At 47.6% G+C, this 144,179-nt stretch overlaps 3 protein-coding genes across 4 annotated transcripts in view; 2 read left to right on the forward strand and 1 right to left on the reverse strand.

The window, feature by feature from the left end:
- Positions 1 to 42,884: 42,884 nt before the first annotated feature.
- Positions 42,885 to 63,311, forward strand: cep68 (centrosomal protein 68). Of its 2 annotated transcripts, none has more exons than XM_055638859.1 (7): positions 42,885 to 43,006; positions 48,440 to 48,639; positions 51,192 to 52,607; positions 54,226 to 54,348; positions 55,471 to 55,567; positions 57,583 to 57,749; positions 61,513 to 63,311. In XM_055638859.1, the coding sequence occupies exons 2-7, from the start codon at positions 48,607 to 48,609 to the stop codon at positions 61,534 to 61,536; spliced, it is 1,860 nt and encodes a 619-aa protein (XP_055494834.1). In that variant the 5' UTR covers positions 42,885 to 43,006; positions 48,440 to 48,606; the 3' UTR covers positions 61,537 to 63,311. The 2 variants fall into 2 exon arrangements, with proteins under 2 accessions (XP_055494834.1, XP_055494835.1); XM_055638860.1 differs by lacking the exon at positions 42,885 to 43,006 and adding an exon at positions 45,193 to 45,446.
- A 3,241-nt stretch (positions 63,312 to 66,552) lies between these two features.
- Positions 66,553 to 95,981, reverse strand: LOC129699243 (ras-related protein ORAB-1). The gene is made up of 6 exons (XM_055638862.1): positions 95,725 to 95,981; positions 81,115 to 81,187; positions 77,751 to 77,846; positions 75,390 to 75,485; positions 70,848 to 70,979; positions 66,553 to 66,881 (listed from the first exon to the last, which is right to left on the reverse strand). The coding sequence occupies exons 1-6, from the start codon at positions 95,745 to 95,747 to the stop codon at positions 66,684 to 66,686; spliced, it is 618 nt and encodes a 205-aa protein (XP_055494837.1). The 5' UTR covers positions 95,748 to 95,981; the 3' UTR covers positions 66,553 to 66,683.
- Positions 95,982 to 120,444: 24,463 nt separating this feature from the next.
- LOC129699242 (actin-related protein 2-A) overlaps positions 120,445 to 144,179 on the forward strand; it is a 39,086-nt gene continuing 15,351 nt past the window's right edge. Inside the window, exons 1-3 of the mRNA XM_055638861.1 lie at positions 120,445 to 120,576; positions 126,281 to 126,391; positions 139,816 to 140,031. Of these exons, the coding sequence (XP_055494836.1) occupies positions 120,529 to 120,576; positions 126,281 to 126,391; positions 139,816 to 140,031 (375 nt within the window). The 5' untranslated portion in view covers positions 120,445 to 120,528. The remainder of the gene's footprint in view (positions 120,577 to 126,280; positions 126,392 to 139,815; positions 140,032 to 144,179) is intronic.

The following is a 144,179-nucleotide window of genomic DNA, read 5'->3' on the forward strand; positions in this document are numbered from 1 at the left end:
AGGTTTAGAGATATGTGTCAAATAGGGGTAGGTGGGAGTGTTTAAGATGGAACTGCAGATGCTGAAAAATCGAAGGTAGACAAAAATGCTGGAGAAACTCAGCGGGTGGAGCAGCATCTATGGAGCGAAGGAAATGGGCAACGTTTCGGGCCAAAACCCTTCGTAGGTGGGACTAGTGTACATGGGACATATCGGTCAGCATGGGGAAGTTGGGCTGAAGGGCTTGTTTCCACACTCAATCACTCTAGGACTTCAACTATTTTAGTTTAGAGATACAGCACAGGCCCTTCTGCCCATCCTGTCCGTGCCGACCAGCGATCCCGCACACTAACACTCTCCTACACACACTAGGGGACAATTTACATTTACATAATCTACAAACCCGCACGTCTTTGGAGTGTGGGAGGAAACCGGAGCGCCCGGAGAAAACCCATGCAGGTCACGGGGAGAACGTGCAAACTCCGTACAGACAGCGCCCGTGGTCAGGATGGAACCCGGGCCTCTGGCGCTGTGAGGCGGCGACTCTACCGCTGCTCCACCGTGCTGGCACGTCCTCCGTGGATTGCTAAATTTAATTTGGCCCGTGTTAGAATTACATAATTCCTGCAGTTTCCTGATGGAAGCTTATGTTATGGTAATGAAACCAATGCCTCAGTACAATTGTCAGCCAGTCTATTAAAATAAATCAACTCTGGACAGTCGAACATTACATTTATTTCCGTCACACTATTTGATTACATTCACCTAATATGTTTTAATCTTTAAGAGGCCGCTTCGATATAACTATTCATGGCTCATGATTATGGCATTAGCCCTTTCAATATTCCAGACAGATAATAGAGGTGAACAAATGATTTGATCCCAGACGGCAGAGTGTGTAGGGTTTGTTTAGTTTAGAGATCCAGCGCAGAAACAGGCCCTTCAGCCCACCGAGTCTGCCCACACCTACCCCAGCACATTAGGGTGGCACAGCGGTAGAGTTGCTGCCTCACAGCGCCAGAGACCCGGGTTCCATCCCGACTACGGGCGCTGTCTGTACGGAGTTTGCACGTTCTCTCTCCGTGACCTGCGTGGGTTTTCTCCGTAGATCTTCGGTTTCCTCCCACACTCCAAAGCCGTGCAGGTTTGCAGGTTAATTGGCTTCTGGTGAAGATTGTAAATTGTCCCCTAGTGTGTGTGTGTGTGTGTGTGTGTGTGTGTGTGTGTGTGTGTGTGTGTGTGTGTGTGTGTGTGTGTGTGTGTGTGTGTGTGTGTGTGTGTGTGTGTGTGTGTGTGTGTGTGTGTGTGTGATAGTGTTACTGTGCGGGGATCGCTGATCAGCGCGGACTCGGTGGGCCGAAGGGCCCGTTTCCCCGCTGTATCTCTAATCTAAAAAAATCAGCACTGTTCTACACACTCTAGGGATAATTTATTATTTTTAATTGAAGCCAAGTAACCTACAAACCTGCACGTCTTTGGAGTGTGGGAGGAAACCGGAGCGCCCGGAGAAAACCCACGCAGGTCACGGGGAGAACGTGCAAACTCCGTGCAGGCAGCACCCGTAGTCGGGATGGAACCCGGGTCTCTGGCGCCGGGTCTCCAGCAACTCTACCGCTGCGCTACCGTGACTCCCCTCTTAAGAGTAGGTGAATAGTGGAGAGGGAGTGGATGAGAACATGGTGTGAATGGGTGATCAACGACCCGTATCCATGCTCTAAACTAAACTGATTACAACTTTTATAAGGCATTTGCACACGAGCCAAATGCAGACAAATGGGGCTAGCTCAGAGTAGCAACTTGGTCGGCATGGACAAGGTGGGCCGAAGGGCCTGTGTCCGTGCTGTAATCCATCTGTGAATCCCCGTTTGAACCGAGCCAAAGCAATTCATCTACACACTGGAACTGAAGCCCTACTTTCTCCAAGGTACTGGTTGTCCTGGCAACTATCTCCATGGCCAGCGTTTCGGACGGAGTTTCTCCCTCTCACATTGTTCCCCGAAAATATATTCTTCAGGGTTGGCAGAAGTTTGCAATGTTCATGCCAAGTCTCACAGGTCAAATACTTCTTCAGTTAAATGTCGAAGCTTTCTTCCCAATAGACCCGTGGACCTGTACAGCAGGGAAACAGGCCCTTCTGCCCACCTAGTCAATGCTGGCCACAGTGCCATATTGGGCCCAGAGCCCTCTCAACTCTTCCCATGTATAGATCTGTCCACACGTCCTTATAACATTGCAATTGAATCAGCTTGTCTAACGTCCTCTGTGTAGGAACGAACTTCAGTGTCATAAGCAATAGGAGCAGAATTAGGCCATTCGGCCCATCAAGTCTACTCCACCATTCAATAATGGCTGATCTATCTCACCCTCCTAACCCCATTCTCCTGCCTTCTCCCCATAATCCCCGACACCCGTACTAATCAGGAATGTGTCATTCTTCGCCTTAAAAATATTCATTGACTTGGCCTCTAGCCCAGCCCTCTGTGAAACGTCACCCATCCATTTCTCCACAGATGCTGCCTGACTCACTCAGTTATGGTGCAGCAGCATCTATGGAGCTAAAGAAATAGGCAACGTTTCGGGCTGAAATCCTTCTGGAAATAGGCAACGTTTCTGGCCGAAACCCTTACGGGTTTCGGCCCGAAACGTTGCCTATTTCCGTAACTCCACAGATGCTGCCTGACCCTCTGAGTTACTCCAGCACTCTGTGAAACGTCACCTATCCATGTTCTCCACAGATGCTGCCTGACCCTCTGAGTTACTCCAGCACTCTGTGAAACGTCACCTATCCATGTTCTCCACAGATGCTGCCTGACCCGCTGAGTTACTCCAGCACTCTGTGAAACGTCACCTATCCATGTTCTCCACAGATGCTGCCTGACCCGCTGAGTTACTCCAGCGCTCTGTGAAACGTCACCTATCCATGTTCTCCACAGATGCTGCCTGACCCGCTGAGTTACTCCAGCACTCTGTGAAACGTCACCTATCCATGTTCTCCACAGATGCTGCCTGACCCGCTGAGCTACTCCAGCACTTTGTGAAACGTCACCTATCCATTATTCTCCACATAATGCTGACTTTGACCATCGCTGAATACTGCAGGATTTTTTGCCTACCCCTTCAAGCCAGCACATTAAATATGACGTTGAATGATCAACCCCAATCACTAGACCGTTAGGTGCCTTCTCCCCCATTCCTGACTCCGTTAGCCCCAAGAGGTAAATCTACAGTGCATTCAGAAAGTATTCAGACCCCTTCACTTTTTCCACATTTTGTTACATTACAGCCTTATTCTAAAATGGATTAAATTATTTTTATTTTATTATCACTCTACACACAATAACCATATAACCATATAACAATTACAGCACGGAAACAGGCCATCTCGACCCTTCTAGTCCGTGCCGAACACATAATCTCCCCTAGTCCCATATACCTGCGCTCAGACCATAACCCTCCATTCCCTTCCCATCCATATAACTATCCAATTTATTTTTAATACCCCAGAATAAAAAATTAAAAACAGGAGTTTAGACATTCTTGCAAACTAATTAAAAATAAATAACTGTAATATCACATTGACATAAGTATTCAGACCCTTTACTCAGTGCTTTGTTGAGGCACCTTTGGCAGCGATTACAGCCTCAAGTCTTCTTGGGTATGACGCTACAAGCTTGGCACACCTGTATTGGGGTAATTTCTCCCATTCTTCTCTGCAGATCCTCTCAAGCGCTGACAGGTTGGATGGGGAGCGTCAATGCACAGCTATTTTCAGATCCCTCCAGAGATGTTCGATCGGGTTCAAGTCCGGGCTCTGGCTGGGCCACTCAAGGACATTCACAGACTTGTCACAAAGCCACTCCTGCGTTGCCTTGGCTGTGTGCTTAGGGTCGTTGTCCTGGTGGAAGGTGAACCTCCGCCCCAGTCTGAGGTCCAGAACGCTCTGGAGCAGGTTTTCATCAAGGATCTCTCTGTACTTTGCTCCGTTCATCTTTCCCTCGATCCTGACTAGTCTCCCAGTTCCTGCCGCTGAAACACATCCCCACAGCATGATGCTGCCACCACCATGCTTCACCGTAGGTATGGTATTGGCCAGGTGATGAGCGGTGCCTGGTTTCCTCCAGACGTGACGCTTGGCATTCAGGCCAAAGAGTTCAATCTTGGTTTCATCAGACCAGAGAATCTTGTTTAGTTGCCTTTTGGCAAACTCCAAGCGGGCTGTCATGTGCCTTTTACTGAGGAGTGGCTTCTGTCTGGCCACTCTACCATAAAGGCCTGATTGGTGGAGTGCTGCAGATATAGTTGTCCTTCTGGAAGGTTCTCCCATCTCCACAGAGGAACTCTGGAGCTCTGTCAGAGTGACCATCGGGTTCTTGGTCACCTCCCTGACCAAGGCCCTTCTCCCCCGATTGCTCAGTTTGGCCGGGCGGCCAGCTCTATGAAGAGTCCTGGTGGTCCCAAAGTTCTTCCATTTAAGAATGACGGAGGCCACTGTGCTCTTCGGGACTTGCAATGCTGCAGAAATTGTTTTATTCCCTTCCCCAGATCAGTGTCTCGACACAATCCTGTCTCGGAGGTCTACGGACAATTCCTTCGTCTTCATGGCTTGGTTTTTGCTCTGACATTCACTGTCAACTGTGGGACCTTACATAGACAGGGGTGTGCCTTTCCAAATCATGTCCAATCAATTTAATTTACCACTGGTGGACTCCAATCAAGTTGTAGAAACATCTCAAGGATAATCAATGGAAACAGGATGAACCTGAGCTCAATTTTGAGTGTCGTAGCAAAGGGTCTGAATATTTATGTCAATGTGATATTTCAGTTATTTCTTTTTAATTACTTTGCAAACATTTCCAAACACCTGTTTTCACTTCTTCACTCTGGGGTATTGTGTGTAGATTGATGATTTAAAAAAAAGAATGTAATCCATTTAAAAATAAAGCTGAAATGTAACAAAATGTGGAAAAAGTGAAGGGGTCCGAATACTTTCTGAATGCATTGTAACTCTCCTCTCTTGAAAACATCCAGTGAACCGGCCTCCGCTGCCTTCTGTGGCAGAGAATTCCACAGACTCACAACTCTCTGGGTGCAAAAGTTTTTCCTCGTCTCAGTCCTTAATGGCCTCCCCCTCATCCTTAAGCTGTGTGACCCCTGGTTCTGGACTCCCCCAACATGGGGAACATCCGCTCAGCCTGTCTCTTTATCTCCACCATGTGGCCACTTGTTGCACTGAGAGGTTGTTGAAATATTATTTTTCAATATGTGCATTTTTATTTTTGGTTGTGTGCTTTTAATTTATTTGGCAGCCACTGCAAGCAGTGCCCTGGCCTGGCCTGGCTGGGAGTGATATTTAAAATGTGGGCTGACTTATAGTAGGAAAATACTAACTCCCAGCACCGACTAAGGGCTGCTTTAAATAGGGTTGAACGGTACAAACTCAACGTTACAGGGGTGGGGGAAACAAAAGGCGTTGCTGTAGAGACCGCAAAGCCTGCAGAAGCGCCCAGCTTTGTGAAGCATCTGCAGAAAGCCAACACACCGGCCAAAACATCATTATCATGCCGTGCTCTGGCCAAGCCTTCCAACTGTATGCAGGCTTTGCCAGAGAGGTTTGGGTGTGACTAATGCAACTGTAGAAAACAAGTCAAATGGCTTCAGGGCAGCGTTTGGGCAGGGGCGGAGGGGAGAGGCGGGCGTGTACTCTCGTTTACTGCAGAACATCTCTCAGCAGCATCTCCATGCCTGGACCACGTTTACTCCAGGGGCCGTCCGTCCTGTCAGTGTGTCTTTAGTCATCAGCCCCACCCCCGAGACCCTTCAAATGTAGACACAATTGTTACCACTTCCCACGGGACGAGAAGCTGGATAGAAACCACGTGAGGATAGGGCCCACCAGCCTCCTAGCACGTGTTCCTAGTGAGACCACACCTGGAGAGGAGACCTGGAGTTGAGTACAGGAGCAAAGAGGTCCTTCTGCAGTTGTACAGAGCCTTAGTGAGATCACACCTGGAGAGGGGACCTGGAGTTGAGTATAGGAGCAAAGAGGTCCTTCTGCAGTTGTACAGAGCCTTAGTGAGATCACACCTGGAGAGGGGACCTGGAGTTGAGTATAGGAGCAAAGAGGTCCTTCTGCAGTTGTACATGGTCCCTAGTGAGATCACACCAGGAGTATTGTGTGCAGTTTTGGTCCCCTAATTTGAGGAAGGACATTCTTGCTATTGAGGGAGCCCAGCGTAGATTCACCAGGTTAATTCCCGGGATGGCGGGACTGTCATATGCTGAGAGAATGTGGAGCTTGCTGTGGGCTTGTACACTCTGTGGAGTTTAGAAGGATGAGAGGGGATTCCTTATTGATACATATAAGATTATTAAGGGTTTGGACACGCTAGAGGCAGGAAACATGTTCCCGATGTTGGGGGAGTCCAGAACCAGGGGCCACACAGTTTAAGAATAAGGGGTAAGCCAATTAGAACGGAGATGGGGAAAAACTTTTACACCCAGAGAGTTGTGAGTCTGTGGAATTCTCTGCCTCAGAGGGCGGTGGAGGCCGGTTCACTGGATGCTTTCAAGGCAGAGTTAGATAGGGCTCTTAAAGATAGCGGAGTCAGGGGACATTGGGGGAAGGCAGGAACGGGGTACTGATTGGGGATGATCAGCCATGATCACATTGAATGGCGGTGCTGGCTCGAAGGGCCGAATGGCCTCCTCCTGCACCTGTTGTCTATTGTCCATTGTCCATCTCTCTCCACATCCTCATCCACCCCCATCTATCCCCCCTTCCCCTCCCTCCCCCCCCCCTCCCCCCCTCCCCCCTCTCCCTCCCCCCCCCCCCCCCCCCCCCAATCCCCCATATCCCCCCCCATCTCCGCCACCTGTCCTCCATCTCCCCTTCCTCCAATTCCTTTCAGCTCCAGGTCACGGGGAGAACGTGCAAACTCCGTGCAGACAGCACCCGTGGCCGGGATGGAACGCGGGTCTCTGGCGCTGTGAGGCAGCAACTCTACCCGCTGCACCCGTAAACACTGGGGCTGCAGGAACAAAGACATTCTATGCACAGTGGAGACATTAAAAATGCCACACGTTGCAGTTGAATAGGTTTCAAAGACACACAAAGCTATCCCCGTCTTACTTATTGGTTATTATATATTTATCTGTGTGTGATTGCGTTAAGCTGCAGCAGGTGAGGATTGTATCGTCCTGTTTCCTGTACATAAGACAATTAAACACTCTTCGAGTGAGGCAGCATCTATGGAGCGAAGGAAGAAGCAGCTGCCTCGCCCGCTGAGTTCCTCCAGCATTTTTGTCTACCTTCGATTTTTCCAGCATCTGCAGTTCCTTCTTAAACATAACCTTCAATGTGATCATGGCTGATCATCCAGAATCAGTACCCCGTTCCTGCTTTTTTCCCCACACACCTTGATTCAGTTAGCCCTAAGAGCTAAATCTAACTCTGTCTTGAAAACATCCAGTGAATTGGCCTCCGCTGCCTTCTGTGGCAGAGAGTTCCTCTCGATGCGGAGGGTTTGAGGAGGGGGTGAGGGGGTGGTGGGAACTCAGAGTTCACCTTCACATCTCCGCTCAAAGCTGAACGCTCTTAAACGCTGCAGCCCGGGGCTAAACACATTGGCTGGCAGCTTTCACCCCAACCTCCTGCATTAGCAATAGCATTCGAGAACACTTGTTATGAAAACAATACTAATCCGTTAACCTGCAGCCCCCGCTCTCTGGCATAATCCCATGTTTTGGGTTTCACATGTTTCCTGAATTCTATTCGAGTGGAGAGGAGATTGAGACGCAGGGAGCGTTGTTTACGCAGGATCACAAACCCATCACAACTCCACTCTTGAGAGGAGACATAAACATCCCAACTTCAAAAAGTGAATTCTTTCCCCTGTTCCCGCAGAGATTTACATCTTAGACGCACACCGCGGAAAATTGGTTTCATAGGTCTGGAAGTTGCAATGGCACTAGATCTGACGGAGGTGTCTAAAATCACCAGGGGAATGGACCGGAGGAGTGCACAGAATATTGAGCCCAGTGTCGGGGAGTCTGAGGCAGAGATGGATAGAGTCTTGTGTGGGAAGGAACTGCAGATGCTGGTTTAAATCCAAGACAGACACAAAATGCTGGAGTAACTCAGCGGGACAGGCAGCATCACTGGAGAGGAGGAAAGGGTGATGTCTCGGCTCGAGACCCTTCTTCAGACCGAATAGATAGATTCTTGATTAGTGCGGGTGTCTGGGGTTATGGGGAGAAGGCAGGATACAAGATACAAGATTCAAGATTCAATTTATTTGTCATTTGGACCCCTTGAGGTCCAAACAAAATGCCGTTTCTGCAGCCATACATTACAAACAAATAGACCCAAGACCCAACATAATTTACATAAACATCCATCACATCGCTGTGATGGAAGGCCAAAAAAACTTATCTCTCCACTGCACTCCCCCCCCCCCCGATGTCAGAGTCAAAGTCAAAGCCCCCGGCTGGCGATGGCGATTGTCCCGCGGCCATTAAAGCCACGCCGGGTGATGCAAGGTCGCACACCGGGTCTTGATGTTAGAGCCCCCGGCGTGCGCTCGCAGAGTCCCGCGGCCATTCCAAGCCGCGCGGGGCGGTGATGTAAGGCCCCGCTCCAGGAGCTCTTCGACCCCGCAACTCAGGCAGGAGAAGTCGCCGTTGCGGGAGCCCTGAAAAGCGGTCTCCCTCCATGGACCCGCGGGCTCCCGGTGCCGCCGTCCGCCAGACCCACAGTTGCAGCCTCCGAATCTCCGGAGGTCGGGCAGCAGCACCGCTCCACCCACAGGAGAATGGGGTTTAGGAGGGAGAGATAGATCAGGCATGATTGAATGCCGGCGTAGACTTGATGGGCTGAATGGTCTCATTCTACTGCTATTCCTTATGACCTTATGAGTCAAGAACCAGTGGACATAGGTTTAAGGTGAGAGGGGGAAAAGATTTAATAGGAACCTGAGGGGCAACTTTTTCACACAGAGGGTTGTGGGTGTATGGAACGAGTTGCCAGAGGAGGTAGTTGAGGCTGGAACTCATCGGGAAGAAGGTACAGGAGCCTGAAACCTGTAACGTCCAGGTTCAGGAATAGCTGCTTCCCCACAGCCATCAGGCTATTAAACACAACAACCTCAATAAGCTCTGAACTACATAGACTATTATTGATAGATTACCGATAGATTGTTAATATTGCACTATTATTGATTGGGTTTTTTAAAGTATGCGTATGCGTGAATATACACACACAATATGTACACCTGCCTGGATATACACATTTACAATTTTACCGAAGCCAATTAACCTACAAACCATATAACCATATAACAATTACAGCACGGAAACAGGCCATCTCGGCCCTTCTAGTCCGTGCCGAACACTTACTCTCCCCTAGTCCCATCTACCTGCGCTCAGACCATAACCCTCCATTCCTTTCTCGTCCATATACCTATCCAATTTATTTTTAAATGATAAAATCGAACCTGCCTCCACCACTTCCACTGGAAGCTCATTCCACACAGCTACCACTCTCTGAGTAAAGAAGTTCCCCCTCATGTTACCCCTAAACTTCAGTCCCTTAATTCTCAAATCCTGTCCTCTTGTTTGAATCTTCCCTATTCTCAATGGGAAAAGCTTATCCACGTCAACTCTGTCTATCCCTCTCATCATTTTAAAGACCTCTATCAAGTCCCCCCTTAACCTTCTGCGCTCCAGACAATAAAGACCTAACTTATTCAACCTATCTCTGTAACTTAGTTGCTGAAACCCAGGCAACATTCTAGTAAATTGAGTTTGAAGAAGGGTTTCGGCCCGAAACGTCGCCTATTTCCTTCGCTCCATAGATGCTGCTGCACCCGCTGAGTTTCTCCAGCAATTTTGTGTACCTTTAACATTCTAGAAAATCTCCTCTGTACTCTCTCTATTTTGTTGCCATCCTTCCTATAATTTGGCGACCAAAATTGTACACCATACTCCAGAATTGGCCTCACCAATGCCTTGTACAATTTTAACGTTACATCCCAACTTCTATACTCAATGCTCTGATTTATAAAGGCCAGCACACCAAAAGCTTTCTTTACCACCCTGTCTACATGAGATTCCACCTTCAGGGAACTGGCCACAGTTATTCCTAGATCAACTGTTCAACTGCAATCCTGCAAACCTGCACGTCTTTGGAGTGTGGGAGGAAACCGGAGCACCCGGAGAAAGCCCACGCAGTTCAGCTATCTCTCCTTGGGTCCCATGCGATCTAACCTTCCAGAGCAGCCTACCATGCGGAACCTTGTCGAACGCCTTACTGAAATCCATATAGACAACATCTACAGCTCTGCCCTCATCGACCTTTTTGGTCACAACTTCAAAAAAATCAATCAGGTTCCAGGGACGTACAGGCTTGTAGGTTAATTGGTAAAACTAATGTTGGTGAGACATGACCTCCCACATACAAACCATGCTGAATATCCCCAACCACCCCTTGTCCATCTAACTGCTTGTGTATCTTATCCCAAAGAATACTCTCTAATAACTGTCTGACGACAGCTGTTAATCTCAGAGCCCTCCAGCACATTGTGTTCTATTTAAGATTCAGGGTGGTCACGGTGGGAGCAGCGGTAGAGTTGCTGCCTCACAGCGCCAGAGGCCCGGGTTCCATCCCGACCACGGGTGCTGTCTGTACGGAGTTTGCACGTTCTCCCCGTGACCTGCGTGGGATTTTCCCCGAGATCTTCGGTTTCCTCCCACACTCCAAAGGCGTACATGGGTTTGTAGATTACACAAAAAAGCTGGAGAAACTCAGCGGGTGCAGCAGCATCTATGGAGCGAAGGAAATAGGCAACGTTTCGGGCCGAAACCCGGGAAGGAAATAGGTAACGTTTCGGGCCGAAACCCGGAAGGGTTTCGGGCCGAAACGTTGCCTATTTCCTTCGCTCCATAGATGCTGCTGCACCCGCTGAGTTTCTCCAGCTTTTTTGTGTAACCTTCGATTCTCCAGCATCTGCAGTTCCCTCTTAAACACTGGGTTTGTAGATTAATTGGCTTGGTGTAAATGTAAATTGTGCCCCTGTGTTAGCGTGCGGGGATCGCTGGTCGGCACGGACTCGGTGGGCCGAAGGGCCTGTTTCCGCGCTGTATCTGGTACTGATTGGGGATGATCAGCCATGATCACATTGAATGGCGGTGCTGGCTCAAAGGGCCGAATGGCCTCTACTCCCGCACCTATTGTCTATTGTCAATCTCTAAACTAAACTAAAAATGCCAGCATCTGCTGTTCCTTGTTTTCTGGACCTCTGCTTCCCTCTCCTGGAAAACCAGACAACTGCATTCCTCCAGCACTCAGAGTCTTAACATTGCCCCATTCCCCCCACATTAGTTAAAGTGGCATGTTGGAGGGAGGAACTGCAGATGCTGCTTTAAACCGAAGGTAGATATCAAAATGCTGGAGTAACTCAGCGGGACAGGCAGCAACTCTGGAGAGAAGGGATGGTTTCAGCAACTAAGTTACAGAGAAAGGTTGAACAAGTTAGGGCTTTATTCTTTGGAGCGCAGAAGGTTAAGGGGGGACTTGATAGAGGTCTTTAAAATGACGGGAGGGATAGACAGAGTTGACGTGGATAAGCTTTTCCCACTGAGAGGAGGGAAGATTCAAACAAGGGGACATGATTTGAGAATTAAGGGACAGAAGTTTAGGGGTAACATGAGGGCATTTAAAAATAAATTGGATAGTTATATGGACGGGAAAGGAATGGAGGGTTATGGTCTGAGCGCAGGTAGATGCATTTCGTTGTCTCTGTACTGTACACTGACAATGACAATTAAAATTGAATCTGAGGGGGAACTTCTTTACTCAGAGAGTGGTGGCTGTGTGGAATGAGCTTCCAGTGAAGGTGGTGGAGGCAGGTTCGTTTTTATCATTTAAAAATAAATTGGATAGTTATATGGACGGGGAAGGGAATGGAAGGTTATGGTCTGAGCGCAGGTATATGGGACTAGGGGAGAATACGTGTTCGGCACGGACTAGAAAGGTCGAGATGGCCTGTTTCCGTGCTGTAATATGGTTATATGGTTATATGGATGGGTGACGTTTCGGGTCGAGACCCTTCTTCAGACTGAGGCCAGAGTGAGTTCCACCGTAAACTGGAGGAGCAGCACCTCATATTTCGCTTGGGCAGTTTGCACCCCAGTGGTATGAACATTGACTTCTCCAATTTCAGGTAGTCCCTGCTTTCTCCCTCCTTCCCCTCCCCTTCCCAGCTCTCCCACAGCCCACTGTCTCCGCCTCTTCCTTTCATCTTCCCACCCCCCCCCCCACATAAGTCTGAAGGAGGGTCTCGACCCGAAACGTCACCTATTCCTTCACTTGATTTGGGTCGAGATCCTTACGGGAGAAGGAATAGGCGACGTTTCGGGTCGAGACCCTTACGGGTCTCGGCCCGAAACGTCGCCTATTCCTTCTCTCCATAGATGCTGCCTCACCCGCTGAGTTTCTCCAGCTACCTTCGATTTTTCCAGCATCTGCAGTTCCTTCGTAAAGGTTGATGCTGAAATCCACCTTTGAGGAAATTGCTGTTACTATGTCTTTCCTCTATCTGCATGTGAGGAGGAATTCTTCATGAACCAGTCGCATATTGTTTTGGAATAAACTCTTGAGTAATGACGTTACTGCTGCTCACCCTCTGGTGAAAGGCAAGTTACACATCTAGGTTGCATTATCCCGCAAAATTCATCGCAAAGGTTTTTATTTTAAACAGATGCCGAGCTAGTCTCTGCTTATTCATGGCCCCATTTGACCCCTTTGATTACTCTATGACCATGTAATCATTCCCAGCCAGCGACTGTTCCTTAATATTTTACCAATATTCCCAATCGACCTTTACATTTGTCCCTCGACATATAGTGGAATATAAAAGATATTTGCCCTGAGGTTTACGGCCATTAACTCCCAGACGGAAGAAAGAGTTTCTGTAGACTCACGGAACAAAGTGGTTGGCAGCAGTAGAGTTGCTGCCTCACAGCGCCAGGGACCCGGGTTCGATCCCGACTACGGGCGCTGTCTGTACGGAGTTTGCACGTTCTCCCCGTGACCTGCGTGGGTTTTCTCCGGGTGCTCCGGTTTCCTCCCACACTCCAAAGACGTGCGGGTTTGTAGGTTAATTGGATTCATAGAAACATAGAAATTAGGTGCAGGAGTAGAGGCCATTTGGCCCTTCGAGCCTGCACCGCCTTTCAATGTGATCATGGCTGATCATCCAAAGGATAAGGGGGAAATCCTTTAAAACCGAGATGAGAAGAACTTTTTTCACACAGAGAGTGGTGAATCTCTGGAACTCTCTGCCGCAGAGGGTAGTTGAGGCCACAGTTCATTGGCTATATTTAAGAGGGAGTTAGATGTGGCCCTTGTGGCTAAGGGGATCAGGGGGTATGGAGAGAAGGCAGGTACGGGATACTGAGTTGGATGATCAGCCATGATCATATTGAATGGCGGTGCAGGCTCGAAGGGCCGAATGGCCTACTCCTGCACCTAATTTCTATGTTTCTATGTTACCATCAGTTACTATCAGTTACTATCAGTCTGAAGAATGGTCTCGACCAGAAACGTCACCTATTTCCTTCGCTCCGCAGATGCTGCTGCACCCGCTGAGTTTCTCCAATATTTTTGTCTACCTTCAATGTTCCAGCATCTGCAGTTCTTTCTTAAGCATAAGTTACTATAAGTTACTGCAAGTTACTGTAAGTTACTAGGAGTAACAGTGAGCAGCCGCTGGGTTGGCCTGTACCTCGGGCGGCCCCAGCTCGGTAGCCGTTAGCGGGCGGGGAGTGTGGAGACTCCACAGTGTTATCTGGAGCAGTGAGGGATGTGCCATCATTGTGAAATATGTCCAGCATTGTGCTGTCAAGGGAGTGAGTTACGAGGGGCTGCGGAATGCACGGTCCCCCCGCGCCAGGTGTGGGCAGGAAGACAATCCAATGACCTCACGCCATGTTCCCACATCCTCCGCTCCCCTTCAATCATTAACCTGATGTATAAATGGTGGCAGCAGTGGGGGCTTTATCCTGGGCACTGACCCACTGACTCACCCCCACACACACACACACACACACACACACACACACACACACACACACACACACACACACACACACCACACACACACACACACACACACACACACCACACACACACACACACACACACACACACACACACACACACACACACACACACACACACACACACACACACACACACACACACACACACACACACACACACACACACACACACACACCACACACACACACACACACACACACACACACACACACACACACACACACACACACACACACACACACACCACACACACACACACACACACACACACCACACACACACCCGCACACACACACACACACGCACCCAGACACACACACACGCACACACACACACACACACACGCAATCACACACACACACACACACACACACACACACACACACACACACACACACACACACACACACACACACACACACACACACACACACACACACACACACACACACACACACACATCAGGCCAAGCACACTCAGTTGTCAATGCAAAGGTACACAAAATTGCTGGAGAAACTCAGCGGGTGCAGCAGCATCTATGGAGCGAAGGAAATAGGCGACGTTTCGGGCCGAAACGTCGCCTATTTCCTTCGCTCCATAGATGCTGCTGCTCCCGCTGAGTTTCTCCAGCAATTTTGTGTACCTTCGATCTTCCAGCATATGCAGTTCCTTCTTGAACACAGTTGTCAATGCAACTCTCTTGACATTTACATGGACCTGGGGTCGGACAGGCGAGGAATGTTCTCTGCGGAATGCTACAAGTGGGGGGGGGGGGGGGGGGGGAAGGGGGCACCTGATGGAGTGTGTAAAACCGGGGGGGGGGGGGGGGGGCGGGGATATGGGAGGCAGCAGAACCTTCACCCCAGGGTGCAAATATCACACACGAGGCAGCATAGCTTTAACGTGAGGAGGGGGAGCAAAGCTCAAAGGGGATGTGCGGGGCAGATTGTTTTACACAGAGGGTGGTGGGTGGGTGGGTGCCTGGAACGCGCTGCCAGGGGTGATGGTGGAGGCAATAGACAATAGACAATAGGTGCAGGAGGAGGCCATTCGGCCCTTCGAACCAGCACCGCCATTCAATGTGATCATGGCTGATCATCCCCAATCAGTACCCCGTTCCTGCCTTCACCCCATATCCCCTGACTCCGCTATTTTTAAGAGCCCTATCTAACTCTCTCTTGAAAGTATCTAGAGAACCGGCCTCCACCGCCCTCTGAGATACGATAGTGGCGTTTAAGAGACTTTTGGATAGGGACATGGATATGCAGGGAATGGAGGGATACAGATCACGTGCAGAGTTGGTCTTGGCATCATGTTCTGCACAGACATTGTGGGCCAAAGGGCCACATCCTGTGCTGTACTGATCTATGTTCTAACAAGATTAGAGTCTGGTGGGTGCGGGCTTTCAAGTTAGCGTGTAAGATAATCTCACTGTGTCAAGGAACATGTGTACAAGTGGCAATCAAGTACCATTGGCCAAACCTTCCACCCTTTGCTCTCTCCTTCCCACCCATGAGATGGAGAAGGAACAGAACTTGGGATAGGAAAGGCTTGGATAGAGTGGATGTGGAGAGGATGTTTCCACTAGTGGGAGAGTCTAGGACCAGAGGGCACAGCCTCAGAATTAAAGGAGATGAGGAGAAATTTCTTTAGTCGGAGGGTGGTGAATCTGTGGAATTCTTTGCCACAGACGGCTGTAGAGGCCACAAGTCAGTGGATATTTTTAAGGCAGAGATAAGTAGATTCTTGATTAGTGCGGGTGTCAGGGGTTATGGGGAGAAGGCAGGAGAATGGGGTTGGGAGGGAGAGATAGATCAGCCACGATTGAATGGCAGAGTAGACTCGATGGGCCGAATGGCCTAATTCTGCTGCAATCACTTATGACCTGCGTTTGTACAGTGATGAATGAGACTAGCTGGGAATGGTTTTGAAGGGCGTACGGGGAATTGTAGACAGAGGCCACGTGCCCAGAATACCATCCACGAATAGGAAGGAACTGCAGATGCCGGTTTAAACCGAAGATAGATACAAAATGCTGGAGTAACTCAGCGGGTCAGGCAGCATCTCTGGTGAGAAGGAACGGGCGATGATTCAGATCGAGACCCTTCTTCAGGCTGAGAGTCAGGGGAGAGGGAGGTCCGTAGATAAGGAGGTGTAAGGTGTGAAACTGGGACAAAGGGAATAGCGATCAAGTTACAGGAGAGAGGGAGATATGTAGATTAGGAACACTCACCACAGCCCCACTCCGCCAGTCTTAACCCTTCGAAAGCTGGGGTACCAAAGGAGAGAGATCAGTCGGAACAAACAGATGGAGGGGAACCGTTGTCAGTGTGGAGAGAGGGAGCATTAAATTATCGTTGGTAGACAAAAATGCTGGAGAAACTCAGCGGGTGAGGCAGCATCTATGGAGCGAAGGGAAAGGTGACGTTTCGGGTCGGGACCCTTCCTCAGACTGATTTCCAGTCTACCATCGATTTTTCCAGCATCTGCAGTTCTTTCTTAAACATTACTTGGACACGCTAGAGGCAGGACACATGTTCCCGATGTTGGGGGGGAGTCGAGAACCAGGGGCCACACACAGTTTAAGAATAAGGAGTAAGCCATTTAGAACGGAGATGAGGAAACACTTTTTCTCACAGAGAGTGGTGAGTCTGTGGAATTCTCTGCCTCAGAGGGCGGTGGAGGCAGGTTCTCTGGATGCTTTCAAGAGAGAGCTAGATAGGGCTCTTAAAGATAGCGGAGTCAGGGGAGAAGGCAGGAACGGGGTACTGATTGGGGATGATCAGCCATGATCACATTGAATGGCCGTGCTGGCTCGAAGAGCCGAATGGCCTACTCCTGCACCTATTGTCTATTGTCTATTAAATAATTGTTGATGTCCTTTGTTCTCGGGGTATCTAAATCTAAATTTTATTTGTTATTTAAGTTATGACACCGGATGGAAGCTGCATACCATTCTCTTACAATAAAATGTATTATTGTTATATATTATTATTCACGGTGGAAGCAAAAGAGCAAACACTTTGGAGTTTTTACTTATGAAAGAGTTTGACAAAGGTTGGCAGGCCTGCTAGGAGGAGTAATGGTGGCATGAATGATTACACAGCCCCCAGATTGTGGCGGGAAGCTATGTTGCAGCATGTATGAGATCAAAGTGACCAAAAGGTAGGAGTTTGATTTGAGTTTGTGCTGTAGGAACTCTCAGGGAAAGGTGAGACCATGCTAGTGACCAGCTAGGAGGCAAGTCAGTCCATTTCCAACCATGGCTCTGTTTCCTGGTGACCGACAATAGACAATAGGCAACAGGTGCAGGAGTAGGCCATTCTGCCCTTCGAGCCAGCAAGATTCAAGATTCAAGATTCAAGATTCAAGATTCAATTTAATTGTCATTTGGACCCCTTGAGGTCCAAACGAAATGCCGTTTCTGCAGCCATACATTACAAACAAATAGACCCAAGACACAACATAATTTACATAAACATCCATCACATCGCTGTGATGGAAGGCCAAAAAAACTTATCTCTCCACTGCACTCTCCCCCCCACCGATGTCAGAGTCAAAGTCAAAGCCCCCGGCTGGCGATGGCGATTGTCCCGCGGCCATTAAAGCCACGCCGGGTGGTGCGAGGTCGCACACCGGGTCTTGGTGTTAGAGCCCCCGGCGTGCGCTCGCAGAGTCCCGCGGCCATTCCAAGCCGCGCGGGGCGGTGCTGTAAGGCCCCGCTCCAAGAGCTCTTCAACCCCGCAACTCGGGCGGGAGAAGTCGCCGTTGCGAGAGCCCTGAAAAGCGGTTTCCCTCCAGGGACCCGTGGGCTCCCGGTGCCGCCGTCCGCCAGACCCGCAGTTGCAGCCTCCGAATCTCCGGAGGTCGGGCCGCAGCAGCAGCAGCAGCGCTCCACCACCGCTCCACCTGCTCCGGACTCGGCCAGCTCCGCGACGGTGAGGTGAGTCGTCGGCACCAGAGTCCCCGGTCTTCTCCTGTTGGAGGCCGCTCCTCGTTGCAGCCCCAACGACAACGGAGACCCGACAAAGAAAAGGTCGGGTCTCCCGTGCAGGGAGAGATTTAAAAGTTACCCCCTCCCTCCCACACACACACCCCCCAACAAAAAATAACAAAAACTACTTAAAAACAAAGATAAAAACGCAGACGGGCTGCAGAGGCCGCTGCTGACCAGAGTCGCGCCACCTACCGGATGCTATACAGCACCGCCATTCAATGTGATCATGGCTGATCATCCCCAATCAGTACCCCGTTCCTACCTTCTCCCCATATCCCCTGACTCCGCTATCTTTAAGAGCCCTGCCCAGCTCTCTCTTGAAAGTATCCAGGAATGGGTGACGTTTCAGGTCGAGACCCTTAAAAGGTAGACATAAATGCTGGAGGAACTCAGCGGGTGAGGCAGCATCTATGGAGCGAAGGAATGGGGTGACGTTTCGGGTGATCGCCCCATAGATGCTGCCTCATCCGCTGAGTTTCTCCAGCATTTTTGTCTACCTTCGATTTTTCCAGCATCTGCAGTTCTTTCTTAAACATATGAGCCATTGGTAATAAGGCTGAATATTTCCAGTGTTCTCGGTATTTCAGTGAGCTGGCTTCTCTCCCGTCCACGTGTGAACGTGGCTTTGAACACCATGACTGGCCTAGAGGATGGTGTAGTGAGGATTAGCAGCACCATTCACGTCCCCCCTTCTCCTGTCACCATCCTAGCCCCTTCCTGATCTCTGCTATGAATGAATGAATAAATAAGTTTCGTGTTTCGGCCCGAAACGTCGCCTATTCCCTTCGCTCCATAGATGCTGCTTTCGGCCCGAAACCCAAAGGAAATAGGTAACGTTTCGGGCCGAAACTCGGAAGAGTTTCGGCCCGAAACGTTGCCTATTTCCTTCGCTCCACAGATGCTGCTGCACCCGCTGAGTTTCTCCAGCTTTTTTGTCTACCTTCGATTTTCCCAGCATCTGCACAGTTCCTTCTTAAACAGAATAAATAAGTTTATTGGCCAAGTATTCACATACAAGGAATTTGCCTTGGTGCTCCGCCCGCTGGTGACGACGTGACCTACAGGAATGACACATACAAAATTAAACATTTCTTCACACAAATGATCTTTGCTGCCCTGACCAGACTGATTCCTGGGATGTCAGGACTGTCTTATGAAGAAAGACTGGATAGACTTGGTTTATACTCTCTAGAATTTAGGAGATTGAGAGGGGATCTTATAGAAACTTACAAAATTCTTAAGGGGTTGGACAGGCTAGATGCAGGAAGATTGTTCCCGATGTTGGGGAAGTCCAGGACAAGGGGTCACAGCTTAAGGATAAGGGGGAAATCCTTTAAAACCGAGATGAGGAGAACTTTTTTCACACAGAGAGTGGTGAATCTCTGGAACTCTCTGCCACAGAGGGTAGTCGAGGCCAGTTCATTGGCTATATTTAAGAGGGAGTTAGATGTGGCCCTTGTGGCCAAGGGGATCAGAGGGTATATAGAAAAGGCAGGGATGGGATACTGAGTTGGATGATCAGCCATGATCATATTAAATGGCGGTGCAGGCTCGAAAGGCCGAATGGCCTCCTCCTGCACCTAATTTCTATGTTTCTATGTTTCTATGTTTCATAGCTGCTGCCTATTTATAGAACTCACTCCAAAGGCTCGGATATTTTTATTGCTCTGTTCAGGATCGATATGTTCGGCTTTTCGGGAGCGCATTGGGACGAGGGGGGGAGGAAAGGCTACATGTTTTTCATTCGGTTTCAATCGCACCTCTACGCAGACGGCCAGAGAACACCGCTGAGGACAATTGGGCACTCGCCCTGGCCTGGAGAGTTGTGTTTCCTCTCTGCAGAAACATGTGGCAGGCCCATTGGCTTGTTGGACTCAGAGCAGAACCCAGAGAGTCGTGAATCTGTGGAATTCTCCGCCACAGGAGGCCGGTTCACTGGATGTTTTACAAGAGAGAGTTAGATTTAGCTCTTGGGGCTGACGGAATCAGGGGATATGGGGAGAAGGCAGGAACGGGGTACTGATTATGGATGATCAGCCATGATCACAGTGAATGGCAGTGCTGGCTCGAAGGGCCAAATGGCCTACTCCTGCACCTGTTTTCCATGTTTCTGTGTTTCTAACCTGAGGTAGGGGGAAGAACGTCACTCAGTACGACTATATTCAGATTCAGATTCAATTTTAATTGTCATTGTCAGTGTACAGTACAGAGACAACGAAATGCGTTATGCTATAATGCTATAATGGTGTCTTGTCCAAGAAACAGGTCACAGTTTAAGGATAAGGGGGAAATCTTTTAGGACCAAGATGAGAAAAACATTTTTCACACAGAGAGTGGTGAATCTCTGGAATTCTCTGCCGCAGAAGGTAGTTGAGGCCACAGTTCATTGGCTATATTTAAGAGGGAGTTAGATGTGGCCCTTGTGGCTAAAGGGATCAGGGGGTATGGAGAGAAGGCAGGTACAGGATACTGAGTTGGATGATCAGCCATGATCATATTGAATGGCGGTGCAGGCTCGAAGTGCCGAATGGCCTCTACTCCTGCACCTATTTTCTATGTTTCTAAACAAGCACAGCATTCTACACACACTTACTCCTGCTGAACCTTTCTGCACGTACCATCATGAGTGATAGGAAGAGAATTGGGCCATTCGGCCCATCAAGTCTACCCCACCATCCGATCATGGCTGATCTATCTCTTCCTCCTAACCCTTAATAAACCTGAACCTAAATTTAAATAATTCATTAAAATCATACGATACATCACACAGTGCAACCCATCACCTTAAACCTAAGGCCTCTGGTTCTTGATTCCCTTACTCTGGGTAAACGACTCTGTGTGTCCACCCTAACTCTTCCCCAATGAGTTTCATACACCTCTAAAAGACCACTCCTCGATCATTATCGACCACTTTGGATAGGCACCGCCTGACCTGCTCAGGGCAAGAGCCACGGGCAAACGTCTGTTTGTTGTCATGCATCAACTTGGTTCCTTACAATGAGGGATAAGCTCAGATGCTCCGACATTTCATCTGTTCACATTCATAAGTGATAGGGGCAGAATTAGGCCATTCGGCCCATCGCGTCTACTCCACTATTCAATCACGGCTGGCTCTCAACCCCATTCTCCTGCCTTCTCCCCATAACCCCTGACACCCGCACTAATCAAGAATCTATCTATCTCTGCCTTAAAAATATCCACTGACTTGTGGCCTCCACAGCCGTCTGTGGAAAAGAATCCTACAGATTCACCACCCTCTGACTAAAGAAATTTCCCCTCATCTCCGTCCTTTAATTCTGAGGCTGTGCCCTCTAGTCCTAGACTCTCCCACTAGTGGATACATCCTTTCCACATTTACTCTGTCCAGTCATGTTGGAGGTGTCGCCACTGGAATGCCAAGTCCTGACCTATTGGTCACCAATTGAGCACATGCAGAGCAGTAGATTCTTTAGACTTTAGAGATAGAAACATAGAAACATAGAAATTAGGTGCAGGAGTAGGCCATTTGGCCCTTCGAGCCTGCACCGCCATTCAATATGATCATGGCTGATCATCCAACTCAGTATCCCGTACCTGCCTTCTCTCCATACCCTCTGATCCCCTTAGCCACAAGGGCCACATCTAACTCCCTCTTAAATATAGCCAATGAACTGGCCTCGACTACCCTCTGCGGCAGAGAGTTCCAGAGATTCACCACTCTCTGTGTGAAAAAATTTCTTCTGATCTCGGTTTTAAAGGATTTCCCCCTTATCCTTAAGCTGTGACCCTTGTCCTGGACTTCCCCAACATCGGGAACAATCTTCCTGCATCTAGCCTGTCCAACCCCTTAAGAATTTTGTAAGTTTCTATAAGATCCCCTCTCAGTCTCCTAAATTCTAGAGAGTATAAACCAAGTCTATCCAGTCTTTCTTCATAAGACAGTCCTGACATCCCAGGAATCAGTCTGGTGAACCGTCTCTGCACTCCCTCTATGGCAATAATGTCCTTCCTCAGATTTGGAGACCAAAACTGTACGCAATACTCCAGGTGTGGTCTCACCAAGACCCTGTACAACTGCAGTAGAACCTCCCTGCTCCTATACTCAAATCCTCTTGCTATGAAAGCCAACATACCATTGGCTTTCTTTACCAATACAGCGTGCAAACAGGCCCTTCGGCCCACCGAGTATGCTGGCCAGTGCTCTCTGCTGTAGTAAAGATGCCATTAAGCTGGAAAGAGTGCAGAGAAGGCAGGAACTTTACTTCTTATAGTGCAGGAGGATGAGGGGTGATCTTATAGAGGTGTACAAAATCATGAGGAGAATAGATCGGGTAGACACACAGAGTATTTTACCCAGAGTAGGGGAATCGAGAACCAGGATACATAGGCTTAAGGTGAGGTGGGAAAGATCTTTTCAGAATGGCAGGCAGTGACTAGTGGGGTGCCGCAATGCTCGGTGCTGGGACCCCAGTTATTTACAATGTATATTAACAATTTAGACAAGGTAATTAAATATGACATTTCCAAGTTAGCGGAAGATACTAAGCTGGGTGGCAGTGTGAGCTGCGAGGAGGATGCTATGAGGCTGCAGGGTGACTTGGATAGGTTGGGTGAGTGGGCAGACGCATGGCAGATGCAGTATAATGTGGATGAATGTGAGGTTATCCACTTTGGTGGCAAGAACAGGAAGGCAGGTTATTATCTAAATGATGTCAGATTAGGAAAAGGGGAGGTGCAACGAGACCTGAGTGTCCTTGTACAACAGTCACAAAAAGTAAGCATGCAGGTACAACAGGCAGTGAAGAAAGATAATGGCATGGAGAAACTCAGCGGGTGCAGCAGCATCTATGGAGCGAAGGAAATAGGCAACGTTTCGGCCCGAAACCCTTCCGGGTTTCGGCCCGAAACATTACCTATTTCCTTCCGGGTTTCGGCCCGAAACTTTGCCTATTTCCTTCGCTCCATAGATGCTGCTGCACCCGCTGAGTTTCTCCAGCTTTTTTGTGTACCTTCGATTTTCCAGCATCTGCAGTTCCTTCTTAAACAAAGATAATGGCATGTTGGCCTTTCATAGCAGAGGGGAGTGAGGGGAGCAGAGAGGATCATTGGCGTCTCCCTACCCTCGGTACAAGAACTGTTCCAGAGCCGCTGTCTGAAAAAAAGCTGTGAGAATAGCAAAGGACAAACTGCACCCCCTCCACACACACCTGGATCCCCTGCCATCAGGCAAGAGATATCGAAGCATCAAAGCCCGGACTACCAGACTGCTAAACAGCTTCCTGCCACAGGCTGTGAGGCTGCTAAACAGTCACTCCACCTGATTCTGCTGCTTTGCACTGACATTTTAATAACTCTGGCACTGGCCACTTAAATCAGCTGCCCTGCACATTGTAATGAGTTTTTACTGTATTTTAATGTTGCTGTTTTACCTGATTTTAACTATTTATACTGTTTCATCAGGGACTGGATTGTTTTTATTGTTATTATATTCCAGGGCAAGGGGTCACAGTTTAAGGATAAGGGGGAAATCTTTTAGGACCGAGATGAGGAAAACCTTTTTCACACAGAGAGTGGGGAATCTGTGGAATTCTCTGCCACAGAAGGTAGTTGAGGCCACACAGTTCATTGGCTATATTTAAGACAACAAAGGGGAGTTAGATGTGGCCCTTGTGGCTAAAGGGATCAGGGGGGTATGGAGAGAAGGCAGGTACAGGATACTGAGTTGGATGATCAGCCATGATCATATTGAATGGCGGTGCAGGCTCGAAAGGGCCGAATGGCCTACTCCTGCACCTATCGTTTCTATGTTTCTGGCAATTCTCAGGAACTTGGGGAGAGTATGTTTCTATGACAGGTTTGGAGGGATATGGGTCAGATGCAGGCAGGTGGGACTAGTGTAGATGGGGCATGTTGGGCGGTGTGGGCATGTTGGGCAAATTGGGTCACTATGTGACTGTGGGACTTCCCCCAATGTCCGCTGGGTGGAGGGTGAGTCATGATACAAGGAGTTGGGTGTGGGCCAGTAAACAAGTCACAGAACACGGAGAGAGGGAGAGTCATTTCCAGGTGGTTGGTTTTGATTAAGGAAACTCTGTAATCTTGATTTCATTAAATTGTCTTGGCCGGGCTGTGCATTACACTTGCATCATTTACTGTGAATTGAGAGCAGAATTACTCATTGGGCAATGGTTGCGAAGGCAATTACACATGGCATGGTTATTGATCGAGGCGACGTAAATTTCCCCGAGCTTGCGGAGCCTGACACAGTTGAACTGCTCTGACCCGCGTACCTGCAACGCCACCATTTAACATCAGTTGATCAGTAACCAGCCCCGTTCAAACGTGAAGACTGCTCATCAAACATGGAGTTGCAAACAATGTCGTGACCAGGGGAGAGATCTGCTGCGATAAGGACCTCATTCTAATGGAAATAGCTGGAATTAAAAAATCTTTTTTTCCTTTCCTTTAAGTGCGAGTTATGGGCCACAGTTGAGCGCACAGAGGCCCAGGGAACACAAAGAGGTCCGACGTGCCAACAATGGTCTCGGGAAAGGCCCACTGAATAGAGACTTCAAACGGTGTTGGGAACTGAGCAGGGGAGGCACTCAGTCAGGGTGGGGGGGGGGTCAATAAGCTCCTCGTTCTATTATTATCTTTGACCCATTAATAAGCGAATGGTATGTTAGCTTTCATTGCAAAAGGATTTGAGTATAGGAGCAGGGAGGTTCTACTGCAGTTGTACAGGGTCTTGGTGAGACCACACCTGGAGTATTGCGTACAGTTTTGGTCTCCAAATCTGAGGAAGGACATTCTTTGCCATAGAGGGAGTGCAGAGACGGTTCACCAGACTGATTCCTGGGATGTCAGGACTGTCTTATGAAGAAAGACTGGATAGACTTGGTTTATACTCTCTAGAATTTAGAAGATTGAGAGGGGATCTTATAGAAACTTACAAAATTCTTAAGGGGTTGGACAGGCTAGATGCAGGAAGATTGTTTCCCGATGTTAGGGAAGTCCAGGACAAGGGGTCACAGCTTAAGGATAAAGGGGAAATCCTTTAAAACCGAGATGAGAAGAACTTTTTTCACGCAGAGAGTGGTGAATCTCTGGAACTCTCTGCCACAGAAGGTAGTTGAGGCCAGTTCATTGGCTATATTTAAGAGGGAGTTAGATATGGCCCTTGTGGCTAAAGGGATCAGGGGGTATGGAGAGAAGGCAGGGATGGGATACTGTGTTGGATGATCAGCCATGATCGTATTGAATGGCGGTGCAGGCTCGAAGGGCCGAATGGCCTCTACTCCTGCACCTATTGTCTATGTTTCTATGTTTCTATAAAGAGAGGAAAAAAACAAGTTCGCCCGTGGGATGATGGGTGCCAGGAAAGGCAGGGTGAGGAGAACCTTGATGTATGGCACTGAAACAAGGCACAACTCACAACCCAACACTGGGCCATGCCCTCATGCTCCTCACCCCACTGTAGATAAGGTCAATGGAATTATCAGTTACAGTGGGCCCCACAGCAGAAGCATCCATGTCACGTGGGGGACTGGAAACTGGACGTTTCCTGAGCTAAGGTAGACAAAAATGCTTGAGAAACTCAGCGGGTGCAGCAGCATCTATGGAGCGAAGGAAATAGGCGACGTTTCAGGGCCGAACCTTCTGGAAATAGGCAACGTTTCGGGCCGAAACCCGGAAGGGTTTCGACCCGAAACGTTACCTATTTCCTTAGCTCCATAGATGCTGCTGCACCCGCTGAGTTACTCCAGCACTCTGTGAAACGTCACCTATCCATGTTCTCCACAGATGCTGCCTGACCCGCTGAGTTACTCCAGCACTCTGTGAAACGTCACCTATCCATGTTCTCCACAGATGCTGCCTGACCCGCTGAGTTACTCCAGCACTCTGTGAAACGTCACCTATCCATGTTCTCCACAGATGCTGCCTGACCCTTCTTCAGACTGATGGGGGGGGGGGGGGGGAGAAGGAAGGAAAAGGGGAGGAGGAGGAGCCCGAGGGCGGGCGGATAGGAGGGTGGGAGGAGACAGCTCGAGGGTTAAGGAAGGGGAGGAGACAGCAAGGGCTAGCAAAACTGGGAGAATTCAATGTTCATGCCATCCGGACGCAAGCAACCCAGGCGGAATATGAGGTGCTGTTCCTCCAATTTCCAGTGTTGCTCACTCTGGCAATGGAGGAGACCCAGGACAGAGAGGTCAGATTGGGAATGGGAGGGGGAGTTGAAGTGCTGAGCCACCGGGAGATCAGGTTGGTTATTGCGGACTGAGCGGAGGTGTTCGGCGAAACGATCGCCCAACCTCCGCTTAGTCTCCCCGATGTAAATCAGCTGACACCTAGAGCAGCGGATGCAGTAGATGAGGTTGGAGGAGATACAGGTGAACCTTTGTCGCACCTGGAACGACCGCTTGGGTCCTTGAATGGAGTCGAGGGGGGAGGTGAAGGGACAGGTGTTGCATTTCTTGTGGTTGCAACGGAAAGTGCCCGGGGAGGGGGTGGTGCGGGAGGGAAGGGAAGAATTGACAAGTATCCTGAGCTAATTCTGCTACCACCACCAACATCTATTGCAACAAGTGACGGCTCCCACTGATTGTCGCCGGAAGCTTGCGCCCTTTTCAGGACGGACGATGACAGCGAAGTCAACAACGGGAAGATGGACACGCAACAAGAAGTTCCAGTTCAGTTTATTGTCACGTGTAGCGAGGTACAGTGAAAAGCTTGTGTTGCGTGCTAACCAGTCAGCGGAAAGACAACACATGATTACAATCGAGCCGTCCACAGTGGTACAGATACAGGATCAGGGAATAATAAAGTTTACTGCCAGTAAAGTCCAACCAATGATAGTCCGATAGTGGTTCAGGACTGCTCTCTGCTTCTGGTAGGATGTTTCAGTTGCCTGATAACAGCTGGGAAGAAACTGGCCCTGAATCTGGAGGTAGGTGTGCGTTTTCACACTTCTGTACCTTTTAAGTACATTGGTGATCGACACAGATAGAGTGCTGGAGTCACTCAGCGGGTCAGGCAGCATCTGTGGAGAACATGGATAGGTGACGTTTCACAGAGTGCTGGAGTAACTCAGCGGGTTAGGCAGCATCTGTGGAGAACATGGATAAGGTGACACAAGGACATTGGTGACCAGAGTGCTGAAGGGTTTCCACACTGCAGAAACCCCACAGAGAGATGTCACTGACCTCATTAGACACGATTTTTCGCCAGTTCACTCACCGTTCTCCTGTGCTGCGAGTGCACCAAGGTTCGTTCCGATCGGGTGAATGTTGTAAAAGTTAGCAAGGTTTAAACATCTTTAAAACCGCGCGTGCGCAGATTGCACATGCCCAGCTACGCCCGTCCCACCTGCCTGCATTTGGTCCATATCTCTCCAAACCAAGTCCTATCCATGTACCTGTCTAAGTGTTTCTTAAACATAGAAACATAGAAACATAGAAATTAGATGCAGGAGTAGGCCATTCGGCCCTTCGAGCCTGCACCGCCATTCAATATGATCATGGCTGATCATCCAACTCAGTATCCCGTACCTGCCTTCTCTCCATACCCCCTGATCCCCTTAGCCACAAGGGCCACATCTAACTCCCTCTTAAATATAGCCAATGAACTGGCCTCAACTACCCTCTGTGGCAGAGAGTTCCACAGATTCACCACTCTCTGTGTGAAAAAAGTTCTTCTCATCTCAGTTTTAAAGGATTTCCCCCCTTATCCTTAAGCTGTGACCCCTTGTCCTGGACTTCCCCAACATCGGGAACAATCTTCCTGCATCTAGCCTGTCCAACCCCTTAAGAATTTTGTAAGTTTCTATAAGATCCCCTCTCAATCTCCTAAATTCTAGAGAGTATAAACCAAGTCTATCCAGTCTTTCTTCATAGATATTGGGATAGTCCCAGCCTCAACTTCCTCCTCCGGCAGCTTGTTCCATACACCCACCACCTTCTGTGTGAAAACGTTACCCCTCATATTCCTATTAAATCTTTCCCCCTTCACCTTGAACCTGTGTCCTCTGGTCCTCGATTCCCCTACTCTGGGCAAGAGACTCTGTGCATCTACCCGATCTATTCCTCTCATGATTTTAAAAGTAAATACAAATAAAATATAAAGATAAGGAGAGGCAAGAAATATCGAATTTTCAATTTCCTCTGTCTAATTTAGATTAATTTGGAGATACAGCATGGAAACAGGCCATTCGGCCCACCACCCCGATCAGCCATTCCCGCACACTAACACTATCCTACAAACACTAGGGGCAATTTACAATTACACCAAGCTAATCAACTTTCCAGATATAGACACAAAAAGCTGGAGTAACTCAGCAGGACAGGCAGCATCTCTGGAGAGAAGGAATGGGAGACCACACACCTGGAGTATTGTGTGCAGTTTTGGTCTCCAAATTTGAGGAAGGACATTCTTGCTATTGAGGGAATGCAGCGTAGGTTTACAAGGTTAATTCTTGGGATGGCGGGACTGTCATATGTTGATAGAATGGAGCAGCTGGGCTTGTACACTCTGGAGTTTAGAAGGATGAGAGGGAATCTCATTGAAGCATATAAGATTATTAAGGGCTTGGACACGCTAGAGGCAGGAAACATGTTCCCGATGTTGGGGGAGTCCAGAACCAGGTGCCACACACAGTTTAAGAATAAGGAGTAAGTCATTTAGAACGGAGATGGGGAAAAACCTTTACACACAGAGAGTTGTAAGTTTTTGGAATTCTCTGCCTCAGTGGTGGGCGGTGGAGGCCGGTTCTCTGGATACTTTCAAGAGAGAGTTGGATGCAGCTCTTAAAGATAGCGGAGTCAGGGGATATGGGGAGAAGGCAGGAACGGGGTACTGATTGGGGATGAGCAGCCGTGATCACATTGAATGGCGGTGCTGGCTCGAAGGGCCGAATGGCCTACTCCCGCACCTATTGTGTATTGTCTATTGTTTCAAGTCGAGACCCTTCTTCTGACTTCCAGAGATGCTGCCCGTCCAGCTGAGTTCCTCCAGCATTTTGCCGGGGGCTTTGACTTTGACTCTGACATCAGGGGGGGGAGAGTGCAGTGGAGAGATAAGTTTTTTTTGGCCTTCCATCACAGCTATGTGATGGATGTTTATGTAAAATTGTAATTATGTTGTGTCTGGGTCTATTTGTGTGTAATGTATGGCTGCAGAAACGGCATTTCGTTTGGACCTCTAGGGGTCCAAATGACAATTAAAATTGACTCTTGACTCTTGACTCTAACTTGTCTATCTTGGGTTTAGCCCAGCATGTGCAGTTCCTTGCAGCACAACTCTGAGAGGCGAGTTCACCAGATAATGCTGAGCAGCAATGTTTACAAAAAGCCGCGGTCTCAGTGCAGATGCATGGATGAGTGAGGGTCTCTCTGGGAATATAGCGAATCATTCAAACATCTTGTCGTTGTCGTAGGGAATCAAAGTCGGGGCAGTGGAGTTCAACACGACAAACTAGCCCTGCCCTGCGGGGATTTTAATGGTAATCTCTATCAGTCACAAGCCTCTATCAAAACGTACAGTCTCAAGATACACCATTTACCCTTCTTTACAGGAGAATGTGGTCCAGGAGGAAGGCTGGAAGGGGGAAGGCTGTGTCTGTCTTGTCGAGAGGCTTCCACGCTAAGTAACGGCAGAGGTGAGAGCTGAGGGAGATGAATGGATTGTGCATGGGATTGCATCCCTGTGTTCTATTTGTTTAAGAAGGAACTGCAGATGCTGGAAAATCAAAGGTAGACAAAAATGCTGGAGTAACTAAGCGGGTGAATCGACCTCATTGCCGGTCTTGGCAGGACATTCCACAGTTCGACAACTCTCTGGGTGAAGAGACTTTAGGTGGCCTTACCACGCACTAAAAAATGGAACTCCTTTTATGGGTGACAGTGAGTTGACCAGACTGATTCCTGGGATGTCCGACTTCATCTGGGTGATAGACTCTGCTTGTACTCCTGTCTGAGAATTACGATCATTGAGGTTTATCGGGCAAAAGGCAGCATCTGTGGAGAACATGGATAGGTGACGTTTCACAGAGTGCTGGAGTAACTCAGCGGGTCAGGCAGCATCTGTGGAGAACATGGAGAGGTGACGTTTCACAGAGTGCTGGAGTAACTCAGCGGGTCAGGCAGCATCTGTGGGGAACATGGATAAGTGACGTTTCATAAGAACATATGGAATAGGAATAAAATTAGGCCATTCGGCCCATCAAGTCTACTCCGCCATTCAATCATGGCTGATCTATCTCTCCCTCCTAACCCCATTCTCCTGCCTTCTCCCCATAACCTCTGACAACTGCACCAATCATGAATCTATCTATCTCTGCCTTAAAAATATCCGCTGACTTGTGGCCTCCACAGCCGTCTGTGGCGATGAGTTCCACAGATTCACCACCCTCTGACTAAAGAAATTCCTCCTCATCTCCTTCCTAAAGGAATGTATTTTAATTCTGAGGCTGTGACCTCTGGTCCTAGACTCTCCCACTAGTGGAAACATCCTCTCCACATCCACTCTATCCAGGCCTTTCACTATTCTGTACGTTTCAATGAGGTCCCCCCCCTCATTCTTCTAAACTCCAGCGAGTACAGGCCCAGTGCCGACAAACGCTCATCATAGGTTAACCCACTCATTCCTGGGTCCTTCTCTAATCGTCTGTCCATTTCTCTCCACAGATGCTGCCTGACCCACCGAGTTCCTCCAGCACTTTGTGCTTTGGACCAGATGCCAGCACCTGCAGTTCCCTGTCTCTGCTGCAGCGGCTGCAAGTTAGCACAGTCTTTGTCTGCCACCTGGTGGTTAGTGCAGACCGGTGCAGCTCAGCACACAAAAACTACACTGAAACTAAACTCATCTGGAAATCAAATCAGATCTAATTCATCCACATCCTTATTAAAATGGTACATATTCAGCTAATTTACCATTACAATTTTGTTGCCAGGATAAAGAAATGTCACGGTTTTCAATATATGTGAGAATTAATATTTCTTTTGTTTGGAGCTGGAGTAACTCAGCGGCACAGACAGTGTCTCTGGAGAGAAAGAATTGGTGATCTTTCAGGTCGAGACCCTTCTTCTTTAGTTTAGTTTAGTTTAATTTAGAGATACAGCGTGGAAACAGGCCCTTCGGCCCACCGAGTCCGCACCGACCAGCGTTCCCCGCACACTAACACTATCCAGGACAAGGGGTCACAGTTTAAGGATAAGGGGGAAATCTTTTAGGACCGAGATGAGGAAAACCTTTTTCACACAGAGTGGTGAATCTGTGGAATTCTCTGCCGCAGAAGGTAGTTGAGGCCACAGTTCATTGGCTATATTTAAGAGGGAGTTAGATGTGGCCCTTGTGGCTAAAGGGATTAGGGGGTATGGAGAGAAGGCAGGTACGGGATACTGAGTTGGGGATGATCAGCCATGATCATATTGAATGGCGGTGCAGGCTCGAAGGGCCGAATGGCCTACTCCTGCATCTATTGTCTATGTTTCTATGTTTCTATCCTACACACACTAGGATTAATTGGCTTGGTGTAAATGTAAATGGTCCCTACAGTGTGTGGGATAGTGTAAGTGTCCGGGGATCGCTGGTCGGCACGGACTCGGTGGGCCGAAGGGCCTGTTTACGTGCTATATCTCTAAACTAAACTAAACTAAATGAAGATGGTCCTCAGGTGAGGCCCCACCAACCTGTACGCCTGCATCATGACATCCCACCCTTCACCTTGCCCAGCATGTGCATGATGTCTGTGGAATTCTCTGCCTCAGAGGGTGGTGGAGGCCGGTTCTCTGGATGCTTTCAAGAGAGAGCTAGATAGGGCTCTTATAGATAGCGGAGTCAGGGGATATGGGGAGAAGGCAGGAACGGGGTACTGATTGGGGATGATCAGCCGTGATCACATTGAATGGCGGTGCTGTCTCGAAGGGCCGAATGGCCTACTCCTGCACCTATTGTCTATTGTCTATTGACTCTGGAGAGGGTCTAGAGGAGATTTACAAGAATGATCCCAGGAATGAGTAGGTTAACAAATGATGAGTGATTGTCGGCACTGGGCCTGTACTCGCTGGAGTTTAGAAGAATGAGGGAGGACCTCATTGAAACTTAGAATAGTGAAAGGAGCAATAGGGGTGAGAGAGATGTTTCCATTCATGTTCATCTGGTGTTCGTTTCACTGACTTTGCTCCATTGGACGCTCAGAGGTGGTGAATATGTAGACCAAATGTATATGTATATGTATATACTAATACATATGTTGCATTGGCAGGCGCTGGAACATATGTATATGTATGAGGGCGGCACGGTGGCGCAGCGGTAGAGTTGCTGCCTCACAGCGCCAGAGACCCATATTCCATCCTGACTATGGGTGCTGTCTGTACGGAGTTTGCACGTTCTCCCCGTGACCTGCGTGGGCTGGGGGAAGTTTCAGAAACGTGGGTGTTTTCTGTCGGAGGGGAATGAGCAATGTCCCAACCCGTCACCCCTTCCTTCTCTCCAGAATTGCTGCCTGACCCGCTGAGTTACTCCAGCACTCTGTGAAACGTCACCTATCCATGTTCTCCAGAGATAGAAACATAGAAACATAGAAATTAGGTGCAGGAGTAGGCCATTCGGCCCTTCGAGCCTGCACCGTTATTCAATATGATCATGGCTGATCATCCAACTCAGTATCCCGTACCTGCTTTCTCTCCATACCCTCTGATCCCCTTTAGCCACAAGGGCCACATCTAACTCCCTCTTAAATATAGCCAATGAACTGGCCTCAACTACCCTCTGTGGCAGAGAGTTCCAGAGATTCACCACTCCCTGTGTGAAAAAAGTTCTTCTCATCTCGGTTTTAAAGGATTTCCCCCTTATCCTTAAGCTGTGACCCCTTGTCCAGATGCTGCCTGACCCGCTGAGTTACTCCAGCACTCTGTGTCTATCTTTGGTTTAGACCAGCATCTGCAGTTCCTTCCTACACGCTGATGCCATGATGGATACACAGGTAGCAGGAATCACCTGTAGCGAGGTACAGGGAACAGCTTTGTTCTGCGTGCTGTCCAAACAGATCAGATAACACTGCACATAAATACAAACTCCAGTCCAATAGGTGGAGCAAAGGGGAAGATACAGAGTGCAGAATATAGTTCTCAGCGTTGTAGCGCATCAGTTCCACAGACAAAGTCCAATGTCCACAATGGGGTAGATTCAGATTCAGATTCAGATTCAGATTCAGATTCAGATTCAGATTCAATTTTAATTGTCATTGTCAGTGTACAGTACAGAGACAACAAAATGCATTTAGCATCTCCCTTGAAGAGCGACATAGCAAACGATTTGAATAAAAAATAAATAATAAGTGTCCGTGGGGGGGGGGGGGGGGTGGTGATTGGCAGTCACCGAGGTACGTTGTTTAGTAGAGTGACAGCCGCCGGAAAGAAGCTGTTCCTCGACCTGCTGGTTCGGCAACGGAGAGACCTGTAGCGCCTCCCGGATGGTAGGAGGGTAAACAGTCCATGGTTTGGGGTGAGAGCGGTCCTTGGCGATGCTGAGCGCCCTCCGCAGACAGCGCTTGCTTTGGACAGACTGAATGGAGGGGAGTGAGGAACCGGTGATGCGTTGGGCAATTTTCACCACCCTCTGCAATGCCTTCCGGTCGGAGACAGAGCAGTTGCCATACCATACTGTGATGCAGTTGGTAAGGATGCTCTCGATGGTGCAGCGGTAGAAGTTCACCAGGATCTGAGGAGACAGATGGACCTTCTTCAGTCTCCTCAGGAAGAAGAGACGCTGGTGAGCCTTCTTGATCAGAGTAGAGGTATTGTGGGTCCAAGAGAGGTCATCGGAGATGTTGACTCCCAGGAACCTGAAGCTAGAAACACGTTCCACCTCCGTCCCGTTAATGTGGATGGGGGTGTCCGTGCCGCCTCTGAATCGGACAGTACCCTAGCTTATGGAAGGGCCGTTCAGAAGCCTGAAAACAGAGGGGAAGAGAGCCAGGATATAGTTCTCAGCATTGTAGCGCATCAGTTCCATAAACAGTGACCTTCCAAGCAATTATAACTCTTTAACAACTTAATTTACAGGAGGTGTAACAGCTGGTGGTGATGGTCAGCCTTTTTCCTGTGGTCAAACTACGGAAAGAGACGTGTACAGAGACTAAATGATGCCATGGGGAACACTGCTAAGGAAACCTAGTAACATGTTTGTGGCTGCAGGAGTCAGTACTTTAGAAGCTATCCAAAGAAACCATATGTATAAATTCATTTGCAGGATAAATGACTCTAAAAATGCGTTTATTGTGGCCCTGTCTAACATAAGGTTTAGAACTACACACTACCAATCCCAGTTGTGGAGACATTGGTATCACTGTCTCATTGTAGGACACTGCACTTTCTTTTTTATTCTGTATTTTAATTCATAGAAAGACTGATAGACTGATAGATAGAAGGAAGACTGGATAGACTCGGCTTGTGCTCGCTAGAATTTAGAAGATTGAGAGGGGATCTTATAGAAACTTACAAAATTCTTAAGGGCCGTTGGACAGGCTAGATGCAGGAAGATTGTTCCCGATGTTGGGGAAGTCCAGAACTAGGAGTCACAGTTTAAGGATAAGAGGGAAATCTTTTAGGACCGAGATGAGAAAAACATTTTTCACACAGAGAGTGGTGAATCTGTGGAATTCTCTGCCACAGAAGGTAGTTGAGGCCACACAGTTCATTGGCTATATTTAAGAGGGAGGTAGATGTGGCCCTTGTGGCTAAAGGGATCAGGGAGTATGGAGAGAAGGCAGGGATGGGATACTGAGTTGGATGATCAGCCATGATCATATTGAATGGCGGTGCAGGCTCGATGGGCCGAATGGCCTACTCCAGCACCTATTTTCTATGTTTCTATGTTTATGTAATGATGTCCCTTGTCTGGACCTTGAATGTGAAAAAAAGTGTGATCATAATTTAACGTTGCTATTTTTGACACCATTAACATTGGGGTCACGATGCCTCTCTCTGTAGCACAGGGGGGGGGTTTAACATATTTTGCCCACTTCTAGATCAATGAATGGGTGGCACGGTGGCGCAGCAGTAAAGTTAACAGTCTGGTGCCTTAAACAGTAGTTCCCTACGATACGCCCTCTCATCACATTATTACTGACTAGTCTGTCTTCAAGCATACTATACGATACGATAGAACCATTATTTATCCCAGGAGGGAAATTGATTTGCCAACAGTCATAAATGCACCACAAAAGTAACGAGTGGAAAGGAATTTAGAAGGATGAGAGGGGTATCTCATTGAAACATATAAGATTGTTAAGGGCTTGGACACGCTAGAGGCGGGAAACATGTTCCCGATGTTGGGGGAGTCCAGAACCAGGGGCCACACAGTTTAAGAATAAGGAGTAAGCCATTTAGAACGGAGACGAGGAAACACTTTTTCTCACAGAGAGTGGTGAGTCTGTGGAATTCTCTGCCTCACAGAGGGCGGTGGAGGCAGATTCTCTGGATACTTTCAAGAAAAAGCTAGATGGGGCTCTTAAAAATAGCGGGGTCAGGGGATATGGGGAGAAGGCAGGATCTGGGTACTGATTGGGGATGATCAGCCATGATCACATTGAATGGCGGTGCTGGCTCGAAGGGCCGAATAGCCTACTCCTGCAACTATTGTCTATTGTCTACTGACTTTTGATTGGGGAATGTGCAAGGATTGGGGGGTGGGGGAGTCAGTCTCAGTCTACCCCACGACAGAAGGGGGAGGAGTTGTACAGTTTGATAGCCACAGGGAAGAAGGATCTCCTGTGGCGTTCTGTGCTGCATCTTGGTGGAACCAGTCTGTTGCTGAAGGTGCTCCTCAGGTTGACCAGTGTGTTACGGAGGGGGTGTGAGCTGTATTGTCCAGGATGCTCCGCAGTTTGAGGCAAAGATCCTATAGCGAGCAGGATAATCCACTCCTGCTAAATCCAAAGGGCTGACGTGTAATAAGCAACGGAGCGGAACGCGGGCGTTTTCTTCAGCCATTTCAGTAAGCTCGACCCGACTGGTTAGCCCTCTTGCAGTGTAATCAACGTTGCGGGGGAACAGTTTGTGTGTGTGAAATAGTGTTAGATTCATAATTCATAATTCTGTCCATTCATAATTCTGTTATTTTTTGTTAACGATTAATATGTTAATAAATTATAATTCTGTTAATTTTCTTTTTTAATGTTTTTTTAAATATTTTTAAATGGCTCATGTGCTGTGTTTGAGTTGCTGTTTGTATTACACTTGCCCTGTGTAATTCATCTAATCACACTGTTCATAACTGCGGTATTTGGAAAAATAATAGCAACATGAAGATTCCAGTTGCTCTACTCTTGAATGTTCCTTCAGGGCCTGTCCCACTTGGAAGCGATTGCATGCGTTTGGCACGACCAAACGGAAGCAGAGTACACGCTAAGTACACGCTAAGTATGCACTAAGTTTGCGTTAAGTTCGCGCGTAATTTGCGTCATACTTACCAATCAGCTGGGCAGGAGGCGGGCCGACTGAATTTGGGCATCGCACAGCGTCGGGCAGTGATGTCATCGCGCAACCCCACGCGCTAGGCGTACGCCGTCAACACGCTGCGTACATCGTCAAGACGCTGCGTACGTCCTCAATGCGCCTGCGGGCCGACAGGCCGTTGGCGCGTGGAATTTTCGGACAGTGCGGGATTTTCGGAGCCCCGTGCGATGTCGGGACCAGCCCCGCACAACTCCATACGCCTCCGCGCTTGGAAGTGGGACCGGCCCCGCGCGGCACCTATGCCTCAAGCGACCACGTTTGGTCGTGCCAGACGCATGCTATCGCATGCAAGTGGGACAGGCCCTTCAATGTTTTTTTGTGTCTATGGAATTGCTTTTCAACAGTAAAATGGATCTGGTCTTCCCAATAGCCAGAGAGTGGAATGAGATCTGTCTGTAATGGTGGGGTTATCTAAATGAAGTATTTCACAAAACAAAATTTGTTTGAGCTAGATTTACAAATGATGTCTAACTTAAGGATGAATTTATTCAGCGAGCATACAACTGATTAGATTAGCAATGTTACAAAATTTTGAGATTTAAAAAATCAAGTCTGCAATTTATCCCATCAGATAAAGCATAACAATAAGTTTAATTTGACACCTAATTCACTTTCATATCTCAAGTAATAAAAAAGTTATGGCCATTTTCATACTCGGAAATTAGCATCTTGTTCCCTATTGATTTTCTATGGACATAACAAAAAAGCTGTGATCGAGGACAGTCAAAAGCCCATAACCTTCTTAAAAATTAAGAGAACTGAATCAAATTTTCAGTTATCATAGATTGAACCATTCTGAAACAAATATAAAATAATCTTACTTGGAGGACCTGAAATTAAAGCATATAATTAGTTAGTTACCCAATTGTAGCTAATTTCAAACTTCAATTACTAGATCTAAACATCTATCCATTTCTTAATAAATGATTAACATTTTTAAATAGCCTAAGTGTCCAAATAATATTCACAAATAATTCACAATAAAACATGATTTTTAAATCTCATTTCAAAAATTTATAGGCCAAATGGAAGGAATTTAGTGTCCATTTGCTGTAAATTAAAGTCCATTTAAATCAGCTTTCTAGTGGGTTCCTGTGAACGTGCTGGTTTAGAACGTTCACATTGCAGTGGATTTGTGCCCTCAAATGCCCACAAAAATACTGCGGGATATAAAGAGCCCAAAATGAACTATTCGCTATAGAAAACTTTATATACAGGGTTCTTAAGAAGCCCCTTTTAATGTAAAAATAAGGTACATACCTTTAATTGTTTGCTTTATAAAACCCTGGGGCTGCGAGAGGTCGCGGGTTGAGAGAGTGATTTTTAAACTACTATAAATATTATACAAGGCCATAAAAACTAATAATACCTTTTGCGACGGGGTCTTTCAGCGATTTTCCGTTAATGATTTACTAGGCTGAACATTTTCGATTGCAACAGCCTAGTAAAAATCGCGTTTTAAACCCGCCCTCTCTAAACAGCGCCAAAATCACACACACGGGGTGGGGCAGATTCTCAGACACGATTCAGGTAGGTTTTGTAACATACCTAATTAGATTGTGTAGGAAAGAACACATATGCATGAATGTGATATAGATGTATATAATCATATTACACACACATATATATTTTCTTTTTACGAGGATGTTTCCGTAACTGGCTTCCGTCTCCACGCTAGTATCTTTGCTCCGCTACGGGATCTTTGGTGCGGGGACGGAAGCCGGTTACAGAAATGGTGCTGAAAATTACCCATGACTATAACTACTATGGCTTTGTCGTTGAGTGCACTATCTTGCTCTGCTATAGGGTCTTTGGTTTGAGGAGCATCCTCCCCTCGAAGACCAACCTCCCATGAATCCAACTCCAACCCCCAGGACGGAGCCAGCCTTCCTGATGAGTTTGTTGATCCTGGTGCTCCCAGAGCTGCTGCCAAGAAGCATAATGTAAAATCCCGTTACCCAACGAGAACGGGGCCAAACTGCAACAAAATCAAAGAATCGTCACTTGTACAGAAACAGTTTGCATGCAGACTGCAGAGTTGGTCCTGCATGCTTGAACTCTCCATGGTAACACTGTCAACGGGAGATGTCTACCCAGCTCAGCCTGTCTTTGTAACTCCACCCAAGGTCAGACTAGCCCAGAGACAGACACATCACAGACAGAGACACAGAGACAGTGCCAGAGAATGAGAGACAGACACAGAGACACAGAGAGACACAGATAGACAGAGACAGAGAGACAGAGAGAGAGAGAGAGAGAGAGAGAGAGAGAGAGAGAGAGAGAGAGAGAGACAGAGACACAGAGAATCAGAGTCACGGAGACATAGAGACAAAGGCAGAGAGAGAGAGAGACAGAGAGACAGAGACACAGAGAATCAGAGTCACGGAGACACAGAGACAGAGGCACAGAGACAGAGAGACAGAGTTGCCAGTTCAAGTTGCCACTAAGACTCAGACCCCGTGACGCTTGTCCATAACGTGAGTAAAATCCACAAGGATGACCTCAACTGTGCAACGTGCATTGACACAGTCAGCTGAGGAAGATTTGTTTTGTGTAGAAAGGAACTGCAGATGCTGGTTTAAACTGAAGACAGACACAAGAAGCTGGAGTAACTCAGCGGGACAGGCAGCATCTCTGGAGAGAAGGAATGGGTGATGTTGTGGGTCGAGACCCTTCATCGGAGTGAGGATGAGGGGGAAGGGATTGTGAGTTATATTTTTCCGGGCTGCACGGTTTTTGTAGTATCACTCTTTGTCCTTGAGGATTCATCATGAAAACATAACTTTTGGGTAAATCGTGAGCCAAGGATACACAGATCTGCAACAGCTGCATACTGAAACGTCAGGAAGTAGATTGTAATGTTTCTCAACTTCGTGAATTAGATCTGCCGCGACATATCACCATGAGCTGCAAAACAAACGGACTTTTAGTTTAGTTTAGTTTAGTTTAGAGATACAGCGCGAAAACAGGCCCTTCGGCCCACCGAGTCCATCCCAACCAGCGATCACCCGCACACTAACACTACCCTACACGCACCAGGGGCAATTTATATTTATACCAGGCCAATTAACATACAAACCTGCATGTCTTTGGAGTGTGGGAGGATTGTTAAGATTGTTAATGATTGCTAAGGGTTTGGACACGCTAGAGGCAGGAAACATGTTGAAAAATGCCCGTCAGTGAAAAAAGGTCGCCATGGGAAAAAAAAAATTTTTTTTACTCGTAGGTTTAGTCGTAGTAGGTCGGCATGTTAGTCGTAGGTAATAGAGGGTAGTCGAAGGTAGTCATAGATAGTCGTCATCATAGTCGAAGGGAGGTCGAAGGAGGTGGTCTTCACTCTCCACTATTCGGTGTCCAATTTTTCCCGAAGTTAGTCATAGCTAGTCGTAGCTGGTCTTCAACATAGTCGAAGAAGGTCGAGGAAGAACATTTTTCACAGAGAGTGGTGAATCTGTGGAATTCTCTGCCACAGAAGGTAGTTGAGGCCAGTTCATTGGCTATATTTAAGAGGGAGTTAGATGTGGCCCTTGTGGCTAAAGGGATCAGGGAGTATGGAGAGAAGGCAGGTATGGGATACTGAGTTGGATGATCAGCCATGATCATACTGAATGGCGGTGCAGGCTCGAAGGGCCGAATGGCCTACTCCTGCACCTATTGTCTATGTTTCTAGAGTCTTCATCATAGTCGAAGGGAGGTCGAAGGAGGTCGTCTTCACTCTCCACTATTTGGGTTTCCAATTTTCCCGAAGTTAGTCATAGCTAGTTGAAGCTGGTCTTCAACATAGTCGAGGGCGGTCGAGGAGATCTTCTACATCAGTCTGAAGAAGGGTTTCAGCCCGAAACGTCGCCTATTTCCTTCGCTCCACAGATGCTGCTGCACCCGCTGAGTTTCTCCAGCAATTTTTGTCTACCTGAGATCTTCTACATGTCATATTTTTAAATTCTTCTAAACTCAGATTCAGATTCAGATTCAGATTCAAGAAATTTATTGCCATGTCAACAAGTTGATAGGAATGTGTCTTGGTTCGCTCTCAGACAGTAACAATACAGTACCACCACATACACCACAGTAAATAATACAGACAATACTGGAGGTTCTACTGCAGTTGTACAGGGTCTTGGTGAGACCACACCTGGAGTATTGCGTACAGTTTTGGTCTCCAAATCTGAGGAAGGACGTTATTGCCATAGAGGGAGTGCAGAGAAGGTTCGCCAGACTGATTCCTGGGATGTCAGGACTGTCTTATGAAGAAAGACTGGATAGACTTGGTTTATACTCTCTAGAATTTAGGAGATTGAGAGGGGATCTTATAGAAACTTACAAAATTCTTAAGGGGTTGGACAGGCTAGATGCAGGAAGATTGTGTTCCCGATGTTAGGGAAGTCCAGGACAAGGGGTCACAGCTTAAGGATAAGGGGGAAATCCTTTAAAACCGAGATGAGAAGAACTTTTTTTCACAGAGAGTGGTGAATCTCTGGAACTCTCTGCCACAGAAGGTAGTCGAGGCCAGTTCATTGGCTATATTTAAGAGGGAGTTAGATGTAGCCCTTGTGGCTAAGGGGATCAGGGGGTATGGAGAGAAGGCAGGTACGGGATACTGAGTTGGATGATCAGCCATGATCATATTGAATGGCGGTGCAGGCTCGAAGGGCCGAATGGCCTCTACTCCTGCACCTATTGTCTATGTTTCTATGTAATACCGTACGAAAGACAATATATACAGGAAGGACAGTACCCAGCAGTGTCATATTAAGCGTAAGTGCAAGTGCAAAAGAAAGTGCAAAGTGATTAGTGCAAATTCAAATATCTGATGGCTTGGAGGTAGGTGCTGTCTGTAAAGCGAGATGTTTTACTTTTAATGCTTCTATATCTCCTTCCTGATGGGAGGAGATTAAAGAGGTAATGTGCCGGGTGAAAGTGATCTGCTATGATTTTTTTTGGCCTTTCTGGTGAGTCTTGTTGAGTAAAGTGATGTCACTGAGGGAAGTCTGCTGCAACCGATGATCTTAGAAGCTCGGCGCACTATTCTCTCCAGCTGAATCTTATCCTGCGAGGTTGTGTGACCATACCCGGGCAAGCACAATGAAGTGGGCGCATGTGCGGAGCTCTTCTAGAGTGTGTGTATGCGCAGGACATTTCCGGAGTGTGCGCATGTGCGAAGTATCTCGGGCGGGAAAAGCCTGCAGAATCAGCCATGTTTGCCAGACGTTTCTGAGGTTGTGTATTGCAGAAATGAGTTGCTTAAAGCTTAAATAAAGTTAAGTTAATTACGAGTAGTGAAAGTTTCATTTATCTCACAACATGTTTCACGGAGGAACAGCTTCTTCCCGGCGGCTGTCACTCTACTCAACAACGTACCTCGGTGACTGCCAATCACCACCCCCCCTGGACACTTATTATTATTTATTCTGAAGAAGGTCCATCTGTCTCCTCAGATCCTGGTGAACTTCTACCGCTGCACCATCGAGAGCATCCTTACCAACTGCATCACAGTATGGTATGGCAACTGCTCTGTCTCCGACCGGAAGGCATTGCAGAGGGTGGTGAAAATTGCCCAACGCATCACCGGTTCCACGCTCCCCTCCATTGAGTCTGTCCAAAGCAAGCACTGTCTGCGGAGGGCGCTCAGCATCGCCAAGGACTGCTCTCACCCCAACCATGGACTGTTTACCCTCCTACCATCCGGGAGGCGCTACAGGTCTCTCCGTTGCCGAACCAGCAGGTCGAGGAACAGCTTCTTCCCGGTGTCTGTCACTCTACTCAACAACGTACCTCGGTGACTGCCAATCACCACCCCCCCCCCGGACACTTATTATTATTTATGCAAATCGTTTGCTATGTCGCTCTTCAAGGGAGATGCTAAATGCATTTCGTTGTCTCTGTACTGTACACTGACAATGTCAATTAAAATTGAATCTGAATCTGAATCTGAACACATAGTAAACTACTCACCAAAGAGGTCGCCCAAGTGGGACAGGCCCATAATGAACCCAGTGGCCATTGTGTGTGGTGCTGTAGCATTGGATGAATACACACACACACGCTGGGGGAGGGCGGGGAGTTTACTTGGCTGATCGGCGCTTCATTTTTATACCGAGTTTGTTGATTTGCGGGGAGATTGTAGACGGTGCAGCCCGCTCTCGTCACACCGGCCCGGGGCCTACAGGGGGGAGAAGCCTGGGGCCTGGGGCCTGAAGCCTGGGGCCTGGGGCCTGGGGCCTGCAGGGGGGAGAAGCCTGGGGCCTGGGGCCTGGGGCCTGGGCCGGGGCGGGGCCGGAGAGGCCGGGGCGGGGCCTGGAGCTGGAGGCTGGAGCTGGAGCAGCGGGGAGCGGCGACAGTGGAGGCCGCGGCCGGAGCCGGGACCCACAGCTGGAGAGGAGGCGGCGGCGGGGAGCGGCGAGGAACCGGGACAGGACGGTGAGTGCGGTCCCCGCCCCCACACCCCTCCCGCCCGGCCGCCCGCGGACCCCGGACTCCGGCCACGCTACTGGACAATGGACACCAGATCCTAGACACTGGACACCAGACACTGGACACCAGACCCTAGACACTGGACACCAGACACTGGACACCAGACACTGGACACTGGACCCTAGACACTAGACCCCAGACACTGGACACCAGACACTAGACACTGGACACCAGACACCAGACACACCGGACACCAGACCCCAGACACTGGACACTAGACACTCGACACCAGACCCCAGACACTGGACACCAGACCCTAGACACTGGACACCAGACCCCAGACACTGGACACCAGACCCCAGACACTGGGCACCAGACCCCAGACACTGGACACCAGACCCCAGACACTGGGCACCAGACCCCAGACACCGGGCACCAGACCCCAGACACTAGACACCAGACCCCAGACACTGGACACCAGACCCCAGACACTGGACACCAGACACTGGACACCAGACACCAGACACTGGACACCGGACACTGGACACCAGACACTGGACACTGGACACGGACACTGGACACCAGACACTGGACACTGGATACCACTGGACCCCAGACACTGGACACCAGACCCCAGACACTGGACACCAGACCCTAGACACTGGACACCAGACCCCAGACACTGGACACCAGACACTAGACACTGGACACCAGACCCCAGACACTGGACACCAGACCCCAGACCCTGGACACCAGGCCCCTAGACACTGGACACCAGACCCTAGACACTGGACACCAGACCCCAGACCCTGGACCCCAGACCCTAGACACTAGCCCCCAGACCCTCTGACCCCGGCCACTGGTGCAGGTACAGTAGGCAGTGAAGAAAGCTAGTGGCATGTTGGCCTTCATCACAAGAGGAATCGAATATAGGAGCAAAGAGGTCCTTGTGCAGTTGTCCAGGGCTCTAGTGAGACCACACCTGTAGTCTCCGCTCTATAATCTTTGGTATTGTGTACAGTTTTGGTCTCCAAATTTGAGGAAGGACGTTCTTGCTATAAGTGAGTTCGGTATTCCGACTGCACATGCCCAGGTCACGGGTCACTCGCGATAAACATTCTGGGTGGCTGTGCTGCTGTGTGTGTGCAGACTTGCGTTCCGTCCGTGGTCTCCGACGCTGCGGGCGCTGTTGAGTTGCAGCTGGGCCTTCCCTGTCCCCCTCCCGGGGACGGTCCACTGGCGGTTCGGCAGTGCTTGCGGCGCCGGGGACCCGGGTTCGATCCTGACTGCGGATGCGGCACAGGTCTGTGTGCAGGCGGTGACACGGTTGCCGTGAGTGTTTATCGCGAGTGACCTTTGACAAATCCCTTGATTCCTTGCGTTTTTCGGAATACCAAGCTCGCTTATTGAGGGAGTGCAGCGTAGGTTCACCAGGTTAATTCCCAGGATGGCGGGACTGTCAAATGCTGAGAGAATGGACAAGCTGGGCTTGTATACCCTGGAGTTTAGAAGGATGAGAGGGGATCTTATTGAAACGTACAGAAGATTATTAAGGGCTTGGACACGCTAGAGACAGGAAACATGTTCCTGATGTTGGGGGGTCCAGAACCAGGGGCCACAGTTTCAGAATAAGGGGTATTTAGCCATTTAGAACTGAGATGAGGAAACACTTTTTCACCCAGAGAGTTGTGAGTCTGTGGAATTCTGGATTCCGGTTCTCTGGATACTTTCGAGAGAGCTAGATAGAGCTCTTAAAGATAGCAGAGTCAGGGGATATGGGGAGAGGGCAGGAATGGGGTACTGATTGGGGATGATCAGCCATGATCACATTGAATGGCGGTGCTGGCTCGAACGGCCGAATGGCCTCCTCCTTCACCTATTGTCTATTGGTACCTGGGTGCGTGCGTGCGTTGGTGGAGCTCGGTCAAGGTGCTGCCAGCCTCCTTTGTGATGAAGCAGTGGGATCTGCGGAGAGTGAGTGCCGGCGGGAAGAGGCCTAGCCGCGGAGACCCAGGGCCGGATGTGGCCAAAGCCCCGACACACAATCCTTCCGTTGGCACGGCCAACCAGGTCCGTGTGGCATCGTGATGGAAATGACGTCACAATGAGGGGGGGGGGGGGCTAAGTGTTGGCGGGGGGTGGGGGGGTGGGGGTGCTACAAGTCTGTGGTCTCCACCACTCACTGCCACTAGCTCACGGCCATTGCCACGTTGCTAACACTGCCCGGTCACCAACCTCCTCACCTCTGTGACCACCCACCGCCTGTCCCCTCCCCCAGAGGCAGAGTCTGACCCCAGGGGGTGGTGCTGCTGCGGCACTGTTGATGTGCACCCTGGAATGTCTGTGTGCCGAGTGGTGTCATTGAAGCCCTGGCATGGACCAGTGGCACCATGGGCATCCCCACCTGTGAAAGGTGGACAACAGCCTGTGGATCTGCTCTAACCAGGTAGGAGCCGGGCCTGGCACAGGCAGCAGGCACACAACGCACCTTCCAGCTGGCAAACCACACTGCACTGAACATGCCTCTCCTTTGATGTGTCGTTTTCACACCTTACACTTCCTTGTCTCTGTGTCTCCCTCTCCCCTGGCTTTCAGTCTGAAGAAGGGTCTCGACACGAAACATCACCCATCCCTTCTCTCCAGAGATGCTGCCTGCTCCGCTGAGTTACTCCAGCACTCTGTGAAACGTCACCTATCCATGTTCTCCTCAGATGCTGCCTGACCCGCTGAGTTACTCCAGCACTCTGTGAAACGTCACCTATCCATGTTCTCCCCAGATGCTGCCTGACCCACCGAGTTACTCCAGCACTCTGTGTCTTTAGTAAACTCACATCTTGTGGGTCAATAGTCAGAATTGTTTTCAATAGACAATAGGTGCAGGAGTAGACCATTTGGCCCTTCGAGCCAGCACCGCCATTCAAGGTGATCATGGCTGATCATCCCCAATCAGTACCCCGTTCCTACCTTCTCCCCCATATCCCCTGATTTTGCTATTTTTAAGGGTTTCCCAGGATGGAAATATGAAATACCATAGAGCTTTAAGGTGAGAGGGGCAAAGTTTAAAGGAGATGTGTGGGGCAGGTTTATTTACACGGAGGGTGGTGGGTGCCTGGAACGTGCTGCCAGGGGTGGGGGTGGAGGCAGATACGATAGTGGTGGTTTAGAGGCTTTTAGATAGACGCATGGATAGCGGGGGATATGGATCATGTGCAGGCAGGGATGAGTTTAGTTCAAGTTCAAGTGAGTTTATTGTCATGTGTCCCTGTATAGGACAATGAAATTCTTGCTTTGCTTCAGCACACAGAACATAGTAGGCATGAATACAGAACAGATCAGTGTGTCCATATACCATAATATAAATATATACACACATGAATAAATAAACTGGTAAAATGCAAATAACAGATAATGGGTTATTAATGTTCAGAGTTTTGTCCGAGCCAGGTTTAATAGCCTGATGGCTGTGGGGAAGTAGCTGTTCCTGAACCTGGTTGTTGCAGTCTTCAGGCTCCTGTACCTTCTACCTGAAGGTAGCAGGGAGATGAGTGTGTGGCCAGGATGGTGTGGGGTCTTTGATGATACTGCCAGCCTTTTTGAGGCAGCGACTGCGATAAATCCCCTCGATGGAAGGAAGGTCAGAGCCGATGATGGACTGGGCAGTGTTTACTACTTTTTGTAGTCTTTTCCTCTCCAGGGCGCTCAAATTGCCGAACCAAGCCACGATGCAACCGGTCAGCATGCTCTCTACTGTGCACCTGTAGAAGTTAGAGAGAGTCCTCCTTGACAAACCGACTCTCTGTAATCTTCTCAGGAAGTAGAGGCGCTGATGAGCTTTCTTGATTATTGCATTGAGTATAGAAGCTGGGATGTAATGTTAAAATTGTACAAGGCATTGGTGAGACCAAATCTGGAGTATGGTGCACAATTTTGGTCGCCCAATTATAGGAAGGATGTCAACAAAATAGAGAGAGTACAGAGGAGATTTACTAGAATGTTGCCTGGGTTTCAACAACTAAGTTACAGAGATAGGTTGAATAAGTTAGGTATTTATTCTCTGGAGCGCAGAAGGTTAAGGGGGGGACTTGATAGAGGTCTTTAAAATGATGAGAGGGATAGACAGAGTTGATGTGGACAAGCTTTTCCCTTTGAGAATAGGGAAGATTCAAACAAGAGGACATGACTTGAGAATTAAGGGACAGAAGTTTAGGGGTAACATGAGGGGAAATTCTTTACTCAGAGAGTGGTAGCGGTGTGGAATGAGCTTCCAGTGGAAGTGGTGGCGGCAGGTTCGTTGGTATCATGTAAAAATAAATTGGATAGGCATATGGATGAGAAGGGAATGGAGGGTTATGGTATGAGTGCAGGCAGGTGGGACTAAGGGGAAAAAGTTGTTCGGCACGGACTTGTAGGGCCGAGATGGCCTGTTTCCGTGCTGTAATTGTTATACGGTTATTAGTGTTCTGGGACCGTTAACGACATCATCTTGGGCGTGGACATTGAGGGCCGAAGGACCGGTACTGTTCTACGTGCTATGTAGGGGACGACAGATGGCGCAATGGGCTAAGTGTTCGGCTGGCGACCAGAAGGTAGCCGGTTCGAATCCCGCTTGGAGTGCATACTGTCGTTGTGTCCTTGGGGCAAGACACTTCACCCACCTTTGCCTGTGTGTAAATGTAATGTAATTATGTGAAGCACTTTGGGGTCAATGCAAGTTGACTAAAAATGTGCTATATAAATAAGATTATTATTATTATTATTATTATTATTATGTTCTCGGGCTGGCTGCTGCTTGTCCAGTTCTATAACCTGATCACCTTTGACCAAGGGGGAGAGGAGATTGAATGACAGTGTAAAGGAAACCTTTAGTCTTTATTTGGAAGAGGATTGTTTGCTTTGGGTCTAATTACGGGTGGAATTTGGAGCTTAAGTATAAATGGATCAGCTCTGTCCGCCCACCCCACCACCCCTCCTGGTTGCCTGAAGTCCTGGCCCAGGCAAGTCCCAGCTTGTCTACTGGAGAGGGAAGTCCAATGTGTTGCTCCTCACAACAGAAGAATCTTTTGTCAGCAGTTACTCAGGTGTGCATGAATCCACTGAGTTACTGATGTAGGGGCGAGATAATCCTCGCCGCGGGAGCAGGAGGAAGCTGAGTGTGTGCGAGTGAGTGTGTACGTGTGTGTCGGCTCCGGCTAATCTGTGCCTGGCAACTGAAGGTGCCAGCAACTCACCGGCCGGTCCACCACCCCCTTCTCCCGTCCATCAATCCCCAGTCTGGGCTGCACCTGCACACAGCCGCCCTCCTCTCCTCTCCCCTGGTCACCAGCCCGCCCCCAGCGTCACTGACCGTGGACAGAATCACTGGCCACCGGACGGACAATCACTGACCACTGGAATAGAAACACTGTCACTGTTTCCTAACAACTTTGATTTCTCTCCAAGAAATAAGTGAATTCCTTCGACTGTGAAAGACAGAGGGCGAGTGGCGCGGTGCTTGAATGACGAGAAGCTGGAGCAGGGAGCGATGTCCACATCACACTGTGCAAACCCACACCCCACACCCACTGGGGGAAAGCTGTAAATGATCACTGGACTGTCTCCCCGCACCCATGTCCAACTATAGTGTAACGTCTAGACCACAGGTGAGAAATACTGTGTGTGTGTGTGTGTGTGTATACGTGTGTGTGTATAGTGGGTGTATTGTGTGTGTAGTGTGGGTGTATTGTGTGTGTAGTGTATATATATATATGTATAGTGTGTGTGTATATAGTGTGTGTTTATAGTGTGCGTGTGTACATGTGTGTGTGTGTAGTGTGGGTGTATTGTGTGTGTAGTGTATATATATATGTGTGTGTGTATAGTATGTGTGTGTATAGTGTGTGTGTGTATAGTGTGTGTGTGTACATGTGTGTAGTGTGGGTGTAGTGTGTGTGTGTAGTGTATATATATGCATGTGTGTATAGTGTGAGTGTGTGTGTATAGTGTGCGTACACATGTGTGAGTGTAGTGTATATATATATGTGTGTGTATAGTGTGTGTATTGTATGCGCGTGTGTGTTTTGTGTGCGTGTGTATAGTGTGTATATATTGCGTGTGTGTATATAGTGTGTGTATTGTGTGCGTGTGTGTGTATAGTGTATGTATCGTGTGTGTATATAGTGCGTGTGTGTGTAGTGTGTATATAGTGCATGTGTGTATAATGTGTATATAGTGTGTGTGTGTATGTTGTGTGTGTGTATAGGGTGTGTGTGTAGTAACTGCAGATGCTGGTTTAAATTGAGGATAAACACAAAAGCTGGAGTAGCTCAGCGGGACAGGCAGCATTTCTGGAGAGAAGGAATGGGTGAAATTTCATGTCGAGACCCTTCTTCAGACTTCTGAAGAATGAGTCTCGACCCGAAACTTTATTTAAGTCATTAAATTGATGCCAATAGAAAACAAAGATACCTGTTGAATTTAAAGACCAAAATCCCACCATAGCTGGTTGCTATTTAATTTGGAGAGTAATTTGCTCTTTATAAAAAATGTTGCATTTACCATCCAGAACGTCCAGAACAAATGGGGCCGAGTGGCATTACGGCGGCAGGCGCGGGCACACCGCGACGCCCTGTGTCTCCCTTTCAAGGGAGATGCTAAAAATGCATTTCGTTGTGCTGATTAAAAAAAAAAAAAGACTTTTCTTTTACACTTTAGAGATCCAGCGCGGAAACAGGCCCTTCATCCCACTTAGTCCGCGACGACCAGCGATCCCTGCACACTATCACTATCCTACGCACACTAGGGACAATGTTTATCAAAGCCAATTAACCTCCAAACCTTTTTTCTTTGGAGTGTGGGAGGAAAACAAAGATCTCGGAGAAAAACCCACACAGGTGACGGGGAGAACGTGCAAACTCCGTACAAACAGCGCCCGTGGTCGGGGTGAAACCCGGGTCTCTGGTGCTGTGAGGCAGCAGCTCTACCTCTGCGCCACCGTGACGCCCTGTATATTATGCCAACACCCAGGTGTCAAAGGTCACGGGGAGAAGGCAGGAGAATGGGGTTAGGAAGGAGAGATAGATCAGCCATCATTGAATGGCGGAGTAGACTTGATGCGCTAAAGGGGCTGTCCCACTGGGGCGACCTAATTGGCAAATTTGCTTTCGACTCATACTCGCAGCATGGTCGACACGAGGTCGTAGGAGGTCTCCGTAACTCTCCTTCATGCTCGAGAGTGGTCTCCGCGTACTCGAGGCCTCAGCTAGGTCACGGCATATTTTTCAACATGTTAAAAAATGCCCGAGAGTAAAAAAAGGTCGCCATGGGGGAAAAAAATCGATACTTTTTTTACTCGTAGGTTTAGTCGTAGTAGGTCGGCATGTTAGTCGTAGGCAATCGAGGGTAGTCGAAGATAGTCGTAGATAGTCTACATCATAGTCGAAGGGAGGTTGAAGGAGGTCCTCTTCACTCTCCACTATTCGGTGTCCAATTTTCCCGTAGCTAGTCGTAGCTGGTCTTCTACATAGTCGAAGGAGGTCTTCAAGGAGGTTTGTGTAATTCTCTGGCTCAGGGGGCGGTGGAGGCCGGTTCTCTGGATGCTTTCAAGAGAGCAAGATAGGGCTCTTAAAAATAGCGGAGTCAGGGGATATGGGGAGAAGGCAGGAACGGGGTACTGATTGGGGATGATCAACCATGATCACACTGAATGGCGGTGCTGGCTCGAAGGGCCGAATGGCCTACTCCTGCATCTATTGTCTATTGTCTATATAACATGACATATTTTCAAACTCTCCTAAACTCTTCTAAACTCGCCAATTAAGTCTCTCAAGTGGGACAGCCCCTTAATTCTGCACCTATCAGTAATGAGTACTTTTACACAGAGAGTGGTGAATCTGTGCAATTCTCTGCCACAGAAGGTAGTTGAGGCCACAGTTCATTGGCTATATTTAAGAGGGAGTTAGATGTGGCTAAAGGGGTCAGGGGGTATGGAGAGAAGGCAGGTACAGGATACTGAGTTGGATGATCAGCCATGATCATATTGAATGGCGGTGCAGGCTCGAAGGGCCGAATGTCTCTCCTCCTGCGCCTATTTTCTATGTTTCTATGAGCATGTGTGTTTTGTGTTAGTGATGTATATTGTCTGTGCTGAGGATAATACTGATCTAACGCTGAGACTATACTAATGATGCTGCTGTGTGTTGTGTGAATCTTGCAGGGTGTTGGTATGCAGGAGGGCAAGTGCTGTTACACTGCCCCTACGGGCAATTTGTCGTGGGTACCAACGCCACGCCTTAGCGCCGATGGCACCGACTCCCCGACCAGCAACACGTGCCGGACCTTCTCCTCCCCGCCAGCGGCCCGAGCTCGCTGCCCCGCGGTGGGCCCGCTGGACGGCACGGTGCCCAGTCGCAGCAGCCTGCCCGCTGCCGCCGGCAACAGCATCCACGGCGAGTGGTCAAGCAGGCAGTGGTCCCTCTCTGCTGCCCGGCACTGCCCCAGCCTGGACCCGCCCCCCACCCTCTCCCGGCAGCTCAGCCTCCGCCCCAGCCTGGACCCCCTCTCCCTGCTGCAGTCCAAGAGGAAGAACACCCTGGACACCCGTGGCGTGACACCGTGCGGCCACGCTGACCGGGCCACCGAGTTACGGACACGCCAGCTGCCCTGTATCTCCGAGTACTGGGCGGGCAGAATGCCCGACTACTTTAAAGCGGTGCGGGACCGCTCGCTGCCTGACTGGGACCCCGATGAGGAGTACCAAGCCCTGCTGGATTTCACCTACCCGTTACGGCCCCTCAGCTTCACCTCCAGGGACGTGTTGGGCAGTGAGGACCTCTGCGCGGAGCTGTCGTGTTTGGATGTGTCTGAAGTGCTGGAGGACGGCTCCGTGTCCGCTGACCACACACTGACCACTCGCAGCCACTTGTCCTCTCCCGCTGAGCCGGGCTGCAGCGGCCAGCTGGCTGACCAGAGCTGGCTCTTGGCCAAGCTGGCAGTGCCCGGGTCCGCTCCCCGCCTCTCCTCCAGCCCCCTGCCGCCGGCAGCGCCCGGCTCCGGCCCGCGGCGCGGCGAGGAGTCTCGGACGCAGCTAGCCGACAGCCCGTTCACCAGCACCATCACCTCCGACTGCACGCTGGGCAACTCCGTCACCGACTCCGGGTTCCTCTCCAAGGACTCGAGTGAAGAGTTCTCCCTGCGGCCGCCGTCCGGCGACCTCTCCGGCGGCGCCTTGCCGGCCACCGCGGAGTCGGACAGCGAGCCGGAGTTCCTGCACCTCCCCCGCCGGCTCGGGCAGCTGGACGACCTGGCCCGGCAGATCCACGGCCTGTCCGCTCGTCTAGACCAGTCTGGCCCCCAGACGGCCAGACTGCGGGACGGGGACGCGGAGGAGGGGGACGACCAGCGCTCCCTCCCCCATCCCCGCACCACCATCGCCGGCGACCGGGGCCAGCTCTACCACCGGCTCGGCACGCAGTCCACCAACGTCCAGCGCTGCCTGACCAGTGACACCATCGTGGAGCTACGGAGGGCCACCGACTTCATCCGCAAGCTCGGACACTGGCCCCGCTATGACCCCGACCACCACCTCAACCACGACAGCTTCAACAATGACGGACTCCTCGCACACATCCAGGTAACCACCGCCACCGAAGGAAATAGGCAGCGTTTCGGGCCAAAACCCTTCATCAGATTGGGTCTGAAAAAAGGGTTTTGGCCCGAAACGATGTTTCGGGTCGAGACCGTTTTTCAGACTGATGTCGGGGTGGGGGCGGGGAAAAGAAAGGAAGAGGTGGAGACAGTGGGCTGTGGGAGAGCTCGGGATGGGAGGGGAAAGAGGGAGAAAGCAGGGACTACCTGAAATTGGAGAAGTCAATGTTCATACTGCTGGGGTGTAAACTACCCAAGCGAAATACGAGGTGCTGCTCCTCCAATTTGCGGTGGGACTCACTCTGGCCATGGAGGAGGCCCAGGACAGAAAGGTCGGATTGGGAATGGGAGGGGGAGTTGAAGTGCTGAGCCACCGGGAGATCAGGTTGGTTATTGCGGACCGAGCGGAGGTGTTGGGCGAAGTGATCGTCAAGCCTACGCTTGGTCTCACCGATGTAGAGCAGCTGACATCTAGAGCAGCGGATGCAATAGATGAGGTTGGAGGAGGTGCAGGTGAACCTCTGCCACACCTGGAACGACTGCTTGGGTCCTTGGATGGTCAGACAAAGGCGAGCAAGTGATGGGTGGATACAGGTGAGGGGGGTTTGATTGGAGGGTGGATAGACAAAAAGGGGAGCAATGGGAAAGTGTGTCACAGAACTCTTTAATTTAGAGATACAGCGCAGAAACAGGCCCTTCGGCCCACCGAGTCCGTGCCGACCAGCGATCCCAGCCCAGGACAATTCTGGGCTTCCCAACATCCCCTGATGTTGGGGGAGTCCAGAACCAGGGGCCACAGTTTAAGAATAAGGGGTAGGCCATTTGGAACGGAGACGAGGAAACACTTCTCAACACAGAGTTGTGAGTCTGTGGAATTTTCTGCCTCAGGAGGCCGGTTCTCTGGATACTTTCAAGAGAGAGCTAGATAGGGCTCTTAAAGATAGCGGAGTCAGGGGATATGGGGAGAAGGCAGGAACGGGGTACTGATTGGGGATGATCAGCCATGATCACATTGAATGGCGGTGCAGGCTCGAAGGGCCGAATGGCCTCCTCCTGCACCTATTGTCTGTTGTCTAATTCACGGGTAGTTGATCTAAAATCTGAAAACGGTGTAAATACTCGAGAGGGCGGGCAGCGGGCGTGGAGGGAGAGAATCAGGAATGGCATTCGGGTAGAAAGACAGACAGTCTCTGTGAAGTCGGCTCTCGACCCGAAACGTCACCCACCCCTTCTCTCCAGAGATGTTGCCTGTCCCGCTGTGTTACTCCAGCATTCTGTGTCTATCTTCAGTGTCTCTGAAGGGTCTGGAGCTGAATGATTCTCCGCAGATGCCTCCAGCAGTTTGTTTATAGCGCGGATGTGTGGAGCGTTTAGCTTACCTGTGTGTTCTTTGTCTCAGAGGGAGGTGGAGGCCGGTTCTCTGGATGCTTTCAAGAGAGAGGGCTCTTAAAGATAACGGAGTCAGGGGGATATGGGGAGAAGGCAGGAACGGGGCACTGATTGGGGATGATGAGCCATGATCACATTGAATGGCGGTGCTGGCTCGAAGGGCTGAATGGCCTCTACTCCTACACCTATTGTCTATTGTCTGTTGTACGATATAGGAGTTTGGTGGCAAGCTGGAGGAGATGGTGCAGTGGCTGTACACGGTGGCAGAGACCATGGACAACTGGGTCCCACCGCTGCCCGACATGGGCAGCATCAAGTCCTCTCTCGATGTCTGCACGGTGAGTCTGTCTGTCTGTCACAATTGCAGGAACACCACCTCATATTTCCCTTGGGCAGCTTACACCCCAGCGGTATGAACATTGACTTCTGTAACTTCAAGTAGCCCTGTCACTCCATCCCCCTCCCCCACACTAGTCCTACCAGCGTCTTGTCATAAGTGATAGCAGTAGAATTAGGCCATTCGGCCCATCAAGTCCATACTCTGCCATTCAATCATGGCTGTTCTATCTCTCCCTCCTAACCCCATTCTCCTGCCTAAAAGAACGTCTTGTTGAGTCTCATTGTCTGCAACAGGTTTTCACCTCAACCACAGCCAACAATGGCCTGTCTTCTTCATCATCGTTACTTCGTTGCATATCTTTCGTTCTATATCTCACTATTTCATCGTCTATATCTCTCGTTTCCCTCCCTCCTGACTCTCAGTCTGAAAGAGGGTCTCGACCCGAAACGTCACCCATTCCTTCTCTCCACAGATGCTGCCTGACCCGCTGAGTTACTCCAGCACTCTGTGAAACGTCACCTATCCATGTTCTCCACAGATACTGCCTGACCCGCTGAGTTATGGTGCAGCAGCATCTATGGAGCTAAGGAAATAGGCAACGTTTCGGGCCGAAACCCTTCTGGAAATAGGCAACGTTTCGGGCCGAAACCCGGAAGGGTTTCGACCCGAAACGTTACCTATTTCCTTAGCTCCATAGATGCTGCTGCACCCGCTGAGTTACTCCAGCACTCTGTGAAACGTCACCTATCCATGTTCTCCACAGGTGCTGCCTGACCCGCTGAGTTACTCCAGCACTCTGTGTGAAACGTCACCTATCCATGTTCTGCACAGATAGACAGTAGGTGCAGGAGTAGGCCATTCGTTTGTACGCATGTTATGTACATATTGAACGGTTCTTGTTTATTACGGAGTGCAGTGTCGTGCTGCTGCAAGCAAGAACTTAATCCTTCTGCCTTGGAACATGCAGCAATAAAACTCTTGACACTCCTTGACTTCAGTAATAGTTTTGAGTTTTAACCCTGCATTGCTGGCTGTGTGATTTTTACCCCCCCCCCAGAAATAAATGTAAATGATTATCTACGACAAATGTCAGCGTTTTTCTGGTGTATTCTGTTTGCAGGCGTTTAAGAATGATGTGAAGGAACACCAAGAGCTAACTGATTCTGTGTTGAAATCTGGAGAAATCCTGCTGAAGTCAGTGGTGGACACCACCCCAGGTATAGTCACGGGTCTGTAGCAGAGCGGGCACCCCTTCCATAGAAACATAGAAATTAGGTGCAGGAGTAGGGCCATTCGGCCCTTCGAGCCTGCACCGCCATTCAATATGATCATGGCTGATCATCCAACTCAGTATCCCGTACCTACCTTCTCTCCATTCCCCCTGATCCCCTTAGCCACAAGGGCCACATCTAACTCCCTCTTAAATATAGCCAATGAACTGTGACCTCAACTACCCTCTGTGGCAGAGAGTTCCAGAGATTCACCACTCTCTGTGCGAAAAAAGTTCTTCTCATCTCGGTTTTAAAGGATTTCCCCCTTATCCTTAAGCTGTGACCCCTTGTCCTGGACTTCCCTAACATCGGGAACAATCTTCCTGCATCTAGCCTGTCCAACCCCTTAAGAATTTTGTAAGTTTCTATAAGATCCCCTCTCAATCTCCTAAATTCTAGAGAGTATAAACCAAGTCTATCCAGTCTTTCTTCATAAGACAGTCCTGACATCCAGGAATCAGTCTTGTGAACCTTCTCTGTACTCCCGCATCCTTTAGTTCTCATTTTTTAGTGCATGGTAAAGCCACCTCAGTCCGATCAAGGATAGTCCGAGGGTCTCGACCTGTAATGTCCCTTGTTTTTGACCTGTAACGTCACCTAGTCCATCGCTCCATAGATGCTGCCTCACCCGCTGAGTTTCTCCAGCATTTTTTACCTACCTTTGTTCTTTTATAGCAGACAAATCACATTCTTCAAGAGAAAATCAGTTATTCAACCAGCAAGTGAAAAATAACCCAAGTTTGAGGAAAACCCCAGCTTGGATTCTTTCATAAGTGATAGGAGCAGTATTAGGCCAAGTCTATCCAGTCTTTCTACATAAGACAGTCCTGACATCCCAGGAATCAGTCTGGTGAACCGTCTCTGCACTCCCTCTATGGCAATAATGTCCTTCCTCAGATTTGGAGACCAAAACGTTTTTTGGTGACACTGGTCAACATGAGTCCCACCTTTAGCAACAGACTGGTTCCACCGCGTGGGTTTAATCGGTCCTCAGTAAATTGCCCCTGTGGATAAGAAAGTGGGATCGTGTAGAACCAGTGTGGACGGGTGATCGATGGTCGGCACGGACTCGGTGGGCCGAAGGGCCTGTTCCCGTGCTGTATCAATAAATCAATCAAACAACTCCTAACATGAATGAATATTTGTAATCTGCAGAATCTTTCGAGCCTGGCTGCTATTCCATCATCCAGCTCTTGATGATGTTTCATGGCGATAGAGACAGGTTCACAAGTTATAGGAGTAGAATTAGACCATTCGGCCCATCGAGTCCACTCTGCCATTCAATCATGGCCGATCTATCTCTCCCTCCTAATCCCATTCTCCTGCCTTCTCCCCATAACCATTGACACCCGTTCCAATCAAGAATCTATCTATCTCTGCCTTAAAAATATCCACTGACTTGTGGCCTCCACAGCCCTTTGTGGAGTTCCACAGATTCATCACCCTCTGACTAAAGAAGTTCCTCCTCACCTCCTTTCCAAAAGAGCGCCCTTTAATTCTGAGGCTGTGACCTCTGGTCCTAGACTCTCCCAGCAGTGGAAACATCCTCTCCATCAATGCCTTTCATTATTGTGTAAGTTCCAAAAAGGTCCCCTCCCCTCAACCGTCTAACCCACTCATTCCTGGGATCATTCTTGTAAATTCTCCTAACCCTCGACTCCATAACTCTGGTTAGACCATGGGCGGAAATCCTTGGGGGGGTACAGTAGGGAGTACAAGCCGAGTCTATCCAGTCTTTCTTCATATGAAAGTCCTGACATCCCAGGAATCAGTCTGGTGAACCTTCTCTGTACTCCGCTCCTGATGTTTCCGTGCTCAGGGCCCACGGCCAAAGCCTTGCGTGTTTGTGTGTGCGCGCGCGTGCATTGTGTGTGTCCCTCCCCCCCCATGTTGTGATAGCCATTTCCATGCCTGGGTTGGCCTGCTGGTGTGATTGCTGCTAATTTCTGTTGTGATGTCAGTCCTCAGGGAGACGCTACAGTTGATCGCGAGACAATCGAACAGGCTGAACGGACATGCCGCCCACCTGTACTCTTCCATCCTCACGGCCATGGGCATGGTCAAAGATGACCTGCAGGCTAAGCAACTGGAACTGGAGGCTGACGGTGTGGAGAGGCAGCTATCACTGGTAAAGGAACCACTAGCTACACACGCAATGTGGCCCAAATTGTGCAATGTGTTCAATCTGTACACTTATAGAAACATAGAAAATGGGTGCAGAGGGAGGCCATTCGGCCCTTCGAGCCAGCACCGCCATTCAATGTGATCATGGCTGATCACCCCTATCAATAACCCATGCCTGCCTTCTCCCCATATCCCTTGACTCCACTAGCCCCTAGAGCTCTATCTAACTCTCTCTTAAATCCATCCAGTTACTTGGCCTCCACTGCCCTCCACTGGCAGGGAATTCCACAAATTCACAACTCTCTGGATGAAAAAGTTTTTTCTCACCTCAGTCTTAAATGACCTCCCCTTTATTCTAAGACTGTGTGGCCCCTGGTTCTGGACTCGCCCAACATTGGGAACATTTTTCCTGCTTGTCCAATCCTTTTATAATTTTATATGTCTCTATAAGATTCCCCCCTCATCCTTCTAAACTCCAGTGAATGCAAGCCTAGTCTTTTCAATCTTTCCTCATGTGACAGTCCTGCCATCCCAGGGATTAACCTGGTGAACCTACGCTGCACTGCCTCCATGAGATTAGGAACAGATATCCTGTTTGTCCAAAGAGGTCGTGCACACTGCCAATTCAATTTATTGTCATGTGTATTGTCAGCTTTTAGAAACATAGTAAAACAGGTGCAGGAGTAGGCCATTCGGCCCTTCGAGCCAGCACTGCCATTCAATATGATCATGGCTGATCATCCACAATCAGTATCCCCGTTCTTGCTTTCTCCCCATATCCCTGGATTTTGTTAGCCCTATAACCATATAACAACCATATAACAATTACAGCACGGAAACAGGCCATCTCGGCCCTACAAGTCCATGCCGAACAAAATTTTTTTTTCCCCTTAGTCCCACCTGCCTGCACTAATACCATAACCCTCCATTCCCTTCTCATCCATATGCCTATCCAATTTATTTTTAAATGATACTAATGAACCTGCCTCCACCACTTCCACTGGGAGCTCATTCCACACCGCCACCACTCTCTGCGTAAAGAAGTTCCCCCTCATATTACCCCTAAACTTCTGTCCCTTAATTCTGAAGTCATGTCCTCTTGTTTGAATCTTCCCTATTCTCAAAGGGAAAAGCTTGTCCACATCAACTCTGTCTATCCCTCTCATCATTTTAAAGACCTCTATCAGGTCCCCCCTTAACCTTCTGTGCTCCAGAGAGCTAAATTTTTCAACATGTTGAAAATTTATCGGTGCCAGTGGCGACAATTTTTGTTGTGGGTTGTCGCCAGGTGCTGTAGGTAAAACTAGTCCCTGGCAGTCTCTTAAGTGGGACAGGCCCACTCTCTCTTGAAAACATCCAGCGAACTGTTGCGTGCTAACCAGTCAGCGGAAAGACAATACAATGATTACGTTCAAGCCAGTTAGTGTATAGATACATGATAGCGTGTTGTGATCTCCAGGGCGATGATGAAATAGAGCTATAGTCCCTTCTCAGTAATTGCCCACAGTAAGAAGGCATTTTAAATTCAGCGCCACTAATATCCCTTGGTCTAAAAAGATTTTACTTGAAGTAAATGCCACTGGAGGGCAGCACAGAGCAGCGAGCGGACCACAAAATGGAAGTGTAATGGATTGCAAATGTATTCTTTGAAAGCCTGGGAAGGCGACTAGTTTTATGGATGACGTGTCAAATTCCCTCCTTGCTCTATCTATTGTATGTGTGTTTGAACTGACTGTATGGGGTGGTGAATCTCTGGAGTTCATCGCCATAGACAGTTGTAGAGTCAGTTGATAAATTACGGGTGTACACAAAAATTGCTGGAGAAACTCAGCGGGTGAAGCAGCATCTATGGAGCGAAGGAAATGGGCAAAGTTTCGGGGGCCGAAACACGTCTTCAGACCCGAAACCCGGAAGGGAATAGGTAACGTTTCGGGCCGAAACCCGGAAGGGTTTCGGCCCGAAACGTTGCCTATTTCCTTCGCTCCATAGATGCTGCTGCACCCGCTGAGTTTCTCCAGCAATTTTGTCTACCTTCGATTTTCCAGCATCTGCAGTTCCTTCTTGAACACAATATATTACGGGTGTCAGGGGTTATGGATAGGTGGCGTTTCACAGAGTGCTGGAGTAACTCAGCGGGTCAGGCGGCATCTGTGGAGAACATGGATAGGTGACGTTTCACAGAGTGCTGGAGTAACTCAGCGGGTCAGGCAGCATCTGGTGGAGAACATGGATAGGTGACGTTTCACAGAGTGCTGGAGTAACTCAGCGGGTCAGGCAGCATCTGTGGAGAACATGGATAGGTGACGTTTCACAGAGTGCTGGAGTAACTCAGCGGGTCAGGCAGCATCTGTGGAGAACATGGATAGGTGACGTTTCACAGAGTGCTGGTGTAACTCAGCGAGTCAGGTCAGCGGGTGCGGCAGCATCTATGGAGCGAAGGAAATGGGCAACGTTTCTGGCCGAAACCCTTCTTCAGAAAGCAGTAGAATGGTACAGTAAAGTTAGTCCCTGGTGAGATAGAGGAGTTTACAGTCCTACTAGCCTCTGGGAAGAAACTCCTTCTCATTGATACATAGAAAATAGGTGCAGGAGTAGAGGCCATTCGGCCCTTCGAGCCTGCACCGCCATTCGATATGATCATGGCTGATCATCCAACTCAGTATCCTGTACCTACCTTCTCTCCCTGACCCCTTGCTGCAGCAAGTATGAATTTCATTATGACAATAAAACACTAGACACTTGATCATGGCTGATCATCCACAATCAATAACCCGTGCCTGTCTTCTCCCCATAATCCCTTGATTCCACTAGCCCCTAGAGCAAGGGTTCACAACCTGGGGTAAATTTACCCCCCAGGTCTTGAGGAACAAATGACCAGCATGGGAAAACACAAAACACGTTCCACCATCCCACGACTGAAAATATTTACCCGCAGAGGGTAAATTTCCCCAACCCAGGGGGTGAATTTATTGTTTCTGGATTTGTTAAAAATTTCCCCTTTGTCAGTTGCTTCATTATGGTTGAAGTGTAAACTCAAATTACTGAACAAAACATTTACTTTCGAAATGTTGCCAGGGGTAAACGAGAAGAAAAAAGGTTGGCAACCTCTGCCCTAGAGTTCTATCTAACCCTCTTTTAAATTCATCCAGTGAATTGGCCTCCACTGCCTCTTCAAATTCACAACTCAGGGTGAAAACGTTTTTTCTCATGGAAACATAGAAATTAGGTGCAGGAGTAGGCCATTCGGCCCTTCGAGCCTGCACCGCCATTCAATATGATCATGGCTGATCATCCAACTCAGTATCCTGTACCTGCCTTCTCTCCATACCCCCTGATCCCTTTAGCCACAAGGGCCACATCTAACTCCCTCTTAAATATAGCCAATGAACTGTAGCCTCAACTACCTTCTGTGGCAGAGAGTTCCAGAGATTCACCACTCTCTGTGTGAAAAATGTTTTTCTCAGCCTCTCCGTTCTCACAGCATGGCAACGGAGGCGTTTGCAGTTCCTTCTTGGTCACTGACTTTCACAGCTGCTCTGCAAGTGGTAAACAGTGTGGGGGTCAGTTTCCCAACACTTCCTCTCGCGACCGGCTGGATAACACGTGAATAATGTTTGTCACTCTACACCCAGTCACAGTGTCTGCGATATTTATAACTGCTGTGTGCTTTGACAAATGTAACACCGAGGTCTCGAAATCCACACTTGTTTACAGGGTACACATCGCGTCATCTGCAGTCATTCCTCGTGTGGCATTTTGTGTTTCAGGCTGACGATTGCAAGTGGCATTGATGAAGATCTCATCGCAGGAAAGCACGCCAGCTTGGATACGCCCAGTGAACCAACCACCACATTGCAGCTCCTCAACATTCAACTCTTGACAATTGTTTTTGCATTTGTACATTCCTAATTGATTTGGGGGGGAAAACAAATCTCATACCTGTGAAGTACATAGGCATATACTTGCAATTAACTTTGTTTTAAAGCTCTTTACACAGTCAAGTGCTGTTTACTTTCAATGTTATAACAATTTTAATTCAACTTCTGCACTGGTCCAATTCATGTTGACCAGAGGTGTGTGGGATAAAAATAATTTTAACTTTTGAATAGCAGCTAGTGCCATAACCTACTGGTAGCCAATAACTTGTGTATTGTGAGGAGTTCTAGATGGACAGTGGCGTGAGGTGGGAGTCTAAGTTACTCCTTGCCCGACAGTTCCAGATGATGCACTTGAAGACCATTAATACAGCACCCCCTTAAATCCTGCAGTCTTATGCTCCTTGTCCCACTTAGGAAACCTGAACGGAAACCTCTGGAGACTCTGCGCCCCACCCAAGGTTTCCGTGCGGTTCCCGGAGGTTTTTGTCAGTCTCCCTTCCTGCTTCCACTACCTGCAACCTCCAGCAACCACCTGCAACCTCCAGGAACCGCACGGAAACATTGGGTGGGGCGCAAAGTCTCCAGAGGTTTCCGTTCAGGTTTCCTAAGTGGGACAGGGGCAATATAGAGTGCAAACAGGTCCTTCGGCCCAACTTGCCCACACCGACCAACACGTCCCAGCTACACTAGTCCCACCTGCCCGCATTTGACCCATATCCCTCCAAATCTGTCCTATCCATGCACACGTTTCCAAAACCTTGGGATAGTCCCAGCTTCAACTACCTCCTCTGGCAGCACATTCCATATACCCACCACCCTCTGTGTAAAATAAGTTACTCCTCAGATTCCTATTAAATCTTTTCCCCTTCACCTGAATCTATGTCCTCTGGTCCTCGATTTCCCTACTCTGGGCAAGAGACTCTGTGCATCTACCCGATCTATTCCTCTCAAGATCTTATACAATCGGTGAACAAGAATAGTATTTGATGTAGGTGTGGTTTTAAAACCAGTTCTCCTCCAGAATCCCATTTGTTCTTGGGGCAGCATTAGGCCATTCAGCCCATCAAGTCTACCCCCATCATTCAATCATGGCTGATCTATCCTCCCCTCTCTTCTCCCCCTGGGAATTGCACAGGTGTGGATTAGAAACAAACTTGAACTAACTCACACTTAAAAATGTTTGTGTCATTCCTAACTGTCACTGTATGTCATGTTGTCACTTGCGGGCGGAGCACCAAGGCAAATTCCTTGTATGTGAATACTTGGCCAATAAACGTATTCATTCACTTCAACCCTTAAGCAAGGGTGGAAATGGCAAGGCATTGCTGTGTCAGTCCACCTCAACCCTGTGTGGAACCACCACTCCACACCCCAGCCAGCAGCTTACCCCAATGGCCACCTCCAGTGTTGGTGTGACACCAACACAGTGGAAGGCGGGGGACATTTTGTATGCCCACACTTTTGATACTTGCTTTTGTACCGTTCCTGTAACATGTTGTGTGGTTGATAAAAACAATTTGTAACTCAATCACGGCAATTTTGTACCATTGTGCAGGTAATTTTGATGTTTTTTGTAATCTGAAAATGTAACGTTTGGTGGTTTGATGCAACCTGTGCCGCTGCAAAATCACACTCACGCCTTAAGAAAAGTGACTTGCAATGCTTTTAATAAAATGTTTTATTTTTAATCCGTTAGTCTGCAGACATTTTATCGGGCGGGACGGTAATGAATTAGAGTCCACACCTTCATATTCCACCAGGTGGCGCCTTCAACAATGGCAGCCTCGCCAACAGTCTGTCTGTCTTTTTTGTTATTTTTTAGTGTGTTTTTAAACATTTATGTTAATGTTCTCTGTTTTGTTTTATGTGGGGGTCGGGGGAAACTTTTATTCAATCTCTTACCTTGCCAGAGATGTGATTGTTTTCCGGATTGTATCTCGTCGCTCTGCAGCCTAACATCGTGGAGCTGGCGGCCTTGCTCCGGACTGACCTTGAGCCCCACCGCGGGCGTGGACCAACCATCGGAGCCTGCGATCGACGCTCCAACTACGGCCTGCAGATTTCAACATCGAGGAGCTCGCAGTCTCGGGTAGAGACCGATGTAGGGGATGCTCCAAAGTTGCAGGAGGTTCGACCCTGTGTGGGGTGGATCGCCCGGCGTGGGGGGAGCTGAGATCTCACCGATGCACGAGCTGCTCACCCCGACACAGAGAGCCCCGATCACCAGCTACGGGAGCCAAGATCGTCCTGTCAACGGAAGGCTTGAGGCCCCCGACAAAGAAGGGAAGGAGAACAAAGAAGATTGAACTTTTTTTTTGTCTTCCATCACAGTGAGGAATGTGGAGGAGTCACTGTGGTGGATGTTTATGTTAAAGTGTATTTTGTGTGGCATGTTGCTTTTTATTGGTATGACTGTACAAATCAAATCAAATTCCTCGTAGGTTGCAAAACATACTTGGCTAATAAAGTATGATTCTGATAGGAACAAGGATCCAAGGAAAAGGTCGAATGGAATTACTTGGAAGGTGGTTTTCCCTAAGATAGATTTCTACACGGGGTCAGCAATTTAGGACCAAGACAGGAGAAAAGCTCTGACATTCTCTGTGAAAGAGCTGTTTTAGTTTTAGAGATACAGCGTGGAAACAGGCCCTTCGGCCCACCAGGTCCGTGCCGACCAGCGATCCCAGCACACTAACACTATCCTACACACACTAGGGACGATTTTACATTTACACCAAGCCAATTAACCTACAAACCTGTACGTCATTGGAGTGTGGGAGGAAACCGTAGATCTCGGAGAAATCCCACGCAGTGGAGTCAGGGTATAAAATGGTAGCCGTTAGATATTAACACAATGAACAAGCGATTGGCACAGGAGCTGGGCACAACATGCTGGAGTAACTCAGCGGGACAGGCAGCATCTTTGGAGAGAAGGAACGGGTGATGTTTCGGGTCGAGATGCTTCGGCTGGTTTTTTGGTTTAAACCAGCACCTGCAGCCACTTCTTACACATTGGTACACTTTCATAATGAGTGGAATAGCTGGTGTGAGGCTAAACGTCTGCCTACTCTGCTAATGATGCCCTGAGGTGCTTATTGTGCAGACAACGCTGCCCACCTGTAAATAAATGTACATGTCTTGTGGTCAGAAGATGAGATGCTGAGCTTGGACGTGTTGGTCCACCTCGCTGTCATGCAAACGCCACTGGTGTCCAACTTGAACCTGGTCTTGTTGTAACATTTAATTTTAAGGCAAGGTTTAATTTAGAGTTACAGTGCAGAAACAGGCCCACCGATCCCCCACACACTAGCACCATCCTGCATGCCCCTGGGTCAATTTTACCAAAGCCAATTAATCTACAAACCTGCGCGTCTTTGAAGTGTGGGAGGAAACCAGAGCACCCGGAGAAAACCCACGCAGGTCACGGGGAGAACGTACAAACTCCGTACAGACAGCCCGTAGTCGGGATGGAACCCGGGTCCCTGGCGCTGTGAGGCAGCAACTCTACCGCTGTGCCAGGGTATTTAAATGTTTTAGTGCAAATTAGGGTAAAACAGACGATGTCGACATGGGATTGTGGCTTGAAGCAGTCCAGGAGTAACCCTCGCTACTGAATGGCCAAGAGGGCAAAGCTGCTGACGCTGTTGAAAAAGACTTTATTAGCAACTTGTGTGTCCTTCTGTCCTTCACACGCTCCGTCCTGGCTACAGATCAAGGGAGGAAGAGTATGGAATTCAAGATGAGCACCTATCAAAGTTTACATTGAACATTTACAAAAATAAAACCAGAAATATGGAGGAAAGTGCCATGAAGCATTTTATTTAGAATGAGTAAAAATAAATTTGAGTTAAATCACCCTTCACCATGCTTAAAATATTTTAAATTATATGGGTCCCTACACTAGCTCTAAAATGAAGTGGTTAGCATGCCTGATAATGGCGACTATTACCAATCTCTCTGCAGTCAAGGCAGCATCCAGATGTAGTCAACGCAGTATCCAGATGTAGTCTCCAAAATTCCACACACAAAAAAAAAAGGAAATTCGCGGGTAAAAATGTGATCGGTTTGGAGCAGCCCCTTGTTCGGTGAGCAGAAAGTCCCAGTGCTCAACGTGCCATATAAATACAAGGCGTCTCCAAGGCAAATGGGAATCATAACAGCAGTGATCTACAGACTGTACTCTCTCATCCACAACCAAAACTCTACAACGAGATACAACACATGAGAAATGCAGAATAAATTAAGACAGTTACACTCTGCAGTAATCGAGCCCGTTGATCTTGTAGACCTGGACGCTTGGGCGGACTGTGCTGGCCCACCGGGGTTAGTTCTAAATTAAGTCTAGGTACAATATTATTAAACATTTCAGTTGTTTAATGTTATACATGTGCAACAAATTACAATATCCTGCAGCCACAAGTTATACGCAGAGAGTATGAAGGGAATGCAGTGTGGTTGTGTCTCTACAGAAAGTACTAGCAAAATCAGATCCAACATAACATGACTAAATTTTATTGATGGCAATGAATAAGACAAAACACTGGCCGTGACTAAACTTCACCCTCAGAGACCATCCAATGCTGACATTTAAAACATGCCATTAGAAACAAAAATCATTTCTTTATAATATAAACCAACTGCATGAAAATCTGCTAACATGAGACTTATGCACATTATTAATGACCTGCACACTTTAAAGTTTAAAACAGTTCTGAAAATGAAGTTAGACTTGAGTTGGATATCCCAGCCAATACTGGCTCTTCAGTGCCTAAGTGTGTGTGTGTGTGTGTGTGTGTGTGTGTGTGTGTGTGTGTGTGTGTGTGTGTGTGTGTGTGTGTGTGTGTGTGTGTGTGTGTGTGTGTGTGTGTGTGTGTGTGTGTGTGTGTGTGTGGTGGGGGAGGGGAGGGGGGGGGGGGAGGGGGGGGGGGGGGGAGTGGGGGAGGGGAGGGCAGGGGCGAGTCTGCAGTAGTGTGTCTACTTACAGTACGGGGTCAGGCAACGGTTCTTGCTTTTGGGCCTTTGAAATCAAATTTTTTTTTTTGGAAATGGTGGAAATTTTCTTAGCAGCAGCCGCCACTGGACGACTTGACCGGCGTGCTCTGGATGTTTACGTTCGACTTTTCCGAGCCGCCGGACGTGGCGCCCGGACCCATTCGCTTCTTGATCTCGGCAGCCATCGTCATGAAGGCTTGTTCTACATTCGTCGCATTCTTCGCGCTGGTTTCCAAAAACGGGATCCCCAGGGAATCTGCAAATTCCTGTCGGCCGACAAAAAGAGACGAGCGGGGTTATCCGGCGGGAGCTCCAGAGGAGAGTCGCCCGAAACTTCCTCGGCATTCCACTAGCAACGCACACACTCCTCACCACCAAACTGCTCATCTTGCACGTGCAGTTAATAAGCGACCTCACGCAGCACGTATACACGTCCACAAGAGTGCAGAAGATCCTAATAGATAAATATGACCAATTCTTAAGGAGTTGGTCTCCTTTCATCGACTTTTTGGAATCATGTGATGCAGCGGTACCGTAAGGATCGCTGATTTCAGTTCATGAGCGCGGATAGATCTACATCTCCGAATACAGATTTGAAAAATTCTCTTTTAAGGGGCCTTCTCTTCTATTTGACAATTAAATTGACTCTTGACTCTCTCTTGACTCTATTTCTACTTTCCACTTTCTCTCTTCCTTTTTTTTTATTTTTTTATATACACACTTCACGTTTTTCTACTCTCTACCATCTATTTTTCCACTTTTTCCCCTTTCTATTGTTTTCTTTTTCTTGTTCTGCTTACTTCCTTCTTATAACATAAAACTAGAGGTTGTACATAGAATGGATTACGGTATTACATAGTTGGCACCTAAAATTAGGTGCCACTGTACTGTTTTGTGCTGTATTAACTTCTAATAAAATAAACAAAAAAAAAAAAAACAAAAAAAAAAAAAAAAAAAAAGAGTGCAGAAGATCAGTGAGTGTTGATTTCCCATTTTATAGTTCCCTCAAATGCCGGGGTGTCAAACTTGCGGCCCGCGGGCCGGTACCGGCCCGCGGGCCGCAAGTTTGACACCCCGGCTTTTGGGAAGTGTGAAGGGGACCGTTCCAGCCCGCGGGATGATTTCCCCGATGCCAGAGCGGTCAGCTGACTGCGTTGGCGCGATCCGGCGCGCGTGAAGCCGCATTTTGCCCGTGCCCTAAATTGAGTTTGACACCCCTGCTCAAAAGTCTTGCGTCATTTCACCGATACTGAACGGTGCGAGCTATAACTTGCGTGTGTTTCTAACCGTGTGCAAGTCCAAACAAATGAGGGAACCGTACGGCACGGAAACAGGCTCTCGCGCGCAACTTGTCCGTACCCCTTCTACGCCCGTCTCATTGACTTGCACCTGGTACCACATCCCGCTAAACCGTTCCTGTCCAAGCACCTGTCCAAGATCATTGGGACACCACTACCAGCCTTGGAGGGCATCTACCACACACGGTGCCTCAGGAAGGCCGTCAGCATCCACAAAGACTCCTCACACCCTTGGAATGAGAAGATGAGAAGAACTTTTTTCACGCAGAGAGTGGTGAATCTCTGGAACTCTCTGCCACAGAGGGTAGTTGAGGCCAATTCATTGGCTATATTTAAGAGGGAGTTAGATGTGGCCCTTGTGGCTAAGGGGATCAGGGGGTATGGAGAGAAGGCAGGTACGGGATACTGAGTTGGATGATCAGCCATGATCATATTGAATGGCGGTGCAGGCTCGATTTCTATGTTTCTATGTTTCTATGGAATAGAGACTGTTCGGACTCCTACCTTCCAGTAGACGTTACAAGGCCTTCTACGCCCGCACCTCCAGACTCAGGAACAGCTTCATCCCCAGAGCTATCGCTGCTCTGAACCGGCCCTGCTGAGTGCCCCCCACCCCCATGAACTGTCTCCCTCGGATGGTCACATCAACCCAGCACAGACACATTTGCACTTTAGACTGTTTTACTGTTCTTTTTTATAAATCATGTTTCTCAGGGTAGAGAAACATAGAAATTAGGTACAGGAGTAGAGGCCATTCGGCCCTTCGAGCCTGCACCATTCGCCATTCAATATGATCATGGCTGATCATCCAACTCAGTATCCCGTACCTGCCTTCTCTCCATACCCCCTGATCCCTTTAGCCACAAGGGCCACATCTAACTCCCTCTTAAATATAGCCAATGAACTGTGGCCTCAACTACCCTCTGTGGCAGAGAGTTCCACAGTATCTAAATCTAAATGTTATTAGTTGTTTAAGTTATGACATTGGATGGAAGCCGCATACTAAATCTCGTTGCACATATGTGCAATGACAATAAAATATATTATTATTATTATTATTATTAAGCTATCGTCCCCCCTACCCTCCCCTCCCTTCCCCTCCCCCCAATTAAATGTGATCTCTCTACATTTTGTCACCTTCTAGCTAACAATGTTCTATTCAACATTTTCCTCAACATCCTCATCTCCTTTCACGTATCGTTTTCACACCTTATCCTTCCTTATCTCTGTGTCTCCCTCGCAGTGCTGGCTCGAAGGGCCAAATGGCCTACTCCGATTCAGATTCAGAAAACTTTATTGTCTGTCGTAACAGAAAATCTTCTTTGACGTGGCTCAACATACAGACAGGACAATGTACTGATAAGCAGTCATACAGCACAGATTTCTGCGAGCACACACAGTGTGTATCGATCTTAAAAGCAAATATAAGATTTTCACACAGAGAGTGGTGAATCTGTGGAACTCTCTGCCACAGAGGGTAGTTGAGGCCACAGTTCATTGGCTATATTTAAGAGGGAGTTAGATGTGGCCCTTGTGGCTAAGGGGATCAGAGGGTATGGAGAGAAGGCAGGTACGGGATACTGAGTTGGATGATCAGCCATGATCATATTGAATGGCAGTGCAGGCTCGAAGGGCCGAATGGCCTCTACTCCTGCACCTATTTTCTATGTTTCTAAAAACTGTAAAAATAGACCTGCACCTATAGACTCACATCCTGACTCTCAGTCTGAAGAAGGGTCAAAACGTCACCCCCATTCCTTCTCTCCACAGATGCTGCCTGTCCCGCTGAGTTACTCCCATCATTTTGTATCTATCTTCGGTGTAAACCAGCATCTGCAGTTGGTTTTGCTACACAAGCTACGGACCAGCCATATTTATAAATATACTCCAGTTGACAGAATGAAACCACGACACAGATGACTGAGTGAGGACGCAGTCTGCGCTCCAGTTGTCACAAGGCATGTCAATGTGAACACAAGACTGAGTTGGTAGACAAAAGCGCTGGGGAAACTCAGCGGGTGCTGCAGCATCTATGTAGCGAAGGAAATAGGCAACGTTTGGGGCCGAAACCCGGAAGGGAATAGGTAACGTTTCGGGCCGAAACCCAGAAGGGTTTCGGCCCGAAACGTTGCCTATTTCCTTCGCTCCATAGATGCTGCTGCACCCGCTGAGTTACTCCAGCACTTTTGTCTACCTTCGATTTTCCAGCGTCTGCAGTTCCTTCTTAAACACAAGACCGAGTCGAGTCATGTTTGAATGGGGAGAGCTGGTGCACACTCACTTCAATGGTCCTGCATCTCCCAAATAAGAGTGAACAGACCACCTCCAACACCATCGATCATTGCGGACAGATGAAATATTTGAACCAATACCAGGAACGTTCAGAATGTTCGACTGAGTTACAATTTGGTATTAACAGACGGGGGGGAAGTGGCTGCTCTGATTCACATCACATTCGTGAGGTCGGGGACAGACCAACAGACTGGGGCATGGAGGCCACTCTTTGATGAATCGCTGCCGGTTTCGATAGACAATAGGTGCAGGAGTAGGCCCTTCAAGCCAGCACCGCCAATCAATGTGATCATCCCCAATCAGTACCCCGTTCCTGCCTTCTCCCCATATCCGCTATTTTTAAGAGCCCTATCCAGCTCTCTCTTGAAAGTATCCAGAGAACCGGCCTCCACCGCCCTCCAAGGCAGAGAATTCCACAGACTCACCACTCTCTGGGTGTGAGAGAAAAAGTGTCTTCTCGTCTCCGTTCTAAATGGCTTACCCCTTATTCTTAAACTGTGTGGCCCCTGGTTCTGGACTTCCCCCAACATATTCCACAAATTTCTACAAACGCACCCAGTAATGCTGTGATTAAGCTGTAAATGGCAAAGCAACGTTGCTTTTGCAATCAAGTATGTTAGAGATGAACAAGACACAACATACCTTTGCTGTTGTATAATCCACCACCTTCTTGGTTGTCAGATCACACTTGTTTCCTACCAATAACTTGTTAACATTTTCACTGGCATAGCGATCTATTTCCTGAAGCCACTGCTTTACATTGTTAAATGACTCCTGAAAGAAGAGGAACAATGTTGATGGTGAGAGTCTGGAGAAGGGTCTCGACCCGAGGCATCACCTAGTCAAGTCAAGTCAAGTTTATATGTCACATACACATACGAGATGTGCAGCGAAATGAAAGTGGCAATGCTCGCGGACTTTTGTGCAAAAGACAAACAACAAAACAAATTATAAACACAATCATAACACACATATTCCTTTACATAATAAATAATGGAAGGAAAAACGTTCAGTCTCCTTCTCTCTATTCCTTCTCTCTAGAGATGCTGCCTGCCCCGCTGAGTAAAACCACTGTCCCACGATGCAAGTTCATTCCAAGAGCTCTCCCGAGTTTGCCCCGATTCGAACGTGGGAGATTTACGGTAATGGCCACTCGTCAGTACTCGGGGCTCTCGTGGGCATTTTTCATCACGTTGAAAAATCTTCACGAGTCTTCCCGAGCTTACCTGCCGTTAGCGAGTATTCCCGAGTACCTGCCCATTAGCGCCAGGAGACGTCCCCGAGCTCCGACGTACCTGCTACGTTCAGTCTCCGTGCTTACCACGAGTTTGATTTTCTTTGAACTCGGGAGAGCTCTTGGAATGAACTCGCACCGTGGGACAGGGCTATTACTCCAGCATTCTGTGTCTATCTTCAAGGTAATGGAAACTGCAGCATTCAATCTCAGCCCGAGGCACAATGATAAGCTGAGCTCTCTCAGGTAACTCAGATTCAGGCTCAAATTTATTGTCATTGTGCAGTGTACAAGTACAGAGACAACAAAATGCAGTTAGCATCTCACCCAGAACACAGAGCGAACACAGAATAATGGAACTTAAAAAAAAAAATGTATATACAGTAACAGTAGTGCAATTTTCGGGGGGGGGGGGGGGGGGGGGGAGGGGAAGATTAATCACTGGGGGAAGGAGTGTCGGGGGGGGGGGGGGGGGGGGGGGGGGGGGGGGGGGGGGAAAGGTAAGGTGACTGGCAATCACCAAGGTGCAGAGTTAAGTTGTGTAATAGCTGCAGGGAAGAAGCTGTTCATGAACCTGCTGGTCCGGCAACGGAGAGACCTGTAGCGCCTCCCGGATGGGAGGAGGGTAAACAGTCTGTGGTTGGGGTGAGAGTGGTCCTTGACGATGCTGAGCGCCCTTCGCAGACATCGCTTGCTCTGGACAGACTCAATGGAGGGGAGCGAGGATGGGTCATAAACCGGTGATGGCCATGGGCTCTACATTAAACAGCAGAGAGGTCGTTGTATCCTGGCTAACATCACGCAGTGAGGTTATCAAATTGTTAGCTGCGGGCTGTGCCGTTTGAAAAACAGTGCTGCACCTCCTACAGAACACATCCACACGGAGAACACAAGGGGAAACCTGAGTGAAAACAGGGTTTCGGAAGTGGCGGCGCTGCCCTGGCAGCAGCGGCTCGCCTGCAGTCCGTTGGTTTTTACTTTTTGTATTGTTTTTTTTCGTTTTGTCTAGTTATGTTTTTGGTTTTTAGGCTGTGTTTATGTGGGGAGGGGGGTGGGGGGTGAAACGGGGGCTGCTGTCACTCCCTTCGGGGGAATACGACCTTTTTGTCGTATCCCCCTTCTTTGCCTCCGTCTACGCTGAGGCCTAGCGGAGCCGGCGACCTCGGGACTCTGGAGGCAGCTGACAGGACTCGTCCTGGGCTCGCTCCCGGCCCAGCCCGGGATGGAACGGTGCTCCCGTGAGAGCAGCATGGTGAGGGGCTGGAGTGGCCCAGCCCGAGGGAGGAACGGCACTCCCGTTGGAGTGGCCCAGCCCGAGGGAGGAACGGCACTCCCGCTGGAGTGGCCCAGCCCGAGGGAGGAACGGCACTCCCGTCGGAGTGGCCCAGCCCGAGGGAGGAACGGCACTCCCGCTGGAGTGGCCCAGCCCGAGGGAGGAACGGCACTCCCGTTGGAGTGGCCCAGCCCGAGGGAGGAACGGCACTCCCGTTGGAGTGGCCCAGCCCGAGGGAGGAACGGCACTCCCGCTGGAGTGGCCCAGCCCGAGGGAGGAACGGCACTCCCGTCGGAGTGGCCCAGCCCGAGGGAGGAACGGCACTCCCGCTGGAGTGGCCCAGCCCGAGGGAGGAACGGCACTCCTGTCGGAGTGGCCCAGCCCGAGGGTGGAACGGTACTCACGTGAGGGCGATCCGGTCCGGGGGCTGGGACGGTGCTCCAGTGGCTGGGACGACATTCTGGGGGCGGTGTCCAGAGTCCTGGGTTCAGCCGCGGGCCGGCGGCTGCGTGTGCTGGACTGGAGGTGCGGTGGCTTCGACCACCCCGGGCCACAGTGTTTGAACCGGCCCGTTCTCGGGGTTCGGTGAGCTGCGGGACTGTTTGTACCATCGCCCGGTGGGGAATCGCCTCAGCGCAGAGGGAGCAGAGGGAGAGACTGCAACCCTAAGATTTTTGCCTCCACCACAGTGAGGAGGTGTTTGGAGGACTCACTGTGGTGGAAGTTAATTTGTGTTTATTGTTATTATTAATCATTGTATGTATGACTGCAGGCACAAAATTTCGTTCAGACAGTAAGGTCTGAATGACAATAAAGGAAATTCAATTCAATCTTCAACATACCAATGCTGAACTTGCCTGCTTTGGTGGAAAGGAATGCCGCACCTCCTCCTGTTTTTGCCTTCAGTAGTTTCATGAGAACCCACCTCAACAGACACCGGAGAAAGGTGCCACCTCAAGCACGCGGGTATAACATTTCAACTGCAATATTATATTCACCATTACACAGGTGGAATTTAAATTCACAACATCAACCCAGCTAGAAACTGTTGCCGATTTGATCCATGTCTGGTTTTGCTATAGTTGGCCCGATCCACAATCCATGTCGGGGTTTCCACTATGTCATCTTGTGGAATGCAACACCCATACTGCTTAGTTTAACCTAAGACTTCGTGCCTACAGTGCCTATTGCCATGGTCTCTGTATGTATTCTTATTAAAGTGCTTATTATGAATAATGAATAAGTTTATTGGCCAAGTATTCACATACAAGGAATTTGCCTTGATGCTCCACCCACTGGCTGTTGAGTAGAGCAACAACTCGTGGAAAAAAGCTGTTTTTATGTCTGGCTGTGGCAGCTTTGACAGCCCGGAGTCGCCTTCCAGAGGGAAGTGATTCAAAGAGTTTGTGGCCAGGGTGAGAGGGGTCAGAGATGATCTTGCCCGCTCGCTTCCTGGCCCTTGCAGTGTACAGTTCGTCAATGGAGGGAAGGTTGCAGCCAATAACCTTCTCAGCTGATCAAACGATTCGCTGCAGCCTCTGGATGTCGTGCTTGGTGGCTGAGCCAAACCAAACCATGACGGAGAAGGTGAGAACAGACTCTACGATGGCCGTGTAAAATTTGACCATCATTGCCTGTGGCAGATTGTGCTTCCTCAGCTGCCATAGGAAGTACATCCTCTGTTGTGCCTTTTTGACTGTGGAGTCGATGGTAGCCCTCCCACTTAAGGCCCTTGGAGATGATGGCTCTCAGGTACTTAAAAGACTCCCCAGATGTGACTGTGGTGTTGTTGATGGTGAGTGGCCTGAGGGGAGGGGGGAGGGGGAAGCTCTCCTAAAGTCTACAATCAATGATGAAGTTTAACGACTGTATTGACTGGGCTAAGCTGATGTTTCTTCCTGAGGAGAGTTTGAGTCTGCCTTTCACAGTGTCAAATCACGTGGAAGTCGGGCTTAATTCATGGCAGTACTGGTGACCCAAGAGAGAAGAGTTAGAAATAGATGGTAAAATATAACTCAGCCCACGTTCATTTATACAGCTGGCCTACTTATTCATCTGACCCTCAAGACGCTTTGCTCTAAATACGACTGATCTCAGGGCTGTATTCAGTTCATCACGCTGAAACAACGAATGTGCCGTGCTAGACTACAATAGGACATTAAACATTCTAACAAATTATTATTGAGCAACCACAGCCCAAGCCTTAGATCAGGGCAGCCTCTCCACATCGAATGTCCCCACACCGACAAACCATGCCGCTGATCAATCTGTAACCTCACACTCCTGTTTGTAAACTCCCAGCTCTAACTGGCCTTGAAATAATGCGCTAATGGTAATACACATAGGTTTAAATTATTATTACATTTCATGGGGTATTGAAGTTAAAATTTGGTAACAGAATGATCACATCCTACATTATGCGCTTAAATATAATGGATGGGAGGGGAGAGAGGTATCCATCAAAAATCAGGTTGTTACAAGTTAACAGATGCAGCATGGAAACAGGCCCTGTGGCCCGCCGAGTCCAAATGCTGACCGCTGGTTCACACACTGATTCTATGCTGTCCCAACATTGACCTTTCAGGACAGAAGTAGCTTGATGCAAGCACCAGGAGAGATGTGTAAGTGGCTGCCGCCTTGATTGCGTTTGGTCTTCCCGTCATGAGATGCCACTTACCTGGTCAGTAACATCATACACAACGATGATGCCATGTGCCCCTCTGTAGTAACTGGAAGTGATTGTTCGAAACCGCTCCTGACCAGCTGTGTCCCACTGGAAGCAAGATTAACAATCATTACCTTCAAGTCTGGGTGGTGGTTTGCAAACTTCCAACAATTCCATCACCAGTTACATCACCGGACACAAGAACATAGAAACATAGACAATAGGTGCAGGAGTAGGCCATTCGGCCCTTCGAGCCTGCACCGCCATTCAATATGATCATGGCTGATCATCCAACTCAGTATCCCATACCTGCCTTCTCTCCATACCCCCCGATCCCCTTAGCCACAAGGGCCACATCTAACTCCCTCTTAAATATAGCCAATGAACTGGCTTCGACTACCCTCTGCGGCAGAGAGTTCCAGAGATTCACCACTCTCTGTGTGAAAAAAGTTCTTCTCATCTCGGTTTTAAAGGATTTCCCCCTTATCCATAAGCTGTGACCCCTTGTCCTGGACTTCCCCAACATCGGGAACAATCTTCCTGGATCTAGCATGTCCAACCCCCTTAAGAATTTTGTAAGTTTCTATAAGATCCCCTCTCAATCTCCTAAATTCTAGCGAATATAAACCAAGTCTATCCAGTCTTTCTTCATAAGACAGTGCTTTCGGTGAGTGTGTGTTTTCCCATTTTATAGTTCCCTCAAAAGCCGGGGTGTCAAACTTGCGGCCCGCGGGCCGGTACCGGGCCGCAAGTTTGACACCCCGGCTTTTGGGAAGTGTGAAGGGGACCGATCCGGCCCGCGGGATGATTTCCCCGATGCCAGAGCGGTCAGCTGACTGCGTTGGCGCGATCCGGCGCGCGTGAAGTCGCATTTTGCCCGTGCCCTAAAATGAATTTGACACCCCTGCTCAAAAGTCTTGCGTCATTTCACCGATACTGAACGGTGCGAGCGATAACTTGCGTGTTTCTAACCGTGTGCAAGTCCAAACAATTGAGGGAATCATACGGCACAGAAACAGGCTCTCGCGCACAACTTGTCCGTACCCCTTCTACGCCCATCTCATTGACTTGCACCTGGTACCACATCCCGCTAAACCGTTCCTGTTCAAGCGCCTGTCCAATTGGTTCTATTGTTCACGATATATAGAGACAAATTTGCACATTTTTTTAATAAAGAAAATGGTTCTAACAATTCTAATTGGTTAAGAAGGTTCAATGGTTGGGTATTAATGGTGGAGTAGCAAGATGGATTCAACAGTGGCTGAATGGGAGATGCCAGAGAGTAATGGTGGATGGTTGTTTGTCAGGTTGGAGGCCAGTGACGAGTGGGGTGCCACAGGGATCTGTGTTGGGTCCACTGTTGTTTGTCATGTACATCAATGATCTGGATGATGGTGTGGTAAATTGGATTAGTAAGTATGCAGATGATACTAAGATAGGTGGGGTTGCGGGTAATGAAGTAGAGTTTCAAAGTCTACAGAGAGATTTATGCCAGTTGGAAGAGTGGGCTGAAAGATGGCAGATTGAGTTTAATGCTGATAAGTGTGAGGTGCTACATCTTGGCAGAACAAATCAAAATAGGACGTACATGGTAAATGGTAGGGAATTGAAGAATGTAGGTGAACAGAGGGATCTGGGAATAACTGTGCACAGTTCCCTGAAAGTGGAATCTCATGTAGATAGGGTGGTAAAGAAAGCTTTTGGTGTGCTGGCCTTTATAAATCAGAGCATTGAGTATAGAAGTTGGGATGTAATGTTAAAATTGTACAAGACATTGATGAGGACAATTCTGGAGTATGGTGTACAATTTTGGTCGCCTAATTATAGGAAGGATGTCAACAAAATAGAGAGAGTACAGAGGAGATTTACTAGAATGTTGCCTGGGTTTCAGCAACTAAGTTACAGAGAAAGGTTGAACAAGTTAGGGCTTTATTCTTTAGTGCGTAGAAGGTTAAGGGGGGACTTGATAGAGGTTTTTAAAATTACGAGAGGGATAGACAGAGTTGACGTGGAAAAGCTTTTCCCACTGAGAGTAGGGAAGATTCAAACAAGGGGACATGACTTGAGAATTAAGGGACTGAAGTTTAGGGGTAACATGAGGGGGAACTTCTTTACTCAGAGAGTGGTAGCGGTGTGGAATGAGCTTCCAGTGAAGGTGGTGGAGGCAGGTTCGTTTTTTATCATTTAAAAATAAATTGGATAGTTATATGGATGGGAAGGGAATGGAGGGTTATGGTCTGAGCGCAGGTATATGGGACTAGGGGAGATTATGTGTTCGGCACGGACTAGAAGGGTCGAGATGGCCTGTTTCCGTGCTGTAATTGTTATATGGTTATTATAAACTCAATCATCTGAGTGGTTAGAAATACTCACTATTTGAAGTTTGATGGTCTTGCCGTCTAACTCTATTGTTCGGATTTTAAAATCCACACCAATTGTACTGATATAACTTTCTGTGTATGTATCATCCTGTAAACGAACATAATATTCAATATAAAATAAAGCTAGTGCAATATTACCTACAGTCCAAGCAAAATGCAACAAACACTTGATATCTCCGTTCAGCATTAGAATTATGTTGAAAAAAAGACACAGAGTGCTGGAGTAACCCAGCGGGTCAGGCAGCATCTGTGGAGAACATGGATAGGTGACGTTTCACAGAGTGCTGGAGTAACTCAGCGGGTCAGGCAGCATCTGTGGAGAACATGGATAGGTGACGTTTCACAGAGTGCTGGAGTAACTCAGCGGGTCAGGCAGCATCTGTGGAGAACATGGATAGGTGACTTTTCACAGAGTGCTGGAGTAACTCAGCAGGTCAGGCAGCATCTGTGGAGAACATGGATAGGTGACGTTTCACAGAGTGCTGGAGTAACTCAGCGGGTGCAGCAGCATCTACGGAGCTAAGGAAATAGGCAACGTTTCGGGTCGAAACCCTTCCGGGTTTCGGCTCGAATCGTTGCCTATTTCCTTAGCTCCAGAGATGCTGCTGCACCATAACTCAGCGGGTCAGGCAGCATCTGTGGAGAACATGGATAGGTGACGTTTCACAGAGTGCTGGAGTAACTCAGCGGGTCAGGCAGCATCTGTGGAGAACATGGATAGGTGACGTTTCACAGAGTGCTGGAGTAACTCAGCGGGTCAGGCAGCATCTGTGGAGAACATGGATAGGTGACGTTTCACAGAGTGCTGGAGTAACTCAGCGGGTCAGGCAGCATTTGTGGAGAACATGGATAGGTGACGTTTCACAGAGTGCTGGAGTAACTCAGCGGGCCAGGCAGCATCTGTGGAGAACATGGATAGGTGACGTTTTAGGTCGGGACCCTCCTTCAGACTGGTGCAACAAAGTGCAGACTGGTTAACTCGAGTCTGAAGAAGATTTCCGACCTAAAACATCAGCTAGCCATGTTCTCTAGAGATGTTGTCTGGCCCGCTGAGTTACTCCAGCACTCTGGGTCTTTTTGTAGAGAAGCAATATCCAAGATGGTCTGCAAGTCGACTGCTGCAGTTTAAAAATTAAACGGTGAGATTCCAGCCTGTTCTGAATGAGCTCATCTCAGCCTAGGAAGGAGAGGAAAGCCAATCTTGCATCAAACAGCACAGTTGAAGTTGTTGCTGGACTTGGCTGGGGATAAAAGGGGGGAGATAATTGTCATCAGTCTGTGACAGTTTGCTGAAAGTGGACGATACATGTTTCCAGAAAGCAAAGTGAAAAAGCTTTGTCTGAAGAAGGGTCTCGACCCGAAACGTCGCCTATATCCTTCGCTCCATAGATGCTGCCTCACCCACTGAGTTTCTCCAGCATTTTTGTCTACCTTTGATTTTCCAGCATCTGCAGTTCCTTCTTAAAGATATCTTTGTCTGCTCACCTTGGCAACAAGATAATGAGTCACCTTTGTTCCTGTGGGATATGATCTGTCACGTGCTGTTGGCCGCTTACTTCAATCGCACACGCCACATTGGAGCTTCCAGATATGCTGGCATGCTGTTTTCAGCCAACTATTCTGTAACCAGTGTCCATCAATTGGACACCCTGGAGTTGGGTTAGAGGGGGAATTTTAGAGAGGTGGCACCTTCTCCCGTCTGCCAGCTGGTTTTACAGACAGGTAGACAATAGGTGCAGGAGTAGGCCATTCGGCCCCTTTGAGTCAGCACCACCATTCAATGCGATCATGGGTGATCATCCCCAATCAGTACCCCGTTCCTGTCTTCTCCCCGGGTTATGAAAGCAGTCAGTCCCCGACAACTTCTTTGTAAGTTGACAATGACCGAAAGGGGGGTGTGTGTGTGTGTGTCTGAGAGTATGTGAGCGTGTGAGTGTGTGTGTGTGTGTGTGTGCGTTTGTGAGTGTGTGTGAGTCTGAGTGTGTGTGTGTGTGTGTGTCTGTGTGTCTGTGTGTGTGTGTGTGTGTGTGTGTGTGTGTGTGTGTGTGTGTGTGTGTGTGTGTGTGTGTGTGTGTGTGTGTGTGTGTGTGTGTGTGTGTGTGTGTGTGTGTGTGTCTGTGTGTCTGTCTGTCTGTCTGTGCGTGTGTGTGTGTGCGTGCGTGTCACAAGCAGCTGTGAGTGGAGATCGAGCAGGCATGGGAAGAGCAGCCAGAATCACCCACGCACTGATTCTTAATGGTCTCGACCCTAAACGTCGCCTATTCTTTCCCTCCATAGATGCTGCCTCACCTGCTGAGTTTCTCCAGCATTTTTAAGGGTCTTGACCCGAGACGTCGCCTATTCCTTCTCTCCATAGATGCTGCCTCACCCGCTGAGTTTCTCCAACATTTTTAGTCTACCCTTGTTCCTTTCCAGTGATTGACAATATATTCTGGACCCACTTTCTAACCAAATCCCAAAGAGGAGGTTATCAGGGGTGGGGAAGGTTGCCAAAGTGGTTCAGCTGTGATTGAATGACGGAGTGGACTTGATGGGCCGAATGGCCTCATTCTGCTCCTATCACTTCCCTCACAGTGCCTTCCCTCTGTGGGAAAACGTTGATTCCAATGCTCATGTTAAATTCTGTAGTGTTGTGTTCTTTTTATTCTATTTGTGTGGCTGTATGCAAACTCAAATTTCACTGTCACCATTTGGTGTATGTGACAATAAATGTAACTTGAACTTGAACATGAACATGAAAACCTACAGAAAAACAACATGCACTATAATTGCTAATTTCCGTTCGTTGTTGGTCACACTTAAACCCACAAGAACTCGGGGTTACTGGTCTGGGGCTCAGAACGTTCTCTCCGTCAGATTCATTAAAGCTGGCCTTGCTTGGTGCTATTTACACTAGCCCACATTTCACTCTGTTCACAGCTAAGCACATGCTGTGCCTTCGCTCATGTCTCCGATCTTAATGACAACACTGCTGTGTTAACGGATTCCGGAAGAACCCAGACTGAGATAGACACAAAATGCTGGAGTAACTCAGTGGGACAGGCAGTATCTCCGGGCCTTCACTCAGTCTGAAGAAGGGTCTCGACCTGAAACGTCACCCATTCCTTCTCTCCAGAAATGCTGCCTGTCCCACGGAGTTACTCCAGCGTTTTGTGTCTATCTTCGGTTTAAACCAGCCTCTGCAGTTCCTTCCTACAAGAAATCCGAGTGAGATGGCTGCGTGTTCCTTCAAGTGCCACTGCAGAACGCTATCCATCTTTCAGAACACTGAATGCAAAATACCACATTAGCAATCGGTCACTTTTTATAGAACTGATCAATGAAATCCCACGGCTCAAAGTGAAAGCGTTACTTACTGCAAATCTGAGGAGAAGGCAAGATTTCCCAACACCAGAGTCTCCGATGAGCAGCAGCTTGAATAAATAGTCACTAAAAAGAGATGGACACACAAAATGTTATCATAAGCCTGCATTGTGCATGCACCAGTCAGAGCTAACATATAGCATTGAACAAGGTTGCATCATTTACAGCATGTTACTTGCTGTTGTGCCCGCACAAACATACTATTCTCCCCTCCTGTACAACAGCTTCTGTGGACACCAACAAACCAGTAGATGGACACAAAAAGCTGGAGTAACTCAGCGGGACAGGCAGCATCTCTGGATAGAAGAAAGACATTCCTTCTAACCAGAAATTCTGCCTGACCCGCTGAGTTACTCCAGCCTTTTGTGTCTATTTTCCGTGTAAACCAGCATCTGCAGTTCCTTCCTAAACAAACTATTGTACCTCATTAGAGTGACGATATCGTACATGGGAGCCTGGCGACCTGTATTGAAGGGTTAAGTTGTTGAGTCTGTGGAATTCTCTGCCTCAGATGGCGGTGGAGGCCGGTTCTCTGGATGCTTTCAAGAGAGAGCTAGATAGGGCTCTTAAAGATAGCGGAGTCAGGGGATATGGGGAGAAGGCAGGAACGGGGTACTGATTGGGGATGATCAGCCATGATCACATTGAATGGCGGTGCTGGCTCGAAGGGCCGAATGGTCTAATGCTGCACCTATTGTCTATTGAGTGAATAGCTTTCACTTGAAAGATTATTGGATGAAGAGACCCAGGGTTTGAAACCTGTCTGATGGGCATATGTCATCTTTGCAACAAAGAGGATGCAGAGTGGTTCACTTAGATCAGGGTCAAATCAGATGTCAATGTTGGCAACAGCCTTGTTCAAAGAGGACAGTGGACGGGAGCCCAAATACAACTGAAGTCAAGGCTTGAAGAGAAAGATTCAAGATTCAATATTCAAGAGAGTTTATTGTCATGTGTCCCTGATAGGACAATGAAATTCTTGCTTTGCTTCAGCACACAGAATATAGTAGGCATGAATACAGAACAGATCAGTGTGTCCATATACCATTATATAAATATATACACACATGAATAAATAAAATGATAAAGTGCAAATAGCACATAATGAGCTATTAATGTTCAGAGTTTTGCCCGAGCCAAGTTAAATAGCCCGATGGCTGTGAGGAAGCAGCTATTCCTGAACCTGGATGTTGCAGACTTCAGGCTCCTGTACCTTCTACCTGAAGGTAGCAGGGTGATGTGTGTGGCCAGGATGGTGTGGGTCCTTGATGATACTGCCAGCCTTTTTGAGGCAGAGACTTGCTGCTGGCTGGAATGAAGCCTTGCACAATGGAAGATTGAATCACCATGAACGCATGACATCCCCACAGGTGGTCAGCAGGGCTGGCTGTATATACCCACACCTACTTCAATGCTTCATCACTGCTGGTGGTCATCACTGCTACATCCCCACAGGTGGTCAGCGGGGCTGTATATACCCACACCTACTCCAAACACTTTCAAACCTACCCTCGAACACAAGGTCAGACATGGGACGTTTACTCAGTGATGCAATGTACAAGCTCATTCACAGCTCATTAGAGAATGAAGCCACTAGTCTATGGAGGAAATGGACAAACAACATCTTGGTTTGGGCCTTTCACAAAGTCCACTTTCTCCAGCAGCTCCTTTTTTGCTCTAGTTCTAACATGCTATTCCTTTGTGAAGAAAGCGAATGGTATGTTAGCATTCATAGCAAGAGGATTTGAGTATAGGAGCAGGGAGGTTCAACTGCAGGGTCTTGGTGAGACCACACCTGGAGTATTGCGTACAGTTTAGGTCTCCTAATCTGAGGAGTACAGAGAAGGTTTGCCAGACTGATTCCTGGGATGGCAGGACTTTCATATGAAGAAAGACTGGATAGACCCGGCTTGTACTTGCTAGAATTTAGAAGATTGAGGGGGGATCTTATAGAAACTTACAAAATTCTTAAGGGGTTGGACAGGCTAGATGCAAGAAGATTGTTCCCAATGTTGAGGAAGTCCAGAACAAGGGTTCACAGTTTAAGGATAAGGGGGAAGTCTTTTAGGACCGGGATGAGAATTTTTTTTTTTCGCACACAGAGAGTGGTGAATCTGTGGAATTCTCTGCCACAGAAGGTAGTTGAGGCCACAGTTCATTGGCTATATTTAAGAGGGAGTTAGATGTGGCCCTTGTGCCTAAAGGGATCAGGGGGTATGGCGAGAAGGCAGGTACAGGATACTGAGTTGGATGATCAGCCATGATCATATTGAATGGCGGTGCAGGCTTGAAGGGCGAATGGCCTACGCCTATTTTCTATGTTTAGCAACAACTGCGGAGGGTTTTATGGCCCCGACGACAGGTGAACAAGGAGGAGGACTGACTGAACTTTGTGCCTTCCACTACAGTGAAGAATGTTTGTGTTAAACCTTATTGTGTATTGTGTGTTCTTTTTAAGTGTATCGCTGCTGCCAAATTCATTTCACCGCACCTTCGGGTGTATGTGACGAATAAAATTGACGGTTGACTATATTTTTAGGATCTTATGTTTCCAACCTCATTGTTCTTAATCTCAAAGAATAATCAAACTATTTTTTAGACGTTTGTGATCGGCCCTTCTCATCACTGGAAGCAGTCTAGTGAATCTCTGCTGGAGATTCTTTCATAAAAAACGAGTTGGGAAAAGCGCATGATATGGTGCGAGTAGCATCAGCAACACCAGCGCTGCTTCACCTATCTTTCCCTTGGTATCATGGCCAAGGTCCCATTTTCCCCCCCGCTAAATCTTTGCTGAAGCCGTCCTTTAACTGCCACTGGTCCACCTGTCTCCTCCACATCACAATTCTCAAAAACGCACCAATTGCACCCAGAATTGAAGCACTGAACTCCACATTCCTCAACACATTCACCCCCCCCAATCACCTCCTGCACACGCCCACCCTCAACAAAAGCCAATTGTACTACACATTGCTCCACAATTGTTTTTTTACATTTCAGTCCACTTGCAGAGGTTTTCGATTGCTATAAATATATTCAGAGCTTGGAAGGTAGACAAAATTGCTGGAGAAACTCAGCGGGTGCGGCAGCATCTATGGAGCGAAGGAAATAGGCAACGTTTCGGCCCGAAACGTTGCCTATTTCCTTCGCTCCATAGATGCTGCCGCACCCGCTGAGTTTCTCCAGCAATTTTGTCTCCCTTCGATTCTCCAGCATCTGCAGTTCCTTCTCGAACATATTGAGAGCTTGCACCTTTTTTGTGAAAATGCTACTTTTACCCATTTACTATTTAGCACCAATCTAGCATTCTTTCACGAGAAATATTGGATAAGTCTCGAATGACTAACATTCCACAACAGACCATTCTGAATGAGTTACGCAAATTAGCTGCGTCCAGGACATGACTGCTTTTGTAGAATCAAGCAACTGATCTGACATTCCAGAATAAGGAACATGACATTCATTGTAAATGTGAACATTTGCAGAAGGCCAAAAATTGGGATATTTCTGCTCACGCGCTCCTCTTTTCACTATTTGTTTCCAAACTAATATCTTTATCTCAGACTGGTTTCAAAGTTCAAAACTAAACTTATAGATACTGCAGCCTTCAGAAAATAATGTTGAAATTTCAATTGAACATACAGAAAGAATTACAGTTTGTTTTGTTTGTTCAAAGAACAAAATTATTACAATATGTCCCAATGAATCTCTTGAAAAGACGTTGCAATAAACAATGCATGTAGATTCAGCTTTTAAAAAGGATGCTATTACACTGAAGTATAATTAGTGGAATAGTATGTGTAGAACATGATGATGTCCATAAGAGTTTCAAATATCAATGGAAGAAATGGGAGAAAGGCAACCGTTAGTAGAGAGAAACATAGAAGACTGGGGCCGCTGCATACAAGTTAAACCATCCCGAGTGGTACGAGTATGCCGTTATGATCTTTGCAAAGGCATCAAGAATGCCAAGAGACAATTCTCGGATAAACCCGAGTCCCGGTATAAACACGTGGACAGCCGCAGACAGTGGCAAGGCCTGAATACTATCACTAGCTGCAAAGTGAAGTCAGGCAGCATCACTGCGGCCCTCCTTAATTAACTTAAGAGCGTTCTGTGCTCGCTCTGAGCAAAAGGCCAATGGGCCGATGACATCCTTTCTCAGGGTCACTATTTCACAAGTTAGACCGGCCTTCCTGGGGGTGAACCCACGGAAAGCAACTGGCCCAGATGGAGTCACTGACCACGTCCTTAATAGCTGTGCGGACCACTCGCTGGAGAGTTCACGGACAGGTTTAATTTCTCCCTATTCCATTCTGAGGTACCCACCTGCTTTAAGAAGACCAGTATCCCGGTGTTGAAGCAAGATCTTACGCCTTGACATCCACCATCTTTGCTTTGCATCATCCATATCAAGAGCTTTGAGAGGCTGGATATGGAATGCACTCATCTTTATTCTAGATGGCAACAGACTCGTCGAATGACCATGCTCCTAGCGTGGAGGCTGCACATCCCATCTCTTATGTTTAAGAAGGAACTAGCAGATGCTGGAAAATCGAAGGCAGACAAAAAATGCTGGAGAAACTCAGCGGGCGAGGCAGCATCTATGAAGCGAAGGAACTAGGCGACCCGGAAGGGTCTCGGCCTATTTTCCTTCGCTCCATAGATGGATCCTGCCTCACCCGCTGAGTTTCTCCAGCATTTTTGTCTACATCCAATCTGTAATAATCTGTCAATTCCTCGGACAATCGTATATATTCTCCAGACATATTGTGTAAATTCTTGGCAAACTGACACATGTTTGCCTTACAAACAGCTTGCTCTGCCAGTGTGTTGACTTTGTGTTTCTTGTACCAACACACCCACATCAGTCTGCACGGTGCAACCCGCCAAATAGAATACATTCCGCCACCTATTCCCACTGCCACCTCATGGTTCCCCTCCGTGTAGTCCCACCTGTCGCCCTCTGATCCAACTCGAACGTGTTCACATCATCCTGTACTTGATGTTTAAGAGGGAACTGCAGATGCTGGAGAATCGAAGGTTACACAAAAAAGCTGGAGAAACTCAGCGGGTGCAGCAGCATCCCGGGGGCATGAACATCGAATTCTCCCAATTTTGTTAGTCCTTGCTGTCTCCTCCCCCTGCTCAGCCCCCCTGCTGTCTCCTCCCATCCCCCAGCCTTCGGGCTCCTCCTCCTTCTCCCTTTCTTGTCCCCGCCCACCCCCGTCCCCGATCAGTCTGAAGAAGGGTTTCGGCCCGAAACGTTGCCTATTTCCTTCGCTCCATAGATGCTGCTGCACCCGCTGAGTTTCTCCAGCTTTTTTGTGTATCCTGTACTTGATAGTGTTCTCACTTTCTCACCAAGCTCTTTATCACGTTTCTACATCAGTAATATCAAGCAAACAAACAAGGATCTAATAATAGCCCGTATACAAAAATGCTGGAGAAACTCAGCGGGCGCAGCAGCATCTATGGAAATAGGCACCGTTTCGGGCCAAAACGTTGCCTATTTCCCTCGCTCCACAGTTTCTCCAGCATTTTTGTCTACCTTCTTCCCTGAAGATGCTGACCAGTTGGAAATATCTGCCACATTCACTCAATAATCAAGGCTGAGAGATTTTAAGGCTGCTGGAGATTTAAACATTACAGGCGTACAGCTGAAAAGTGGAGTGGACATGAGGAATACATCAGCATGATCATCGTGAATGGCTGAGCAGGCTCGAGGACCATTCAATGACTCGCTCATCATGACGCATTTCACCATTTCTCACAAGGCCGTTAATTGTCTGTGATATAAAAGGCACAGTGCTGGAGTAACTCAGCGGGTCAGGCAGCATCTGTGGAGAATGTGGATAGGTGACGTTTCACAGAGTGCTGGAGTAACTGGAGAACATGGATAGGTGACGTTTCACAGAGTGCTGGAGTAACTCAGTGGGTGCAGCAGCATCTATGGAGCTAAGGAAATAGGTAACGTTTCGGGTCGAAACCCTTCCGGGTTTCGGCCCGAAACGTTGCCTATTTCCAGAAGGGTTTCGGCCCGAAACGTTGCATATTTCCTTCACTCCATAGATGCTGTTGCACCATAACTCAGCAGGTCAGGCAGCATCTGTGGGGAACATGGATAGGTGATGTTTCACAGAGTGCTGGAGTAACTCAGCGGGTCAGGCAGCATCTGTGGAGAACATGGATAGGTGACGTTTCACAGAGTGCTGGAGTAACTCAGCGGGTCAGGCAGCATCTGTGGAAAACATGGAAAGGTGACATTTCACAGAGTGCTGGAGTAACTCAGCGGGTCAGGCAGCACCTGTGGAGTAGCAATGTTACCCTTTCTACGTTAAAGTACGCTAGAATTAATCAAGAATTGGTGCAAATAAAAGAAGACAGTTAGTTCAAGCAAGACATCTCCCAGACTGATCTGTAAATAAAGTCCATAAAACAGGTTTCAAGTCACCATCTCAACTGTGGAAGATGAAATACTTATTTAGATAGTTATTAAGATGACAGATTTTTAATATCTTTGCAAGTAGCAGGCGATAAACTACATACATCGGCAAAACTAGTGACCTATAGCAGTGGTGCTGAATACTGCAAAGTAACCAGGTGAAACTTGGGGCAGGGCATAAGGATAAAGGGCCATCAGAACAAGGTTTGAGAACTGCAGCCAAACAGGGAGTACTGTAGAGCTAGCAGCCTTGAGAATGATCAGCAGATAGAGGTATCCGCACTGGCAATATAGTGAGCAATTTTGGGCCCCTTATCTGAGGAAGGATGCGCTGGCTCAGGAGAGGGTGCAGAGGAGGTTTATAAGAATTATCCCAGGAATGAGTGGGTTAACATATGAAGAGCGTTTGTCAGCACAGGGCCTGTACTCGCTGGAGTTTAGAAGAATGAGGGGGTACCTCATTGGAACCTACAGAATAATGAAAGGCATAGATAGAGTGGATGTGGAGAGGATGTTTCAACTAGTGGGAGAGTCTAGGACTAGTGGTCACAGCCTCAGAATTAAAGGGCGCTCTTTTAGAAAGGAGGCAAGGAGGAATTTCTTTAGTCAGAGGGTGGTGAATCTGTGGAACTCGTTGCCACAGAGGGCTGTGGAGGCCAAGTCAGTAGATATTTTTTTTAAGGCAGAGAGAGGCACATTCTTGATTAGAACGGGTGTCGAGGGTTATGGGGAGATGGCAGGAACATGGTATTAGGAGGGAGGGATCAGCCGTGATTGAATGGCGGAGTAGAGTCGATGGGCCGAATGGCCTAATTCTACTAAAACTTGAGAACTTGTGAATCGACCTGCAGAGTCTGAATGTCATTCAAAACTATGGGCCTTTTGGTACAGAGTTAAAAACAAGTTGGGGGTTTAGACTTCGCAAGACCGTTTGAAGTCCAACCAAGCAACTAATGGTCAATAGAAGACAAAAATGCTGGAAAAACTCAGCAGGTGAGGCAGCATCTATGGAGCGAAGGAATTGGGGACGTTTCGGGTCGAGATTTGTGTCTACCTTCGATTTTTCAGCATCTGTAGTTCCTTCTTAAACAATGGTCAGTCAATGGATATATTCAATACACAAATCTTTTACCCAACATTATCAAAAGACGCCCATCTAGTGCCCAGAGGTTTGTGGTTACAGATAGGGTCATGACAATATACTCAATGCTGGTACCACCTCAAGTTCAAAATATCAATTTCAATTCTCTCAGAGTTGGTGGATTTTGTAAACACAATCTGACAAGTGAAAAGGACTCCTTGTCATGAAGTCTTTTTAAAACTATAAGAGAAACTATCACGAGCTGTTATTATTACATCCGATCCCAAAACCACCAGAGTATTTCAAGCAGGATGACACATTCAATCCTAATGTTCATTATTACGTACAAGATTATAAGCCAGTGATTACACCAACTGAATATTGTACACCACATTAACTGTATTGTTTTCACTCTGAACAAAACATCTGCAATTTGGATACCAAGCAGAAACAAACAGAGGAAGTAACTCATCTAATAGACATAAAAAGCTGGAGTAACTCAGCGGGTCAGGCAGCATCTCCGGAGTAAAGGACTCGGTGTTATTTCGGGTCGAGACCCTTCATCTCGACCAGAAATGCCACCTATTCCTTTTCTCCAGAGATGCTGTTTAACCAGCTTTTTGTGTCTATCTTCGGTTTAAACTCACATCTGCAGTTTCTTCTTACACAAGTAACCCCATGTACTTTACTACTTGCTGGGCAGCACCTTACACATATATAACTCACTCCCATATCTTATACACAAGTCACACTATAAGAAGCGCTTGATTGCATCTGAGAGGCTGGTGTGCATGGTGAAATAAATAGGAAGCTTTTCCCAATGACAGAGCCAGCTAAAACTAGAGGGTGGAGATTGAGAGGAAATCCAAGGTGATTATTTTCCACCCAGAGGGTGGTTCTAATCTGGAAAGCACAGGCCATGTGAGTGGTGGAGGCAGATATGGCAGATACTCTCTGGGTATTATCTAGTATTATCCACAGGAGCGTTTGATCGCCAGGGCAAAGATTGTCACGGACCCAGTGCTGGAAATGTGTTCCGTAGAGGTGAGACTAAAATAAAAACAGTCAATGATGCAAATACTTACAGGTCAGGTCACACCTGTGTTAAGAGAAACACTTCAGTTAACTCTTTCTCTTCCCACAGTGGCCTGACCTGCTGAGTACATTCAACATTGACCGCTTTCACATTAAGTTTCCAGTATCTAAAGCTGTTTGATATTTCACGTAGATGGGTACTTGAAAAGTATGCCGTAGGTGTGTAATCGAATGTGAAATCAGTGCCATTCACCTCGCATTGCTATAGCCCTATTGTTTATCACACTGTGTAAACCACCCTCTCCGGTGTAGGCAAGCTCTTCCCACAGTGTGACTGTTGGATAAACCCAAGATACGAGAGGCCAGATGAACAAGATGTTCAGTCTATGCATAACAACGGGTGTCAGCAGCAAATGGCTGACACATGATTGCAGATGCACAACATTTTGGTCAAAGGTTACACATTTCACAACTTCCATCCAACTGCGCTTCACAGTTAACTGTCAGCACTTTCCATACTTCCAAACAGCACAGGAGGCCATTCGGCCCCTAGAACAGGTGCTGGGCGTGAAAGCAATGCCACTCACACATCCAATTCCCTGTAGACAATAGGTGCAGGAGTAGAGGCCATTCAGCCCTTCGACCCAGCATCGTCATTCAATGTGATCATGGCTGATCATCCCCAATCAGTACCCCGTTTCTGCCTTCTCCCCATATCCCCTGACTCCGCTATCTTTAAGAGTCCTATCTAGCTCTCTCTCGAAAGCATCCAGAGAACTGGCCTCCACCACCCTCTGAGGCAGAGAATTCCACAGACTCACCACTCTCTGTGAGAAAAAGTGTTTCCTCGTCTCCACTCTAAATGGCTTACCAATAAATCATTCCCTCTCACGCTAGTCATAAGGTCATAAGTGATAGGAGTAGAATCAGGCCATTCAGCCCATCAAGTCTACTCTGCCATTCAATCATGGCTGATCTATCTCTCCCTCCAAACCCCATTCTCCTGCCTTCTCCCCATAACCGCTGACACCTGTACTAATCAAGAATCTATCTATCTCCGCCTTAAAAATATCCACTGACTTGGCCTCCGCAGCCGTCTGTGGCAAAGAATTCCACAGATTCACCACCCTCTGACAAAAGAAAGTTCTCCTCATCTCCTTCCAAAAAGCACATCCTTTAATTTCTGAGACTGCGACCTCTAGTCCTAGACTCTCCCGTTAGTGAAAACATCCTCTCCACATCCACTCTATCCAAGCCTTTCACTATTCGGTATGTTATTCAGTCCACTATCAACCATCCGAGGAGCCACCTTCAGCAACAGACTGGTTCTACCAAGATGTAGCACAGAACGCCACAGGAGATCCTTCTTCCCTGTGGCTATCAAACTGTACAACTCCTCCCCCTTCTGTAGATTGAGACTGACTCTCCTCCCTCCGCCCCAAAAAAAAAATGCATGTATTTTGTGTTTTTATGACTGTTGGCAGATCAATTTCCCTCCTGGGATAAATAAAGTTCTATTGTATTGTGTTGTATTTACCTTCAGGGTAGGTATAGCTCTGAGTTATCCAAACAACCAGGAACATTGGGGGGGGGTTTTGGAGGGAACCAGTGCCGGGGATAACCCACGCAGTCACGGGGAGAAGGTGCAAAGTCCACACAGACTGCACTGAAGGGCAGAATCCAGCCCAGATCCTGAGCTGTGAGACACTGTACTGTGGCTCCACTGTTAGCTTCTGAATCCGATGGCTTATGGCTCCCAAGTCAGTGTTTACACAATCACAGCTGACAATCCACTGCATTACACGGAGAAGGAAGCGACAATATCAAAGCACCAAAAAAGAAACGTGAAAGCAGTTTAAACTGAAGGACACAGAACACAGTACAGCACAGAAACAGGCCCTTCAGCCCACAATCTTCATACCGAGATTAATTCATTTCCTCTCCCTCCATATCCATGTGACACCTGGAATTATGTATCATACCATATTATTGCTGCTGAGTTTTGACTGCAATACAGGGTATCTGCAAACGTAACACATTTAATCTGCCACTGTCGGTCGGTGGAGCTGACCATTTAATTAGGAGCCAAACATTATGACAAGTGAGAGTTGTTTAAATTGCATTTGAACTACTTCATGATAAGTATTGGAAGCAGGAGTAAGCCACCAAGCTCTTCACGTTTGCTCAGCCATTCATCAGGTTTATGACTGATCCTCCAACCAACCTCCTCTTTCCTGAACAATCCTTCTATTACAAGCATCTGTGGAGGGAATGGATAGGTGACGCTCCGGGTGAGAATTCTTCTTCACGTACCCTCTATCAAATAGATCCTTTACAAGGTCTCCTTCCATCAAGCTCGTCTTTGAACTCAAAGGCTGAGCCTCCGCAATCCCTCAGGGAAGAATTATCACCCTCAAAGTTAAAGAAGGAACTGCAGATGCTGGAAAAATCGAAGGCAGACAAAAACGCTGGAGAAACTCAGCGGGTGAGGCAGCATCTATGGAGCGAAGGAGGAATAGGTGACGTTTCGGGTTGAGACCCTTCTTCAGACTGATGTGGAGGTGAGGGGGAGGAAGAAGAAAGGAAGAGGCGGAGACAGTGGGCTGTGGGAGAGCTGGGAAGGGGATGGGAAGGAGGGAGGAAGCAAGGACTGAATTCTACCCTCAAAGTTAAGATATTTCCTCTTACTCAGACGGAATTAGCCGAACTATTATTCGGTAACTGCTCCCCCTGTTGCCAGACGTGTCACCTGGAAGAAACACCTTTCCCAAATGTACCCATTACGTTTAAATGGGAGCTTCTTTCATTCTTCTGAACGCGTGAGAATAGTCTCCACGGTCTCCACTCACACGGCAAGTCAGCCATTCCAGGAACCCGTTGGTAAACCTTCACTGGGCTTCTCCTGTGGGCAAGCAGGCCAAAACTACACAGGTGCGGCCCCACTCAATGGCAGCAAGACATCTTTACGGCATACCATTTGCCTTCCGAATTGCTTGCTGCATCTGCATGTTGGTTTTCAACCACTTGTACCCAAGGAGTCATTGGGCACACCGAGACAGATTGGGAAATATTAATACTGTGTTGTAATTAACTGCTTTCAGGGAAGTGATCCCTGCACTGGCTGCCATCCGATAGCCGGTGGGAAGGTTATTTCATACGAGCCTGTACATGAGGCACCTACATTGTCGCACAGAGTTGAGCCAGCTCTTGGCATCGCCAGCAGGTAAATTCTGCAATCTCTGTGAATTTCACCACCAATTCACCACGTAATGAATTAAAGTGATAGATTTAGAAACATAGAAAATAGGTGCAGGAGTAGGCCATTCGGCCCTTCGAGCCTGCACCCGCCATTCAATATGATCATGGCTGATCATCCAACTCAGTATCCTGTACCTGCCTTCTCTCCATACCCCCTGATCCCTTTATTAACACAAGGGCCACATCTAACTCCCTCTTAAATATAGCAAATGAACTGGCCTCAACTACCTTCTGTGGCAGAGAATTGACTGCTAATGGTCCGACTAGCTTTGTAACTCCAGAATTCCTGTTGAATCTCACATGGATAGTATTATATAATTTCATGCAAGTTTGATTTACATGTGGCCCAATGTGGATCAAATTGAAAAGGGCCGGGAAGAACACACCCAAAATGTGGAAAAAGTAGATAGAGGCTGTTAATTGTGGAGTACGATTGGAACTTATGCTTTGAACACTGGAAAAGATTTTAAAATAAATGTTTATGTTCCTAGAAGGTCGATTTTCTCAAACACAATGTGGAATTTCACATTTCTCGAGCAGGAACTCTGCTCCAAGTCGCTCTGAATGCTTGGACAAGCATAAGCAAGGACAGGAAGCGAGCAAAGTTGAGACACCGGTTTTGGATTGCTCGTGGACACACATTTCATGTAACAATTTCATAAAGAAAAACTAAGAATTTTAATACATTACCTTCAGCTCAAAGCTGAGTATCTGGCAGTAGGCTGCTACAACCATACAAATATACACCAGATCTGCAGCAACTAAGAGTTGCTCATTCATTTCTCTTTCCGTTACCAAGCCTGCAGAGACGCCCAGATCTTCAGGAAGGACGTTTGCTCAGACATGTCGAAGCTCTGCTGACACACTATCTGTTATTGTGCAACAACAGGCATGAGGAGGAATGCTGGATGCACCCAGACCACAACAGCAGGAAGTCAGCAGCTAAGGGATAGTGTTGCATGAACCCAGAACAGGTGATAACCATCACGTCCTGTCACGTGTGCTTGGGGAGGTGTAGTCATTGGAGGGGGGAGTGGTGTAACTAACTCCAAACAAGAGGGGGGGAGGGGACACACAACCAGGGTCAGAAATGGTGGGGGTGCAGCACTTGACAAAAGGGGGTGGGTGAGGACAGAGCACCTGTCTAAAGGTGGGGGTGAGGACAGAGCACCTGTCAAAAGGTAGGGGTGGAGCACAAACCCTGCCAAACCCGCAACTCTACACTGCATCATTTTCTAACATAATGCCATCTATCCTGTAGCTGGGGGAGCAGATCTGTACAAAGTATCCCGAGTGTGATCACACACAATGACTTGAATTAGAGGGGGAGGTTGTACAGGCTGGGCCTATTTTATTTGAAGTGTCGGAGGCTGATGGCTGAACATTGAAGTGTACATTTCATGAGCAACACGGATAAAATGAATACTCACAGTCTTTATCCCAGGGTAGAGGATTCCAAAACTAGAGGGCACAGGCTTACGGTGAGGGGGAAGAGATTTAAGATGGGCAACTTTTTCCACTCAGGAGGTAGTCTCCATCTGGAATGAGCTGCCAGAGGAAGCTAGAGTAGCTGTAACAATTATGACTTTTCAAAGGTATTTGGATAGGAAGGGTGACGAGGAACATGGGCCAAATAATCTTTCCAGTTTAATGACATCCTTCCTATAGCAGGGTGGCCAGAACTCCAAGCGTGATATCACCAATAACTTCTGCAGCTGCATTACTATGCCCCAATGTTGTACTCAATATCCTTCCCAACGAGGGCAAACATGCCGAACATCTTGTACGCTGGTCTCAACCCGAAGCGCCACCCATTCCCTCTCTCCAGAGATGCTACCTGGCCTGCTGAGTTACTCCAGAATTTTGTGTCTAACTTCGATTTAAACCAGCATCTGCAGTTCTTTCCTACACATCTTGTACGCTGCTCTGCCCGAATGTGTTGCCATGTTCAGGGCCCTTGTACTTCTCAGTAGTTCCGCTCAGGTAAGCTTACAACCTAAAAGTATAATAATTGAATTATCCAATTTTTGGTAACTAACCTACAAGTAATGTGTAGGAAAGAACTGCAGATGCTGGTTTAAATCGAAGATAGACACAAAATGCTGGAGTAACTCAACGGGACAGGCACAGAGGCAGCATCTCCTGAGAGAAGGGACAATAACCTACAAGTAATCAAGGTGTTCAAGAAGGAACTGCAGATGCTGGAAGATCGAAGGTACACAAAATTGCTGGAGAAACTCAGCGCTTCCTTCCTTTCTCTCCCTCCCACCTAATCCCAGTTCCCCACAAGGATTCACACCTATTTCCCTGCCCCCTTCCACTTAAACCCTTCCTCTGGCATCACAATTCGTAACTCTCCAATCCTTTTGTCACACGTCTTCTGTCTTTGCATCTCTGGCCTTTGTCCAACCATCTGTCCTCTCTATCATTATCTACCTCTGGCTTCGGTGTCGGAAACAAGGAGCTGGAGATGCCGGTTTACAAAATAAGACACACACAGAGTGCTGGAGTAGCTCAGCGGGTCGGGCAGCATCTGTGGAGACCAGGGAGAGGTGACGTTTCATGTTCTACACACTGTCCTTGCTCTCTACAGACGCTGCCTGACCCGCTGAGCTACTCCAGCACTCTGTGTCACCTCCCCCAGCCCGGGCTGCAGCGGGTAGAGGAGAGACCGGGCCCCCAGTGTCACTGTCACCCTCGGGACTCGGGCTCCGGGCTCCGGCCCCCCCCTTGCAGGCCTCAGGCCTCGGGCCCAGCGGGCGCCAACCCAACCCAACCCCCACTTACTATTCGGGATTCATGGTTGACATATCCTGTGGGCGCGGTGCTGTGCGGTGCGGTTCGGTGCGGATCAGCGCGGGCTGCTGCTGCTGCTGCTGCTGCCCCGGTCGGGCCGTGGGTGGCGGTGACGGTGCTGAAGGGGGGACGCGGGGCCGACAACAGCGAGTCCCGTCTGTCACTGCCCAAAATGGCGGCGCCTCCAACCCGGAAATAACAAGCGGCTGGTCCCCGCGCCCCGCGGCGCGCCGGGAGTTGTAGGCTGGGTGACGTCAGCCCGCATCGCCACCCAGCGGTTCCCGGCACGTCGCGGACTACAACACCCAGGGGGCACAGCGGCCCCATGACGTGGCTCATGCCCCGCGGCACGCCGGGAGTTGTAGACTGATTACGTCACTCGCCCCGCCGCCCAGCGGAGGGCGCGGCAGTGCGGACTCCATCCCCCAGAGGGCAATGCGGTCCATCTGCAACCCTGACGTGGCTCACGTCCCGCAGCACGCCGGGAGTTGTAGGCATAAAACGTCATGCCGCATCGCCAACCAACGCAGGGCGCGGCTATTAGGACTACAACTCCCAGAGGGCACTGCGTCCTGGCCCACCAACACCCCAGCTTAGCATTAAGTCAGCGGTGAACACGTGGCATCTCCTGCCAGCCACTGTATCAAAGAGTGAGTGATACAGTGTGGAAACAGGCCCTTCGGCCCTACATGACATAGGAAATATATTGTCATGGGTTCAGAGAAGATTGTAATTGTAATTGTAATTGTAAATCTTTATTGTCATTTCCTGAGTATTCGCATACCCAGAGGAAACAAAAAAACGTTGCTCAACCAGTGTCCATTCAGTTTGCATTAAAAAATAAATAAGAATTAAAATTAAAAAATACATGTCATGAACAAATTTAACACTCTACTAAACATTCAACAGCCGTTCCAACCGGCAGCGGCACAACAGTGGCTCTGCTGCAGTGTGGGGGTTTGTGCGCGATACTTGGCAGGGGGCAAAGTCCATTTAACAGTCTTATAGCCTGTGGGAAGAAGCTGAGGAGCATCCTGCTGGTTTTGCAGCTAATGCTCCTGTACCTCTTCCCAGATGGGAGGATGGAGAAAATGTCATGCGATGGGTGGTAAGGGTCTTTGATGATGGAGATGGCTCTGTTGATACATCTCTTCTTGTATATGTCCAGCAGGAAGGGGAGTGGAGGGTGTGAGCCACAGGGAGAGGTTGAGTAAACTGGGTCTTTATTCCTTGGGGCACAGGAGGATGAGGGGTGATCTTATACAGGTGTACAAAATCATGAGAGGAATAGATTAGGTAGATGCACCGAGTCTCTTGCCCAGAGTGGGGGATCGAGGACCAGGCGACATACATAGAGTTCAAGGTCAACGGGAAAAGATTTAATAGGAATCTGAGGGGTAACTTTTTCACGCAAAGGGTGGTAGGTGTATGGAACGCCAGAGGAGGAAGACAAAAATGCTGGAGAAACTCAGCGGGTGCAGCAGCATTTATGCAGCGAAGGAAATAGGCAACGTTTCGGGCCGAAACCCTTCTTCAGACTGATGTAAGGTGGGGGGAGAGAAGAAAGTAAAAAGGAAGAGGAGGAGCCCGAGAGCTGAGGGAGAGATGAGAAGGGGAGGAGACAGCAAAGGCTACTGGAAATTGGAGAATTCAATGTTTATGCCACTAGGGTGCAGACTGCCCAAGCGGAATATGAGGTATTGCTCCTCCAATTTCCGGTGGTGCTCACTCTGGCCATGGAGGAGGCCCAGGACAGAAGGGTCGGATTCGGAAAGGGAGGGGGAGTTGAAGTGCTGAGCCGCCGGGAGATCAGGTTGGTTAATGCGGACCGAGCGTAGGTCAGCTGACATCTAGAGCAGCGGATGCAATAGATGAGGTTGGAGGAGATGCAGGTGAACCTCTGTCGCACCTGGAACGACTGCTTGAGTACTTGAATGGAGTTGAGGGGGGAGGTAAAGCGACAGGTGTAGCACCTCTTGCGGTCGCAAGGGAAAGTGCCCGGGCAGGATTGGTGCGGGATGGAAGGGAATAATTGACCAGGGAGTTACGGAGGGAGTGGTCTTTGCGGAAGGCAGACAGGGGGGGAGATGGGAAGATGTGGCGAGTGGTGTGGTCACGTTGGAGGTGGCGAAATGACGGAGGACTATTTGTTGTATGTGGCGGCTGGTGGGGTGAAAGGTGAGGACGAAGGGGACTCTGCCCTTGTTGGGGGATGGGGAGAGAGAGCAGTGTTACGGGGTATGGAAGAGACCCTGGTGAGAGCCTCATCTATAGTAGTAATAATAATAATATATTTTATTGTCATTGCACATAAGAGCAACGAGATTTGGTATGCAGCTTCCATCCGATGTCATAACATAAATAACTAATACAATTTAGATTTAGATACCCCGAGAAGATGGGTTGTAAAAACAACAGTAAAATAGCCAAAACTGTTCAAACGGACTAAAGTGCAGATGTGTCAGTGCGACATGACCAACCGAGGGAGACAGTACAGGGGGGATGGGGGGTACTCAGCAGGGCCGGTTCAGAGCCGCTATAGCTCTGGGAATGAAGCTGTTCCTGAGTCTGGAGGTTCGGGCGTAGAAGGCCTTGTAACGTCTGCCGGAGGGAAGTCGTAGGGGAGGGTAACCCCCGTTCCCTGAAGAATGAGGACATCTCCGATGCCCTGGTGTGGAACACCTCATCCTGGGAGCAGATGCAGCATAGGCGGAGGAATTGGTAGTAGGGGATGGAGTCCTTACTGGAAGCAGGATGGGAAGAAGAGTAGCCAAGATAGCCATGGGAGTCAGTGGGTTTATAGTGGATGTCGGTCAGAAGTCTTATCACCTGTGATGGAGATAGTGAGGTCAAGAAAAGGTAGGGAAGTGTCGGGAATGGTCCAGGTGTATTTGAGTGCCGGATGGAAGTTAGTGGTGAAGCAGGTGAAGTCAGTTAGTTGTGTGTGGGTGCAGGAGGAAGTTGAGGCTGGGATTATTCCATCGTTGAAGAACCAGTTACACAAGTACTTGGATAGAGCAGGTCACGGTGGCGCAACGGTAGAGTTGCTGCCTTACAGCAAAATGCAGCGTCAGAGACCCGGGTTCGATCCCGACTGCAGGTGCTGTCTGTATGGAGTTTGTACGTTCTCCCCGTGATCTGCATGGGTTTTCTCACAGAGAGTAGTGAGTCTCCAGTGTGGAATTCTCTGCCTCAGAGGGCGGTGGAGGCAGGTTCTCTGGATGCTTTCAAGAGAGAGCTAGATAGGGCTCTTAAAGATAGCGGAGTCAGGGGATATGGGGAGAAGGCAGGAACGGGGTACTGATTGGGGATGATCAGTAATGATCATATTGAATGGCGGTGCTGGCTCGAAGGGCCGAATGGCCTACTCCTGCACCTATTGTCTATTGTCTATCTTCGGTTTCCTCCCACACTCCAAAGCCGTACAGGTTTGTAGGTTAATTGGCTTGATAAAAATGTTAAAAAAATAAATAAACGTCCAGTATAAAATTGTCCAACTTCCAGTGCTGAGTGATGCCCTACCGAGAGCTTTTCAGCGTACTACATCCAGATCCAGATCCAGGTTTGGAGGGATATGGACCATGCGCAGGTAAGTGGTATTAGTGTAGCTGGGACATTGTGAACTGTGTGGGCAAGTTGGGCCGAAGGGCCTATTTCCACACTGTATCACTCTATGAATGTGACCTGTCCTATCCATGGACCTGTGTAGGAAGGAACTGCAGATGCTGGTTTAGAAACATAGAAAATAGGCGCAGGAGTAGGCCATTCGGCCCTTCGAGCCTGCACCGCCATTCAATATGATCATGGCTGATCATCCAACTCAGTATCCTGTACCTGCCTTCTCACTATACCCCCGATCCCTCTAGCCACAAGGGCCACATCTAACTCCCTCTTTAAACCGAAGATAAACACAAAAAGCAGGCAGCATCTCTAGAGAGAATGAAGAGGTTTTGTTTCGAAGAAGGGTCTTGACCCGATATGTCACCCATTCATTCTCTTCAGTGATGCTACCTGTCTCCAGTTACTCCAGCTTTGTTTGTCTATCCATGCACCTGTCTAACTGTTCCTTAAAGGTTGGGATAGTCCCTGTCTCATCTACCTCCTCTGGCAGCTTGTTCCATACACCCATCACCCTTTGTGTGAAGAAGTTACCCCTCAGATTCCTATTAAATATTTCCCCTTCACCTTAAACCTATGTCCTCTGGTCCTAGATTCCCCTACTCTGGGCAAGAGACTCGGTGCATCTACCCGATCTATTCCTCTCATGATTTTATAAACCTCTATAAGATCACGCCTCATCCTCCTGCGCTCCAAGGAATAGAGTCCCAGCCTACTCAACCTCTACCTGTAGCTCAGACCCTCAACCCTAAATTTTCTCTGTACCCTTTCCAGCTTGACAATATCTTTCCTATAAAATGCTGCCCAGAACTGAACACAATATTCTAAATGCGGTCTCACAAACGTCTTGTAGAACTGTAACAGGACCACCCAAACTCTATACTCAATACTGGGTATGTCAAGTCAAGAGTGTTTTATTGTCATTTGTCCCAGACAGAACAGTAAAATTCTTACTTACAGCACAACAGAATATGTAAACATAGTACACTGTAAACAATAAAACAAAAGTGAAAAAAAGTTCAGTGTGTGTATATATACGTATACACACACATATACATATATAGACAAAGTGTTCAAGAAGCGTGTTGGAAGGAAGTGCAGATGCTGGTTTACACTGAAGAAAGACACAACATACTGGAGTAACTCAGCGGGTCAGGCAGCATCTCTGGAGAGAAGGGCTGGGTGACGTTTTAGGTCGACACCCTTCTTCAAACATATATACACACATATATATATATATATACACACACATTAAAAACACCCAAGAAATAATAGTGCAAAAAGACAAAACAAATGCCCCAAAGTCTATGTAGATCAGAGGTTATTTAGTGTTTAAGAGGGAACTGCAGATGCTGGAGAATCGAAGGTTACACAAAAAAGCTGGAGAAACTCAGCGGGTGCAGCAGCATCTATGGAGCGAAAGAAATAGGCAACGTTTCGGGTTTCGGCCCGAAACGTTGCCTATTTCCTTCGCTCCATAGATGCTGCTGCACCCGCTGAGTTTCTCCAGCTTTTTTGTGTAACCAGAGGTTATTTAGTGTTTAACAGCCTTTGGGGTAGAAGCTGTTCCTGAACCTGGACGTTACAGTTTTCAGGCTCCTGTACCTTCTTCCCGATGGCAGTGGTGAAATGAGTGTGTGGCCAGAGAGGTGTGGGTCTCTGATAATGCTGGCTGTCGTTTTGAGGCAGCCACTTCTGTGAATCCCTTCTGGTCAATACGCAGCACACTTTTGCAGTCATAAGACGCAAGTCAAAGAGACACAAAGTGCTGGAATAATTCAGCGGGGGGCAGGCAGCATCTCTGGAGGACAATAGTCTGGATTTAACAAACCACAATCGATGAGATTGAGGACTGGTGGTGATGTCATCCGCTACGACAATCCCTGACACCGTGGTATGTCCCGCAAGGATGCGTTCTCAGCCCCCTACTATACCCCTGAAACACTCCTGACTGTGCAGCAAAATAGCAATGGTGATGACAAAGTGCCACGCCAGATGAACCACGTGGTGGTGGAAGACCAGCCGGACAACTTAAACTCGTGTTTCGAGAAGAAACAGATATTTCACAAGCTGCCTCCTTGAAAGACACCGAGAAAAAGAGAAACGAATTATGGAACCAGGTTAATTGAGAAACAGAAGAAGCTAATGGAATCAGACCAGAACGGGATCAAGGTGAAATCTAATATGAGCCAACTATGGAACCTTACCCAGGAGGTTGGCAAGAAACAAGATGTACTGCTGTGACCAGAGCCCTCTTGGAAAGTACGCAGAAGACACACCCAGAGGGATGAAGACAAGAAGAAGATGCTCAATGGTTTCATGAAAAAGGCAGAGATCTTTTCTGAAATTATTATTCATAATTTCAGAGGTTATCTGAAATGATGTCACAACGTACAAGCTTAGAAGCTGGAAGTGCGAACCAACAAGGTGCCAGAATAGAAGATGAAATTACACAACGAGATAATATCTCCAATATATCTTCACGAGGATTAAGACATAAATCTGGTTCTTCAGCCAGTTCGGTATAGGGGGGCTTCTGCTCGAATGGAGAGTTAAAGCTGAGCTAGCTGCTCTCTCAATAGAAGCGGATGCCATGAAGAAGAAACATGAGATCGAGCGGGATGAAGAAGAGATGAGATGAGGTAAGGACCAACTGGAATTAGACACAAAGTTGGCGGTGGCCAAAGCAAAGAAGGAGCTACTGGAAAGTGAAGGGTCGAGATGCAGCTCTAGATCGTCAAGGACGATGAGTTCTGGACCAAGAAGAAAAACTGCTCAAAGTGAATTGGCAGTTGGACTGCCAATTTTTACTAGAATGTTGCCTGGGTTTCAGCAACTAAGTTACAGAGAAAGGTTGAACAAGTTAGGGCTTTATTCTTTGGAGCACAGAAGGTTAAGGGGGGACTTCATAGAGGTTTTTAAAATGATGAGAGGGATAGACAGAGTTGACTTGGAAAAGCTTTTCCCACTGAGAGTAGGGAAGATTCAAACAAGGGGACATGACATGAGAATTAAGGGACTGATGTTTAGGGGTAACATGAGGGGGAACTTCTTTACTCAGAGAGTGGTAGCTGTGTGGAATGAGCTTCCAGTGAAGGTGGTGGAGGCAGGTTCGTTTTTATCATTTAAAAATAAATTGGATAGGTATATGGATGGGAAGGGAATGGAGGGTTATGGTCTGAGCGCAGGTATAGGGGACTAGGGGAGATTATGTGTTCGGCACGGACTAGAAGGGTCGAGATGGCCTGTTTCCGTGCTGTAATTGTTATATGGTTATATGGATCAATTCCACAATCAAGGTCCACCGGATTTCTAGGCTTTGAAAACCCATTGGAACAGAGGAAGACGGGTAAAACTTCATCTCAGCAAATGGGTGCTAGATTGAAACCAATTACTATTGGAGCGTCTGTGGATGCTTGAGACAAACCAATAGCGGACCTGGTGTACAGGCTCGAGCAAGTCAGTTTGAAACACAAAGGCCTGTATATTATAATAATAATAATAATAATAATTTTATTTATAGAGCACTTTAAAAACAAACATAGCTGCAACAAAGTGCTGTACATCACTAATCATTGACAAAAAAGTTAATACACACCAAAAATAACAATCAAAAGAAATAGTAGGAAAAGACAAGTAAAATAAAGAAACATCAAAAACACCACAAACAGAAGCAAAGCCTCAGGCATGGTCAAAAGCCAGGGAGTACAAATGTGTTTTAACACTGGATTTGAAGATATCAACAAGTGGAGCCAAGCCAGTTATCAGGATGGATTATTGGCACTGTTGAATAAGCAATCTGAATTCAACGAGATCATAGCTCAACAAAATATCTCTCTCATTCTACCACCAGTAGAAATTCCTAAGTATGGTGGAGATACTTTGCAGTATGAAGTTTTCGTCAAGGCATTCGAAGAAATATTAGAAACTAAAGTTATGGATGAAAAGGTGCGCTTACGATTTCTGGTGAAGTACACAAGTGGAAGTGTGAAAGAGCTTGTAGAAAGTTGTCAGAAAGAGCAAGGCAACCACGGCTATAAAAATAATAATAATAATAATTTTATTTATAGAGCACTTTAAAAACAAACATAGCTGCAACAAAGTGCTGTACATCACTAATCATTGACAAAAAAGTTAATACACACCAAAAATAACAATCAAAAGAAATAGTAGGAAAAAACATGTACGTTGGCACCAACGATATAGGTAAAAAAAGGGATGAGGTCCTAAAGGATGAATTTAGGGAGCTAGGAGATAAGCTTAAAAGTAGGACCTCAAAGGTAATAATCTCTGGATTACTACCAGTACCACGGGCCAGTCAGAGCAGAAATAGGAGGATATTGCAGATGAATACGTGGCTTGAAAAATGGTGCAAGGGGGAGGGATTCAAATTTTTAGGGCATTGGAACCAGTTCTGGGGGAGGTGGGACCAGTACAAACAGGACGGTCTGCACCTGGGCTGGAATGGAACCAATGTCCTTGGGGGGGTGTTTGCTACTGCTGTCGGGGAGGATTTAAACTAATGTGGCAGGGGGATGGGTACAAGAACAGAGGGGCAGGGGGGTGTAAAATGAAGGTAGAAGCAATAGGTAGCAAGGTGAAAAGTAAAAGTGGCAGGCAGACAAAACCAGGGCAAAAATCAAAAAGGGCCACTTTTCAACAAAATTGTATAAGGGGTAAGAGCGTTGTAAAAACAAGCCTGAAGGCTTTGTGTCTCAATGCAAGGAGTATTCGTAATAAGGTGGATGAGTTGAACGTGCAGATAGCCATTAATGATTATGATATAGTTGGGATCACGGAGACATGGCTCCAGGGTGACCAAGGCTGGGAGCTGAACATCCCGGGATATTCAATATTCAGGAGGGATAGAGAGAAAGGAAAAGGAGGTGGGGTAGTGTTGCTGGTTAGAGAGGAGATTAACGCAATGGAAAGGAAGGACATTAGTTTGGAGGATGTGGAATCGGTATGGGTAGAGCTGCGAAACAATAAGGGGCAGAAAACGCTGGTGGGTGTTGTGTACAGGCCACCTAACAGTAGTAGTGAAGTTGGGGATGGCATCAAACAGGAAATTAGAAATGCTTGCGACAAAGGCAAAGCAGTTATAATGGGTGACTTCAATCTACATATAGATTGGGTGAATCAAACTGGCAGGGGTGCTGAGGAAGAGGATTTCTTGGAATGTATACGGGATAGTTATCTAAACCAACATGTAGAGGAACCAACGAGAGAGCTGGCTATTTTAGACTGGGTATTGAGTAATGAGGAAGGGTTAGTTAGTAGTCTTGTTGTGCGTGGCCCCTTGGGCAAGAGTGACCATAATATGGTTGAGTTCTTCATTAGGATGGAGAGTGACATTGTTAATTCAGAAACAATGGTTTTGAACTTAAAGAAAGGTAACTTTGAGGGTATGAGACGTGAATTGGCCAAGATTGACTGGCAATTAATTCTAAAAGGGTTGACGGTGGATATGCAATGGAAGGCATTTAAAGACTGCATGGATGAACTACAAAAATTGTTCATCCCAGTTTGGCAAAAGAATAAATCAGGGAAGGTAGTGCATCCATGGATAACAAGGGTAAGGGAAATCAGGGATAGTATCAAAGCAAAGGATGATGCGTACAAATTAGCCAGAAAAAGCAGCATACCGGAGGACTGGGAGAAATTCAGAGACCAGCAGAGGAGGACGAAGGGCTTAATTAGAAAAGGAAAAATGGATTATGAAAGAAAATTGGCAGTGAACATAAAAACTGACTGCAAAGGTTTTTATAGATATGTGAAAAGAAAGAGATTAGTTAAAACAAATGTAGGTCCCTTGCAGTCAGAAACAGGTGAGTTGATCATGGGGAACCAGGATATGGCGGACCAATTGAATAACTACTTTGGTTCCGTCTTCACTAAGGAAGACATAAATGATCTGCCGGAAATAGCAGGGGCCCGCGGGTCAAAGGAGGTGGAGGAATTGAGTGAAATCCAGGTTAGTCGGGAAGTGGTGTTGGGTAAATTGAATGGATTAAAGGCCGATAAATCCCAGGGCCAGATAGGCTGCATCCCAGAGTACTTAAGGAAGTAGCTCCAGAAATAGTGGATGCATTAGTAATAATCTTTCAAAACTCTTTAGATTCTGGAGTAGTTCCAGAGGATTGGCGGGTAGCAAACGTAACCCCACTTTTTAAGAAGGGAGGGAGAGAGAAAACGGGGAATTACAGACCAGTTAGCCTAACATCGGTAGTGGGGAAACTGCTAGAGTCAGTTATTAAAGATGGGATAGCAGCACATTTAGAAAGTGGTGAAATCATTGGACAACGTCAGCATGGATTTACGAAAGGTAAATCATGTCTGACGAATCTTATAGAATTTTTCGAGGATGTAACTAGTAGCGTGGATAGGGGAGAACCAGTGGATGTGGTGTATCTGGACTTCCAGAAGGCTTTCGACAAGGTCCCACATAAGAGATTAGTATACAAACTTAAAGCACATGGCATAGGGGGTTCAGTATTGCTGTGGATAGAGAACTGGCTGGCAAACAGGAAGCAAAGAGTAGGAGTAAACGGGTCCTTTTCACAATGGCAGGCAGTGACTAGTGGGGTACCGCAAGCCTCAAGTTTGCGGATGACACTAAGCTGGGGGGCAGTGTTAGGTGTGAGGAGGATGCTAGGAGACTGCAAGGTGACTTGGATAGGCTGGGTGAGTGGGCAAATGTTTGGCAGATGCAGTTTAATGTGGATAAATGTGAGGTTATCCATTTTGGTGGCAAAAACGGGAAAGCAGATTATTATCTAAACGGTGGCCGATTGGGAAAGGGGGAGATGCAGCGAGACCTGGGTGTCATGGTACACCAGTCATTGAAGGTAGGCATGCAGGTGCAGCAGGCAGTAAAGAAAGCGAATGGCATGTTGGCTTTCATAGCAAGAGAATTTGAGTATAGGAGCAGGGAGGTTCTACTGCAGTTGTATAGGGTCTTGGTGAGACCACACCTGGAGTATTACGTGCAGTTTTGGTCTCCAAATCTGAGGAAGGACATTGTTGCCATAGAGGGAGTGCAGAGAAGGTTCACCAGACTGATTCCTGGGATGTCAGGACTGTCTTATGAAGAAAGACTGGATAGACTTGGTTTATACTCTCTAGAATTTAGGAGATTGAGAGGGAATCTTATAGAAACTTACAAAATTCTTAAGGGGTTGGACAGGCTAGATGCAGGAAGATTGTTCCCGATGTTGGGGAAGTCCAGGACAAGGGGTCACAGCTTAAGGATAAGGGGGAAATCCTTTAAAACCGAGATGAGGAGAATTTTTTTCACACAGAGAGTGGTGAATCTCTGGAACTCTCTGCCACAGAGGGTAGTTGAGGCCAGTTCATTGGCTATATTTAAGAGGGAGTTAGATGTGGCCCTTGTGGCCAAGGGGATCAGAGGGTATGGAGAGAAGGCAGGTACGGGATACTGAGTTGGATGATCAGCCATGATCATATTAAATGGCGGTGCAGGCTCGAAGGGGCGAATGGCATACTCCTGCACCTAATTTCTATGTTTCTATAAAGAAACATCAAAAACACCACAAACAGAAGCAAAGCCTCAGGCATGGTCAAAAGCCAGGGAGTACAAATGTGTTTTAACACTGGATTTGAAGATGGACAGTGAGGGGGCCTGTCTGATGTGCAACGGCAGGGTGTTCCAGAGTGCCAGAGCAGCAACAGAGAAGGCTCTATCCCCTCTGAGCCTCCGACTAGACCTCGGTACCTCCAGGAGCAGCTGACCAGCTGACCTGAGGGACCGGGCTGGAGCGTATGGGTGGAGCAGCTCAGAGAGGTAAGGCGGGGCGAGCCCATTCAGAGATTTAAAAACAAATAACAGTATCTTAAAATGAACTCGAAAGTGCACCGGGAGCCAGTGTAGGGAGGCCAGAATTGGCGATATGTGCTCCCTCTTTCGAGTCCCTGTTAAAAGGCGAGCAGCAGCATTCTGAACCAACTGGAGATGAGTTGAAAAAGGCAAGAAGATTGCTTAAAGAACGTTTTGGTGATGAACATAGGATTGCTAACGCATACATGGAGAAGGCCCATGCTTGGAAAGAAATCAAGCCGGAAGATGGGGAAGCATTGAGTGATTTTGCAATATTTCTGAGAAATTGTTGTAGTTCAATGAGAAATCTCGGCCACATGGAGGAAATGAATCTTCCAAGTAATACTAGAATCATTATGAGCAAGTTGTCCAGAAGACTGAGAGAAAAGTGGAGAGACGAAGCAGGCAAAATAAGAGATGAGAGGAACCAAATAGCCAGGCTACCAGACCTGGTGGAATTCTTGGACAGGGAAGTACGGAATATGTTAGAAACACACTGGACTATTGAAGAGCACAAACCACTTGTAACTATTAACGGTTCTACCTTTACCAAAAGTAGTTTTGCTATCACGACCATACCTGTGGAAAAGACTGATGAAATGAAAGGGAATGTGTCAATTAGCAAGCAAATATATCTTGTTTGTTATGTGATGAAGTTGGTCACACCATAAGATGGTGTCGAAGATTTAAGATGAAAGAATATGAAGACAAGATGGATTTCTTGAAGGAGAAGGGAATCTGTTTTGGATGTTTGATAAAAGGACAAATGGTGAGAGACTGTAAGAGTCCTATGATTTGTTATAAGTACAAGCAATATCATCCTGAATCACTTCACATTGAAGAAGAGCTCCCAGAGCACTGGAAAGAGGAAGAACTTGAACAAACGGATGATGAAATACCAGAGCAAATGGAAGAAGATGAACCGGAGCAAATAGAACAGGGCGAGAAGCCGACTACTAGAAATGTGATCACCTCGCCTCAAGTAACTGCTCATATTGGGGCCGGGGTAGAAGCTTGTAATTTTTCTATCTTACCAGTAGAGGTAACGAATAGCAAGACGAATACAGCGTTGAAAACATATGCTTTTCTGGATCACGGAAGTTCGACTACCTTTTGCACAGAAAACCTGACGGGAAGGCTGAATATCACAAGAGAAGAGACTAAGATTTGATTACGTAACATGAATAAAGATAAAGAGAGCATGAGTCATTACATTACGAGTATGGAGATATCCAGTTTGGACGAAGATAATTTTATACCGATACCTGAAGTGATTACGCATGGAACTATGCCTGTTGGTCATCAGAATATACCAAGACATGAAGACTTGTAGCAATGGCCTTACCTGAAGGATGTCAAGATATCTGAAATAAATTCTAATGTTGATCTACTGACATGACTTCAGAATTAAGAGACAGAAGTTTAGGGGTAACATGAGGGGGAACTTCTTTACTCAGAGAGTGGTAGCGGTGTGGAATGAGCTTACAGTGGAAGTGGTGAAGGCAGGTTTGTTGGTATCATTTAAAAATAAATTGGATAGGCATATGGATGAGAAGGGAATGGAGGGTTATGGTATGAGTGCAGGCAGGTGGGACTAAGGGAAAAAAGTTGTTCGGCACGGACTTGTAGGGCCGCGATGGCCTGTTTCCGTGCTGTCATTGTTATATGGTTCCTTATGGGAATGAATGTTTTGAAGGCTTTGGAACCTATACTGATTGTTAGGAGCCAAGGCGATGGACCGTATGCTACGAAAACCCGACTTGGATGGGTTATCTATGGCTCCTTGAAAAGGAACCATGAAAACGAAAATCAGAGGAACTGTCATATAACCATATAACAATTACAGCACGGAAACAGGCCATCTCGGCCCAACAAGTCCATGCCGAACAACTTTTGTTTCCCTTAGTCCCACCTGCCTGCACTCATACCATAACCCTCCATTCCCTTCTCATCCATATGCCTATCCAATTTATTTTTAAATGATACCAATGAACCTGCCACCACCACTTCCACTGGAAGCTCATTCCACACTGCTACCACTCTCTGAGTAAAGAAGTCCCCCCTCATGTTACCCCTAAACTTCTGTCCCTTAATTCTCAAGTCATGTCCTCTTGTTTGAATCTTCCCTATTCTCAAAGGGAAAAGCTGGTCCACATCAACTCTGTCTATCCCTCTCATCATTTTAAAGACCTCTATCAAGTCCCCCCTTAAACATCTGCGCTCCAGAGAATAAAGACCTAACTTATTTAACCTATCTCTGTAACAAAAACCTATCTCTGTAACTATCCTGAACTGAACCTGCCATTGCTGTTAATCAAACGTTTACTGATGAATTAGAAAAGCCGGTGATGAAGCTAAACAACCATGACTCTAATGAAAGTACCAGCAAGGAATCTGAAGAGATGTCGAAAGAAGAGTTGAAGTTCATGGATGTTATGAACTACTCAATGAAAACTGACGGACACTATTGTGTGGACTTACCTTTCAAACAGGAAAGTGTTAATCTGCCGAATAATCGTCGTATGGCAGAGCAACGTACCCAGAATTTGAAACGCAACTTTGGCGAGAATTTGAGTAAATTTCATGAATCTCTTTGAAGAATAATTTCTACAAGGATGATTGCTTAAAATCCATGTCTACGGAGCAGGAAGCAATTCTACCAGTAGAACATCTGACTTCTCTTTGCAATAAGGGAGTATTCACACTTTCCAAGTGGAACAGCGACAATTGTGAAAGCATTCCACTAGATGATCAGAGCCAAATAAACCAGAGAGTTGGATTTGGACAAAGACGATCTGGCAATGGAAAGAGCATTGGGAGTTACTAATGTTGTACAACTGAAATATGTTAACACAGAAGAAAATCCTGCGAATGTAGTTTCCAGAGAACTGACAGTGAACCGTTTCTTAAGCGATAAGAGATGGATCAATGAAATAAAATCTCTCTGTAAGCCGAACAGGGAATGGCCAAAGCTTGAGCTGGAATTTGAAATCTCTGCTATTGATTCGGACATTAAATCAAATCTAACGGTGTACTTTATTGTCAAAGCTCCTGTTATTCTTTTGAAGGATTTTCACATTTCAACATTACTGTTACAACACTGTTACAATAAATGTGAGGTTATCCATTTTGGTGGCAAAAACGGGAAAGCAGACTATTATCTAAATGGTGGCCGATTGGGAAAGGGGGCGATGCAGCGAGACCTGGGTGTCATGGTACACCAGTCATTGAAGGTAGGCATGCAGGTGGCAGCAGGCAGTAAAGAAAGCGAATGGTATGTTAGCTTTCATTGCAAAAGGATTTGAGTATAGGAGCAGGGAGGTTCTACTGCAGTTGTACAGGGTCTTGGTGAGACCACACCTGGAGTATTGCGTACAGTTTTGGTCTCCAAATCTGAGGAAGGACATTATTGCCATAGAGGGAGTGCAGAGACGGTTCACCAGACTGATTCCTGGGATGTCAGGACCGTCTTATGAAGAAAGACTGGATAGACTTGGTTTATACTCTCTAGAATTTAGAAGATTGAGAGGGGATCTTATAGAAACTTACAAAATTCTTAAGGGGTTGGACAGGCTATAGATACAGGAAGATTGTTCCCGATGTTAGGGAAGTCCAGGACAAGGGGTCACAGCTTAAGGATAAGGGGGAAATCCTTTAAAACTGAGATGAGAAGAACTTTTTCACACAGAGAGTGGTGAATCTCTGGAACTCTCTGCCACAGAGGGTAGTTGAGGACAGTTCATTGGCTATATTTAAGAGGGAGTTAGATGTGGCCGTTGTGGCTAAGGGGATCAGGGGGTATGGAGAGAAGGCAGGTACGGGATACTGAGTTGGATGATCAGCCATGATCATATTGAATGGCGGTGCAGGCTCGAAAGGCCGAATGGCCTACTCCTGCACCTAATTTCTATGTTTCTATGTAACACATCCAGGAGTTAGTCGAACATGGAGGAAGACGATACATGCTATCAAAGCTTTGGACTATTATGTTTTCATATTCAGATTCAGATTCAGATTCAATTTAATTGTCATTGTCAGTGTACAGTACAGAGACAACGAAATGCATTTGGACTATATACTGTTTATCATGCCTGATTTTGAAGGTTTGGTATGCATGATACGACTTTGAACTAAAACCACTGTTTTAATAAGATTAATAACCAAGTTGTGCTTGCTTCTAGAGGGCGAAAGTGAAGATGGAAGAGTCGATGAAGAATTCTGATTGCAGATATATAGTGCATGCTATTTATTCCTCGTTAGTATAGTGTTTTGTATCCCCGCTTGTCACGCGGGAGACCGGGGTTCGATTTCCCTACGAGGAGCCACAGGGTTTTATTCCCTGACCTTACATTATGGCAACATTTTTGATGTTCATTAGTAACTACAACGGGTGGTGAAAACCGCGCAGTACATCATCGGTACCCCACTCCCTGCCATGGATGCCCTCCACCGAAAACGGTGTCTGAGACGGGCCGGGAAGATCATTAAAGACCCCTCCCACCCTAACCATGGACTGTTTGCCCTCCTCCCATCAGGGAGGCGGTACAGGAGCCTCAGGTCTCGTACCAGTAGGATGAGGAACAGCTTCTACAATAATACCATCACATTGCTGAACTCGGAGTCCCGCCGATAGACTTCTCCAGTCTCCGTCCACATTGTTCGATTATTGTTTGATTATTCTGTATTTTTATTTTTATTTCTATATTGCACTATACTACGGACTGACGCTAAACTGCATTTCGTTGTACCCATACTCGTATTTGTGCAATGACATTAAAGTTGAATTTAATTGAATTGCCTCGTAATATACTCGGAACAATTAGGGGCCGGTATGTAGGGCCATTTGGCCTGTTTTGCATGTCATTGATCATGGTGTGTGCCTTTCAATTTTAGACTGCCCGTTATATTGTGGGTGGGATTTATGACGTGTTTTTGGGCGTGTTTGGAGCTAAGATGCTTGCGCAGAAGTTTAGTTTTTAGTGCAGTTTGGAGCAAGTAGGGAGAAGGTTAACACTTCGACCATGTGAGTTCAAAAGGAGATCATGCCAGTGCTACGGAGACACGAGGAGTTTTCTAATGCTTGAAGTAATAAGCTGGAGTTCGATGAAGATTGTAGTAACGAGTCGGAAGAAATTTGGATGTATCTTACTGTTTTCTATCAATAATAAAGCATTTATTCATCAAACGACTGTTTTGAAGCCATATCTGTGAAGTTCTGAAGGTCTCTGTGAGCCAGCTCGCATGCGTATCGAAGATATTCCCCTTATCCATGCTCATCCAAAAGGCAGCTAGGGAGTTAATTTCTCGAAAGATATGAAAATCTGCCGCTACAGCACCAAACTTGCACGTAATGCCAAGCCTGTAATGTCAAAATAATGGCCCTGTCCCACTTACGTGTGGATTTTCAACATGTTGAAAATCCAGCGGCGACCAGAACAAGGTACCACTCTTTGGGCGACTACTCACGACCATACAGGCTTCACCCTGCGACATGTTGCCCGTATGGTTGCGAGTCGTCTACTCAGTCACCCGAAGAGTCGTAGCGTCTTTCAGGCCGCTGCTGGGTTTTCAACAGGGTGAAGATTTTCGCCGACCTGCGACGACCTATGACGGGTGCCGGCAGTCGCCGAAAAAGCCACTTAAGTGGGACGGGCCCATAAATACCACGTTTGTACACGACGTCTGGACTCTCTACAAAGTGCAGATTAAAAAGAAATGCAAGGACTGTCTACCCTACCTGTTTTATCCACTTCTATCAGGTCTCCCTGCAACGTGAGGTTCCGGGGAAAACAGTCCAAGTGTGTCCAACCTCTCCCTGGAGCTATTGCCACAGCTACAGACGGCTGTGGAGGCCAAGTCAATGGATATATTTAAGGCAAAGATAGATAGATTCTTGATTACTACCGGTGTCAGAGAATGGGGTTAGGAGGGAAAAGATAGATCAGCCATGATTGAATGGTGGAGGAGACCTGATGGGCCAAATGGCCTAATTCTACCCATATCAGTTATGACTTTATGACCCCTAATCTAGCCTAATTCTACCCTAATCACTTATGACCTTATGACCCCTAATCTAGCCTAATTCTACCCCTATCACTTATGACCTCTCTGGAACTCTCTGCCGCAGAGGGTAGTCGAGGCCAGTTCATTGGCTATATTTAAGAGGGAGTTAGATGTGGCCCTTGTGGCTAAGGGGATCAGAGGGTATGGAGAGAAGGCAAGTACGGGATACTGAGTTGGATGATCAGCCATGATCATATTGAATGGCGGTGCAGGCTCGAAGGGCCGAATGGCCTACTCCTGCACCTAATTTCTATGTTTCTATGACCTTATGACCCCTAATCTAGCCTAATTCTACCCCTATCATTTATGACTTTATGACCTTATGACCCCTAATCTAGGCATCATCTGGCAAATCTCCTCTGCACCCTCTTCAAAGCCTCCACACCCGTCATGTAATGGTGTGGCCAGATCTGCACGCTATACTTCAAACGCGGCCTGATCAAAGTCCTATAAAGCTACATCATGGCTTCCTCACTCTGAAACTCAATGCCTTGACTTATGCAAGCAAGCATACCAAACGCCTAGCTAGACGGGGCTCTTAAAGATAGTAGAGTCAGGGGATATGGGGAGAAGGCAGGAACGGGGTACTGATTGGGGATCATCAGCCATGATCACATTGAATGGCGTTGCTGGCTCGAAGGGCCAAATGGCCGCCTCCTGCACCTATTGTCTATTGTCTATCGCCTTCTTTACCACTCTACTTGTGTTGCCACTTTCAGGGAATATGGACTTGGACCTCAAGACCCCTCTGTATATCAATGTTGTAAATCCTTAGCTTATGAGAGCTAGTCTAATAACAGTGGGGAAGTAGCTGTTCCTGAATCTTGGACAGTGCAGTTGCCACACCAAGCTGTGATGCCTCCGGATAGGAGAATCCTTGTGGGCATCTGTAGAAATTGGGAAGAGTTGTTGGAGACATTTTTGTTGGAAGGGATTATTTTTTACACAAAGGGCGGTGGGTGAATGGAATAAACTGCCAGAGGAGGTAGTTGAGACAGATACTATCGCAGCATGTTTAAGAAACATGAATACAGGTACATGCATAGGGTATAGAGGGATATGGGCCAAAAGTGGGCAGGTGGGACTGGTGTGGTATGATGGTCAGTGTGGGCAAGATGGGCCGAAGGGCCAGTTTCCACGCTGTGACCCTATGACATAACAAACTCCCTTAGTATTCTGAGGAAGTAGATATGTGGATGTGCTTTCCTGACTAGTGGCGAGGTGCTTGGACAGGGACAGATTGTTGGTGATATTTACATGTGGAATGTGAAGTTCTCAATCAACTTCACTTCGGCACCCTTGACACAGACTGGCTTCAACTGCAACATTTACAAAGAACGGCTTGACTTCTGCACCCTCGACACAGGCTGGAGTGTGGATTACATTCTGATTCCTGAAATCAACAACAGGTTCCTTCATTTTTCTGACGTTGTTGCTTTGACACCATGTTACTAAGCTCTCTGCCTACTTCCTCTATGAAAGGATTGTTCAGTAGAGTCAAAGAGTCATGGAGTGATACAGTATGGAAACAGGCCCTTCGGCCCAACTTGCCCACACAGGCTAACATGTCCCAGCTACACTAGTCCCACTTGCCTGCGCTTGGTCCATATCCCTCCAAACCTGTCCTATCCATGCACCTGTTTCCGAAACCTTGGGATAGTCCCAGCCTCAACTACCTCCTCTGGCAGCTTGTTCCATACACCCACCACCCTTTGTGTGAAAAGGTTACCCCTCAGATTCCTATTCAATCTTTTCCCCTTCACCTTAAACCTATGTCTTTGGTCCTCGATTCCCCTACTCTAGGTAAAAGACTCTGTGCATCTACCCGATCTATTCCTCTCATGATGTTATACACCTCTAAAAGATCACCCCTCATCCTCCTCCGCTCCTAGGAATGGAGACCCAGCCTGCTCAACCTCTCCCTGTAGCTCACACCCTCCAGTCCTGATAACATCCTTGTAAATCTTCTCTGAACCCTTTCAAGCTTGACAATATTGTTCCCATAACATGGTACCCAGAACCAAACACAATATTCTAAATCCGGTCTCACCAACAACTTATACAACTACATCATGGCCTCCCAACTAACATACTCAGTACTCTGACTGATGAAGGCCAATGTGCCAAAAGCCTTTTTGACCACCTTTTCTGAATGATCTACTCCTACACCTATTTTCTGTGTTTCTATAGGAAAATGTGGCTAGTGGTGAGATCCCATTGGAGGTGGTGGACATTTTGGAGGATTTTGTGTTGTAAGTGACGGTGGATGGGGTGTAAGGTAAGGACTAGGGGGACTCTGACTCTGTTGCGACTAGGGGGAGAGGGAGCAATGGAGGAGCTGCGGGGTACCGAGGAGACACGAGTGAGGGCCTCACCTATGAATCTGGAGGTGTGTGTTTTCACATTTCGATACCTCTTGCCTGAGGGGAGAAGAGGGAGTGCATGATAGACTGGGCTGCATCCACAACTCATGAAGTGTAGATGGAGTCCATGGAATGGAGAGGGGATAGGAGGGAGTGATCGGGGTGAGACTGGCCCTTGATTCTGCTTGTGGCCTTGCCGATGCAGTGTGATGTCAATGGAGTCGATGGGTGGGAGAGGGGAGAGGGGAGAGGAGTGAGTGGCTGGGTTAAAGCTGGTGAGACTTTGAGGAGGCTTTGCAGTAAAATGGAGGCTCAAGGAGTCATCAGTTCATAAGTTCTAGGAGCAGAATAAGGCCAATCATTGCACCAATTCTACTCCGCCATCCAATCATGGCTGATCTATCTCTCCCTCTCAACCCCATTTTCCTGCCTTCTCCCCGTAACTTTTGACACCCGTAGACAATAGGTGCAGGAGTAGGCCATTCGGCCCTTCGAGCCAGCACCATCATTCACTGTGATCATGGCTGATCAATCATCCACAATCAGTACCCAGTTGCTGCCTTCTCCTCGAATCCCTTGACTCCGCTATCTTTAAGAGCTCTATCTAACTCTCTCTTGAAAGTATACAGAGAATCGGCCTTCACTGCCTTCTGAGGCAGAGAATTCCACAGATTCACAACTCTGGGTGAAAATGTTTTTCCTCATCTCCGTTCTAAATGGCCTACCCCTTATTCTTAAACTGTGGCCCCTGGTTCAGGACTCCCCCAACATCAGGAACATGTTTCCTGCCTCTAGCGTGTCCAATCCGTTAATAACCTTATACGTTTCAATAAGATCCTCTCTCATCCTTCTAAATTCCAGTGTATACAAGCCCAATCGCTCCATACTTTCAACATATGACAGCCCCGCCATCCTGGAATTAACCTCGTGAACCTACTCTGAACTCCCTCAATAGTAAGAATGTCCTTCCTCAAATTAGGAGACCAAAACTCACACACTACTCCTATTGTGGTCTCACCAGTGCCCTGTACAACTGCAGAAGGACATCTTTGCTCCTATAGTCAACTCCTCATGTTATCAACATGTCATTAGCGTTCTTCACTGCCTGCTGTACCTGCATGCTCACTTTCAGTGACTGATGTACAAGGACAGCCAGGTCTCGTTGTACTTCCCCTTTTCCTAACTTGACACCATTCAGATAATAATCTTCCTTTTATTCTTGCCAACAAAGTGGATAACCTCACATTTATCTGCATTAAACTGCATCTGCCATGCATCTGCTCACTCACCCAACCTGCCCAAGTCACCCTGCATTCTCATAGCATCCTCCTCACAGTTCACACTGCCACCCAGCTTTGTGTCATCTGCAAATTTGCTAATGTTACTTTTAATCCCTTCATCTAAATCATTAATGTATTTGTAAATAGCTGTGGTTCCAGCACTGAGACTTGCAGTACCCCACTAGACACTGCCTGCCATTCTGAAAGGGACCCGTTAATCCCTTACTCTTTGTTTCCTGTCTGCCAACCAATTTTCTATCCATGTCAGTACCCTACCCCCAATACCACGTGCTCTAATTTTGCCCACTAATCTCCCATGTGGGACCTTATCAAAGGTTTTCTGAAAGTCCAGGTACACTACATCCACTAGCTCTCTCTTGTCCATTTTCCTAGTTCCACAAAAAATTCCAGAAGATTAGTCAAGCACGATTTCCTCTCCGTAAATCCATGCTGACTCGGACCGACCCTGCCACTGCTTGGTTTGGGAACCGCAAGAAATTGCAGCGAATTGTGGATGCAGCCCAGACCATTACACAAGCCAATCTCCCTTCTATTGTCTCAATTTATAACTCATGCTGCCTAATCAAGGATGAATTGCACCCTGGCCACTCTCTCTTCTCCCCTCTCCCATCAGGCAAAAGATATGGAAGTATGAAAACGCACACCTCCAGATTCAGGGACAGTTTCTTCCCAGTATTTATCAGGCAACTGAACCATCCTACCACAACCAGAGAGCAGTGCTGAACTACTATCTACCTCATTGGTGACCCTCGGACCATCCTTGATCGGACTTTGATCGGATCGAAATTTCGTTCAGACCGTAAGGTCTGAATGACAATAAAGGAAATTCAATTCAATTTACTGGCTTTACCTTTCACTAAATGTTATTCCCTTATCATGTATCTGTACCCTATATATGGCTCAATTGTATAGTCTTTCCGCGGACTGGTTAGCAAGCAACAAAAGCTTTTCACTGTACCTCGGTACACGTGACAATAAACTAAACTGAAACCCTGCCTTAAAAATATCCACTGACTTGGCCTCCACAGCCGTCTGTGGCAATTAATTCCACAAATTCAATAAATAAATTCCTCCTCATCTCCAATGCTGGAGCCTTGATGTGTACACAACATAATTAAGAATTACATTGTTCTATGAAGGAAGGAACTGCAGATGCTGGTTTAGGTCATAAGGTCATGCGATAGGAGCAGAATTAGGCCATTCGGCCCATCAAGTCTACTCCGCCATTCAATCATGGCTGATCTATCCCTCCCTCCTAATCCCATTCTCATGCCTTCTCATGACACCAATACTAATCAAGAATCTATCTATCTCCGCCTTAACATATCCACTGACTTGGCCTCCACAGCGTTCTGTGGCAAAGAATTTCACAGATTCACCACCCTCTGACTAGATACATTTCTCCTCATCTACTTACTAAATGAAGTCCTTTAATTCTGAGGCTGTGACCTCTAATCCTAGAGGCTCTAGTGTAGGAAGGAGCTGCAGATGCTAGTTTGCACCAAAGATGGACACAGAATGCTGGAGTAACTCAGCGGGACAGGCAGCATCTCTGGAGAGAGGGTAATGGGTGACGTTTCAGGTCAAGACCCTTCTTCAGATTCATTCCATTTGTTCAATGTGGGAAGGAAGAAACTGCAGGTGCTGATTTAGTTCATAAGTGATAGGAGCAGAATTAGGCCATTCGGCCCATCAAATCTACTCTGCCATTCAATCGTGGCTAATTTATCTCTCCCTCCTAACCCCATTCTCCCCAATAACCCCTAACACCCGTACTAATCAAGAATCTATCTGGTTCTGGTTGATAACTGCGCAAACACCTGATAAGTGGTTATCTCGCGCAGGTCGGAGTGAGTAGACTAGCGATTACATTTTGAAGTGGGCCTTTTTGACCAAGTTGAGGAGATCTAGTTGCTTAATCCCCATTTTAAATGATTTAACACCAGGAGCAGCACGTGTGTTGGGTGGTAACATATTCCATTCCCTTATCGTCCTTGGGTAAAGGGAATATTGGTATTCTCTGCCTTCACAATATCCACTGACTCGGCCTCCACAGCCGTCTGCGGCAAAGAATTCCACAGATTCACCACCCTCTGACTAAATAAATTCCTCCGCATCTCCTTCCCAAAGGAACGTTTAAACCGAAGGTAGACATAAAGTGCCGGAGTAACTCAGCGGGACAGGCAGCGTCTCTGGAGAGTTGTTTCGGGTTGAGACGCTTCTTCAGATTCATTCCATTTGCTCAATGTGGGTAGATACGACAATGGAGGCGCGGTTGGCTGTTGAAGGCGTGGAGGTTGAAGGAAAGCATGGAGGTTGAAGGTTGAAGGATGGCGTGGAGGTTGAAGGTGGCAAAAACGGGAAAGCAGATTATTATCTAAATGTGGCCGATTGGGAAAGGGGGAGATGCAGCGAGACCTGGGTGTCATGGTACACCAGTCATTGAAGGTAGGCATGCAGGTGCAGCAGGCAGTAAAGAAAGCGAATGGTATGTTGGCTTTCATAGCAAGAGGATTTGAGTATAGGAGCAAGGAGGTTCTACTGCAGTTGTACAGGGTCTTGGTGAGACCACACCTGGAGTATTGCGTGCAGTTTTGGTCTCCAAATCTGAGGAAGACATTATTGCCATAGAGGGAGTGCAGAGAAGGTTCACCAGACTGATTCCTGGGATGTCAGGACTGTCTTATGAAGAAAGACTGGATAGACTTGGTTTGTACTCTCTAGAATTTAGGAGATTGAGAGGGGATCTTATAGAAACTTACAAAATTCTTAGGGGGTTGGACAGGCTAGATGCAGGAAGATTGTTCCCGATGTTAGGGAAGTCCAGGACAAGGGGTCACAGCTTAAGGATAAAGGGGAAATCCTTTAAAACCGAGATGAGAAGAACTTTTTTCACGCAGAGAGTGGTGAATCTCTGGAACTCTCTGCCACAGAGGGTAGTTGAGGCCAGTTCATTGGCTATATTTAAGAGGGAGTTAGATGTGGCCCTTGTGGCTAAGGGGATTCAGGGGGTATGGAGAGAAGGCAGGTACGGGATACTGAGTTGGATGATCAGCCATGATCATATTGAATGGCGGTGCAGGCTCGAAGGGCCGAATGGCCTACTCCTGCACCTATTGTCTATGTTTCTATAAAGTGCCGGAGTAACTCAGCGGGACAGGCAGTGTCTCTGGAGAGTTGTTTCGGGTTGAGACGCTTCTTCAGATTCATTCCATTTGCTCAATGTGGGTAGATACAACAATGGAGGCGCGGTTGGCTGTTGAAGGCGTGTAGGTTGAAGGTGTGGAGGTTGAAGGTTGAAGGCGTGGAGATTGAAGGAAGGCATGGAGGTCCCAGCGAGCCGGGCAGCGCCTGTGGAGGTGGACATGGCCTACATGCCCGGGGTTGCCATGGCGACCCTGCTATCCCCCTGCCCTTCCCCCGGCCGCTCGGCCTCGCCGCCCGCGTCACGTGCCGGGGGGGAGGCGCCCCATTGGACGCCGCGGACGGAAGCCCCGCTCCACGTGGGTGGGGGCGGCCAACGGGCGCGCGCTTCCGGCGGGTGTGGGCGGGTGGACGGCGCGAGAGAAGGGAAGGGAAGGGCAGGGAAGGGAAGGGCGGCGGCCGCGGCGCCATGGACAGCCAGGGCAGGAAGGTGGTGGTGTGCGACAACGGCACCGGGGTACGTAGCGACCTACCTACCTACCTGGTGGGGGAGGGGACCGCGGCGTGGGGACAGCCGGGGGCAGCAAGGTGGTGGTGGTGGGCCGTGTGCGGCACCGGGGTACGTGCCCAGCCCAGCCGGGGAGCGGCTCGGCCCAGCCCGGCCCGGCCCAGCGGAGGGAGCGAGTGGGGGAGGAAGGATGGGAGAGGGGGGCGAGGAGTGAGTGGGGAAGGAAGGCGGATGAGGTGGAATGAGTGGGAGTGGGAGAGAGGGAAAGTGGAGGAAGGGAGAGGAGACTGGGGGAGGAGGGGAGAGGAGGGAGAAGGATGGGGGAGAGGGAAAGGGTAGTGAGACCGGGGGGGGAGAGGGGGAAGAGTGGGGGCGAGGAGTGAGTGGGGGAAGGAAGACGGATGAGGTGGAATGAGGGGGAGAGAGGGAAAGTGGAGGGAAGGGAAGGGAGAGGAGAATGGGGGAGGTAGGGTGAGGAGAGGAGGGAGAGGGAGCCGTGGGGGAGAGGGAAGGGTAGTAGACAGGGAGGGGGGGGGGAGGATGGGGAGTGGGGGCGAGGAGTGAGTGGGGGTGGAAGGCGGGTGAGTGGGGTGAAAGAGTGGTGGAGGAGAGTGAGTGGGGATGCAAGAGTGGAGGGGAGTGAGTGGGGATGGAAGAGTGGAGGGGAGTGAGTGGGGATGGAAGAGTGGAGGGGAGTGAGTGGGGATGGAAGAGTGGAGGGGAGTGAGTGGGGATGGAAGAGTGGGGGAGATGGAAGGGAAGGGAGAGGTGAAGGGGGAGGGGAAAGGAGGGTAGGGAGGGATGGAGAGGAGGGGTGAGGAGAGAGAGAGGAGGGAATACAGGGAGGAGGAGGGAGCGGGGGCCACGCTATGGACAGCCAAGGCAGGAAGGTGGTTGGGGTGTAACAACAGCACCAGGGTACGTGGGTGCCTGCCAGGCCCAGTCCGATGGGGGAGCGGGGATGGTGGGGGGGGGGGGGGGGGGGGGGAGGGGAGGGGGAGAGGGTGGGCAGACAGCCGGGCTGAGTCGAGGAGGAGGGAGGGCAAATACCCCCCACTCCGCTGTCCTTTGACCCTCTGACACATGGTCTTTGAGTTCTGGCATCGTAGCCCCCCCCCACTCCCGATCAGTTCCTCTTGCTGCTGCCTTCACCCTCATCCCTTGCCACCCTTGTCCTTTTTTTTCCCCCTGGACCCCATTTTCCCTTCCCCCCCCCCCCCCCCCCCCCCCCCCCCCCCCCCCCCCCCCCGACTCCAGTCAACCCCCTGACCCGTAGCCCCGACCCATGTTCTTTTATTCCTGCCCTCACCGCCCCGACCCCTGGTCTTATAGTCATGGCTTCTGCCCCCTCCCCTGTCCTTCGCTCCTTTCCCCACCTGCTCCTCTGCACTGGACCCCAGATACCCTCCAGCCTTCTCCCCAATCATCTGTCACTTTACCCCCACTTCCCCTTAACTCCTTGACCCCTACACTGCCCACTGATCACTTGGCCTTTCTGTGACCCCAACTCTGGTTCCGAGCCTGCCCTACCGCTAGTTCTGCCACTGTTTCTACCCTCGCAATGCCATGCTATGAGTGTCCATGTTGAGGGGATTGCAAGCATAATCTACCTGGGATACCTCAGCCGCCTGGTTTGCAGCACAGGTCAGGCCGGCGTGTTATTTCGCGTTTGGCACTAAATTAATCACCCCTCCACACACCGCTTCCTCTTCTCACTTCAGCCGTTCTCTGTGGTCGCCAGTTCCACATTTTCTGCAGCTTCTGAGCAGACCATGTTCTGACTTCCTGCTCTGAGAAACAAATTTGATGATCTGAAAGATGTTCATCGTAGTTTATCCCCCAAAATGGCAGTATTTTAATTCTCATGTTTCCTTCTCTGACCTGCTACAAAGGAAAATTACTGCTCCGACTACAGCACAGAACGCTGGAGGAACTCAGTGGGTCAGGCAATATCTGTGGAGGGAATGGACTAACACATCCCAACCATCACCCCCTCACCTGTATCCACCTTGCCAGACTTTGTGCTGTCCTTACCTATCTTTTCCAGCTTTCCCCCCCCGCCCCATTTACGATCAGTCTGAAGAAGGGTCCCGACCTGAAACATCACTGATCCATTCCCTCCACAGATGCTGGCTGATTCACTGAGTTCCTCCAGCACTTTCTTTTGCACAAGCTTCCAGCATCTACAGTTGCCCTGTCTGCAAAATACTGTGGGTAGACACAAAATGCTGGAGTAACTCAGCGGGACAAGCAGCATCTCTGGAGAGAAGGAATGGGTGACGTTTCGGGCCCAGACCCTTCTTCAGACTGAGAAGGGTTTTGACCTGAAACGCCATCCATTCCCTCTAGAGATGCTGCTTGTCCCGCTGAGTTACTCCAGCATTTTGTGTCTACCTTCGATTTAAACCAGCATTTGCAGTTCTTTCCAATGTAAAATACTGTTGTAGAATCAAAAGTTTTGGCAGCATCTGTAGAGACAGAAGTAGTGTTATTGCTCGAGGTAGATGATCCCCAATCAAAATTGACAATAAAAATTTATTTAATTTCCCCAGCTTCTCACAGCGTCACTTGAAAAAAAAAACGTTGTTGCTTAGTGGGCCATATGGAATGGTGTTTTAAAATGCTCGGTTAAATATCTGCAATGTCATTCTGTAGTAAGATATGTGGTTGAATCTTTGTCGTTAGTCATGTAGCAATTTGTGTGATGGTCAGCAATGGTCTGTATGTTAAACGTTTTTGTAGTGTTTGGGTAAGACGTTAACATTTTCAAGATACAAGCCTAGCAGTGAAAACATTTCAGCAAATGTGTGATCTATCACATGGATTTATGCCTACTGAATCCATTTCCTTAAAAATATTTGATCTGCAATATTGAGATGCTTTGAATTGCAGTGAGTTTCCACTCTGGTCTGTTAAGAAAGAACTGCAGATGCTGGAAAAATCAAAGGTAGACAAAAATGCTGGAGAAAGTCGGCATCTATGGCGCAAAGGAATAGGTGATGTTTTGGGTCTGAAGAAGGGTCTTGACCCGAAACATCACCTATTCCCTCTCTACATGGATGCTGCCTCACCCGCTGAATTTCTCCAGCATTTTTGTCTACCTTCCACTCTGGTCTGACTACTTTGGATGAAAGAACAGCAGGGTCACATTAGTTGGAATGTGAATGTCTTGGTGGGATAGAGCAAAGAGATTGTGGATCTTGGAGTACCCATGCACCAATTGCTAAATGTTGCTCCCCAAGTTGTAATGGCAAAATATACTTCCCTTTACTTGAAGTGGGTTAGAATTGAAAGTAGGCTGAACCTATAGACGGCTTTGATCTGCTTGTAGTTTGTCCGTCACAAGTTCTATTTGCCATTCTAGTAAATGACAGTGAAGTGGGGCAGAGATGATTTGAGAGAGAAATCGGAATTGCCCACTGATTCCTATCAGGAAAAAAATAACTTGAGCAAAGTTGAGGATGTCGTTAGTGTTTTAGAATGAAAGTGTTTTGGTTATAGTGGATGCAGGCTCCGTGCTTATACTGGTGCATAACACAGAATAACTGGGATAGGCCATCCTGTCCCTCAAATCTGCAACATAATTTGGGGGCCATTATTGCAAGATAGCCACCAGGAAATGACGCGGGTTAGTGGAATAAACGTATTTATTCAGAGTGCTGAGAATGTGGAACTGGCTGCTGCAGGAAGTGGTTAAAGTGCAAAGTATAAATACGTTAAGATGACAGAGCATCAGGCATGGAGAAACTAGAAGAGGCTCTAATGGAGCAGAGAAAGCAGTGAGGCTTGGTTGGGTGGAATAGCCTGTTTAAATGTATATCCAATATAACTTGGCTTATTTTGCAAAAATGCCTTCAGGACCCAGTAATTGTAACAATGCTGTTTGAAAGGGAATGTAGTAATTACTTAATACTAACAGATATGGATGAGCTATGTATTTGGTTAATGAAGAGGACAGGTAAATTTCTACTTGCTTTAATAAATGCCATTGAGGAAAATGTTCTGCTGCACACAACTGACAGGAAAGGAGTGTGCTATTTGTCTAGTGGTTGTAAGTTGATACCACATAGGTGAGTTGATATCAACATGATCTAAGGAATGTGCAGATAAGGGCGGAGGTGTTGCCTGAAAATGTTATGCATCTACATGCTAGTGCTTGTGGGGAGGGCGGGGTGGGGGGGAAGCTCCACAAATCGCTGAGTACACCACTGGGTGTTGCACTAAACTATAGATCAGGTTGTCACCAGTCTGATCTTGGCCTCTGACACAGATATCATGGCGGACGGTCCACTGAACGTTAACATGAGAGTATGAAGTGAGATGGTTTGCTTTGACTTTCCTGTCCATGCACGCTTGAGGGAATCTTGTACTTGCTCGCATTTCCCTGCCAGGATCGCACCCATTACGAGTTGAAAAGATGTGTTAGTGCATGCCAGAACACAAGCACATTGCTAACAAAGATTTGTCGGTGCAGACACATCCTGATTAAAATTGCACTGTGGTATTTGCCCTGTTTTCCAAAGCTGTTGCAAGCTGGAAAAAGTCTGCGATATTTAACTTGAACACTATATTGTGTTCAGTTCAGGAAACCATGTTATAGGAAAGATATTGTCAAGCTTGAAAGGGTTCAGAGAAGATTTACGAGGATGTTACCAGGGCTAGAGGGTCTGAGCTATATGGAGAAGTTGAGCAGGCTGGGTCTCTATTCCTTGGAGTGCAGGAGGATGAGGGGAGATCTGATAGAGGTGTCCAAATAGGCTTACAAAATCACGAGAGGAGTAGATGAACAGTCTTGCCCAGAGTAGGGGAATCGAGGACCAAAGGACATGGGTTCAAGGTGAAGGGGAAAAGATTTAATAGGAGTCTGAGAGGTAACATTTTCACACAAAGGGTGGTGGGTGTATGGAATAAGCTGCCAGAGGAGGTAGTTGAGGCTGGGGCTATCCCAATGGTTAATAAACAGTTAGATAGGCACATGGACAGGTTTGGAGGGATATGGACCAAGCACTAGGCAGATGCGACTAGTGTAGCTGGGCCATGTTGGCCAGTATGGGTAAGTTGGGCCGAAGGGCCTGTTTCCACACTGTATCATACTATAAATATTTGTCGTGTTTACAATTCAATGTGCATGCATGCTTGTGTAGAGACATAGTGAATTTGAATCTTGTGCTCATTTCGCAACTGAAGTTTCAACTACAACAGGTTTATTCCCAACACTGATTTCATTGCAAGTCAATGTTGCCCACTGGATGTAATTTTGAGGTTATTCATGAGTAAATTACAATTTCAGTGATATTTTATGGTAATTATGTTTAAGAAAGAACGGCAGATGCTGGAAAAAACTCTCCCTCTCTCCAAGATAGACACAAAATGCTGGAGTAACTCAACATGTCAAACAGCATCTCTGGAGAGAAGGAATAGGTGATGTTTTGTGTCGAGACTCTTCGAAACCTGAGGGTCTCAATCTGAAACATCACCTATTACTTTTTTACAGAGATGCTGCCTGACCCACTAAGTTACTCCAGCACTCTGTGTCTATCTTCGGTGGAAAGCAGCATCTGCAGTTACATCTTGCACATACTTTATTTCAAATGCAGACGGATGCACAATTGATCAGATTGCTATAACTTTTTTGATTCTGTTTGAAAGTTTACTTGCCTGGTAAATTAACGAGATGGTACTAAGTGTATTTTCTTGTTTCCCACGTGTACAGTTTGTCAAGTGTGGCTATGCAGGCTCCAACTTCCCAGAGCACATCTTCCCAGCACTGGTGGGCAGGCCCATCATCCGTTCCTCTGCCAAAGTTGGCAACATTGAGATCAAGGTACTGTTCTACAAATCCTCTTGCTTTGCTCCTTTAATATGTTTACATGTTTCTTATCCATTTTATTCCTATCCATGGTAAATGCGTTTTATTTTTCTTTCTGGCATGCTTAAATTTCTGTGTGTATAGCAGATTTAAAGGAAACCTTATCTTTTCTTCATTTAATAGTAAGAAATAGTTTACAACAGCAGCTCCTCACTGAAAATGTTTAGTAATTAAAGCTTGGTGATCTGTACAGTTTTTTAATATATAAAACAATACATTTTAAATATTAAATTGTGCCTTAGTTTAAGTCCAACTCACAGGTTTATAAACTATCATGCAATAACCTACATAAGTGACATAACTATTAATTTAACATTTTGAGTATTGGGAAAAAAAAGTGGCCTGTAGTACAGTGTAGTTTTATTTTTTTGTTTTGGAAGAGGTTTAATATTTTTATCACCTCCCCTCATTCTGCTCCCTATTTTCTTGTTATTTTTCTATAACTGATTTGCTCTCTCTATTTCATTGGTTTGTTAGGGAATCCATTGGAATTTTTGAGAAAGTACTTGATCAACATCGTTATAACATCAGCCCGTAGCTTATGCTCCAGTCACAGAGCATTATTGACATATGCCCCAGTCTGAAGAAGGGTCTCGACCCAAAACGTCTCCAATTCCTTCGCTCCATAGATGCTGCCTCACCTGCTGAGTTTCTCCAGCATTTTTGTCTACCTAGCATTATTCATGCTATGGTTTTATCTTAGTTTGTTGGTAATGGAGGACGGAAAGTTGTGTTACGAGGATTGGTGGATGAAATCAAAGTTGAGCTTTCAAAATTTTTATCAGAGGCACTTAGGGCCATGTGGCATGGAAACAGGCTCTATGGCCCAACATGTCCCACCTATGCTAGTCCACCCTGCCTGCATTTGGCCCATCTAAACCTGTCCTATCCATGTACCTGTCCAATTGTTTCTTAAACATTTTTAAAATATATATTTTGGAAGCTCCTTTGCAAAAGGAACTGACAAGATTGGTTTAGTGATGAAAGGGAAACTGCATTTCACCAGGTATTTGAACTTAAGCCAATTCTAAATATTAAATTTGCTGATGCCAGATTATGACTTGGACAATAGACAATAGGTGCAGGAGTAGGCCATATAACCATATAACAATTGCAGCACGGCCCTTCAAGCCAGCATCGCCATTCAATGTGATATTGGCTGATCATCCCCAATCAGTACCCCGTTCCTGCCTCCCCATATCCCCTCACTCCGCTATCTTTAAGAGCCCTATCTAGCTCTCTCTTGAGAACTGGCCTCCACCGCCCTCTGAGGCAGAGAATTCCACAGACTCACAACTCTCTGTGAGAAAAAGTGTTTCCTCGTCTCTGTTCTAAATGGCTTACCCCTTATTCTGAAACTGTAGCCCCTGGTTCTGGACTCCCCCAACATCGGAAACATGTTTCCTGCCTCTAGCGTGTACAAACCCTTAATAATCTTAAATGTTTCAATAAGATCCCCTCTCATCCTTCCAAATTCCAGCGTATACAAGCCCATCCTAGGAATTAACCTTGTAAACCTACGCTGCACTACCACAATAGCAAGAATGTCCTTCCTCAAATTAGGGGACCAAAATTGCACACAATACTCGGGTGTATTGTGCCCCTTGCAAATGTAATCTGGGAAATTTGCAGCAGTTAATAGGACTAGTCTTAATTGGATACAGGTGCACAACCTTTTATCCGAAAGCCTTGGGACCAGACACTTGTCGGATTTCGGACATTTTCGGATTTCAGAATGGAAGATTTTTAGCGTAGATTAGGTAGGTAGCGCGGGCGGCTTGAAAAGTCTGGAGCTGCTGCCTCCTCCCCGGTGACTGGGAGAATCATTGCATAAATGTTAGTCAGTTAGTTTGGAGGGATTTTATGTGGTGGTGGTGGAGTCGGGGTGAAGGGGGAAACTTTAATTCTTAGTCCCCTACCTGGTCGGTGACTCCCAACCTCGCGGAGCTGGGGGCTCCGGCCGGCCGCGGGCGGCGCCGGTTGGAGCTCCGACCCAGGCAACTCTACCCCTGGCTGCGAGGCGCTCCAAATCCAGCGCGGCCCGCGGCCGGACGCCCCAGCTCCGCAAATGTCGGGAGTCGGCAGCGTCGCAGCGCTGGGAAACCAGCGGGGAGCGGGCAATGCCTTACCGGGTCGCCGTGCGGCAGGCTCCGGAGCGCTGTGGCCGCCGACACACAACATCGCGGAGCGTCGCTGGATTTGGAGCCGCGGAGTTGGAGCTCCAACCCCGGCAACTCTACCCCCTGGCTGCGCGGCTCCAAATCCAGCGACGCTCCGCGATGTTGTGTGTCGGCGGCCACAGCGCTCCGGAGCTTGCCGCACGGCGACCCGGTAAGGCATTGCCCGCTCCCCGCTGGTTTCCCAGAAAGCTGCGACGCTGCCGACTATTCCGACATTTGCGGAGCTGGGGCGTCAGGGCCGCGGGCCGCGCTGGATTTGGAGCGCCTCGCAGCCAGGGGTAGAGTTGCCGGGGTCGGAGCTACAACTGGCGCCGAACCAGGGCCCCAACGGCCACAGCGTTGCGGAGCTTACTGCACGGCGACCCGGTAAGGCATTGACCGCTCCCCGCCTCTCCGACCAGGTAGGGGACTAAGAATTAAAGTTTACCCCTTCACCCCCCTTCACATAAAAGCCCTCCAAACTAACTGACTAACATTTAAGCAATGATTTACAGATGTTTAAGCGTCTCCCGGTCTCCAGGGAGGAGGCAGCCGCTACAGTAGTACAGCCCTGGGTTGACCGTGGGTCGTTTTGGGTCAAGTTTGGCGCCAAACGCGAGCTTTGGTGCGCAGACGACATCTGGAAAAAATGGCCGGTTTTCGGAGCTTTTCGGTTTCTGGAACACCGGATAAAAGGTTGTGCACCTGTAGTAGGAAGTCAAATGAAAAGGTAGATACAAAATGCTGGAGTAACTCAGCAGGACAGGCAGCATCTCTGCAGAGAAGGAATTGGTGACGTTTCGGGTCGAGACCCTTCTTCAGACTGATGTCAGGGGAGGGGGTGGGACAAAGATAGAATGTAGTCGGAGACAGTAAGACAAGTGGGAGGAAGGGGAAAAGGATGGCTAGAGAAAGCAAGGGCTATCTGAAGTTTTACCCAGTCAGATCAAAAGTTGACTTTCAATGTTATGGCTTTGGCTATTTTCAGTTCTCTTTTTCACTTGCCTAAAAATTGTCCTTTTGTAGCAACAGCTAATCAAAATAACATTTTATTGTTGCGTTTCCCAGGCCGGTAGAGAGACGTACAAGAGGAAGATGGCTATTTTTATATGATTTTGAGAGAGAGATAGCAAAATGGGTGTAGCCTACTCATGGGTAGAAAATAATGGTGGAACGATGAGATGAGTCGTAGGAACGTGGTAATAAATTAATTGGTGTGAGCTAGCCTTCAAAATGGTAGTACAAAGCAAGCTGCAAATGTAAAGACAGAGGTGCGTTAAAATACCTTTGCATCAGCCGTCCAAGGTGGTGAATCTGTGGAATTCATTGCCAGAGGAGGCTGTGAGAGCCAAGTTGATGGATATTTTTATTGTGGTGATTGATAAGTTCTTGATTGGTAAGGGTGTCAAGGTTTATGAGGAGAATGGAGTCAAGTTGGAAAGATTGATCAGCCATGATTGAACGGCGGAGTAGACTCAATGGTCTAATTTTGCTGCTACAACTTATGAATGTAAACATTTTAATTGAACAGCAATTAATGTTTTTAATGCGCACTTGTTTGAAGAGCCATCTTGAAAGTATTTTGGAGCCGCTGCAAATATTCATTCCCCATTTGGAAGTTTTGAGTAGTTAAGCAAATTGTCAGTGCAGTGTGTTGGGGTGTCTATACCCATGTTGCATACAGCCCAGTATAATTTTTCAAGAGAGTTAGATTTAGCTCTCAGGGCTTAAGGAATCAAGGGATATGGGGAGAAAGCAGGAACGGGTTACTGATTTTAGATGATCAGCCATGATCATATTGAATGGCAGTGCTGGCACGAAAGGCCGAATGGCCTGCTCCTGCACCTATTTTTTTAAACTTACTGCGGGTTGAGAGAATTGGAGAAGCTCCTCATATGCATTACTCAGTGAAACATTGACGTGGAAGCCACAGGAACAGGCCCTTCATCCCACGATATTTGTGCTGCACATGATGCCAAATTAAAATAATGTCCTCTGCCTGCAAGTGATCCGTATCCCTCCATTCCCTGCACTTCCATGTGCCTCTTCAAGGCCACTATCATGTCTGCTTCCACCACCACCCCTAGCATTGAGTTCCAGGCATCTACCACTCGCTGTTTAAAAAAAAAAAATTGCCCCAAACATCATCTTTTTCCTTAACATTTCATACCATTAAGATTTGCTGCTTAATTTGTTATTATATTACAAATCTGTCGTTAACATGCATCGAGTAACATTTCTGAATAAATTGTTTAGTTACAAATCTTGTAAATGAGCTGCTGTTTATAGCTATGCATAAAACACTTTTGCACCATTAATAGGAAGGAGTCTCAACTTTTAATTTTTAATTTTGGAAGTCACTTTGAATCTGAGCTCTGGGAGTGATGTCATCACTCTGATCTTTTCTGACCTTTCTGTTTTACCTTCTCTCTCTCTCTTTTCACCTGTTGAAGTAGAATAACAAAAAAATGGTAAGTAAGTTGAAGTGTGGTGTGTTCATTTCATTTTAATTTGGTATTGCAATCAATTTGTCCAGAGTTTGCTTTGAGATTTCCTTTTCAGTTAACATTTTGCAATTATTTCTCTTAAAAATATGACAGCATTTCATTGATCTTTGTTCCCTTTCACCTGCTCTAAGTGTGCGTTAGACAGACATTCCTCTGGCAGGATGTTGATGAGTGGTGTATGAGGCGTGGTGATAGAAAGCAGTCATAAGTGACAGGAGCAGAATTAGGCCATTCGGCCCATTAAGTCTTCTCTGCCATTCAATCACGGCTGATCTATCTCTTCCTCCTAACTCCATTCTCCCCTAGTCAAAAATGTTTCTATCTATCTCTGCTTTAAAAATGTCTATTAACGACCTCCACAGCCTTCTGTGGCTATGAACTCCACAGATTCACCATCCTCCTTCCTAAAGGACTATCCTTTAATTCTGAGGCTATGATCTTTAGTTCTAGACTCTCCCACTAGTGGAAACATCCTTTGCACATCCAGTCTATCTGAGCATTTCACTATTTGGTGCGTTTCAATGAGGTCCCCCCTCATTCTTCTAAACTCCAGCGAGTACAGGCCCAGTGCCGTCAAACGCACATCATATGCGAACCCACTCATTCCTGGGATCATTTTTGTAAACTTCCTCTGGACCCTCTTCAGAGCCGGCACATCCTTCCTCAGATTATGGTGCCCAAAATTGCTCACAATATTCCAAATGAGACCTGATCAGCCTCAGAGCCTCAGCCATGTGTGGTGTGTGGAGAAGGTAAGAAGCTGGCAAGAACAATAAAGGTGTGCTATCCAATTGTTGCATACCCTTGTTCATGCTGACTAGGACAGAAAGGGAGAGGCCATGTTTAATCGCTCAGCCTTGGAATGCTGTAGAGATATTCAGCAGGGATGGGAGTTTAGACCATAAGACACAGGAGCAGAATTAGGCCATTCGCCCCATAGCATCTGCTGCTGACATTCGATTGTGTCTGAGCTATTTTTCCTTCTCAACCCCATTCTCCTGACTTGTCATTCGAGAGATTGAAACTAGTTTTATCAAACCCGACAGCACAATCAAAGCTCTAAATCAAATTCAAGGAACGTTTTAAAAAACTTACACAGCAGTCAATAGCCAATAGGTGCAGGAGTAGGCCATTTGGCCCTTCGAGCCAGCACCGCCATTCAATGTGATCATGGCTGATCATCCACAATCAGTACTCCGCTCCTGCCTTATCCCCATATCCCCTGACTCTGCTATATTTAAGAGACCTATCTAGCTCTCTTGAAAGTATCCAGAGAACCAGCCTCAGGGGCAGAGAATTCCACAGACTCACAACTCTCTGTGAGAAAAAGTGTTTCCTCGGCTTACCCCTTATTCTGAAACTGTGGCCCCTGGTTCTGGACTCCCCCACCATCGGGAAGATGCCTCTAGCGTGTCCAAACCCTTAATCTTATGTTTCAATAAGAAACCCTCTCATCCTTCTAAACTCCATAGTGTACAAGCCCAGCCGCTCCATTCTCCAGTCAATCAAGGAATTGCAAATGAGGTGAGGTTTTGCAAGTTTAAAGGTTGGGCGACAACATTTATACATTAATGGTCGACACCTGGGTGGTGCGAGTAAAACCTTGTGTGATTCCAGCCGGGCAGGTATTGTGGGGGCCCGTATACCGTCTCCAGCAGATACTGTGGAGCCTGTATCCACTGTGTACATCTAAACAGGGAAGATGAGGATATTAGTTATTCAAGTTATGATCATGTTTGGCTGAAACCCTAGAAGATAATTGTCTGTTAAATTATAATCTAATGTTTTGTAAAACATACAAGTATTTGTCTTGCTAAGAGACATTAGACCCCAGAATTTTGACATTGTGGTTAGGGAAATCCTTTTTAAAAAAAAAAAATTAAAAAAAAATGTTTTAATGGAAGGTAGACAGAAATGCTGGAGAAACTCAGCGGGTGAGGCAGCATCCATGGAGTGAAGGAGTAGGAAACGTCACCTATTCCTTCGCTCCATAGATGCTGCCTCACCCGCTGAGTTTCTCCAGCATTTTTGTCTACATTCCATTTTTCCAGCATCTGCAGTTCTTTCTTAAACTTTCAAAAATGGAAATCCTTCGACAAAAAGTCTTGCTGTCTTTAATTAATTTGTAAATGTCCCTTTAGGCTTAGTGTTTCATGTTGCGGCATGGATTGTCCACTACTTTGTCTTGCTTTGAAGCATGTATTTGAACTGGTACTAGCTCTGCTTTTGGTTTGAGACTCCAAATTAACCCCATTTTGTCAGTCGAGCCGACGTCTAACATTCCCTCAGTGGCATTGGAGTGCGGCAGGCAGCTCAGGTGGGTGACTTGATGCATTGCCAGCTAAATGGTCATGAGCTAGAAGCCTGTGTGTGTATTCAGTCTGAACCCTATGCTGCACACAATGTACATTCAACCCTGCATCAACTTCGTACCTTAATGCTCTTGCTTGAACTGTTCTATGACACACACATTGCCAGAATTTAATGTACAACTCGCCCAAAACTCTACGTGCGTGCTACATTTTAAAATGAACCACATTGCAGAGAGTCACAGAGTTAGCTTGGTCGTTTTTTTTAAGTTAGTTAAGGCTTGTGTTTTTGACTGTGTGATAAATTTCTGCGCATGCTCGTCAACATTTCAACATCGCTACCCAGTGAAGTGTGTGAGCATGGAGAGTGTGAGATTGCTTCATCAATTGATGCTTCCTGGACTGTGCTTTGTTCTCAAGCAGCAAATGTTTTGCACAGATACATGGACAACAGATGCAGGGGTAGGCCATTCGGCCCTTCGAGCCAGCAACGCTATTCAATGTGATCATGGCGGATCATCCACATTCAGTACCCCGTTCCTGCCTTCTCCTCATATCCCTTAATTCCGCTAGCCCTAAGTGTATCTGACTCTCTCTTGAATGCATCCAGTGAATCAGCCTCCACTGCCTTCAGAGGCAGTGAATTCCACAAATTTACAACTCTGTGTGAAAAAGTTTTTCCTCGTCTCAGTTCTAAATGGCCTACCCCTTATTCTTAAACTGTGGCCCCTGGTTCTGGATTCCCCCAACATCGGAAACATGTTACCTGCCTCTAGCGTGTCCAATCCCTTAATAATCCTTGCTGTCTCCTCCCCTTCCTCAGCCTCCTGAATGCATCCTCCCATCAGCTCCCCCTGCCTTCTGGCTACTCCACTCCTCCTTTTCCCTTTCTGTGTCCCCACCCACCCCCGCCCCTGCGATCAGATTCTGTAAAGAAGGGTTTCGGCCCGAAACGTTGACCCCCCTTTCCCTCCCCCAGCATCTGCAGTTAGGCCTCTGAAACAACCTATTAATAATCTTATATGTTTCAATAAGATACCCTCTCATCCTTCTAAACTCCAGTTTTGCACTGATGTTCTGCAAACTGCCCTGAGCAAATGTCTGCATCTACAGTTTCATACGTAGCCAGTTTCTATAAAGTGGCAGTACGCACAATTTACATTTCAACTCTTTGGTCATCGAAAACAGGAATTTATTTTGCATATTCCAAGGTTTGAATAGGATGGTGTGTTGGAGTGTGCCAGCATCTGTAGTTTACATTTGTGTTTCAGGCTGTTTGAAGAGTACTGTTATGCATTCTCTGTTGAACAACGGGTCTGTTTCTTTCGGCCAGTCGTGCAATATCTTCGATTAAGCTCATCAAAAGGTCATGGAGAGATGTAAAGGGCCTGTCCCACTTACGTGATTTTTTTCTCGTGTTGATAAACAGCAATAAAAGTTTCCAAATGCGATGGAAAGACTGGAGGAAAGACTAGGTGCTGAGAACTCTCTTATACATACTGCATTAAGGAGGCAATTAAACACACCTGAGCACTTATAAACACCCGTGAAGCCATGTGTCCCAAACATTATGGTGCCCTGAAATGGGGGGGACTGTGTATAAACACAGCTGTAATTTTTACATGGTGAAACCAAAATGTATAAAAATCCCCTATAATAAAATCTGACAATTTTATTTGGGCAGCACGGTGGCGCAGCGGTAGAGTCCCTGCCTTACAGGGACTGCAGCACCCGTGACCAGGGTTCGATCCTGACTACGGGTGCTGTTTGTACGTTCTCCCCGTGACCTGCGAGGGTTTTTTCCGAGATCTTCGTTTTCCTCCCACACTCCAAAGACGTACAAGGTTAATTGGCTTGGTAAATGTAAAAATTGTCCCTAGTGGGTATAGGATAGTGTTAAATGTGAGGGGATCGCTGGTCGGCGCGGACCCGGTGGGCCGAAAAGGCCTGTTTCCGCGCTGTAACTAAATAATGTGCACTTTAACCACATGTGATTTTCTCTATTACAAATCTCAAATTGTGGAGTACAGAGGCAAATAAATAAATGCTGGGTCTTTGTCCCAAAATTATGGAGGGCACTGTATTTATCTTGGCACTTCTTGGCCTGCAAAGACAATATGGGTTTGTAATTTACCCATCTGTTTTACCGTCAACTAATTTCTCTTTGTGCAGGTATGATGAGTGCAGAATCTGTGTTATTTTAATAAATTGCATTGCACTGTTTTTTTTACTTCATCTTGTGATATGGTCCCTGGGTGAAAGATTGGTGAAATGAATCTTATAACGTGAATTATCCGCTCTTGTCTTGGATGGCCAGATAATTTGAGCTTGTAGAATCTAGAGCAAGTGTTGGAGTGTATTTTAGTCTAGAGATATTTCGGCTTTGATCCAGGGTGTTGTGGTGCTGATGTAACCCATTCCTACCTGGATTTCCCTGTCTCCACTCAACATCTGCTCCTCTGTAAACTTCTCTTCTCTTCCACACGATGGACCAGACCAGCTGGGCCACCTTCCTCCTGTTAGAAACATAGAAAATAGGTGCCGGAGTAGGCCATTCGGCCCTTCGAGCCAGCACCACCATTCAATATGATCATGGCTGATCATGTAAAATCAGTACCCCGGTCCTGTTTTCTCCCCATATCCCTAGATTCTTTTAGCCCCAAGTGCTAAATCTAACTCCTTCTTGAAAACATCCAATGAATTGGCCTCCACTGCCCTCTGTGGCAGAGAATTCCACAGATTCACAACTCTCTGGGTGAAAAAGTTTTTCCTCATCTCAGTCCTAAATGGTCTACCACTTATTCTTAAACTGTGACCCCTGGTTCTGGACATCGAGAACGTTTTTTCTGCATCTAGCCTGTCCAATCCTTTAAGAATTTTATATGTTTCTATAAGATTGCCTCTCATCCTAAATTCCAGTGAATATAAGCCCATTCGACCCATTCTTTCATCATATGTCAGCCCCGCCATCCTGGGTATTAACCTGGTGAACCATTGCTGCACTCCCTCAATAATGATAATGTCCTTCCTTGCATTAGGAGACCAAAATTGCACACATTACTCTAGGTGCGGTCTCACCAGGGCCCTGTACAACTGCAGCCTCGCCTACAGTCTGTCTGTCTTTTCGCCTTTTTTGTGTGTGTGTGTGTTTGTATGTGTTAATGTTCACTGGTATGTGTTAATGTTCTCTGGTTTGTTTTATGTGGGGGTTGGGTCGGGCGAAACATTTTTTTTCAATCTCTCACCTTGCCGGGGATGCGTTTTTTTTGGGGGGGGGGGGGGGGGGGGTTCCGGATCGTATCTCCGGTCGCTCTGCGGCCTAACATCATGTAGCTGGAGGCCTTGCTCGAGACTGACTTTGAGCCCCACCGCGGGGTCATGGATCTACCATCGGAGCCTGTGATCCCTTGCCTGGGATTGACGCTCCAACGGCGGCCTGCAGATTTCACCATCGAGGAGCTCACAGTCCCGGGCAGAGAGTGATGCCGGGAAGCTCCAAGCCACAGGAGGTTCGACCAGCCCCAACCTGGAGTCTGATCACCCGGCGCGGCTAGCTGTGATCCCCCTGATGCGGGAGCTTGATCGCCCTGAAGCAATGGCTCGACCGCCAGTTGCGGGACCCAAGATCGCCCCGACAACTGGATGTTCAAGTGCCATGACCGCGGGAGAACAAAGAAGGGAAGAAGATGAAACTTTTTTTGCCTTCCATCACAGTGAGGAATGTGGGGGAGTCACTGTGGTGAATGTTCACGTTAAAAGATTATTTGGGTGTCTTGTTGCTCTTTATTGGTATGACTATGTCAATCTGAATTTCACTGTACCTTAATAGGTACATGTAACAAGAAACTGACCATGAAACTTTGCCCCTAAACTCAAATCCTCTCGCAATGAAGGCCAACATGCCATTTGCTTTCTTCACTGCCTGCTGAACCTGCATGCTCACTTTCAGTGACTGATGTACAAGCACACCCAGGTCCCGTTGCACCTCCCCTTTTCCTAATCTGACACCATTCAGATAATAATCTGCCTTCCTGTTCTTGCCACCAAAGTGGATAACCTCACATTTATCCTCATTATTACTGCACCTGCCCACTCGCCCAACCCATCCAAGTTGCCCTGCATTCTCATAGCATCCTCCTCGCAGCTCACACTGCCACCCAGCTTTGTGTCATCCGCAAACGTGGAGATGTTGCCCAACGTTTGTTGCCCAAAGTCTTGCATGTAGTTGTGCAAGATGATTGGCAGCCTCCATTTCATGCAGAGTTTCTGAAGCTTGCTCGACTGTTCCCTAATATCCGCTCTTTGATTCCTTTACTTCCTGAACCGTTCAAATTCCCTAATCCCTGGTCTATGGTCCGGAATTACACATTTAGTTTCATAGAATTGTGGAGCACAGGGACAGACCCTTTAGCCCCCAATGTCTGTGCCAAATATGATGTTCAGACAAACACCTGTCTGCCTGCCTGCACATAATCCATATCCCTCCATCCCCTACATCTCCATGTGTCTATCCAAAAGCCTCTTAAATACCACTATTGTATTTGCTATCACCATCACCACCATGCCCTGCAGAGTTCCAGGTACCCTCCGCTCTCTGTATATTAAAAAAAAACCTGCCCTGTGCTAATTTAAACTTGGCCCCTCTCGCCAGAAAGCTATATTCACTAGTATTTGATATTGCCATCTTGACGTAAAGTGTTCTGACTCTCTACCCGATCTGTGCCTCTCTTAATTTGATATACTTCTCTCAGGGTCTCCCTCTATCCTTCCCAGTTCCAGAGAGAACAATCCAGGTGTCCAGCCTCTCCTTGTGGCTAATGCCCCGTGTAGAAGCTAGATAGGGCTCTTAAACATAGCGGGGATATGGGGGAGAAGGCAGGAACAGGGTACTGATTGGGGATAATCAGCCATGATCACATTGAAGGGCTGAATGGCCTACTCCTGCACCTATTTTTTTTAGAAACCAGAAATATGTGCAGTGTAGGCCATTCGGCCCTTCATTCCAGCACTGACATTCAATATGATCATGGTTGACCATCCAGAATCAGTACCTCGTTCCGGCCTTCTCCTCATATCCCTTGATTCCGTTGACCCTAAGAGCTAAATCTAACTCCCTTGAAAATATCCAGTGAATTGGCCTCCTCTGCCTTCTGTGGCAGAGAATTCCACAATTAATTTACACATTTGTGTAGGAAGGAACTGCAGATGCTGGTTTATACCAAACACAACAAGCAGGAGTACTTCAGCGGATCAGGCAGCACCTTGACCTGCTGAGTTACTCCAGCTCTTTGTGTCTAACCTACAAACCTGCATGTCTTTTCCTATCTGTTAGGAATCCAGAGCACCTGAAGTAAATGTCTAAAGTTTCCTGTCTAAGGATACAGTTGTGAGCATCTCCGGCATGCACGTCACTTTATCTATTGCTAACGTTACCTGGAGCACATCAGGCACCAAGCCTGTGCCCAACTTCCCCACTCTATAGTGAAGCCAAACCCGAGTTACTCTTCCCCTCGACTAGGTTCACTCTCAACCATGCCTCCTCCTCCCCCAATTCCTGTCTGCTTCCCAGCAAGTACTCAATGCGATCATGGCTGATCATCCCCAATCAGTACCCCGTTCCTGTCTTCTACCCATATCCCCTGACTCCGCTATCTTTAAGACTTCTATCTAGCTCTCTCTTGACTGCTCAAAGACTTTAATACTCAAAGCTGAAACATAGAAAATAGGTGCAGGAGTAGGCCATTCGGCCCTACCAGCCTGCACCGCCATTCAATGTGATCATGGCTGATCCTCCAACTCAGTATCCTGTACCTGCCTTCTCTCCATACCCCCTTGTCCCTTTAGCCACAAGGGCCACATCTAACTCCCTCTTAAATATAGCATTCCCTTCACTCACCACCTCCTTTCACCATCCAATTTCCCTTGGTGACCTGGTTCTTGCCCCCATCTGTCTTGGGTTCTTTACCCCCCCCTCCCCATTCGTGTATTTGTGAGTGCAAGCTCAACTCAGTTCCCTCTATGTTGACGCCATTACCACCAGTATTCATTTTTAACACCTGTGTATGCCCACAATGTATTTGCTCCTGCCTAAATATTGACCATTTATCATGTAAAAATCATTGGCCTTTTAAAACAGTATCTACTATTTAGACCATAGAGCTTTCAGGCTGCTACCTCGTATCTGCAGTTCTTAAATGTGACATTTTTGGCTTTATTGTTAAATGGTTTATGATGTTTACTGAGCTGGTGGCTTGCTTAGTGTAGGGGTTCGTAGAGTAAAAGGGATACCTTTAATCTTTGGAATAGCTGGTCGTTTTTATGACGGCATTAATTGAGCCGACTGGCGGTTTTGCTGAACAATTGTGACAGCAGCTCTTTGGCTGGTCTCTCGCTTTCCTTCACAGGACCTGATGGTGGGCGATGAAGCGAGTGAGCTGCGGTCAATGCTGGAGGTGAATTACCCGATGGAGAACGGCATCGTCCGCAACTGGGACGACATGAAGCACCTGTGGGATTACACCTTTGGCCCAGAGAAGCTGAATGTGGAATCCAGGAATTGCAAGATCCTTCTGACGGAGCCACCGATGAACCCCACAAAGAACAGAGAAAAGATAATAGAGGTGAGAATGTTTGGCCAAATCTCGGGGGATTCTCCCCCTAACTGGAAAGCCATTTCGAACGGAGACGAGGAAACACTTTTACTCATAGAGAGTTGTGAATCTATGGAATTCTCTGCCTCAGTGGAGGCCGGTTCTCTGGATACTTTCAAGAGAGAGCTAGATAGGAGTCTTAAAGATAGCGGAGTCAGGGGATATGGGTAGAAGGCAGGAACGGGGTACTGATTGGGGATGATCAGCCATGATCGCATTGAATGGCGGAGCTGGCAAGACGGGCCGAGTGGCCTACTCCTGCACCTATTGTCTATAACCCGAAAATAGACACTAAAATCCTGAGTAACTCAGCAGGTCAGCAGCAAAGGAATTAGTCATCTCTTGGGTCGAAACCTTTCTTTGGACTGAGAGTCGGAGGAAAGGGAAACGAGAGATATAACATATAACAATTACAGCACGGAAACAGGCCATCTCGGCCCTACAAGTCCGTGCCGAACAATATAGACCCAACGTCTGCTGGAAGAAGCTGTTATAGTGCCTCTGACCCAAATCTGCCACGGACTATTTTTGTTCATTTTAGGTTATTATTGTCACGTGTACCAAGGAACAGAATCTTCTTTCTTAGGCCCCCTTCAGTCATGGCTGACCACGGGTGTCTCCAGGGTTGGAGGACGCCTGTGCGTGACTTTGTTTAACCTGGGGAGACTGGTGCACAGACACCCCACGGTCCTTGACAGATCTGAGTCAGGATCTAGTGGCATGGAGTCCAAGACGTTCAAGGTACAGTGAAAAGCTATTCTGTCAAAGACAAGACTACAAGGATGTAATCAAGCCGTCCACAGAGCACAGATAAATGACACAAGGCTTAGTGCAAGATGTCATATTTGCTGCTGTTCAGCAAATTCAGCAGCCTGGAATGCTTTTCCTTCATTTAAGCCTCAAAGAAACATGTTGTGGATAAGGAGCGTGGGATGGGGAGGAATTTTGTAAAAAAAACTTTTAACGCTTCCTTTTCAGGTGCTTGCATGCACTTTATGGCCCTCCGACCAACCTTGATCAGACTTTGCGGGCTTCACCTTGCACGTTCACGAGATTGATCCCTGGGATGGCGGGACTGTCATATGAGGAAAGATTGAAAAGACTAGGCTTGTATTCACTGGAGTTTAGAAGGATGAGGGGGTATCTTATAGAAACATATAATATTATAAAAGGACTGGACAAGCTAGATGCAGGAAAAATGTTCCCAATGTTGGGCGAGTCCAGAACCAGGGGCCACAGTCTTAGAATAAAGGGGAAGTCATTTAAGACTGAGGTGAGAAAAAACGTTTTCACCCAGAGAGTTGTGAATTTATGGAATTCCCTGCCAAAGAGGGCAGTGGAGGCCAAGTACTGGATGGATTTAAGAGAGAGTTCGATAAAGCTCTAGGGGCTAGTGGAGTCAAGGGATATGGGGATAAAGCAGGCACGGGTTATTGATGGGGGATGATCAGCCATGATCACAATGAATGGTGGTGCTGGCTCGAAGGGCCGAATGGCCTCCTCCTGCACCTATTTTCTATGTTTCTATGAACGTTATTCCCTTATCATGTATCTATACACTGCCGATTGTAATCAGATCAGATTCAGATTCAAATTGTATTGTCATTGTGCAGTGTACAGTACAGAGACAACAAAACGCAGTTGTGTAGTCATGTGTAGTCTTTCCGCTGACTGGTTAGCACACGACAAAAAGCTTTTCACTGTACCTCGGTGCACACGATAATAAACTGAATTAAATTGTGTCCTGCAAGGGCTCGACGGGGTGTCTGGTCAAGGGAAACGTTTGCAGAGAGAAGTGAGATAAGATGATGTGGGGTGGGGGAGCAGTGCTGCAAATTTCAAAATGCCAGAGGTTATGGGGAGAAGGCAGGAGAATGGGGCTAGGAGGGAGAGATAGATCGGCCATGATTGAATGGCGGGGTGGACGTGATGGGCCGAATGGCCTAATTTTTTTTTTGTTTATTATTTAGGAACAGTTTATTAATATTCTAACTCTGGTTTAATATCCTTGTCTGATCTTTTTAATGAAATGTCATTTGAGTAATTGTCTCTGCTTGAATTTTTTAAATAAACATGTGATAAATGTGTGCAAACAGATGATGTGGGGTGCACACACGCACGCGCACACCGACACGTGCACAGCGTTAAAAAGACGCAAACAATATGCATTCTAATGTTGTTTTACAGAATACGAGATACCACTTCTATAGTTTAAATAATCCTGCTTCCTAACAGTAATGTTGCGTGGGAAAATAACTGCTGCAACTTTTGGGTCATTGCTTGGAACTTGTATGCTGGCATTGCAGTCTCTTCCACTGCCTTAATACTTGTGGGTGGCGCAGCTGGTAGATAAGAGACCCCAGAGACCTGCATTCCACCTTGACCTCGGCTGCTGCCTGTGCAGAGTTTGCATGTTCTCCCCGTGACCACGCTTGCCAGAGATGTGCGGGTTTGTGAGTTAATTGGCCCCTCGTGTGTGGGGAGCGGAAGGGATAACAGGCAGAGTTGCTCGGCATGGTCTCAGTGGGCCTAAATCGAGATAGTACAATATTTTGGTTCTAGGTTGCATCCTGTCACTTTGGAGTTTGGTGAGATGGGGAGACGATGGTCTGTAGTTTAGTTTAGAGATAGAGTGAAGACAGGCCCTTCGGCCCACCGGGTCTGCGTCGACCAGCGATCCCCGCACATTAACACTATCCTACACACACTAGGGGCAATGTTTACATTTACCAAGCCAATTAACCTACAAACCTGTACGTCTTTGGAGTGTGGGAGCAAAAAACCGAAGATCTCGGAGAAAACCCACGCAGGTCACGGGGGGAAGGTACAAACCCGGGTCTCCGGTGCTGCATTCGCTGTAAGGTAGTGCCTCGGATTGAATCTAAGCAACTCTACCGCTGCGCCACCGTGCCGAACTGGAAGCCGTGCTGGAAACATAGAAACATAGAAAATAGGTGCAGGAGTAGGCCATTCGGCCCTTCGAGCCTGCACCGCCATTCAATATGATGGCGGCTGGCTTTGCCAGCAGGATTACAAGGGCTAAGGGGATCAAAGGGTATGGAGAGAAGGCAGGTACGGGATACTGAGTTGGATGATCAGCCATGATCATATTGAATGGCGGTGCAGGCTCGAAGGGCCGAATGGCCTACTCCTGCACCTAATTTCTATGTTTCTATGATCATGGCTGATCATCCAACTCAGTATCCTGTACCTGCCTTCTCTCCATACCCCCTGATCCCTTTAGCCACAAGGGCCACATCTAACTCCCTCTTAAATATAGCCAACGAACTGGCCTCAACTACCCTCTGTGGCAGAGAATTCCAGAGGTTCACCACTCTCTGTGTGAAAAATGTTTTCCTCACCTCGGTCCTAAAAGATTTCCCCCTTATCCTTAAACTGTGACCCCTTGTTCTGGACTTCCCCAACATCGGAAACAATCTTCCTGCATCTAGCCTGTCCAACCCCTTAATTTTGTAAGTTTTTTTAAGATCCCCCCTCAATCTTCTAAATTCTAGCGAGTACAAACCGAGTCTATCCAGTCTTTCTTCATATGAAAGGCCTGACATCCCAGGAATCAGTCTGGTGAACCTTCTCTGTACTCCCTCTATGGCAAGAATGTCTTTCCTCAGATTAGGAGACAAAAACGTTACGCAATACTCCAGGTGTGGTCTCACCAAGACCCTGTACAACTGCAGTAGAATCTCCCTGCTCCTATACTCAAATCCTTTTGCTATGAATGCTAACATACCATTCGCCTTCTTCACTGCCTGCTGCACCTGCATGCCTACTTTTAATGACTGGTGTACCATGACACCCAGGTCTCTTTGCATCTCCCCCTTTCCTAATCGGCCACCATGAAGATGAAGCTTGTGCTTTTCGTGGTAATTCTGATGTGAAGGAGGAGGACACACAGCACTGGTGCAGCGCATCCTGCAGATGCAAGATGACTAAATATAGTCGTTTGCTGATCTCACCAGTTAATGACTCATTTCCTGGTGCTGAGGCCCTTGTAATCCTGCTGGCAAAGCCAGCCGCAATCAGTATTCATTTATTTGTGTCTCATCAGCATCTAAAGTTTTTCCTGGCATCACAAACTTCAACTTGAGTCAGAGTCCTTA

The sequence above is a fragment of the Leucoraja erinacea genome, chromosome 8, assembly GCF_028641065.1.
Source record: "Leucoraja erinacea ecotype New England chromosome 8, Leri_hhj_1, whole genome shotgun sequence".
Classification (NCBI taxonomy): Eukaryota; Metazoa; Chordata; class Chondrichthyes; order Rajiformes; family Rajidae; genus Leucoraja; species Leucoraja erinaceus.

Excerpts from the sequence above, each read along its gene's own strand:
- cep68 (XM_055638859.1), top strand. The coding sequence starts at position 48,607 with ATGTCCAACTATAGTGTAACGTCTAGACCACAG. Across the intron at positions 54,349-55,470 it reads CCTCTCTCGATGTCTGCACG|GCGTTTAAGAATGATGTGAA; the intron begins GTGAGTCTGTCT and ends TTCTGTTTGCAG. Across the intron at positions 55,568-57,582 it reads AGTGGTGGACACCACCCCAG|TCCTCAGGGAGACGCTACAG; the intron begins GTATAGTCACGG and ends TTGTGATGTCAG.
- LOC129699243 (XM_055638862.1), bottom strand. The coding sequence starts at position 95,747 with ATGTCAACCATGAATCCCGAATA. Across the intron at positions 75,486-77,750 it reads AGACCATCAAACTTCAAATA|TGGGACACAGCTGGTCAGGA; the intron begins GTGAGTATTTCT and ends TCTTGCTTCCAG. Across the intron at positions 66,882-70,847 it reads TGGATTATACAACAGCAAAG|GAATTTGCAGATTCCCTGGG; the intron begins GTATGTTGTGTC and ends GTCGGCCGACAG.